This window comes from Coregonus clupeaformis, chromosome 28 (genome assembly GCF_020615455.1).
Source record: "Coregonus clupeaformis isolate EN_2021a chromosome 28, ASM2061545v1, whole genome shotgun sequence".
NCBI classification, from domain to species: Eukaryota; Metazoa; Chordata; class Actinopteri; order Salmoniformes; family Salmonidae; genus Coregonus; species Coregonus clupeaformis.
Genome location: NC_059219.1, coordinates 924057 through 1049979, shown reverse-complemented (window position 1 = coordinate 1049979; position 125923 = coordinate 924057). Strand labels below are relative to the sequence as shown.

The following is a 125923-nucleotide window of genomic DNA, read 5'->3' as shown; positions in this document are numbered from 1 at the left end:
TGAGGACATCCAAGACAAGGTCAAATGTATATTGTGTGAACATTAATGGAATATTATGTTAAACCTAAGATAAATATGCTATGAACGTCATACAAACTGATTTATTTCACTCTTACAACATTAAGGGAATGTATTGTGCAACCTAATTAAAAGATTGTATGAATGTCATGTTTTGGGAACCTATCTCTTGTAATGTACCCACACTGTTCCCACAACCTAGTTACATGTTCTGGGTACCTTTAAAGAACTCAGAAAGGCTGTTTTGTCAACATTCTTGCAACATCAAAGGAATGTTTTGTGCACCCTGATACAAACATTATGTGACAGTTTTTGCGTTTTGGGAGCATATCTTTTGTGATGTCCCCACAATGTTCTCACCAGACTGTTTCCACAACCTAATGAAACATTCTGGGAACCTTTTAAAGAACAGATTAAATGTGTTCTGGGAACATCCTTGTAACATCAGGTGAGTGTTTTTTGCACCGTAAAATAAACATTGTAGGATCGTCCGCACAACTGGACAGTTTTTGTATTTTGGGAACATATCTTTTGTGATGACCCACAATGTTCCCACCAGACTGTTCCCACAACCTAATGAAACATTCTGGGAACCATTAAAGAACAGACGAAATGTGTTCTGAGAACATTCTTGTAAGTGTTTTATACAAACATACAAACTTTTGGGGAATGTTCTGTGGTGGTTGTTACAGATGTTTTGCACAACATTTTAGTGAATGTTAGGAGAACATTCCAAAGATATTTAATCAACAACAACAACAAAAAGATAAATAAATAGATAAATAAATGTATCAAAAACATTCTCTGAACATTTTTGGGATGTTATCATCCTAATGTTAGATAAAACCCTAACTAGAACTTCATGGGAATATTAGCTAATGTTCTGGGAATGTTCCCGGTTTGCTGCGGTAAGTGTACAGAACAGCTCTCTTGGGTCTCCACACTTAGTGGCTAGAGTATATGGAGTACGTTTCCCATCCCCTATAAAAGTCTTGGAACGCCATCTCCTGTGTGGTATTATCCAGAATGTTCCAGTGTGTGTACGTACATGCATGAAAATGCGTATGCGTGTGCGTGCGTGTGCATGTGTGTACTGTGAGGAGACAGAACAGCTGTACGTGTGTGTTTGGACTTCCAGAAGTAATTCCAGAGGTAATTTCTGTGTTTTTCACAGTGTGCTGCAAGGACATTCCCAATTGGGTGAGCAGCTGTTCAAAGGCTCACAGACAGCATTTCGGTCATTGTGGGATTTTATTTGTTTTATGTGGGTCTCTCTTTCTGTGTCTTTCTCTTTCTGTCTGTGTGTGTGAGAGAGGGAGAGACGGAGAGAGACAGAGAGAGACAGAGCGAGCGAGAGAGTTTGTGTGATACGATCTCGTGGGGCAGAAGCTTGAGATAGCTATGAGGAAATTGAAACCGCCAGGGTGATTAGAGCAAACACACACACACACACACACTCACACTCACATACACACACACACACTCACACTCACACAGCGGCGAAAGGATTACCAGAGAGAAAGATAACCTTCTGAGAAACAGCAGTGAGTTTGAGGAATCGACGTGATCAGGGCTTGAACCACCAACCCCTCACACAGATCAACCTATGCTACAGCTACAAGTATGCCAAAGCTACTGTATATCAAATCAAATCAAATCAAATTTTATTGGTCACATGCGCCGAATACAACAGGTGCAGACATTACAGTGAAATGCTTACTTACAGCCCTTAACCAACAGTGCATTTATTTTTAACAAAAAAAGTAAAAATAAAACAACAACAAAAAAAGTGTTGAGAAAAAAAAGAGCAGAAGTAAAATAAAATAACAGTAGGGAGGCTATATATACAGGGGGGTACCGTTGCAGTGTCTAGAAGGCCGGTGCACACACACACATACGTTCTTCCAGAAGGGGACATCCATCACACAGCAGCAGTACAGGAAGGCTTGTCAGTGTTTCATTGTCTCCAGGGAGACCAGAGAGGGTCAAATAAGTGCCTGGTATACAGAGAGAGAGAGAGGGAGAGAGAGAGAGAGAGAGAGAGAGATTTGGACTGGGTTCATATCTCTCCTATATTGTATCTTTATATTTATGGGCAGTAGAAAGTCCCTGGGGATGTGATGGGATGTTTCAGGACGTCCTGATACAGACAGTTACATCACACACTGTGAAGGTGTGGCCTTCACTAAAGACATTCATTTTTTTATGTATTTATTCAAAGTATTTATAGAGCAAGTTGTGTTTGTGTATGTGCTTAGTTCATTCAGTCATTTGCCAAACATTCCAGTTTCTAGATCTGTCCCATAATTTTCAACCAATTGCAGTCAGGTGTTCATTGTTAAGTGGTTCTTGTTTTCTATTTGTCCAGCTAATTAAAGTGATGATCCAAAGGTTTTGTATAATTTCAGCCAGTAGTTTAGAAAGTACAGATGTAGGATCTTATTTTGATCAGTCTTATGTTGATGAGAATTTACCTGCACGAGAGGAAATGCAAACTGTAGTGTATTCAACGTTTTAAAAGGCTTTTAAAGTTTGTAATTTCCACTTTCAACTTTCAACTTTCAGACTTGATTTGCCCTAATGTAAAATGTATAAACTCATACCAAAGAATTTGAATTAATTATAAACCACATAATAATTCACATTTCCTGTCGCTACATGATTATTTTCCTGCGGTAGCAAACTGGCTCAAACTAAGATCCTACATCTGTAGTGCTCACGAGTGTCACGACTTCCTCCGAAGCTGCCTCCTCTCCTTGTTCGGGCAGGCTTCGGCGTTCGTCGTCACCGGCCTTCTAGACACTGCCACTCCTCATCTCATCATTCCATTTGTTTTGTCTTGTTTATTACACACACCTGGTTCATATCCCCTCATTAGTACCTGTAGAAGTATTCCCTCTGCCCCCCTGTTTTTGTGTGTGATTGTTTATTGTGGAGGTTACTATAGCTCGGTGGAGCTATATTGTATTTTGTATCGCCGGGATATTCACCCGTGTGCCTTGTTTTCTCCAGTGTTTTACGCATTGCTGCGTACTGCTGTGTTCCTGAATAAACCATATATTCTGTGATTTAACCTCCTGCACCTGACTCTGTACAAAATCACCCGCTACAACGAGCCAAAACGGGTCCCTGAAAATTGTGTACAATTGTGTTTTACATCATCCATTTCGTAAGATATGTTACGAACTCTATTTCGTACAATATGTTACGAATTTATAAGCGCTTAAGATCCCGGACTACATTTCTAAGTGGTTAGTTGACACAGGTCTTTAAGCCATGTTAAAATGGATGTGCCAGAATGTTTGTAGGGTTGAATGTCTTTTAACTATGATGAGCCACATCCGTCTTAGCTGACAGTTTTGTATGGTTTTAACTTGCTCTGCTACTGCAGTTTTAAATAAATAAAGAACTTTTGAACCGTTTTTATTCTCAGTCTTTTTTAAGCCTTTTACTTGTTAGAGTAAGGGCCAGCTCTCTCACATACACACACACACACATACACACATACATACACACACACACACACACACACACACACACACACACCGACATATACATATGGCAAAGCAGAGATATGTCACCGTTTTCAGCACTCATCTGGCAGCCAGCGCCAAAGTGTAGGACTGCAGAAATTAGGCAATTATCTTAGTGTTAAGTGGCTTTCTCTCTTCTTATTTCCTGTTCTTCATCTGAAAACACTGTGATACTGTGCAGATGTCTACTGAGACCACTGACAGGTCAGAGCAGATGAAGGAGAGGAGACAGTAGAGGACTGTAGATTATTGAGATGCACTGCCTTTACATAGCTGTGGCATGCAAGCAAAGAAGTCGCCATTTCAGCACTACTCTCCTGGACAGCCAGTTCTATTACGCTCAGGTGTGCGTGTGTCTGTGTGTGTCTGTGTGTGTCTGTGTGTGTGTGTGTGTGTGTGTGTGTGTGTGTGTGTGTGCGTGCGTGCGTGCGTGCGTCACTGTTCCATTTCAGCACCAGTTCCGTAGACAGCGCCAGTGCTTAGGCTACATGGGTTATAGCGCCGGGCTATAGCTTACTGCAGCCATTCTCGGAAACACTCTGACAACACCCAGGCCCTCATTACTGAATACTGATTGGTAGACATATTTATCACTGAAACGTGCCCTATATGTGGAAACGTTGCCATCGCTGTCATTAGTTGTCCCATTTCTTCGTGCATCGAGTTTGCGCAATGGTCATGGATCCTAAAACACAATGGTCATGGATCCTAAAACTGACACAAGTTGACTACCAATGTTTAACTAGTAGCCTATCAGCTCTGTGAAGAGAGCCATTTGGGTCTTTATTGACTTGGCGCTTTTAATTTGATGGTTGCTATGAAATGATGAAGGAGGGAAAGGAGAAGGAAAGAGGGAGGGGGAGAGAAAGTTCCTGGAAGACAACACTCGCCGGTTCAGCGTCCCCCAACAGAGATGAGTGTGCCACACATACACATATCTGACTGATTATCAGACACAACAGAACCGCTCTTCGCTGTAGTGCTGCGCTGATTACGCAGACGGACTCTCTCTCCTACTCGACCCCCCTACCCCCTCACAGTGTGCCGAGGAAAGAGAGAGAGTGAAAAGTCGCCGCTTCATCTCTGATTATTCAGACTGAACGGAGGCACGAGCGATACCCCCTCTCTTTCTCTGCGCGGGAACCCGGGTGACTGGAGCGCGCGTGTCACAGTGACAGCTCCACCAACGAAAGACACGAGCCAGATCATCCGGAGAACAGAGTCTGTAGCTCTGTTGAACACTAGGTGCTGCAACAGCAAACACCAAAAACTCACGCGCTCTTTTTTCAGAGAACGGACACAGCTTCTGCTGTGCCTGTGTCTGTCTGTGTCTGCATGCACTAGAGAGAACTATCAACTAGGTGACTGGATTTACAGTTATACATCTACGAACTAAACCGTCTGGAATCTATCAATCTATCAGGAAAATAACGCCTTTTCTCTTCCTAGAGAGACTCCAGGGGCGCAAAGCTCCTGTCAACTGCATCTAACTCTGCTTGATACATCTGCTCGAGCCGTTCTCACTGCCATCAGATACCGCCACACTATACACCCTCGCCTCTCCCCGGGAACTGAAAGGAGAGAGGAAGGAGAGGGGGATAGTCGACAGAGGGGAAAGGGAAGAAGGAACGAGAGGAGACGAAATATTATCCTCTATCAGGATTGAGAAAGAGAGAATAACTATTCTGTACCAGGAGCTAGATTTCTCCTTTCACTAGAACGTTGGCATGGCAAACACAGGCATCAACAGGCTGACTATTTAACGGACCCTCAGTGCATTACTCATGCTTCTTTCTGTAAGCAGCCTGAAGGAATAATTTAATAATAAAGAATAAACACTTGTTATTGAAGTTCCATTTTACTGGAGGAATATCTGAATATCCTCGCCTCCCCTTCCCTAGGTCGGACTCGGACTGAGAGGAGGGATACTTGACTCTCTGCTTCACCTGGTGAAGAGTCCAGTAAACCGAACCAACCGACGTCCGCACACACGCAAGACCCCTGCGCATTGGGAAGCGCTGGGCCGGATGTCGTGCAGCACGTGCTACTACCTGGTCATCAGCTCCACACACCTGAGCAACGGCCACTTCCGGCGTGTGAAGGGAGTCTTCAGGGGACCGCTCTGTCCCACTGCCTCCAGCCAATCACCGGTAATATACCTATGTGTGTGTGTGTGTGTGTTGTCGTGGAAATTCTAATCAATAATGAGGAGAGACAAGGTCAATCACCAATCAGGATATTACTTTATTCAAAACGTATTAATAAGGTAGTAAGTGAGGCTGTTCGACCCAACACTATTGAGTGTTGGGCCGAGAGCTCTCACATACAGACAATACAAATATATTTTATAGCAAAGATACCAGTCTACATGACAAACAGCAGATTTGTGGAATGGGTCAAAAGGTTAGGATTTGTATGAAATAAATGAATAATTCACAGCAGACAGTATCTGCGGTGAAGACTGTTCTCATTGTATGGAAACCATGGTTTGGCTCCCAAGACAAGGTTCTTATCAACTATTCATAACAGATCTTGTCCCTGGTAACTTACACACCCAGACACCAATTCAGTCTATGAAAAAGCAGGCTCAGTCAGACCAGAGACATCTCCACTAATCATAGAATGGAATGTGACTGTTGGTTTTATCACCTAGCCATCCATAAATCAATTGTCCAATACCCCTATCTCGAGGAAAACCCATGTCCTTGACCACACGCCTAGACTAGCTGCAGGGAGCTGGAGTAGAAACCATCCCTTTACAAAAACACAGCATTAGTAGAACAGTATATAATTGTTAACTATTAATATTAAACAAAGCAGGTAAACATGTTACATGTACATTTTTATCTCACAGTGTGTGTGTGTATTTGTTTATGTGTAAAATGCCAAGCCTGCTAAGAGACTTTGGTGCTCAGGTGGAACCGTATTTCTCTACAGATGGTTGTGCTGACAGAGTATCCTTCTTAGGGACCGGTCAAAATTTAATTGTTACCTGGAGGAAAATGGGGGAGGGTCATGCTTTTTCAATTTTAGTCAGGTGGAAGGTTTAGTATTTATTTATTTTTTATCCAGGGGAGGGTCATGTAATTTGTAATTGATTAAATGTCAGCATTTGTCAGCATTTTGGAATTTACGTATTGAATTCGACTATGTGTAACTTTGGTGTACAACCCTGCTCTCTCTCTCTCTCATTGTCCTCGCTGAGCCCGCCTGTGTTGGCATTTAGCATTTGCCTTTCCATAGGTTGTGTTTTTGGCGTATCCAGAACGTGGGCGTGTAGAATATCTGGCTAATAAAATAGCATGTGTAGTGACGTCATAGGGAGCTAGCGCGCAACAGAAATGCTGTGTTCAAAACAACTGGGAAATCTGAAATCTCCGACTTCCGACTTCAGTGCACTCTCTTCCGACTTCAGACTAAGTACGGTCATCCAACTCTGAATTCAAAGTCGGAAACTATGGCATCATTCTAAAGCTCAGACTTTCCAACCTGAAGATCACTGACATCATGATTTGACCTAATTTTTTTTTCATACTTCCCAGTTGTTTTCAATACACCAAAAAACTCTGTGGTCTATCACAACAACAAGCATGGCATCACAAAATTAAGCAAGGAACACAGATCTTGAAAAATTATCTCCACAATAATATATGGGTTTCTTGCAGTCTCTCTCCGTGGAAGAGAGTCTAGAAAAGTTCACTGGAATTTTGGAGTTGATAGGAGATGGTTCCTCAATGTGGAAAAAAAGTAAATGGATTAAATCTGGTGTTGGAGGAGTTTCTACTGAATGGAGAGGACAATAGTCCATGTGGATGGCTGGACTCTCTGTATGCTTACGAGCTATATGTTTATCCTCGGCTGCCTGTCATTTCATCGAAATCTGATTAGTAAAAAAATATTTCACTGTGTAAATTCCTTGGGTAAGCCTATAGGCTAGGCCTATTCACTGCAGTATTATTCCTAATAATTCCTCTTTAGCTCTTGGAGTCCCAGGAAAAGCAAAACTAAGCCTACAATAGCTTGTTGTACATTTGTTTGAAGCATTTTATTTACTACTACAGCTTGCTCTTGCTTACTGAATGTAAAATACAGAAACCAAAAGAACTGGGGCGTATTCATTACGCCGATTCTGTTGCAAAATATTTCTTAAACAGAAGCAAATGGAACGAAACGGGGAGGGACCTACCTGAATTTGTCCAATAGAAACTCTAGTTTTGCTCTGTTTGCTTCTGTTTGATTATAAACGGCAAACGGTTCCCGTAATAAATACACCCCTGGCTGGGGAGAGAGAGAGAGTGCGTGCGATGTTGTGATCAAAATACACCATATGAGTAATCTGCTAATGTACCTTTCTGGACCTTGTACTCTGTCGAGAATAGACCCATAACTGATCCAAATGGTTGGATAATCAGGCCTAGGCTGTATGGTACTCCCTATAAATAGCTCCATTCTTGTGTATTTTATTTTATTCCGCTTGTGTTACTATTTTATTTGTATTATTATTTTTTAACTGCATCGTTGGGAATGGCTCGTAAGCAAGCATTTCATGGTAAAGTCTACACCAGTTGTATTCTGCGCATGTGACAAATAAAAATTGATTTGATTTTATGCAGTTATTTCAGCAAGCAGCATTCAAAACAGGAAGTTTAAGCGGTTATTGTGTTGTGCTTCACTGTAATCAGAGAGCTAAAATCAATACTATGCATGCCAGTCTCTCTTGGCTAAAAGTAAAGGAGAGACTGACTGCATCACTTTTTGTTTTAATATAAGAACCATTAATGTGTTAAATTCCATTTTTTTTGCATAGTCAACTTACACACACCACTGACACACACACTTACCACACCAGCTTAATGTTCTGTATTATGTCATGTTTCATGTTTTGTGTGGACCCCAGGAAGAGTAGCTGCTGCAATCGCCACAGCTAATGGGCATCCTAATAAAAAATAGAAAATAAAATGTTTTTGCCTATATCACTTCATGTATTAAATGGTTGCACAGGACAGACAGTGATGAGCACAGTGAAAGTGAATATCCAAACAAATTGACATCCATTTGAAAAATTGAAATCACTTGCAAACCACTTGAGCAACGAGGCAAGCAATGACATGATGCAAAAGATGCGCAGGTTAAACAACGTTTGTGGTTGAATATCTACATTTAATTTAAAAGGGTGTTTCTATATTATATTTTTTATTAGGCTACATGTAGCCTACATTGAAGTATTATTAGCAGTTGTCACTATGACAGTGAACACACCCTGAAGCACTGAATGGTCTGTGTTACCACCTTAATAATAGGCCTATACAGTGTGTAGTAGCATGCTTTGATCAGTCGATTGACAGGTGTAGGCCACTGTAGAACGATAAACTTTCCTCTAGTGTGGATGCTTGCCAACGTTTTATAGTTATGTATAATTTATCATTATAGTTATTGTCCTTGGTGTGGACCGTTCTTATTATAGCTCAGTGTTGTGAACGGCCCTTAACGCTTAAATTGGTAAATGCCGCCCTCTAGCAGATAACATGAATATGGTATGAATACAGCAGTGGTTCTCAACCACGGATTGATTTGATAGAAATCACGACTGCAACATTGATAGCCTACTAAAAAGGGATTTAATATTCCCTGCTACAGTGAGAGAAAAAGTATTTGATCCCCTGCTGATTTTGTACGTTTGCCCACTGACAAAGAAATGATCAGTCTATAATTTTAATGGTAGGTTTATTTGAACAGTGAGAGACAGAATAACAACAAAAAAATCCAGAAAAACGCATGTCAAAAATGTTATAAATTGATTGCATTTTAATGAGGGAAATAAGTATTTGACCCCCTCTCAATCAGAAAGATTTCTGGCTCCCAGGTGTCTTTTATACAAGTAATGAGCTGAGATTAGGAGCACACTCTTAAAGGGAGTGCTCCTAATCTCAGCTTGTTACCTGTATTAAAGACACCTGTCCACAGAAGCAATCAATCAATCAGATTCCAAACTCTCCAACATGGCCAAGACCAAAGAGCTCTCCAAGGATGTCAGGGACAAGATTGTAGACCTACACAAGGCTGGAATGGGCTACAAGACCATCGCCAAGCAGCTTGGTGAGAAGGTGACAACAGTTGGTGCGATTATTCGCAAATGGAAGAAACACAAAATAACTGTCAATCGCCCTCGGCCTGGGGCTCCATGCAAGATCTCACCTTGTGGAGTTGCAATGATCATGAGAACGGTGAGGAATCAGCCCAGAACTACATGGGAGGATCTTGTCAATGATCTCAAGGCAGCTGGGACCATAGTCACCAAGAAAACAATTGGTAACACACTACGCTGTGAAGGACTGAAATCCTGCAGTGCCTGCAAGGTCCCCCTGCTCAAGAAAGCACATATACAGGGCCGTCTGAAGTTTGCCAATGAACATCTGAATGATTCAGAGGTGAACTGGGTGAAAGTGTTGTGGTCAGATGAGACCAAAATCGAGCTCTTTGGCATCAACTCAACTCGCCGTGTTTGGAGGAGGAGGAATACTGCCTATGAACCAAAGAACACCATCCCCACCGTCAAACATGGAGGTGGAAACATTATGCTTTGGGGGTGTTTTTTTGCTAAGGGAACAGGACAACTTCACCGCATCAAAGGGTCGATGGACGGGGCCATGTACCGTCAAATCTTGGGTGAGAACCTCCTTCCCTCAGCCAGGGCATTGAAAATGGGTCGTGGATGGGTATTCTAGCATGACAATGACCCAAAACACACGGCCAAGGCAACAAAGGAGTGGCTCAAGAAGAAGCACATTAAGGTCCTGGAATGGCCTAGCCAGTCTCCAGACCTTAATCCCATAGAAAATCTGTGGAGGGAGCTGAAGGTTCGAGTTGCCAAACGTCAGCCTCGAAACCTTAATGACTTGGAGAAGATCTGCAAAGAGGAGTGGGACAAAATCCCTCCTGACATGTGTGCAAACCTGGTGGCCAACTACAAGAAACGTCAACATGGGTTTTGCCACCAAGTAGTAAGCCATGTTTTGCAGAGGGGTCAAATACTTATTTCCCTCATTAAAATGCAAATCAATTTATAACATTGCGTTTTTCTGGATTTTTTTTTTGTTATTCTGTCTCTCACTGTTCAAATAAACCTACCATTAAAATTATAGACTGATCATGTCTTTGTCAGTGGGCAAACGTACAAAATCAGCAGGGGATCAAATACTTTTTTCCCTCACTGTATGTGGTTTTAATTATCATTTTGGAGGGGAGGTTTTTTTTCAAACGTTCGGGGAGGGCCAGGTAAAAATATATTTTCCTCAGGGGGAGGGCCATCCATTTTACCTCCAGGTATCCCTCGTATAACGTTCACTCCCTAACCTTTCAGAGTATCCTCCTAACCTTGCAGAGTATCCTCCTAACCTTTCAGAGTATCCTCCCTAACCTTTCAGAGTATCCTCCTAACCTTTCAGAGTATCCTCCCTAACCTTTCAGAGTATCCTCCTAACCTTTCCTTAGTGCTGATGTAGCCTGGGTCTCTGGATTAGACTGGCCTTTAGTCTGAGTCTACCTCTTAGTGCCCTGACTCTATCACCTTCTCTCCATCTCTCTCTGTGTGTGTGTGTGTGTGTGTAAGTGTGTGAAAGTGTGATATATGGGCATGCTCCAAGGGTCTCCAGTAATTCACACATTATTTCTGAGTTCTTAATGTGAGATGAGATGAACTGGCAGAGCTGACGGAGGAGAGGAGCAGCTGCTGTGTGAGTGTGTGTTTACTGTTCCTATTACCAGGCTGTCATGTTCGGTCTGATAAGACGGTGTCATGAGAGAACAGAACCCCTTTCTTCTACAGCAGGGTTTCCCAAACTCGGTCCTGCATGTTTTGGGTTCTGCCCTAGCACTAAACAGCTGATTAAAATAATTGAAGCTTGATGATGAGTTGGTTATTTGAATTATTTGAGTGATTTTAATCATGTGTGTGTGTGTTTGTGTGCGTTTGTGTGTGTGTGTGTGTGTGAGGTGAAGTTTAGTGAACTAACTATGCAGTGCGTGGAGTCTTGTCGTTCTTGAACAAGTCTTTAACAAAGTCTTTAACAGTTGAACCAACTTGTGAAGTGGAGTCCTGAGGCCGTATCTAAATTGTCTTTCCATATGTACATTATTATCATCATTAGTACAGAGCTCCTGTAGCATCATCACTGGGGAGTCATTGTTACAAACTTCATTACCACTACAAAGCTTACTTTCCTATAGTCATCTGAGGTCTGAGGGTCTAAGAGCAGTGGGGAAAGAGGGGGAGTGAGGAGAAAGGAAGTAAAGAGAGTAGGTGAAAGAATTAGAGAGAGAGAGAGACAGAGAGAGAGAGAGTAATTCTCCATACCCCTCAAGGCAAGGGACTCCTTACCCCTGCAGCTCTTTTTCTGCTCTCTCTCTCTCTCTCTCTCTCTCTCTCTCTCTCTCTCTCTCTCTCTCTCTCTCTCTCTCTCTCTCTCTCTCTCTCTCTCTCTCTCTCTCTCTCTCTCTCTCTCTCTCTCTCTCTCTCTCTCTCTCTCTCTCTCTCTCTCTCGCTGTTTGGAGAGGTTTGTCAGCACAACATAGTACCCATTTTGTTAATTGCCTTAAAGTGGCCTGATGGGGTTATTTCGACTGCATTTCAGCATTTAGACTGTTTATTTTACCCTTATTTTACCAGGTAAGTTGACTGAGAACGCATTCTCATTTCCATCAACAACCTGGGGAATAGTTACAGGGGAGAGGAGGGGGGATGAATGAGCCAATTGGAACCGGTGCACTATTGGATTACTATAGCAGCACACCACAATATCGGCTGCCGTCACTTATATGGCAAGGGTTCCGATATTGACTTGCCTATAGCCAGTTAGCCACCAGTGGTCCGAAAAGTGCTGTAGGAGGGCATTAGTGGTGATCAGTAGAACACTTTGTGGGGGTCAGCACGACACCATTCTAACACTGTTGTGGTGGAGCAGGATCACACAAACACACACAGAAATGCACGCACGCACACACACACACACCATCAGGCCCAACCGAAAGCGTTTCAGACTGGCACCTCTTGGCACGTATTGTGCTGAATACCAAACTGCCCCTGCTAAACTTTCAGACATAAACAGTCACTGTTCTGCTGTTTCAGCCTATTGCTGGTGTGCACAAAATGTGTGTGTCTGTGTGTGCTATACTGTGCTATATCGTTACTGGTGTTTCATCTGATGTCTACAGTAGCAGTGAAATATACCTGTACATCAAAGCAGACTAGTGGAATAGATACTGTAACTATGCATCACACACACAAACACACAGACAAGAGTGCTCAATTACACACCCCTCTGATCCAAGTGTGGGGAGTAACAAAACACCGAGTAACAAAACACAGAGTAACAAAACACTTCCCTCTTCAGCTGTCAATCACACTACTGCAGATATAGAGAGAAAGGGGTAGTGGCAGAAAAAGAGATTGATGTCTGTGTGTGTGTGTGTGTGTGTGTGTGTGTGTGTGTTTGAGAAAGAGGTATGAATGTGTGATTCTCTGACTCATTACAGATAATTACATTTTACAGAGATTGATGTTCAGTTCAGTCATTATTAATATTTGATTTGCTTAGACTAATTAATTCATTACGGTTTTAATTGCATCGCCTTCAGTTGATCCATGCAAATCTAATATCAACACTGTGCCCCTGCAACAGGACCACACAGGCAAGCAGGCACACACGCACACACGCACACACACATACACACAGGGAGTAAAAGACAGTCTGGGCACTGAAAGCTAAACTCAGCCTAAAGGACAGTCTGATCCAGACACACATTCAGGCTACTCTGGTGATTGAGTGCCTATATGGAGTTGTAGTAATGAAGTCCTGAACACACACACACACACACTAACTCTCTCTCAGGTTGCCCACCTCTCCCCCTGCGGATTAGAGGCAGCTGTTTGCCTTTATGGTCATTACTGATCTGCTCGGTCTATAATTATTAACACACACACCCAAGTGATTGGAGAATTTGATAATTACTATCCATCTGGAGCACCATTCTAGCTAATCACCTAGAAAGAGAGAGAGAGAGAGATGTGTAGAGGGAGGGAGAGATCTTAAAGGGTAATGTCACCTCTGGACAGTTTTTCCAGTCTCCCTACATAATTATGAGTGATGAGAGGGTGTTTCAGACATAATTATGCACTATAGCTGTATTTTTGGATTTTCTCACCGGGAGAGTTAAACCAATGACGTCATTGGTTGATTGAGCCTGCTGTCTGATCTAAAAATGAATGGAGTCATGTTTTGTAGCAATTTTTGTGGACTTTGTGTTTCGCCGATTGCACGATCATGCTAGCAGCGAGTAGATATGGTTGTGCTTGTTCAATAGAGCCATTGGACTTGTCTCAACAATGTTCTTACCTTGCAAGGACATTGCTGAATATCTAGGTTGACTCATTTTCCCTGGCTTTTTAAAGATTACAACCAACGGGAGCCCTACTTCCTTGTTCCCACCCTCAATGGCTTTTCAAAACAGGGGCGGTACTAGTTTACAGGTTCACGGGAGGTATGTTACCGTGCACTGTCTATCCAAGATTGCTAATTAATTAGCTACAATGGCTGCTTCTGATGAAGAAGAGCTGAATTACGATTTGATTCTGTTATTTTCCATAGGAACATACAGCCCTATTTATTTGAGCCAGAATACACTGAAGAGGAGTTGACAGCAGGAAAAATAATTGCGAAACCAGCAAGTAGTGGCGGCAGCCTACACCAGCTGGACCAGGACTCGGGAGGGCAAATGACAAACAAGTAAGTTGTTTTGCTGTCGGTAGCTAGCTACTGTAACAATATTAGCTCTCTTTTTACGTGAGGCGGTGTTGTTCAGCACAGTACAATTTGGTGATCGATTCGGCCATAACAGGGCATGCTAGTACCACTACAAGCCAAGCTAGCCAAATTTAGCTAGCTTGCTATCTATGTTTGCTATACCTAAAATGTACTGTAATCTAGCATTATAGCTAGCTAGCTCAGTGCCTCTCATTAGGAAAAAAAATTGAGAAATGTTTTGATGATGATGGCGGAGAGTAAAGGAATGACTTTGGCTTCATGACTCATATTAGTCTTGGAGTAACAATACCTGTGTGTTGTAGCTAGCTGACGTGTGTCTGTGAGATGTCTGGTATTCTACACCATGCTACTAGGAATACAGACAGTACACAACGATTTCCCATGCTTGTCTAATAGCATTTTTGTCTTCCTCTCACAGACAATACCGCTTGGATACAAAAAAGTTGATGACTCTCAAGAGGAGATGTGAAAGGTCCCATAACAACAATCTCCCCTTGTATCAAAGTGACTCAGAACACCTCACTGCACCACCCAAACACACCATATGCAAGTATTCCCTTGCATATGGTGTAGCATTTATTATAAGCTTTAGTAGTATATTTTTCTTCTACTGTGTATATGTCATAAATTGCCATAACTGTTCCTGCATACTGCTGTGTAAACTTACCTCAAGAATAATAAACGCTGTTTTGAAAACAAGCCATGTCTACTTATTTGCTGTATTGACAGATGTGGTGTTGAACAACGATGCTGCGATGATGTGTTGATAAGAAATCCGCTGACACTGTACTTGATTATAAAGGTTTATTATATCAAAGATTTCAGCATCAATTTACAGACTCTGCAGAATCTGGAGAGCAACGAAACCAATCCCAAATATGATTACTCTCCCTGTCCTTTTGTTAAAACATGATATACACTGCTCAAAAAAATAAAGGGAACACTTAAACAACACAATGTAACTCCAAGTCAATCACACTTCTGTGAAATCAAACTGTCCACTTAGGAAGCAACACTGATTGACAATAAATTTCACATGCTGTTGTGCAAATGGAATAGACAACAGGTGGAAATTAGAGGCAATTAGCAAGACACCCCCAATAAAGGACTGGTTTTGCAGGTGGTGACCACAGACCACTTCTCAGTTCCTATGCTTCCTGGCTGATGTTTTGGTCACTTTTGAATGCTGGCGGTGCTTTCACTCTAGTGGTAGCATGAGACGGAGTCTACAACCCACACAAGTGGCTCAGGTAGTGCAGCTCATCCAGGATGGCACATCAATGCGAGCTGTGGCAAGAAGGTTTGTCAGCGTAGTGTCCAGAGCATGGAGGCGCTACCAGGAGACAGGCCAGTACATCAGGAGACGTGGAGGAGGCCGTAGGAGGGCAACAACCCAGCAGCAGGACTGCTACCTCCGCCTTTGTGCAAGGAGGAGCAGGAGGAGCACTGCCAGAGCCCTGCAAAATGACCTCCAGTAGGCCACAAATGTGCATGTGTCTGCTCAGAAACAGACTCCATGAGGGTGGTATGAGGGCCCGACGTCCACAGGTGGGGGTTGTGCTTACAGCCCAACACCGTGCAGGACGTTCGGCATTTGCCAGAGAACACCAAGATTGGCAAATTCGCCATTGGCGCCCTGTGCTCTTCACAGATGAAAGCAGGTTCACCCTGAGCACATGTGACTGACGTGACAGAGTCTGGAGACGCCGTGGAGAACGTTCTGCTGCCTGCAACATCCTCCAGCATGACCGGTTTGGCGGTGGGTCAGTCATGGTGTGGGGTGGCATTTATTTGGGGGGCTGCACAGCCCTCCATGTGCTCGCCAGAGGTAGCCTGACTGCCATTAGGTACCGAGATGAGATCCTCAGACCCCTTGTGAGACCATATGCTGGTGCAGTTGGCCCTGGGTTCCTCCTAATGCAAGACAATGCTAGACCTCATGTGGCTGGAGTGTGTCAGCAGTTCCTGCAAGAGGAAGGCATTGATGCTATGGACTGGCCCGCCCATTCCCCAGACCTGAATCCAACTGAGCACATCTGGGACATGTCTCGCTCCATCCACCAACGCCACGTTGCACCACAGACTGTCCAGGAGTTGGCAGATGCTTTAGTCCAGGTCTGGGAGGAGATCCCTCAGGAGACCATCCGCCACCTCATCAGGAGCATGCCCAGGCGTTGTAGGGTGGTCATACAGGCACGTGGAGGCCACACACACTACTGAGCCTAATTTTGACTTGTTTTACATCAAAGTTGGATCAGCCTGTAGTGTGGTTTTCCACTTTAATTTTGAGGGTGACTCCAAATCCAGACCTCCATGGGTTGATAAATTTGATTTCCATTGATAATTTTTGTTGTCAGCACATTCAACTATGTAAAGAAAAAAGTATTTAATAAGATTATTTCATTCATTTAGATCTAGGATGTGTTATTTTAGTGTTCCCTTTATTTTTTTGAGCAGTGTATATATCCTATGCTTCATGTAACATAAGATGGCGTGATTTGAATAGACCAATCCCTGGCCTCCACATAGCCGAATCTCCTCTGTTTTAGGGGGCCCCTATAGTAACACTTTCCAGATGTTTCAACCAACAATATGAAAACCTCAGATACTACATATTTCCCCCCTTCGAGACTAATTAAGTCTCGAAAACAAAAAGAATAGGATTATGACAAATAACAATTTTTATTACATCAGGCTTCTTGTGTAACTTTAGCAATAAAACCAAGTTTATGGAGTGTGAACACATTTTTATGGAGTGTAAGAGCGAAAAACCTGTCTGGCAGCTTTCTTTCCAAATATCCATCTATCAATCAAGACAGGAAAATTCTCTCACGGCCCCTCTGCCCCAGGCGACCACCTAAGTACTCCAGATCATTTTATAAATCTTTATCAATACATTTTAAGCTATGGTGCAATCGAATACACGTGAAAGCCTCAGAAAACAAAATAAAATCAAAAAATTTCCATATTCAGGCTGGTCGACCCATCGGACCCTCCCGTGGATTCTCTCTGTCCCTGCCTAGACCCAATATCCCTAAGCGTCAAAGAAAAACGAAAAACATCTGAGGTCCCCACATGTACCCAACAACAGAAAACATAATTCTTCAAAAAATGTATACAGAAAGAATATGACACAAATTATGTATTACACATGCAAATATGTATATATTTCAGTGCAGACACTGGAATGTAGTCCACTACACTGCAGCTCCTCAGCAGTGTCGACTTTCAATGCAACGTCGATGATAGAATCTGAACATTTCCACACCGTCCTTGTTCAGCTTCCTCCAGCTTCCTCCAGTTTGAGTATTTGAATCCCACTCTACACATTCCCCATATGCTTCTGGAAGAAAAGAAAACACCAACCAGTATCTTTTGCAAAGCAACACATGACAATTAAAACATCAATATCAAAAATAATATATACAAATGATATATAAGAATGATATATAAAAATGAATCACATTCCATTTCCCCCCCTTTGATTCATAACAAAACACTAAATATCACAACAATATGCAAAGAAATTTGAAAATTATCGCACAATCAGAAACATATGTGGATAACCTTTTATGAAAATTGGCCATATATGTAACATACGCTCTCATTTCATCTTCCAAAAGAGCCAAACTTGGACCCTTTCCGCTTGTTCGCAAACAAGGCGTAGGCATCCTTCTTCCTGTGACCAGTTCATGGGGTGTCATACGTAGATCACGCAACTCACTTGAGCGACACACCATTAATGCTAAAGGGAGCGCCGCTATCCAGTTGAGACCCGTATGCTGGAAAATCTTGACAATGCGATTTTTCAAAACCATTAATTTTTCACAAATCCCTTGACTTTGTGGGTGATAAACTGCTCCTAGACGTTGCTTAATTCCCAATTTTTGCAAAATCAATTTCACTGATTTATCAACAAATTCTTTCCCATTATCTGAGTATATTCGATCGGGAAGTCTCCACCTGCTTATGACTTCTTTACACAAGAACTTGGCAACCGACTGACTGTCTTTTCGCTTGGTTGGACAGGCCTCCGGCCATCGTGAAAATCTATCCACAACCACCAGCATGTATCTTTTCCCTTCAACTGGTTTTATCATATCAACAAAGTCGATAACCAACTCACGCATAGGACCTCTCGGTGTTGGAATGTGACCAGGAAGAACAGTCACACCCCTGCGAACATAATTTTTCAGACAGATTGTGCACCTGCCTATGACATAGTCAACCTGTTCAAGCAAATATGGTGCCCAAAAACCATACTCCTTTGTGATATTTCTCCTAACCTCCCCCCTTCCAACATGAAGTGTGCTTCCTGATTCATCAGACCTAATAGGTCTAGAGGCGCTACTATCAACCTCTCATGGTTTCTCCAAAGACCCGTAGCATCTTTGACGGTACATTGGTCTAGCCATAACTGTTTGTCAATCGTAGACGCAGCTTCCTGCATCAAAATCACATCCTTAAGCGTACTTTTGTCTTCCAAGTCCACTCATGGAGTGACCAGAAAAACCTTGCCCAATTTGTCCACTCCTGTGACGGCTTTTGCAGCTTCATCAGCAGCTTTGTTCCCTTGTGTGACTTTGACACATCTGTTTTATGAGCTGCACACTTAGCTATCGCTATCTCTTTAGGCTTCATCATAGCATGGAACAGTTTCATTATTTGCGCATGATGTTGTATCGGAGAACCATCTGTTTTCTTAAACCCTCGACCTTTCCACACTGCTCCAAACAAATGACATACATTATGTGCATATGCAGAATCAGTATATATCGTCACTCGCTTTCCTTCTGCTAACAAACACGCTTCTGTTAGCTCCACAAGTTCAGCAAGTTGTGCGGACGCAGGCTGTGGTATTACTTCAGCCTTTTCAACAACAAATCCAGTTCCTTGGGCTTTAACTACTGCATAGCCAGCACACAATTTATCTCCCACACGATAACAAGACCCATCAGTCCAATACTCCAGGTCTGCCTCACGTAATGGAAGGGCTTGCAAATCTGATCTAAGCCTCGAGTATTTCTCTACTTCTTGAACACAATCATGTGGCTCACCATCCTCTGAAGTTGGCAAATTCTCGTCTGGATTCACCGTATCACACCTTACTAGGGTGACATCTTCCTGCTCTAAGAGCCTATGATAGTCTCTGAGCCTAGGCATAGTCAATGTATATTTTCCATAGTTCAGAAGATTTCTGAGACTATGATGGGTAAGAATTGTTACTGGGTAACCCATCGTAACAGATGATGCTTTGTCATACATTAAATATACTCCCACCATTGCTCTGTAGCACAGTGGTAGCCCTAGTTCTACTTCTGAATAGGCAGTAGAGTAGTAGGAAATAGGTTGAGGATTCGTCCCTGTACCTGTCGGCTGACAAAGAACTGCACATGCATATTTACCTCCAGTGAAGTAGACACATATAGCAAGAAATTCTTAGAGTAGTCTGGTAGTGTGAGTGCTGGTGCCTCTTATAACCTCTGTTTGATCGTTTCAAATGCTACAAGGCCTTCCTGTGTCCAGGAAAGATTGCTATGGAGTTGACCATTCCCAGTATCTTTAACCATAGCTCTCAAAGGTCCCGTCAAACTAGCATAGCCCTCAACCCAGGCTGAAGAATAACCAGCAATACCAAGAAATGTCATCATCTCTCTGATAGTTCTAGGCTTCGGAGCCTTACGAATAGCTTCCAATTGACTGTCAGAAATGCTTCTGTGTCCATGCGTTCTTTTCTGACCCAAATAAACAACCTTCTCCTGGCAATATTGCAACTTTTTCTGTGAAACCTTATGCCCCTTTTCTACCAATACCTGTAGCAATTTAATTGAGTCTTTATGACATGTTTCCTCATTCTGTGAACAGATAATTATATAATCCACGTACTGAATGACAGTGCTTTGCAATATCTGATCTATCCCTACCAAATCGTCCTTCAGTTTGTGGTTCGATCCCTTGGATTGCTTAATCTTTCAATGGATACTGATTCTTCCAAGGAGGTCTGGCTCCTCTTCAACTTTCACTAGTTGGGCTGATTTCACAAGTCCAATATCAGTACTGTGTTGAGACCACAAACATTCTGGAACTTGTTGCAACATCTCCTCTTTCATAGGGTTTGAATCCATCTTCGCACTGCAAATAGATTCATGTGTCATCCGTACAGCTTGTGGCTGTCCTTGTCCTTGAGCCGAAATCATGATTTTGAGAAATCGCTGATCTTCACTCCTCCAAATCGCCAAATTCTCTTTCATCGGTACAAAAACAGCTTTCTCTGCTTCTGTAATCATTTCTCCTACATGCTTCTGCTCATAGTTTTCAGAAACCAACAAGGTCACATGTGGCACACTCTTCTCAATCTCAAATTCTTTATCCAGATAATCGTCTGTGTTTATCATCATAGCTGCTCCTTGTGGTCCTAAAATTATGCAGCCCCATCTGCAGTTTAGCTCGCAAAATTGACTGCTCTATTTGACTCACATCTGGATCATTTCCGGTAATATTTCTCCACACTTGATGAGCTCTTGACACATAGGCTCTCTGATTTTCTTGTTGTCCTAGTGGGTCAATCAGAATGTTGTCAGGATGCACATTTGTTGGAAACGTATCTTTCAGTGCTCTCCACAGCCAATTTCTACTTGCAGCTAACAACTCAGGATCATTCACCGCAGTCTCCACATATCGATTAAGTCCAGCTCTCTGAAAAATTTCTTCCATACCTGAAATCCCAAGGAGATTAGCCAAAAGTCTCTTAATGTCTCCTATGGCAGACTGTGTTCCCACCGTAATTTCTTCCAACTTTGAAATCCAAGGATGTGCTCCATCTTGAAGAGTAGGCAGCTTCTCAAGTATATCTGACATATCGGTATTCTGCAAAGGCTTATACTCCAGGTTCTGTCCTCTGATTATCACTGGCATCATCTTCTTACTTGTGCTCCCTTTTTTTGGCCGCAATGTATACTTCCCCTCCAATTTTTGGGATCCTTTTTTCAGCAGTTTTTCCTTCTGTATCTTCAGCTTCTTGAGTTGTTCTTCCAATTCTCTTACTTCTTCTAAATTATTCGACTTATTCAAGCATGATATGCATCGATCCATATCTCTTTCTATTTCTTCTGTGCTAGTCATTGCAGGATAAAATCCTCTTGAACATGAAGCACCTTTAATCTCCAAATCTTCATCGCTGTCTCCATCTTCACTTTCATCAGAGATCAGATCTCTTGTATCCTTCTTCTTCCAACTTCCATCACCCCTTCTTTCCGCTCTGGCCAACCTCCGTCTGATCACAGGGTCATATCCACCCATGATCTCTTCTGAATCACTCTGATCATCATCATCATCTTCAAATTCCATCCTCCTGAACCTCACTCTACCCTTAGTTTCTAGATGTGTCATTTTCTTCTTACTTTTGGAGTTTGGATTCATCTTTATGATCGTTTCTGCTTGTCCTCTCTCTATTATTCGTTCATCTTCATCTCTGATGCAATAATCACCCTCCTGAATGATCACTGGAAGCTGAGGATAGACGTCCTTAAACTCTACTTCTTCCTCGTAAGGTGGGGGTCTTTTTGCTGAATCCGTATGTGAGAAAGGTGTATTGACTTACCTTCGCCTCTTTTGCCATTTTCTCTATACCTCTGCCTCTTTTATCTTTTGTATCTTTTATCAGTTTTTGTCCCTCAATTTCAAACAACTTAAGAACACCCAGCTCTCTTTGTCTATTTTCTTTACGGTGTTCCCCTTTTTTCCACTTCTTTTGATCTGCCTTATACGTGGACACAAGCACTTGCATTATTTTAATTACATCTGGGTTAAGAGTCCCTTCCACTGGCCATGGTTGTTCAATGTCAGGCCAACGTTTATGCCATTTTCCAGATAACCTTGCAATACCATTAACTAGAGGGTTACTCTTTTGTACTACATCAACAGGAGTAATTACTTTCATAGTTTTGATGTCCTTTTTCCGCATTGTAACAACTATTTTATATTCCTTTATTGTGAATTATTTTATTATTATTATTATTATTATTTTAAACTAATTAATTTGTAAACCCAAAAATACTTTAAGCTATGTAGCTTATCTTTCCCTCCTATTTTTATTTATTTTATTTTATTTTATTCTACCAAATTATTGATTAGTGGCTATCTTACCACATCCGATAAAGAAAAGTAAAGGAAACTAGTCAACTTCAGAGCAATCAAAAAAGAAAGACTATGTAATCCAGCAACACTACAGCACCCACAGACCAATTGCTTAATAAGCACCCAATCACCTTAATTTTACAGAATAATCTCAGTGCTGGATTTCCAACACAACTCTAATCAAAACAACCCATGCACAAAAAAAATTAAAAATAAAATCCAATGTGTAATTCTCAATTACATCAATTGATCAGTCTGTTGCCAAGTCCCCTGCCAAATGGTCACAACATGAAATATTTTAGGCATACACAAACAGATAAATGCCCTTTATCGAGAAATGTGTCTCTAATATCCTGTAAGGGAAAGTTAGTTTGTGGATAGAACAGTACTGGCCTTAATTGGACTGGATCCGGGACAGCACACGCTGTCGCGTGACGCACTGGTCAGCACCTCCTCTCTCTCTGTCTCCTCCTTCTCGTCTCTCACACCACAGGAGAACAAAAGAAACAGACAACAATTTAGTATTTTATGTACTCACTGGGTTATTTCAACCATACAATACAGATATTAAACTATTGGAGTAATCATCATATATGTTTTCTTAGTCAAGCAACAGCCGCTTAACAAACAGAATACTTTATTTGTGTGTATTCAAATCTCCCCCTCCTTCTCTTCGCAGCTATAAATCTGCGTGTCACAACAGCTCAGTGCAGGCAGGGGAGTGGCATATTCGTTCTGTGTAACGGTAAACTCCTAGAACTCAAACAGCAGACAGACCAGCTGTCTCTCCGTTCTTTCCAACAAACCACATTTACCACACAGACAACAGTAACACTGAACAAAACGCACAAACCAACACAAAACATAGAACACAAATCCTACTTCGAAGTTACTTAACTTAACTTTAGTCTATTTTCTCTCTCCTCTTTCTTCACCCATTCTACTCCAATCTGCAGATTTATACTTATTTTCTTATCCATTACAAATCCTCTATATACAATCATAACGTCCTCCCGGGGGCTCATAGATTTTAACAAATTTGAAAACGTTCTCTCAAATGGAGACTCATAAGGTTTTAACCGTAATTACAGTGGGGGAAAAAAGTATTTAGTCAGCCACCAATTGTGCAAGTTCTCCCACTTAAAAAGATGAGAGAGGCCTGTAATTTTCATCATAGGTACACGTCAACTATGACAGACAAATTGAGAAAAGAAAATCCAGAAAATCACATTGTAGGATTTTTTATGAATTTATTTGCAAATTATGGTGGAAAATAAGTATTTGGTCACCTACAAACAAGCAAGATTTCTGGCTCTCACAGACCTGTAACTTCTTCTTTAAGAGGCTCCTCTGTCCTCCACTCGTTACCTGTATTAATGGCACCTGTTTGAACTTGTTATCAGTATAAAAGACACCTGTCCACAACCTCAAACAGTCACACTCCAAACTCCACTATGGCCAAGACCAAAGAGCTGTCAAAGGACACCAGAAACAAAATTGTAGACCTGCACCAGGCTGGGAAGACTGAATCTGCAATAGGTAAGCAGCTTGGTTTGAAGAAATCAACTGTGGGAGCAATTATTAGGAAATGGAAGACATACAAGACCACTGATAATCTCCCTCGATCTGGGGCTCCACGCAAGATCTCACCCTGTGGGGTCAAAATGATCACAAGAACGGTGAGCAAAAATCCCAGAACCACACGGGGGGACCTAGTGAATGACCTGCAGAGAGCTGGGACCAAAGTAACAAAGCCTACCATCAGTAACACACTACGCCGCCAGGGACTCAAATCCTGCAGTGCGAGACGTGTCCCCCTGCTTAAGCCAGTACATGCCTAGGCCCGTCTGAAGTTTGCTAGAGTGCATTTGGATGATCCAGAAGAGGATTGGGAGAATGTCATATGGTCAGATGAAACCAAAATAGAACTTTTTGGTAAAAACTCAACTCGTCGTGTTTGGAGGACAAAGAATGCTGAGTTGCATCCAAAGAACACCATACCTACTGTGAAGCATGGGGGTGGAAACATCATGCTTTGGGGCTGTTTTTCTGCAAAGGGACCAGGACGACTGATCCGTGTAAAGGAAAGAATGAATGGGGCCATGTATCGTGAGATTTTGAGTGAAAACCTCCTTCCATCAGCAAGGGCATTGAAGATGAAACGTGGCTGGGTCTTTCAGCATGACAATGATCCCAAACACACCGCCCGGGCAACGAAGGAGTGGCTTCGTAAGAAGCATTTCAAGGTCCTGGAGTGGCCTAGCCAGTCTCCAGATCTCAACCCCATAGAAAATCTTTGGAGGGAGTTGAAAGTCCGTGTTGCCCAGCGACAGCCCCAAAACATCACTGCTCTAGAGGAGATCTGCATGGAGGAATGGGCCAAAATACCAGCAACAGTGTGTGAAAACCTTGGAAGAATTACAGAAAACGTTTGACCTGTGTCATTGCCAACAAAGGGTATATAACAAAGTATTGAGAAACTTTTGTTATTGACCAAATACTTATTTTCCACCATAATTTGCAAATAAATTCATTAAAAATCCTACAATGTGATTTTCTGGAAAATAAATTCTCATTTTGTCTGTCATAGTTGATGTGTACCTATGATGAAAATTACAGGCCTCGCTCATCTTTTTAAGTGGGAGAACTTGCACAATTGGTGGCTGACTAAATACTTTTTTTCCCCACTGTAACAGATTTCCTTACAAAAAACTAAAACCCCTGTTCTCAACCAAAACATATATATGTATATATATCTAACATAAAATCTTATCATAGCATGAGTCGAGCATATAACTCTCTGCACAATCCACACAGCTGAAACAGAGCAGAGACATCTTTCTTTGCGCACACACACACTCTCTTTCTCTCACACACACATGAAAACTTTCCTAAAGCATGCTTCCGCCGCTCCTTTTCCTTTATTTTCCTTCCTAAAATTGTGCTGCCTTGAGTTGCAGATATTCAATGAGTGGCTACTTCGGACATATAGCTCGTCAACTATATAACGAAAGGTAACATACAATTGAATTTGTATTCTACAATCTCCCAGTTCCTTGGAACTGACCCGAAAATTCACCTAGTGACTTTCCAGGATTTGCGGCCCATCTAATGATCGCCTCATTTGAGGGCTTCCGTAGATCAGCGGCGTCCTAAACGTTATACCTTTTTCCTTAGTTCCTTGTCCCTTATTTTATTCCTCTATTTTATTCATTTTTCCCTTTAATTTTATTCAAGCCAAATTTCCCTGGGCCCAGTGTTATCAATTCCTTTTTTCCTTAGATCTTGTATTATATTCACACTCCCCCCTGTTTGCGTTGTTTCCAACGCAAACAACATTTAGGAAATTTAGAACGGAATCTCATCACACAGCAATCACAGCATGGCACACACAGGTTCTTCATGGTGCATCCCCTCAACGCACACACAGCCACACGAACTGACCAGTGCCCAAAATTGTGAGAAAGCTCACCTTATTAGCCGGCCTCTGGAGCGGGAGTCAGCTCGGAGCCCATGATGGAACGTTGAAACAGACGCAACACGTCCCAAAATCCTCGTTGCCAATTTCTGTGGTGTTGAACAACAATGCTGCGATGATGTGTTGATAAGAAATCCGCTGACACTGTACTTGATTATAAAGGTTTATTATATCAAAGATTTCAGCATCAATTTACAGACTCTGCAGAATCTGGAGAGCAACGAAACCAATCCCAAATATGATTACTCTCCCTGTCCTTTTGTTAAAACATGGTATATATATCCTATGCTTTATGTAACATAAGGTGGCGTGATTTGAATAGACCAATCCCTGGCCTCCACATAGCCGAATCTCCTCTGTTTTAGGGGGCCCCTATAGTAACACTTTCCAGATGTTTCAGCAAAGTAGAGTAAAGTTCATCTAACCCACAATATGCAAACCTCAGATACTACACAGACTAATCTACTGTTTTATTGAAGCATGTTTACTTGCCAACAAATTAAGGTTTAAATGATACACCAACTCCCTGCATCATTTGTTTTAGCAGTAAGCTTGAAGCTAGTTTATCCAAATACATTTCAAGAATATCACAATGAATTGATCCAGAAGTTGTAGTCAACACTTTATTGGTTTCTGATGCAGCTGTAATAATTTAGTCACTTCAGTACACTTGTAGAACACCATTATATACAGTGCATTCGGAAAGTATTCAGACCCCTTGACTTTTCCCACATTTTGTTACGTTACAGCCTTATTCTGAAATTGATTAATTTATTTTCTTTCAAAAACATGTTTTTAGACATTTTTGCAAATTTATAAACAATAAAGAACTGACATATCAGATTTACATATGTATTCAGACCCTTTACTCTGTACTTTGTTGAAGTACCTTAGGCAGCGTTTATAGCCTTGAGTCTTCTTGGGTATAACGCTACAAGCTTGGCACACCTGTATTTGGGGAGTTTCTCCCATTCTTCTCTGCAGAGCCTCTCAAGCTCTGTCAGGTTGGATGGGGAGCATCGCTGCACAGCTATTTTCAGGTCTCACCAGAGATGTTAGATCGGGTTCAAGTCCGGGCTCTGGCTGGGCCACTCAAGGACATTCAGAGACTTGACCCGAAGTTGACCTGTGTTGTCTTGGCTGTGTGCTTAGGGTCGTTGTCCTGTTGGATGGTGAACCTTCGCCCCAGACTGAGGTCCTGAGCGCTCTGGAGCAGGTTTTCATCAAGGATCTCTCTGTACTTTGCTCCGTTCATCTTTCCCTCAATCCTGACTAGTCTCCCAGTTCCTGCTGTTGAAAAGCATCCCCACAGCATGATGCTGCCACCACCATGCTTCACCGTAGGGGTGGTGCCAGGTTCCCTCCAGACGTGACGCTTGGCATTCAGGCCAAATAGTAAAATCTTGGTTTCATCAGACCAGAGAATCTTGTTTGTCATGGTCTGAGAGTCTTTAGGTGCCTTTTGGCAAACTCCAAGCGGGCTGTCATGTGCCTCAAGCTCAGCAGCAGCAGGATTAGTCTGTAGGATACACAGTAGTCAGTGATTAGCCAACATTTTACTACTTTGTTCCTATCCATACACACTCAAACAAGGTATTATATCCACCCACCCCCTTAATTTCAATAGATCATGCATACTAACCTTCACACAATCCCCACTCCCAACAGACACAAGTCAGTCACCCACACCATCTCCTCCTTACTAATGCCTATTTTTCTCCAATTTAGACTTCAAGCCTTGCATGAACAATCAACCATAATACAGAAAAAATACAGTAGAAGTTGTAGCCTACTTGTAAACACACCAACTATGACAACAAGACACAGACCATGTTTATGCCTAGCTCCAGTTTATTTATTTGCTTATCATGGAGTCATGGAAAGATTGAGTAGATTTTGGTAAGATTTTAGAAGGTTCCTGGTGCTGAGCTTGATGTTGATGGGATCGGACTCTAAATAGAACACATAGCCATGTTAGCCTCTGCAGTAGTTAGTTAGCTAGCTAACGGTTAGCTAACATAATCTAACGAAGCTAACGTTAGCTTGCAAAGTTACAAATCACATCGCCAGATGGCAGCTGGCTAATTACATTGATATGCTTTGAAATGTCTTGCCAGCCTATTATGAAAGCTAGCTAGCTAGCTAGATTTTGGTTTGGATAAACAAATGTAGTTCACTAGCTATCTAGCTAGTTAGCTAGGTAAAGTTAGCTACGTTACCTCAGCTTGACTTATTTTCTGCTGCGTTGATGTTGGCTGATCGGATGCCTTCCTCTTTGAAGTAAATTGGAAAATTGACGCTCAACGACATGGCAACCCCATCAGTTGAGTCTTCAGCTCCGTTTCAAAATCCTCTGGCTGAATGTGCTGGCTACAAACACAGACATTTTGATATTTCTCACATCAACTGGATACACCTCCAAATCGCTATGAATTCTGGACATTGTGGTTTGCTTACAACCAGGAAATGTAGCTGGCAGAAACAATCGTATTTGTGTGTAATGAAGAAATTCAAAATTTTTACTACACACATGATATGTTAATAACATGGACATCTATAGAGAAATAGAGCAGCAGTGAAATGTCCCTTTAAGAAAATGCACTCACAGCCACAAATACATTATTCAAGGTTTCTCTCATATTGGAGCTTTTCCCTGGTTCATCTCTGAAAACATGTTTTGTGTTGCTACTAACTTCGCTATCAGAAAACATGAAATTCTGTCCTTTTCTCGCAGTTTAGTGTTTTTTGTCATGAATCTTGTTCTGGAGGCAGCTCTGCACAGTAGTCACTAGCTGGCACAGCCACAAAGTCATAAAATCTGATTTTAAACCTAACCCTAGCCTTAACCACACTGCTAACCCTAATGCTTAACCCTAACCTTAAATGAAGACCTAAAAGCTAATTCTTGTTTTCATGGATTTTTTCAACATAGCCAATTTTGACTTTGCAGCTGGCATATCCAGGACCAGACTCATGACAATAAATGTCAACCTGCCCTTTTCTCCAAGAAGAAAATACCTTTCAGCTTCACACACCACATTCCTCTTTCTGTTTTTACCTCTCTTTGTTTCCTTCGTACTTTGCCCTTTGCCATCCTTTTCCCTCTCGCCTCACCTCAACTTTTTATTTTCCCAACATGTCTTTCTTTCTCTGCCCACTACCTCTTCTCTCATCTATCACTCCATATTGCGTTTCTCCTTTCATCGCTCTGCCCCATACATTTTTTAGCAGGTCAACTGATCAGTGGTTGGACCATCCTCTGTGCTTTAGTTGTGTGTGTGTGTATTTGTGTGTACGTGTGTGTGTGTGTGTGCGTGCGTGCATGCAAGGGCATGTGTGTATGTGTGTAGTTTATATTAAATCAAAGTGTTTTGATTTGATTACCGTGTGTATATTTCCATGTTTAGTATAAAAGCAGGTGAGAGATAACCCTGAAAGAGCACCGTGCGTCAATACCAACAACGACATAAAGATATACTGAACAAAAATATAAACGCAACATGCAACAATTTCAGCGATTTTACTGAGTTACAGCTCATATAAGGAAATCAGTCAATTGAAATAAAGAAATTAGGCCCTAATCTATGGATTTCACATGACTGGGCAGGGGCGCAGCCATGGGTGGGCCTGGGAGGGCATAGGCCCACCCACTTGGGAGCAAGGCACACCCACTGGGGAGCCAGGCCCAGCCAATTAGAATTTGTTTTTCCCCACAAAAGGGCTTTATTACAGACATACATACTCCTCAGTTTTATCAGCTGTCCGGGTGGCTGGTCTCAGACGATCCCGCAGGTGAAGAAGCCGGATGTGGAGGTCCTGGGCTGGCCTGGTTACACCTGGTCTGCGGTTGTGAGGCCAGTTGGACGGACTGCCAAATTCTCTAAAACGACGTTGGAGGCGGCTTATGGTAGAGAAATGAACATGAAATTCTCTGGCAACAGCTCTGTTGGACATTCCTATAGTCAGCATGCCAATTGCACGCTACCTCTCTATTACACATAGAGATATACAGTAGAGAGACAGTAGAAAGACAGTAGAGATGGACAGTAGAGAAGGACAGTAGAGAAGGACAGTAGAGATGGATGAAGGACAGTAGAGATGGACAGTAGAGATGGACAGTAGAGATGGACAGTAGAGAGACAGTAAAGAAGGACAGTAGAGATGGACAGTAGAGATGGACAGTAGAGAGACAGTAGAGAAGGACAGTAGAGATGGACAGTAGAGAAGGACAGTAGAGAAGGACAGTAGAGATGGACAGTAGAGAAGGACAGTAGAGAAGGACAGTAGAGATGGACAGTAGAGATGGACAGTAAAGAAGGACAGTAGAGATGGACAGTAGAGAAGGACAGTAGAGAAGGACAGTAGAGATGGACAGTAGAGAGACAGTAGACAGAAGTAAAAGCAGAGATAGACAATAGAGATAAGCAGACAATATAGGGCACTTTAACAATGAAGAGAGAGTTTGGACACAGCTCTGTATTTCCCACACCACTGCAAAGAGCCTATGGGTTGTTGTTTTGTTGTTTTGTATGTAGGCCCATTGCCCATGTTTCAGGCCCATTGCCCACGTGTATGTGTGTGTGTGTATGTGTGTCTTCTCTGGCTGTGAGGTATATCCCGTTCCTGCGGTGTTGGTTCACTCAGAACATTAAATAGAGAAGAACGGAGGGAGGAGAGGAAAGGAAAGGAAACCCTCCAAAGATAAAAAAGTATGTAGGCGGTGTGTGTGTGTGTGTGCGTATTTTGAGTATTTATACATTTCACATCTGACTCTTGGGAAGTAGATAAAGGGCCTCATTGCCAACATCCCGAAGTATCCCTTTAAACATTTCACAGTCTTCCATTGTCTCCAAGCCCAGAGGCCAGGAGCAAGTAGCATCAACATACTTCTACTTTCCTATTTATCCTTTCTATGTGTCTGACTCACTATTTCTCTCTCTGTCTATGTCTCTGCTTTGTAACACCTAGATTTACTAGTAAGTCCATGGCGTACTAAATCTGTGCTGTATTAGAAGTTTACTGGGAAGAGAACGCTGTCAAATAGTTTAGGAAAATCCAGTGCAGTATGTGTAGCTGTCCAGTACAACAGGTAATCAATGTGGCTTAATGCTTTTACAGGATCAAGTAACGTCCGTCTGCAACATGCAGGGATCTCTCACTCTCTCACTCACACACAAACAAACACACGCACGCACACACGCACACACACACACACACACACACACACACACACACACACACACACACACACACACACACACACACAGACACACACAGACACACACACAGTATGCATGTTTTAAGTTCACTTCAGTTTAGCAGCTCAAGTTAACTTACTTCTCAGGTAACGGAGAATGTGTGTGTGTGTGTGTGTGTGTAACAAAAGCGTGTGATTTATGTAGATGAGTCTCGTCGTCCGTAGAGGAAGAGAATTCCCAGGCCTGACTAGTGGCTGAATGATTCATCAGTCTGGCTGCGGCAGGCATCAATAATGGATGGCATAGCAGGTCATGCAGGATTCCGCGCCCTGTGATTAAAAGTGCCCCACTTCAGAGCTAAACGCCTCACTTCCTCTCTTCTCCTCTTCCTGCAGGGACACCTCTACACACACACACAAACACACACACACACACACTCACCGCTTAACTTCCCCTTCACAGCTAATCCATCTCTACTCTTTTCATCTTAACGTCATCTCACCGTAGACACACACACAAGCTTACTGTTGCCTCATCACTACCTTTCACTTTGAAATCTGTTTCTTTACAGTGAGCTAATCACAGAGAGAACGAGGGAGTAGGAGAAGATAGGGAGTCGAGGGGGAGAGGGAGAAGAGAGGGAGAAGAGATGGAGAGGGAGAAGAGAGGGAGAAGAGATGGAGAGGGAGAAGAGAGGGAGAAGAGATGGAGAGGGAGAAGAGAGGGAGAAGAGATGGAGAGGGAGAGAGAGAAGAGATGGAGAGGGAGAAGAGAGGGAGAACTGCTGGACCTTTCCTTCCTGAGACTGTGTGCGTGCATTGAAATATGTTCCACATAATCGTGTTACTTTCCTGTAAAATGAGGATGTTTGATGGCGGAGATGGCATTTAGGCATAAAGTGGAGAGACGTAATGAACAAGAAAGACAGAGAGAGAGAGATAGAGAGGATGAAGGGATAAAGGTATTAAGGTGTTAGTGTGAGCCAGCCTGTGGAGAAGTGTAGGGGATAGAGTGTATGAGGGGATGTGTGTAGAGAGAGGGTCAGAAGGAGACCAGTCAGTTTGAGAAGCAGTATGATATTATTGTACAGAGAGATGTGCTGAAATACTGGATGGTGAAAGAGTGGGAAAGAGTGAAATAAGATAAAATGAGGGGGGAGAGCAGGAGAAAAGGGGTGAGGATGGAAGCGGAGGGGGGAGAGAGAGGGGGATAAAAAGGGAAAGTGGCTGTGGCTACCCTTGGGGGACACAGTCTGTGTGGGAGTTTAAAGAAGTGGATTCACGAACATCTCCCTTTCTCTCTCTCTTTAATTGGTTTGTGATGTTTTCTTAAAGCAGAGATAGAGAAAATCTCAAAGTTCAGAGCATTAGTTGCAGCTGCAGAAGTACCTTCCCCCGAACACACACATCATGCAAAGCCCTAAAAAGCACAGAAAGAGCAGAGCAGCTGGATCAAAACAGTACATTATTAGTCACAGGAGAGAACACAGCTGTTTAAATGGTAGTGAGTGTTCTCTGTGCGTGTTTGTGTGTGTGTCTGTGTGTGTGTGATGGTCTTCTAGGAGCTTCGGTCCTGCTCTTTGTGTGGTCTTTCATATGAGATAAAAAGCATACAAAGAGAGGGAAAGAGAAAGGAGAGAGAAAGGGGTAAGATACATGATCAAATAGAAAAATAGAAGACATGTCCCATGGACTTGCTGTGTGTCGCTTCAGCGAGAGAGAGAGCGAGAGACTGCTGTTCAGGTATTCATGTGCGTAATCATGCAACTGTAGAAAGTCCCTCAAACAGGCACTTGTTTATTCATCAGTTCCTCCCGTCATCTACTCATCCACTCCCTCCATCTCTCTTTGGGATCTGACTGTAGCAGTTGTACTGTTCTTCATCTGTCTGGAACTGTCCTTTATGTCCTCTCTGTGTAGTTGCTGTATGCTGTGACTCTGTTCAACTAGAAAGTCTTTATGTAAGACGCTATAGTTCACTCAGTACAAGAATGCTATAGATCAGGGCTCTCTAACCCTGTTTCTGGAGAGCTCCCGTCTTGTAGGTTTTCACGCCAACCGTAATCCAGCGCACCTGATTCCAATAATTAGCTGGTTGATGAGCTGAATCAGGTCAGTTACAACTGCGGTTAGAGCGAAAACCTACAGGAGGGTAGATCTCCAGGAACAGGGACAGAGAGCCATGCTATAGATGGAGGGAAAGAGGAGACAGAAATGATGAACAATGATAAAATACAGAAGAACAGAACAGAGAGGCAGATGGGGGAGAGAGAGAGAGAGAGAGAGAGAGAGAGAGAGAGAGAGAGAGAGAGAGAGAGAGAGGGGATGAAGGTACAGTTGAAGTCGGAAGTTTACATACACCTTAGCCATGCACATTTACACTCCGTTTTTCACAATTCCTGACATTTAATCCTAGTAAAAATTCCCTGTCTTAGGTCAGTTAGGATCACCACTTTATTTTAAGAATGTGAAATGTCAGAATAATAGTAGAGAGAATGAATTATTTCATCTTTTTTTCTTTCATCACATTCCCAGTGGGTCAGAAGTTTACATACACTCAATTAGTATTTGGTAGCATAGCCTTTAAATTGTTTAACTTGGTTCAAACGTTTCGGGTAGCCTTCTACAAGCTTCCCACAATAAGTTGGGTGAATTTTGGCCCATTCCTCCTGACAGAGCTGGTGTAACTGAGTCAGGTTTGTAGGCCTCCTTGCTCGCACACGCTTTTACAGTTCTGCCCACACATTTTCTATAGGATTAAGGTCAGGGCTTTGTGATGGCCACTCCAATACCTTGACTTTGTTGTCCTTAAGCCATTTTGCCACAACTTTGGAAGTATGCTTGGGGTCATTGTACATTTGGAAGACCCGTTTGCGACCAAGCTTTAACTTCCTGACTGATGTCTTGAGATGTTGCTTCAATATATCCACCTAATTTTCCTTCCTCATGATGCCATCTATTTTGTGAAGTGCACCAGTCCCTCCTGCAGCAAAGCACCCCCACAGCATGATGCTGCCACCCCCGTGCTTCACGGTTGGGATGGTGTTCTTCAGCTTGCAAGTCCCCCCTTTTTCCTCCAAACATAACGATGGTCATTATGGCCAAACAGTTATATTTTTGCTTAAATCAGACCAGTGGGCATTTCTCCAAAAAGTACAATCTTTGTCCCCATGTGCAGTTGCAAACCGTAGTCTGGCTTTTTTATGGCGGTTTTGGAGCAGTGGCTTCTTCCTTGCTGAGCGGCCTTTCAGGTTATGTCGATATAGGACTCGTTTTAGTGTGGATATAGATACTTTTGTACCGGTTTCCTCCAGCATCTTCACAAGGTCCTTTGCTGTTGTTCTGGGATTGATTTGCACTTTTCGCACCAAAGTACGTTCATCTCCAGGAGACAGAACGCATCTCCTTCCTGAGCAGTATGACAGCTGCGTGGTCCCATGGTGTTTATACTTGCGTACTATTGTTTGTACAGATGAACGTGGTACCTTCAGGTGTTTGGAAATTGCTCCCAAGGATGAACCAGACTTGTGGAGGTTTACCATTTTCTTTCTGAGGTCTTGACTGATTTCATTTGATTTTCCCATGATGTCAAGCAAATAGGCACTGAGTTTGAAGGTAGGCCTTGAAATACATCCACAGGTACACCTCCAATTGACTCAAATTATGTCAATTAGCCTATCAGAAGCTTTCAAAGCCATGACATCATTTTCTGGAATTTTCCAAGCTGTTTAAAGGCACAGTCAACTTAGTGTATGTAAACTTCTGACCCACTGGAATTGTGATACAGTGAATTATAAGTGAAACAATCTGTCTGTAAACAATTGTTGGAAAAATGACTTGTGCACAAAGTAGATGTCCTAACTGACTTGCCAAAACTATAGTTTGTTAACAAGAAATTTATGGAGTGGTTGAAAAACAAGTATTAATGACTCCAACCTAAGTGTATGTAAACTTCCGACTTCAACTGTATAAAGGTGTTAGTGTGAGCCAGCCTGTGGAGAAGTGTAGGGGATAGAGTGTATGAGGGGATGTGTGTAGAGAGACGGTCAGAAGGAGACCAGTCAAACCAAGCAGAGAGCTACAGTATGATATTATTGTACAGAGGGATGAAAGAGAGGGAAAGAGTGAAATAAGAAAAAATGAGGGGAGAGAGCAGGAGAAAGGATAGAAGGGAAAGAGAGAGAAGGGGGATAAAAAGGGAAAGTGGCTGTGGCTACCCTTGGGGGACAGTCTGTGTAGGAGTTTAAAGAAGTGGATTCACTAACATCTTTCTCTCTCTCTCTCTAATTAGTTTGGGATGTTTTCTTAAAGCAGAGAGAGGGAAACATCTCTAAATTCAGAGCATTAGTTGCAGCTGCAGAAGTATCCTCCCCCCAACACACAGATCATGCAAAGCCCTAAAAAGCACAGAAAGAGCAGCTCGATCAAAACAGTACATATGAGTCACAGGACAGAACACGCAGCTGTTTAAATCAAAATCAAATCAAATCAAATTGTATTTGTCACATGCTTCGTAAACAACAGGTGTAAACAGGTGTAGACTAACAGTGAAATGCCTACTTATGGGCCCTTACCAATAATGCAGAGAGAAAAATGGAAAAATAATAGAAAAAATACACAATTAGTAACGATAACTTGGCTATATACACGGGGTACCAGTACCGAGTCAATGTGCAGGGCTACAAGGTAATTGAGGTAGATTTGTACATATACTGTAGGTAGGGGTAAAGTGACTGGGCAACAAGATAGACAATAAACAGTAGCAGCAGCGTATGTGATGAGTCAAAAGGGTCAGTGCAGACAGTCCTCCCGTTATCTACCCATCCACTCCCTCCATCTCTCTTTGGGATCTGACTGTAGCAGTTGTACTGTTCTTCATCTGTCTGGAACTGTCCTTTATGTCCTCTCTGTGTAGTTGCTGTATGCTGTGACTCTGTTCAACTAGAAAGTCTTTATGTAAGACGCTGTAGTTCACTCAGTACTAGAATCCTATTGATGGAGGGAAAGAGGAGACAGAAAGAATGTTTGATGAACAATGATAAAATACAGAAGAATGGAACGGAGAGGCAGATAGAGGGAGAGAGAGGGGAATATGTTGACTGACTCTCTGGCCAGGGTATAAATGACTGAGCTGGGTGATGGACAGGTAATTAATTATTGGTCCAATTGATTATTGGTTAATTGATTATTTGATTGGACTGATCATTGATTTATGACTCTTAGATGAGAGGAACATGTTTTGTTCCTGCCCCTGCTGTGTGTGTGTGTGTGTGTTCCACATCTCCTTTTCATTCCCATCCAATCTGGATGTGATAGGTCACACTGCATCGGATGCATCGCTCTCTCCAACTCTCTCTCTCTCTCTATGCAACACCATCAACGTTGTCACAGCAGGTAAACTGGCGTGTCAAATAGACTCCATTATCTATTCTCTGACACATGCTGATCAGTCACAATGACGGCGTCACACACAGCAGCTACACATTGTCTGATTCTACCAGTGACATCTACAGCAGGTTGGTTAGGGACCGGGTCATTCTCAAACACACAGTCCAGGGTCCAGAGCTACTGGGTCCAGTACACCACAACTACACAGTTGTTCCATCTGGAAAGGCTCCAGCATCCAATAATCTTTTCACAGAGCTATGTTCGTTGCCAGGGCTGCAGTATTCTCAGATCTGTACATTCAGCCTTTACTATGATGGCAAAACATTGGTATCTAGTTTTAACAGATCTGTGTTTTTGGCCAGAGCTACAGTATCTAGTTCTAAAACATTTTGGCTGTTGGTGTTATGGCAGGTACATTTCCATCCTGCATCGTTTATATCTGTGTGTTTGGCTAGTATTTTAACAGTATCTAGTTTTCAGACATCTGTGTTTCTGGCTATTTCTATCTATCTAGTCCTTTCACATCTGTTGCTTTTGATTCTGCACATGAGGTTGTTTTGGCCATTGCTGTAATTGTGTGTAACAGATGGGGATAGGCACACATAGGCACACACACACACACAATAGGAGTGTTTTAGTGAGACCTCAGCAGCAGTAAATGCGTGTCCCTTAGATACCATGTAATCTGTCTGTGAGACACAACAGGTCTGTACCCATCCATTACGCACTGTTAGACTGTGATGATGATAAAGCCGCTGGTGTGTGTGTGTGTGTGTGTGTGTGTGTGTGTGTGTGTGTGTGTGTGTGCAGTTGTGGAAAAAGTACCCAATTGTCATACTTGAGTAAAAGTAAAGATATCGTAAAGGGTACCTAAAGGGTAATCATTTCCAGCACCACCCCAACGTCAACACAAAGATAGAGGAAGATAAATGTTTCCAATGACATCATCAGTGTGCATCATGTGATTTTAACCAATTATGCATTGAATAGGCATTGTCTACTAATTGCCTACTAATTGGTTGACGATGCCATTGGAAACACTTATCTTCCTCTATCATTTTAACTACAAAACATAGAAACACGCTATTTTCACATATGTTGATGTTTGGGTGGTGCTGGAGATGATGAATATGAAGTAAAAAATTGAAATGACCCTTTAATAGTAAAATGCTACTTGTGTAAAAGTCTAAAAGTATTCCGTTTTAAATATACTTAAGTATCAAAAGTAAATGTAATTGCTAAAATATACTTAAGTATCAAAAGTAAAAGTATAAATCATTTCAAATTCCTTATATTAAGCAATCCAGACGGAACCATTTTTGTCTGTTTTAATGGATAGCCAGGGGCCATCTCCAACACACATAATTTACAGACAAACCAAGTGTGTTTAATGAGTCAGATCAGAGGCAGTAGGGATGACCAGGGATGTTCTCTTGATAAGTGCGTGAGTTGGACCATTTTCCTGTCCTGCTAAGCAATCAAAATGTAATGAGTACTTTTGGGTGTCAGAGAAAATATATGTAGTAAAAGGTACAATGTTTTTTATTTAGGAAGTAGAAGTAAAAGTTGTCAAAAAAATTAATGGTAAAGTACAGATACTTATAACAATAATAATAATAATAATAATAATAATAATAATAATAATAATAATATGCCATTTAGCAGACACTTTTATCCCAAGCTACTTACAGTCATGTGTGCATATATTTTTACGTATGGGTGGTCCCGGGGATCGAACCCACTACCCTGGCATTACAAGCGCCATGCTCTACCAATTGAGCTACAGAGGACCACTTTTAGTATTTTTACTTAAGTACTTTACACCACTGTGTGTGTGTGTGTGTGTGTGTGTGTGTGTATGATAGGCCCTCTGATTAGCTGTATCAGTGATGGAAGTATTGATATAAGAGTTGATCAACAAAATGATGAATACATCCTTCACACAGATGCAATTAAGAGTCTCTGAATATATTAGCCTCCCCTACCTACTGTAGCAGTAGTACAGATGTCTGTCTGTGAGCCTCCTTCACTAAAGCCTTGTTCACATTGGCAGTTTGAAGTGACTCGAATAACAAAACAATTACAGATTCCAATCTGTTCTTTTTCCTGCAGTCTGAACAGCCAAAAAGCACATGAAATCAGATATTTCAAGCCAAATACAAATCTGATTCCTGGCCGAACGGTCAAATCGTATTTATTTGCCATGAAGTCATTTTTAGACTGTTATTTGCCATATCTTGTTGACTGCTAGCTACTCTGTTGACAGTTTGACAAGAACATGTGGTAGCTGACTAGCTTGTTATTGTTTACAAACTAATTAGTGAATGTGCTAGAAAGCTAAACAGCTACCTAGCTAGCTAGTTGACTGCAATGGATAGCCAAAACGGACTCGTTTTGAAAGTTGGATCATACGATAAACTCTGTGTGACCAGGGACAATGAAAGGAGAGAAGAGGAGAGGAGGAGAGAAGAGAGGATGAGAAAGAAGAGGTGAGAAGAGGAGATGATAGGAGATGAGAGAAGAGGAGAGGAAAGGAGGGGAGAGGAGAGGTGAGAACAGCTGAAGAGTGGAAAATTAAGCTGTCACCTCACCGTCTATAGCACAGACATAATCACACACAACATGCATGTAAACCGCTCAAAGCGTGACCAACATGTCTAAAATAAATGACAGGCGTGAACACAGATGTGTCTGTGTTATAATTGTGACCCAAACCTTGCTCAGATAATCCCTACCATTGTGTTGTCTTAGTGCTGCTGTAAATGTACAGTGCATTCGGAAAGTATTCAGACCCCTTTACTTTTTCCCCATTTTGTTACGTTGCAGCCTTTTCTGAAATTGATTAAATTGTTTTTTTCCCCTCATCAATCTACACACAATAACCCATAATAACAAAGCAAAAACAGGTTTGTAGACAACTGAAGTATCACATTTACATAAATATTCAGACCATTTACTCAGTACTTTGTTGAAACACCTTTGGCAGCGATTACAGCCTTGAATCTTCTTCGGTATGACGCTATAAGTTTGGCACACCTGTATTTGGGGAGTTTCTCCCATTCTTCTCTGCAGATCCTCTCAAGCTCTGTCAGGTTGGATGGGGAGCGTCGCTGCACAGCTATTGTCAGGTCTCTCCAGAGATGTTCGATGGGGTTCAAGTCCGGGCTCTGGCTGGGCCACTCAAGGACATTCAGAGACTTGTCCCGAAGCCACTCCTGCGTTGTCTTGGCTGTGTGCTTAGGGTCATTAGGATCTCTCTGTACTTTTCTCCGTTCATCTTTCCCTCGATCCTGACTAGTCTCCCAGTCCCTGCCGCTCAAAAACATCCCCACAGCATGATGCTGCCACCACCATGCTTCACCGTAGGGATGGTGCCAGGTTTCCTCCAGACATGACGCTTGGCATTCAGGCCAAAGAGTTCAATCTTGGTTTCATCAGACCAGAGAATCTTGTTTCTCATGGTCTGAGAGTCTTTAGGTGCCTTTTGGCAAACTCCAAGCGGGCTGTCATGTGCCTTTTACTGAGGAGTGGCTTCTGTCTGGCCACTCTACCATAAAGGCCTGATTGGTGGAGTGCTGCAGAGATGGTTGTTCTTCTGGAAGGTTCTTTCATCTCCACAGAGGAACTCTGGAGCGCTGTCAGAGTGACCATCGGGTTCTTGGTCTCCCCCCTGACCAAGGCCCTTCTCCCCGGATTTCTCAGTTTGGCCGGGCGGCCAGCTCTAGGAAGAATCTTGGTGGTTCCAAACTTATTCCATTTAAGAATGATGGAGGCCACTGTGTTATTGGGAACCTTCAATGCTGCAGAAATGTTTTGGTACCCTTCACCAGATCTGTGCCTTGACACAATCCTGTCTCGGAGCTCTACAGAGAATTCCTTGGACCTCATGGCTTGGTTTTTGCTCCGACATGCACTGTCAACTGTGGGACCTTATATAGACAGGTGTGTGCCTTTCCAAATCATGTCCAATCAATTGAATTTACCAAAGGTGGACTCCAATCAAGTTGTTGAAACATCTCAAGGATGATCAATGGAAACAGGATGTACCTGCACTCAATTTCGAGTCTCATAGCAAAGGATCTGAATACTTATGTAAATAAGGTATTTCTGCTTTTTATTTTTTAAACTTGTTTTTGCATTGTCATTGTTGGATATTGTGTGTCGATAGATGAGGGAAATGTTTTATTTAATCCAGTTTAGAATAAAGCTGTAACGTCACAAAATGTGGAAAAAGTTAAGGGGTCTGAATACTTTTCGAATGCACTGTACATTGTCCCAGGGGCGTTGGCAGTCATAATGTAAGTAACCTAATTTATGTCCCTCTAACTCCCCTGAATGCCTCTGACAATCCTACAGCTATTTTATGCAGGAATCATGTGCCTATGAACCTGAGTTATACTGTTGGAACTGAGGCAGTTTGCTCTAGTAGGAAGTCCACTGTAGTTCACCCTGCACTATCAGCTCAAACATAATTATCATGTCTACCTCTGATAAGCCTCCCAGTAAAGCAATAAAAACAATCAAGAATCTCAGAAAAGTGCAAAAACTAGCCCATATTAACATATGCCTAAGAAGCAAGGTTCATGAAATCGATAACTTGCAAGTAACAGATATACTGACTATCTCTGAAACTCACTTAGATAATACCTTTGATGATACAGTGATAGCAATACATGGTTTCAACATCTTCAGAAGAGACAGGAACGCCAATGGTGGAAGTGTTGCTGTGTATGTTCAGAGCCCTTTTCCTTTAAAGCTTAGAGAGGATCTCATGTCAAATGCTGTTGAAGTAATATGGCTACAGGTTCACCTGCCTCACCTAAAGCCCATTCTTGTGGGAAGCCGCTATAGACCACCAAGCGCTAACAGTCAGTATCTGGATAATATGTGTGAAATGCTTGATAATGTATGTGATATTAACAGAGTTATATTTTCTGGATGACTTAAATATTGACTGGTTTTCATGAAGCTGCCCACGCAAGAAAAAGCTTCAAACTCTAACCAGTGCCTGCAACCTGGTTCAGGTTATCAGTCAACCTACAAGGGTATTTACAAACAGCACAGGAATGAAATCATCAACATGTATTGATCACATCTTTACTAATGCTGCAGAAATCTTCTCTAAAGCAGTATCCAAATCCAACGGATGTAGTGGTCATAATATAGCAGCCATATCTAGGAAAACCAAAGTTCCAAAGGAAGGCCGAATGAATCAAATCAAATCAAATTTTATTGGTCACATGTGCCGAATACAACAGGTGCAGACATTACAGTGAAATGCTTACTTACAGCCCTTAACCAACAGTGCATTTATTTTAAACAAAAAAAGTAAAAATAAAACAACAACAAAAAAAAAGTGTTGAGAAAAAAAAGAGCAGAAGTCAAATAAAGTGACAGTAGGGAGGCTATATATACAGGGGGGTACCGTTGCAGAGTCAATGTGCGGGGGGCACCGACTAGTTGAGGTAGTTGAGGTAATATGTACATGTGGGTAGAGTTAAAGTGACTATGCATAAATACTTAACAGAGTAGCAGCAGCGTAAAAGGGTGGGGTGGGGGGGCAGTGCAAATAGTCCGGGTAGCCATGATTAGCTGTTCAGGAGTCTTATGGCTTGGGGGTAGAAGCTGTTGAGAAGTCTTTTGGACCTAGACTTGGCACTCCGGTACCGCTTGCCGTGCGGTAGCAGAGAGAACAGTCTATGACTAGGGTGGCTGGAGTCTTTGACAATTTTGAGGGCCTTCCTCTGACACCGCCTGGTATAGAGGTCCTGGATGGCAGGAAGCTTTGCCCCAGTGATGTACTGGGCCGTACGCACTACCCTCTGTAGTGCCTTGCGGTCGGAGGCCAAGCAGTTGCCATACCAGGCGGTGATGCAACCAGTCAGGATGCTCTCGATGGTGCAGCTGTAGAATTTTTTGAGGATCTGAGGACCCATGCCAAATCTTTTTAGTCTCCTGAGGGGGAATAGGCTTTGTCGTGCCCTCTTCACGACTGTCTTGGTGTGTTTGGACCATGATAGTTCGTTGGTGATGTGGACACCAAGGAACTTGAAGCTCTCAACCTGTTCCACTACAGCCCCGTCGATGAGAATGGGGGCGTGCTCAGTCCTCTTTTTTTTCCTGTAGTCCACAATCATCTCCTTTGTCTTGGTCACGTTGAGGGAGAGGTTGTTGTCCTGGCACCACACGGCCAGATCTCTGACCTCCTCCCTATAGGCTGTCTCATCGTTGTCGGTGATCAGGCCTACCACTGTTGTGTCGTCGGCAAACTTAATGATGGTGTTGGAGTCGTGCCTGGCCATGCAGTCATGGGTGAACAGAGAGTACAGGAGGGGACTGAGCATGCACCCCTGAGGGGCCCCCGTGTTGAGGATCAGTGTGGCAGATGTGTTGTTACCTACCCTTACCACCTGGGGGCGGCCCGTCAGGAAGTCCAGGATCCAGTTGCAGAGGGAGGTGTTTAGTCCCAGGATCCTTAGCTTAGTGATGAGCTTAGAGGGCACTATGGTGTTGAATGCTGAGCTGTAGTCAATGAATAGCATTCTCACGTAGGTGTTCCTCTTGTCCAGGTGGGAAAGGGCAGTGTGGAGTGCAATAGAGATTGCATCATCTGTGGATCTGTTGGGGCGGTATGCAAATTGGAGTGGGTCTAGGGTTTCTGGGATAATGCTGTTGGTGCTCGGAGTACACATCCTGGTAATCCGTCTGGCCCTGCGGCCTTGTGAATGTTGACCTGCTTAAAAGTCTTACTCACATCGGCTACGGAGAGCGTGATCACATAGTCATCCGGAACAGCTGGTGCTTTCATGCATGCTTCAGTGTTGCTTGCCTCGAAGTGACCATAGAAGTGGTTTAGCTCGTCTGGTAGGCTTGTGTCACTGGGCAGCTCGCGGCTGTGCTTCCCTTTGTAGTCTGTAATAGTTTTCAAGCCCTGCCACATCCGACGAGCGTCAGAGCCAGTGTAGTACGATTCAATCTTAGACCTGTATTGACTCTTTGCCTGTTTGATGGTTCGTCGGAGGTCATAGCGGGATTTCTTATAAGCGTCCGGGTTAGAGTCCCGTTCCTTGAAAGCGGCAGCTCTACCCTTTAGCTCAGTGCGGATGTTTCCTGTAATCCATGGCTTCTGGTTGGGGTATGTACGTACGGTCACTGTGGGGGACGACATCATCGATGCACTTATTGATGAAGCCAATGACTGATGTGGTGTACTCCTCAATGCTGTCTGAAGAATCCCGGAACATGTTCCAGTCTGTGCTAGCAAAACAGTCCTGTAGCTTAGCATCTGCGTCATCTGACCACTTTTTTATTAACCGAGTTACTGGTGCTTCCTGCTTTAGTTTTTGCTTATAAGCAGGAATCAGGAGGATAGAGTTATGGTCAGATTTGCCAAATGGAGGGCGAGGGAGAGCTTTGTATGCGTCTCTGTGTGTGGAGTAAAGGTGGTCTAGAGTTTTTTTCCCTCTGGTTGCACATTTAACATGCTGGTAGAAATTAGGTAGAACGGATTTAAGTTTCCCTGCATTAAAGTCCCCGGCCACTAGGAGCGCTGCATCTGGATGAGCGTTTTCCTGTTGATTAATGGCCTTGTACAACTCATTCAGTGCAATCTTAATGCCAGCATTGATTTGTGGTGGTAAATAGACAGCTATGAAAAATATAGATGAAAACTCTCTTGGTAAATAGTGTGGTCTACAGCTTATCATAAGATACTCTACCTCAGGCGAGCAAAACCTCGAGACTTCCTTAGTATTTGATTTTGTGCACCAGCTGTTGTTTACAAATATACACAGACCGCCACCCCTTGTCTTACCGGAGTCAGCCGTTCTGTCCTGCCGATGTAGCGTATAGCCTGCTAGCTGAATGTTATCATTGTCGTCGTTCAGCCACGACTCGGTGAAACATAAGATATTACAGTTTTTAATGTCCCGTTGGTAGGATAACCGTAATCTTAAGTCGTCCACTTTATTTTCAAAAGATTGAACGTTGGCTAATAGGATTGATGGAAGAGGCAGTTTACTCGCTCGCCGTCGGATCCTTACAAGGCACCCCGATCTCCGTCCACGATATCTCTGTCTCTTCCTCACGCGAATGACAGGGATTTGGGCCTTGTCGGGTGTCTGTATGATATCCTTCGCGGCCACCTCGTTGAAGAAAAAATCTTCGTCCAATACGAGGTGAGTAATCGCTGTCCTGATATCCAGAAGCTCTTTTTGGTTATAAGAGACGATGGCAGAAACATTATGTACAAAATAAATTACAAATAACGCGGAAAAACACACATAATAGTACAATTGGTTAGAGGGCTGTAAAACGGCAGCCATCTTCTCCGGCGCTGTTTGAGTAATAGTGTAATAGTGTATAAGAGGTCAAACAATACGTTTTGTAGTGATTCCTATGATAAAGATGTAAAGAATATTTGCTGGTCTTAGGTGTGTAATGAGGGGCAACCAGATGCTTCACTTGACACATTTATGAAATTGCATATTCCAGTTACTAATGAGCATGCACCCATTAAGAAAATGACTGTCAAAACTGCTTAGTCCCTGTGGATTGATGAGGAATTGAAAAATGGTATGGTTGAGAGAGGGATGAGGAAAAAGGAATGGCAAATAAGTGGCTGCACCACCGATTGGCAAACATACTGTAAATTGAGAAATCATGTGACTAAACTGAATGAAAAGAAGAAGAAAAAATTAACTTGTTTCAAAAAATTATACAAAATAAATAACGGAAAAGTGGTGAGTGCATATGTATTCACCCCCTTTGCTATAAAGCCTCTAAATAAGATCTGGTGCAACCAATTACCTTCAGAAGTCACATAATTAGTTAAATAAAGTCCACGTGTGTGCAATCTAAGTGTCACATAATCTGTCACATGATCTCAGTATATATACACCTGTTCTGAAAGGCCCCAGACTGCAACACCACTTAGCAAGGGGCACCACCAAGCATGCGGCACCATGAAGACCAAGGAGCTCTCCAAACAGGTCAGGGACAACGTTGTGGAGAAGTACAGATCGGGGTTGGGTTATAAAACAATATCAGAAACTTTGAACATCCCATGGAGCACCATTAAATCCATTATTAAAAAATGGAAAGAATATGGCACCACAACAAACCTGCCAAGAGAGCGCCGACCACCAAAACTCACGGACCAGGCAAGGAGGGCATTAATCAGAGAGGCAACAAAGAGACCAAAGATAACCCTGAAGGAGCTGCAAAGCTCCACAGCGGAGATTGGAGTATCTGTCCATAGGACCATTTTAAGCCGTACACTCCACAGAGCTTTACAGAAGAGTGGCCAGAAAAAAGCCATTGCTTAAAGAAAAAAATAAGCAAACACGTTTGGTGTTTCGCCAAAAGGCATGTGGGAGACTCCTCAAACATATGGAAGAAGGTACTCTGGTCAGATGAGACTAAAATTTAGCTTTTTGGCCATCAAGGAAAACACTTTGTCTGGCGCAAACCCAACACCTCTCATCACCCCGAGAACACCATCCCCACAGTGAAGCATGGTGGTGGCAGCATCATGCTGTGGGGATGTTTTTCATCGGCAGGGACTGGTAAACTGGTCAGAATTGAAGGAATGATGGATGGCGCTAAATACAGGGAAATTATTGAGGGAAATCTGTTTCATTCTTCCAGAGATTTGAGACCGGGACGGAGGTTCTCCTTCCAGCAGGACAATGACACTAAGCATACTGCTAAAGCAACACTCGAGCGGTTTAAGGGGAATCATTTAAATTATTTGGAATAGCCTAGTCAAAGCCCAGACCTCAATCAAATTGAGAATCTGTGGTATGACTTACAGATTGCTGTACACCAGTGGAACCCATCCAACTTGAAGGAGCTGGAGCAGTTTTGCCTTGAAGAATGGGCAAAAATCCCAGTGGCTAGATGTGCCAAGCTTATAGAGACATACGCCAAGAGACTTGCAGCAGTAATTTCTTCAAAAGGTAGCTCTACAAAGTATTGACTTTGGGGGGGTGAATAGTTATGCACGCTCAAGTTTTCCGTTTTTTTGTCTTATTTCTTGCTTGTCTCACAAGAAAAAATATTTTGCATCTTCAAAGTGGTAGGCATGTTGTGTAAATCAAATGATACAAACCCCTCCAAAAAAATCAATTTTAATTCCAGGTTGTAAGGCAACAAAATAGGAAAAATGCCAAGTAAAGTAGTGGCCTGAGGGCACACACTTAAAATTTTTTATAACTGTCTTAATTTTGCTGGACCCCAGGAAGAGTAGGGGATCCATAATAAATACCCCCAAAAATGCAATACAAACTTCTGAAATTATTATTTTTTTAATTTAGCTCGACATTAAATTACTTCACCAATCAGTGCGGATAGAGCAGGGCAATCTTTGGTTGTTTACATGCGCGATGGACAGACAGGTGTAGGGCGCAAGATGCAACTGAAATTTGCAGGTGGGGAGAGAGCGAGAGAGGGTGTAGGACCCGAGGAGGAGGTTTGGCTTGAAGCGCTGGCCATTTTGTTATGTCATGCATTATCTGAATTAGGCCCGTAGAATTATACCTACGGAGGAGTGGCTTCTATGGAGGAACTTTGAATGTCTTTGAACTTCCGAGAATTGGCTTAACGTTGGACCAGAGCTAGCCAGGTGGCTAACAAAATTGTGTGTGCAGAGGGGCACCAGAATAAATAAAGAAAAACTTTTGGTAGTTAATAAATCCAATGTGGAACGTGATAACTTTAGTATCCTTAACTAGCATTGAAAAAGTTAATCCATTCTTCTGTAATTAAAAATCTCTCCCTAATTTCATGTGGTCCTCTGTTGCTCAATTGGTAGAGCATGGCGCTTGTAACGCCAGGGTAGTGGGTTCAATCCCCGGGACCACCCATACGTAAAAATGTATGCGCACATGACTGTAAGTCGGTTTGGATAAAAGCGTCTGCTAAATGGCATATTATTTTTTTTTTTTTAAATCTGAATCACACTTGTAACGTCAGTAGGCTACAGTAGCCTATGCTTCAGAGGGGGAGGGGCAGGTAGCCTACACACACACACACACACTGGTAAATATTTTCAGTGGTGTAGTGGTCCCTGGAGAAGTGGGTATACTCTCAGTATTCACCTTTTTTTTTTTTAAGTAGTCCAGAAAAAAGCCCTGTTTTAGAAACAGTGACATGTAAGACTATGATTTAGTTTACCCAAAAATATGTAATTTCTACTTGCACACTATTATAAAATGATCATGACTTGATTAGGAGCAGTTTGTAGTTACTACTGGTCACAAGAGCAGCCTGGATGAATGTAAAATGTATTTATCATGAGGCAAACAGGAAATGGTGTTTCGATTATTTTTTGCACATTTATTTAAATAAAATACTTCAAATCTGAAGGTGACAATGCATCCTTGTTCATATTGCTATATGCTTTGTTTTGAACATGTTCATTTACCGGTAAATCATTCAACAAAATATGTTACAACAATATTTAGTTAACAATTAACAAAAATATATGCATTAACAACACATCAACAGTGATATACTCTCTCAACCCAGCACTGGGTTTCTGACCTTTGCTCATACTACAGTATATTCCAGACAAATTTGCTTTCTGCAGGAGCTTTCACACTGCACTGTCTAGAACGCACCGAAGAGGCAGCACGATGGCTCTTCAACCAGGTCCTTGTATATTTTCTAGGATCAAACTTGGAAGTTGGTGGGCCGTTGATATTAATCATCATCAAGTTTGATATGTTTGAGATCAGAAGGACAGCCCTCTTGTCTGAGCTTATATTGTTCATAAGGCTAAAATTCCTCTCACACTCTGCTGTACCGACAGGGAATGTTTTCATACAGTTCATAAGTGGTTTTAGGTCCTTGGGCTCACTACTGGGCTCTTCCAGTAGGTCCCGCATCCCATTCAGTGCTTGGTCTGTGCACAAGTTAAATCGCTTGCACAGTCGCTTAACTTGTTCTTCACCATGGCGGATGCTGGGCTTTGATGGCCACTTACTCTGATCAAGGATGCTGAGGTCCATGATGGTCTCATCTTCAAAAGACAAGCGTTTCTCCAGATTGTTCACAAGGCTTTGTAAGAACTGGCCTGGATTGATAGACTTCAGCTTTGCATTTGTTTTCAGGGCTATAGACCGATACTCCCCAGTCTGTTTTGCTTCTAAAGCCTCACTATATTTCTCACCTGGACTCTCTTTGAATGACTGGATCACTCTGATTGAGCGTTTCAGCAGATGCTCTGCTCTGAGGAGCGTTATAGAACGAGACTGAAGCTCCTGTGACAGGAGACTTAGTTCATGGAGAGTGTCGTACATGAGGCCAAGGTCACAAATGAATTCTGGACTTTGAACACGGTCTAACAAACCTCTGTACATCTGCCTCTCTTTGGTGGACCTCATCTCATCACTGCAAGCATTTTTAAAGTGCTGCACAAGAGCTCCCAGGGATGTCCAAACAGCACGAACAGTCCGAAAGCTACTGGCCACCCAGCGTACATCCAAGATTCTGCCAATGCGAAGAAGTTGTGAGCCTACTTCAGCTGCTGCATTAACAAGTTCACGTTCATTTTTGTTTGACACACTATACAGAGAGTATAGCTTCTGGATAAAAGTTTTAAAGTGATTGACAGAGTTTACCTCATCAACTGCATCTGACACAGCAAGTTCAAGTCTATGGTTCATGCAGTGCCATACAAAAAGCTTTGGGAATCTCAAAGTCAGTCTGGTTGCTACTCCTGACTTCTTTCCTAGCATGACACTGGCTCCATCAGATACAAATGTTACCCAGTTTTCATGAAGCCACTCTTCTGTAAAGCCAGCATTAGTTAAACAGGTGAGTAACGCCTGTAATATGCCATCTGCTCTCTGATTTTCCAGTTCAACAAGTTCCAGGAATATGAACTCAGGGCTTTCTTCTTGAATTGATGCTTTAATAGAAACTGTCATGACAGCTTTGTGACTTAAAGAAGATGCCTCGTCAATTAGGACAGCTAACTTACTGGATGATGCTATAATGCTACTGATGATTTTGCTCTGCATCTCACTAGCAACATGTTGTATTATTTGTGTTGCACTGTAACGTGAATGAAGTATTGAGCCCATTTTTACACCATTCAGTTCCTGCAGCTCAATGAGGCTCTCATGGTCAGAAAAGGGTCGGTTCTTTTTGGCCAGATGGTAGGCTGTTCGAAACACAGCTTCAGTTTCCTTCATGTAGGACTCAGTCATAGTCTCCACTGCATTCTCAATGGCAGCTTCTTTCTGTTGCTCTGCCACCTTCACAGCCTGAGTGTGGGCCTTGGACAACGCATGTTTCCTCACCTTATTTCTCAAGATTGACAAACTTGTTGTTCTACTTCCCTGGCCAGACACTTGAATTTCAAAGTTCATCCATTCTCTTGAGAGCGATACACCTTGTCCTTGCTCCTTGTCGATCCCAATGGAGTTCACACTGCTACAGACCAGACATCCTGCGAAGCATAAACAAACAATGTAACTACTCCTGTATCCACAGCTGTACGTGTGCATGGTCCTTTACACACACACACACACACACACACACACACAAAGTTATCTGTGCCCACTGTTTCAGAAGTTACCCAAACTAGCAATCTACCTAAACTTACCCATTTTTTTGTTTTTGGATCCCAACCAGGGGTTCTTGGATTTGAAGTCTTCTGTTTGTTTAGCACTCCACAGGTCTGGCCAGTCATTATTGATGTCTACAGACAACAACAAAACTAATTATGCATCTCCCTGTCTCTCTCTCTCTCACACACTTACACACACACACACACACACACACACACACTACTGTGATCACAATAGTCATCAGCAAGACATGGGTCCCCCCTCTTTACATTAACAATCTGCATAACCAAGTGGAAATATTTTCAGCAAGTGAAGCTGAAGCATACAGGAGATTAGTGAGTGAAATACTTGGGAGAGTTTATTTAACAAAAAAACAACAAATTTAACACAAAATGTTATATAACAGTAGCATTGTAAAAACAAACATGGATACAGACAAAATAAATAGAAGGGCAATAAAATAAATAACATCACACAGAAATTCAAAATGAGGCTTAATCTGTCAAAATCACCTTTTGTTACAGTGTGAGGCTTCACTTTTCAATAAACTGGAGATGCAATTTACTGCCTGTGTGTTCTGACCTGGTGGTGGTAGACTGGATCCTTCTCTATGCTCACACTGACTTGCCTGGCTAGCTCCCGGTTGAGAGCTGCCAGGGCTGCTGGTTTTAGGGGTGGGGTCTGCCTGGGCCTGATCTGGGCCTGATTTGTGCCTCTTTACAAAAAAGTCTGCAATATCTCCCTTCCTTTTCATGGTTACCTGTCCCTATACAAAATAAGACAGCCTGATTAGACCTCAATATTGTTTTAGGCTGAATCTTAAACTATTTGTCCCCATTCTTGTGTTTTAACTTACTTAAAAATCAACTACCAGCTTAGCTACTATGCAATTAAACTAGATCATATAGGTTAGTTAGGGCTAAGTAACTTGGCTAATGTTATAATTTAGGGCTTAGTAACTTGGCTAACGTTATAATTTAGACCTTTACAATAATAAACAAGCTTCATAAACATTGAGATAATCAGTTTCATCAGTCTGGTATGAAATTCTTATGAACTGGGTTGATTAAACACTTACTGAAAACCAACAATGCCCCGGTTTCCCCACATTATCCCAATCTACGTAGCTAGCTTCATAACGTTAGCCGACTCGCACTAACTATTGGCGGCAACATCTCTTCTCCTCTAAATGTGCAGTCACTGGCAATTTGCCAGTAGTTTAAAATAATGATTCATTTGGAAACCACCTTAAAACTTACCTCAGAATGATGTCTTCCATCAACTGGGGTGGCACACCGCCGCTTGTGTCCTTTCTTCATCCGTTGTTTGGTCTGCTGCCGTTATCGTAGTCAAGTGGCACCGGCACCTGAGTTTTTTTTTTTTTTTCACTGGCACCTGAGGTATTAGCGATATTTTCCTCGGCATGACCCGCCCTACTCTGCCTCTGATTGGCTCATCAGTCCTCATGCCTAAAGTTAACCAATCTAATCAGTGAAAGCAGCGAGTACCAGCCAATTAGAGGCAGAGGAGGGTGGGTCATGGCTTCACTATCCCCGAGGAAGAAAATAGGCAATCTGACTCACAGATATTACTGAATGATGCGCATCAGGGGGGATTTAGAAGTGGGTATACGCAATGCTGACTGAAAAATAAGTAGGTATACGCCGTATACCAGCGTATACCCTGGACTACACCTCTGAATATTTTCAGCTGGCAGGCAGACACTGGAATACGTTTCTGAGTGACAGAGTGAGGGCCTTGCATTGGCACTTGGTTGCGTTTTTTGTGGGGACTGAAAAAAAATGTATAATTTATAAACAAGTTTACGCTGCAGCAGCAAATTGCGGTCTGGATTAATTTAGTGACGAGACGTCAACTTGTCAGAGTGTGTGTGTCTGGGGATGGCTACTGGCAGGGAGCAGAGGCTGCACCTGCGATAACATCAGCAAATCTGTGTCCGCGATCCTTGTCCTTTTATTTGGATTTGATTTTGAACAAACGACACACACGCACGCACGTACACACACACACACACACACACACACACACACACATCCCTGGTTCAGCATAATTGCTCAGACAGACAAGAGGTGTGAGGAGGTGCTTAGGAGACAGACACAAACACAAACAAACAAACAAACAAACAAACAAGCACGCACATTGTTTGGAGAGTTGGCAGTAGGAGATAAGCCTCCTGCTTGTTAGACTGATTAGTTTACTCATTAGTTAAAGGAGAATTTACCCCCAAAACTGTGTTGTTTGATGTTTCCACTTACAGTGTACCTGAACTGTTGCCAAGCAACCAATGTAGGTATTTTCAGCAGCCCCTCATTAGCTTAGCATACTAACTTGAGTGTCCAAAGAAATCCATAGAGCAGATGTTAAAGCCCCAAACCACCTTGCAGTTATTTCTATCCAAGTTCTATCGCCATATTATTATGTGGCCAGATTTGCTCAATCACTTCAATGGACCCATTTCTGCTGATGTTCCACTTGGGAGAGATGCCTAGCTCAGAGGAAGAGGGTGAAATGTCAAAACAGCCATGAAAGAGGTGATTTGACTTTACCGAGCGTGGCCATATGCTAAGTGATTACCTTCTAAAACCCAGACTCATAAAAATATCATAATAATTTCTCTCTTCTGAGGGCTTTCACACTCACACACACACACACACACACACAAATGTATATGCACACACTCACTCACACACACACAAACATGCAAGTGCACAAAAATATACACACACCTTTTTATAACTCTGCATGTTCCAGCCTCTAAAGCTTATTGTCACTTTGACATTTTCACTGCTCTAATATTACCTGAACACAAACACCCCCCCTCTCTACTACTCCCTCCCTCTGTGTTTTCTCCTCCATCACCACCCCTCCTCCCCTCCTTTCTCTTCTCCTTGGCTCAAGCATATTACTGAGGAAATTGGGGCCGATGGAGTCTGTCACTGTGTGACCTAGAGCTAACAGAAGACAATGAGAGAGAATAAGAAAGAGGGGGAAGAGGGGAGGGAAACAGAGACGGTGTGGAAGTGTAGAGGAAACAGGCAGAGGTAATGGGAAGAGGGGAGGGAAACAGAGGGACATAATGGGAAGAAACAGAGAAAGGGACACAGAGAGAGGGAAGGCAAGAGAGAGGGAGAGAGAGAGAGACTCAAATTAAATTCCCATCATGTCAGGGTAGAGCAGGATTCAGTAGTGTTTATTGGCAGCTCCTAGCCTCAGGGAAATTACATTCTGCTGCAGAGCGTGAACACACTGACACACACACACACACACACACACACACAGATAGACAGCTGTTTGTGTCCTAAGGGGTGGCTGCTGAGGAAACCCACTCACGTCAAGTCACTCTAGACTGGGTGTGTGTGCGTGTGTGTGTGGGGGGGGATGAGAATGTTTGGATTGTATCCTCGGCTGGCCCATGTCTCCTCTCTTAAATCAAGATTAACCACTCCAACACAAGTCTGTTTATTTTTTTGTATTTTACCCCCCTTTTTTCTCCCCAATTTTGATCTTGTCTCATCGCTGCAACTCCCCAACGGGCTCGGGAGATGCGAAGGTGGAGTCATGCATCCTCCAAAACATGATCCGCCTAACCACGCTCCTTAACACCCGCCAGCTTAACCCGGAAGCCAGCCGCACCAATGTGTAGGAGGAAACACCATTCAACTGGCGACTGGGGTCAGCCTGCAAGCACCCGGCCTGCCACAAGGAGTCACTAGGGCACGATGAGCAAAGTACATTCCCCCCGGCCAAACCCTCCCCTAACCCGGACGATGCTGGGCCAATTGTGCACCGTTCTATGGGACTCCCGGCCACGGCCGGTTGAGGCACAGCCCAGGAATGAACCCGGGTCTGTAGTAACGCCTCTTAGACCGCTGCGCCACTTGGGAGGCCAACACAAGTCTGTTTTAACGTAGTGACATGAAGATCTAACGTAGCGTTATGAAGGTTTGACGTAGTGTTATGAAGGATGAACTTGTCCCACTCCACCCTGCTGCTTTCCATAAACACCACTCAGGGCAGAACATCTGGAGTTGACATCTGTGACAACATAACTAACATTTCTCTCTCTCCTTCCCTCTTTCTACCCTTTCTCTCTCTATCTCTCTCTCCTTCTCTCTCTATCTCTCTCTCCTTCTCTCTCTATCTCTCTCTCCTTCTCTCTCTATCTCTCTCTCCTTCTCTCTCTCCTTCTCTCTCCTTCTCTCTCTCCTTCTCTCTCTCCTTCTCTCTCTCCTTCTCTCTCTCCTTCTCTCTCTCCTTCTCTCTCTCCTTCTCTCTCTCTCTCTCTCCTTCTCTCTCTATCTCTCTCTCCTTCTCTCTCTATCTCTCCACTAATTCTCTCTCTCTCTATCTCTCCACTAATTCTCTCTCTCTCTATCTCTCCACTAATTCTCTCTCTCTCTCTCTCTCTCTCTCTCTCTCTCTCTCTCTCTCTCTCTCTCTCTCTCTCTCTCTCTCTCTCTCTCTCTCTCTCTCTCTCTCTCTCTCTCTCTCTCTCTCTCTCTCTCTCTCTCTCTCTCTCTCTCTCTCTCTCTCTCTCTCTCTCTCTCTCTCTCTCTCTCTCTCTCTCTCTCTCCCTTCTCTCTCTCTCTCTCTCTCTCTCTCTCTCTCTCTCTCTCTCTCTCTCTCTCTCTCTCTCTCACTATCTCTCTCTCTCTCTCTCTCTCTCTCTCTCTCTCTCTCTCTCTCTCTCTCTCTCTCTCTCTCTCTCTCTCTCTCTCTCTCTCTCTCTCTCTCTCTCTCTCTCTCTCTCTCTCTCTCTCTCTCTCTCTCTCTCTCTCTCTCTCTCTCTCTCTCTCTCTCTCTCTCTCCCCCTCTCTCTCTCTCTCTCTCTCTCTCTCTAGGATCATGGTGAGAGTGCAGCAGGTACAGTGGAGGATGATGGGAAGTCAAGTTTCTTCTGTCAGCTGTGTGAGAAACAGTACCTGAGACACCAGGAGTATGACAACCACATCAACTCCTACGACCACGCACACAGACAGGTAATAAACACACACAAAAACAAAAGCACAAACCTCCCCTCACACACACGCAGACCAAGTCTTCCAGTCTCATCCCACACAGAGAAACATAAAATAAACATAAAGCTGTTGCTTAGTTGTCATTGTTCTGAACATGAATTACAGCAGCCCAGAGTTAAGGCTTTGTTGTTGCCAGCGGCAAAGACATGAAACAAGCTATAGGAGCGGCAGAGAGACTATAGCTATGGGCATTGTACCCACACACACACACACACACAGATGCACGCACACACACATACACACACACACACACACCAGATGAACGTCCAGCAGAAGAGAGATTCCGAGCTGTAATGTAGAGACTAGTGAATGTAGCCTATCTGTGCTGGCTGTTCTGTTTGTGATTCAGAGGCCGCAGCTATAAAGACACGTCTGTTCTTCCTGTCAGGGGTAGTTGTCACGGTTTTGGCCGAGGCTGCCTCTCTTCCTTGCTCGGGCAGGCTTCGGCGTTCGTCGTCTCCGGAATACTAGCTGCCACCGTTGCATGTTTCTATGTTCGTTTGCTTTTGTCTGATTGTTGTTACACCTGTTATCGTTTAGTGTCATTAGTGTCCTATAAGTTCTCGTTGTGTTTGTCAAGTGTTGTGTGTGATTGTTTTACTGTCGTGCGGTTGGCTAGTAATTCTACTGTTTGCTCGGTTGAGCTATTCTCCATAGTGTTTGGAGTGTTTTGTCGCACCTGTTAGTGCGCCCGTTTGTTTTCGCCTACGTGCGGAGTTCTCGCCTCAGGGCATTTTTTCGTGCTTGTGTTTTGTGCATCTACTAAAGTCTTTTGGACTAACGTTCTGCATCCTGCGCCTGATTCCACCACCACACCCACCTACAGCTACACTGACAGAATCACACACCTTTCGAATGGAATCAGCAGGAGCCGCAGCCGCACAGGAGACGTTGGAGGACAGAGTCCGGGAGCAGAATGACCAGATCCTGCGGATGGGGTCCGCCCTGCAGGAGTTGATCACCACCCTCCAACGCTGGGAGACCCGAGGGACACCCCCAACGCCATCTTCCCTGCCCTCACCATCGGCGAGTCAGCCCCTTCCCGCTCCGGAACCCAGAGGAGTTCGACTCTCGCTCCCGAGGGCCTACGATGGGACCGCTGCCGGGTGTCAGGGCTTCCTTCTCCAGGTGGAGCTTTACCTGGCCACCGTGCACCCGGCGCCCTCGGGACACGAGAGCGTGTCCGCCCTGATCTCCTGCCTTTCCGGCAAAGCGTTAGAGTGGGCCAACGCTGAGTGGAGGAGAATAGACGCTACTACCATCACGTACGCCGAGTTCTCCCGCCGCTTCAGGGCGGTGTTTGACCATCCCCCGGAGGGGAAAGCGGCGGGGGAGCGTCTGTTCTGCCTCCGGCAGGGGAGGAGGAGTGCCCAGGAGTTCGCGTTGGAATTCCGGACTCTAGCGGCGGATGCAGGGTGGAATGAGCGGGCCCTCATTGATCACTACCGCTGTAGTCTACGTGAGGACGTCCGTAGGGAGCTGGCCTGTCGGGACACCAGCCTCTCGTTCGACCAGTTAGTCGACATGTCCATCAGGCTGGATACCCTGCTAGCTACCCGCGGACGTCCCGAGGGGGGTCCGTCCATTTCACCCTCCAGCGCCTCCGAGCCGTGCCCCATGGAGCTCGGGGGCGCTGGCGCTAGAGAGAGGAGGGGTCGGAGTACGAGGGGGTCCATCTCCTGCACCAACTGTGGTCGGGAGGACACACCGCGGCTAGGTGCTGGGGATGGCCTCCTCGGGGAGAAGACGACAGGCCCCGCACTGGGGAGCCCTTCCAGGTGAGTAGGCGCCCCACTCACCCAGAGCTCTCTGTTGCACACTTCTGTATACCTGTGTGTTTTCCACAGGTCGCACCTCATTCCCAGCATAAGGCGCTGGTAGATTCAGGCGCGGCTGGGAATTTTGTTGATAAGAGATTTTGTTTAGCCTTAGGGATTCCCCTTCTCCCTGTTGACGTCCACTTCCCCGTTCATGCCCTAGATAGCCGTCCATTGGGTGCGGGCTTGATCAGGGAGGTCACGGCGCTACTTAGGATGTGTACACAGGGGGGTCATCAGGAGATGATCCAGCTATTTCTGATCGACTCGCCTGCGTATCCGGTGGTGCTGGGCATGCCCTGGTTGAGTACCCATAACCCGTCTATTTCGTGGCAGGAGAGGGCTCTGATGGAGTGGTCTGCCCAGTGTGTGGGTCGATGTTTAGGCGTTTCCGTAGGGGCTACCTCGGTGGAGAGTCCAAACCAGGTGCCCGCATTGCACGTTCCCCCTGAGTATGGGGATTTGGCTATTGTGTTCAGTAAGTCGAGGGCGATGCAGTTGCCTCCCCATAGGCAGGGAGATTGTGCGATAGACCTCCAGGCAGGAGCTGCGCTCCCACGGAGCCATGTGTATCCTCTGTCTCAGGAGGAGAAGAGAGCTATGGAGACTTACATAGACGAATCTCTGAGACAAGGATACATACGGCCCTCCACTTCCCCTGCGTCCTCGAGTTTCTTTTTTGTGAAGAAAAAGGATGGTGGGTTACGCCCGTGCATTGATTACCGTGGTCTCAATCAGATCACGGTGAAGTACAGTTATCCACTCCCGCTGATTGCGACCATGACGGAGTCATTGCACGGGCGCATTTCTTCACTAAATTAGATCTCAGGAGCGCGTACAACTTGGTGCGCATTAGGGGGGCGATGAATGGAAGACAGCCTTTAGTACCACCTCGGGCCATTCACGAGTATCTTGTCATGCCATACGGGTTGATGAACGCTCCTTCAGTTTTCCAATCATTCGTGGATGAGATCTTCAGGGACATGCAGGGGCAGGGGGTGGTCGTGTACATAGATGACATTCTCGTGTACTCGCCTACCCGAGTCGAGCATGTGGCCCTGGTGTGCCGAGTGTTGCGGAGGCTGTTGGAGCACGACCTGTATGTCAAGGCAGAGAAGTGTCTGTTTTTCCAGGAGTCGGTCTCCTTTTTGGGTTATCAGTTGTCTGCGTCAGGGGTGAAGATGGAGGTAGACCGGGTGTCAGCCGTGCGTAATTGGCAAACACCAACCACTGTGAAGGAGGTGCAGCAGTTTTTGGGGTTTGCGAATTACTACCGGAGGTTTATCCGGGGGTTTTGGACAGGTGGCAGCTCCCATAACGTCTCTTTTGAAGGGGGGTCCGGTGTGTCTGCAGTGGTCAGCCGAGGCGGACAGGGCGTTTGGGAGGCTGAAGGACCTGTTTACCTCGGCCCCGGTGCTGGCGCATCCGGATCCCTCTTTACCATTTCAGGTAGAGGTGGACGCGTCAGAGGCCGGTATAGGAGCCGTGCTTTCGCAACGGTCCGGCGCGCCACCTAAACTCCGCCCCTGTGCTTTTTATTCCAAGAAGCTCAGTCCGGCGGAGCGAAACTATGACGTAGGGGACAGGGAGCTGTTAGCCGTGGTACAGGCCCTAAAGGTGTGGAGGCACTGGCTTGAGGGGGCTCTTTCCTCATTTTGACGGACCACCGTAACCTGGAGTACATCCGGGCAGCGAGGAGACTGAACCCTCGCCAGGCGAGGTGGAATATGTTTTTGACCCGGTTCACATTTAAGATCACGTACATCCCTGGGTCACAGAACGGTAAGGCAGACGCACTGTCTCGGCGGTATGACACGGAGGAGAGGTCCGTGGAGCCCACTCCCATACTGCCGGAGTCTTGTCTGGTGGCACCGGTAGTGTGGGAGGTCGATGCTGAACTCGAGCGGGCGTTACGCACCGACCCTAGTCCACCACAGTGCCCGGAGGGTCGGAAGTACGTTCCGCTCGAGGTTCGGGATCGATTGATCTATTGGGCTCACACGTCACCCTCCTCTGGACACCCTGGTATCGGCCGGACAGTGCACTGTCTTAGTACCAAGTACTGGTGGCCCACGTTGGCGAGGGATGTGAGGGTTTATGTTTCCTCCTGCTCGGTGTGCGCCCAGTGTAAGGCACCTAGACATCTGCCTAGGGGTAAGTTACTACCCCTGCCCGTTCCACAACGACCATGGTCTCACCTCTCGGTGGATTTCCTCACTGACCTTCCTCCTTCACAGGGGAATACCACTATACTGGTCGTTGTGGACCGGTTTTCTAAGGCCTGTCGTTTGCTCCCTATGCCGGGCCTTCCTACTGCCCTGCAAACCGCCGAAGCACTATTCACCCATGTGTTCCGGCACTACGGGGTACCCGAGGATATTGTGTCTGATCGAGGTCCCCAATTTACCTCCAGAGTCTGGAGAGCTTTTATGGAGCGGTTGGGGGTCTCGGTGAGCCTCACCTCGGGTTACCACCCGGAGAGTAATGGGCAGGTGGAACGTGTGAACCAGGATGTGGGTAGGTTTCTTAGAACATACTGCCAGGACCGGCCGGAGGAGTGGGCAAGGTGCGTTCCCTGGGCCGAAATGGCCCAGAATTCCCTACGCCATTCCTCCACTAACCTAACCCCTTTCCAATGTGTGTTAGGTTACCAGCCGGTTCTGGCACATTGGCAGCAGAGCCAGATCGAGGCTCCTGCGGTGGATGAGTGGGTGCGGCGCTCGGAGGAGACATGGAACGCTGCACACGTCCACCTGCAGCGGGCCCTCCGTCGTCAAAAGGCGAGCGCCGATCTCCACCGCAGTGAGGGACCGGTGTACGCACCTGGTGATCGAGTCTGGCTCTCTACCAGAAACCTGCCCCTCCGCCTGCCCTGTCGGAAACTGGGTCGGCGGTTTGTAGGGCCATTTAAAGTCCTGAGAAGATTGAACGAGGTGTGTTACAAATTACAACTACCTGTTGAGTATAAAAGTATTAACCCCTCGTTCCATGTGTCTCTTCTCAGGCCTGTGGTAGCTGGCCCACTCCAAGAAAGTGAGATCAGGGAGACTCCTCCGCCCCCATTGGACATCGAGGGGGCACCGGCGTACTCCGTGCGGTCCATCTTGGATTCGAGACGTCGGATGGGGGTCTCCAATATCTAGTGGAGTGGGAGGGGTACGGCCCGGAGGAACGGTGCTGGGTGCCGAGGAGAGACATTTTGGACCCGTCTCTCCTGACGGAATTCCATCGTGGGCACCCGACGCACCCTGCTCCGCGTCCTCCTGGTCGTCCCCGAGGCCGGAGTCGGCGCACGTCTGGAGCCGCGCGTCAAGGGGGGGGTACTGTCACGGTTTCGGCCGAGGCTGCCTCTCTTCCTTGCTCGGGCAGGCTTCGGCGTTCGTCATCTCCGGAATACTAGCTGCCACCGTTGCATGTTTCTATGTTCGTTTGCTTTTGTCTGATTGTTGTTACACCTGTTATCGTTTAGTGTCATTAGTGTCCTATAAGTTCTCGTTGTGTTTGTCAAGTGTTGTGTGTGATTGTTTTACTGTCGTGCGGTTGGCTAGTAATTCTACTGTTTGCTCGGTTGAGCTATTCTCCATAGTGTTTGGAGTGTTTTGTCGCACCTATTAGTGCGCCCGTTTGTTTTCGCCTACGTGTGGAGTTCTCGCCTCAGGGCATTTTTTCGTGCTTGTGTTTTGTGCATCTACTAAAGTCTTTTGGACTAACGTTCTGCGTCCTGCGCCTGATTCCACCACCACACCCACCTACAGCTACACTGACAGTAGTGAAATAAACATGTTGGGATTGTGTAACACTACAGAAACACATTACACACTGATTATGTACTGATTTTTTTGCACTGATCTTAACTTTTTTTGTACATAATGTTTCCGCCATCCTTTCCTTTGACCGAAAAGAGCTTCTGGACATCAGAACAGAGATCACTTACCTCGATTTGGATGAGGATTTCTACTTCAATGAGTCGGGTTGAGTGACATAGTGCTCATCCCGGACCAGGCCCAAATCCCAGACACTCGAAGATGGACGAGGCAGTGTTATAGAGGCCAGCGTGCTGGATACCTGACGAGACTACGTCGGCGAGTGGATAAACCGCCTCTTCCCTCAAACGTGCAATCACTGGAGAATAAACTGGACAAGCTCTGTTTAAGACTATCCTATTAACGTTCTGTAATATCCTATGTTTCTCTGAGTTGTGGCTGAACAAGGACATGGAAAATATAAATCTAGATGTTTTTTCTATACATCGGCAGGACAGAACAGCAGCGTGGGGTAAACTTTGGGGGGGTCTCTTTATTAACAAGAGCTGGTGCGCGAAGACAGGTTTTCAATTATAATTTTCATAGCCGTCTACTTACCACCACAAACCAATGCTGGCACTAAGACCACACTCAACGAGCTGTATAGGGCCATAAGCAAACAAGAAAATGCTCATCCAGAGGCAGCGCTCCTAGTGGCCGGTGATTTTAATGCAGGAAAAATGAAATCCGTCTTACCTTATTTCTACCAACATGTCACCTGTGCAACTAAAGGCGGAAAAACTCTAGATCATCTTTACTGCGCACACAGAGACACATACAAAGCTCTCCCACTCCCTCACCATCCATTTGGCAAATCTGACCATAACTATATCCTCCTGATTCCTGCTTACAAGCAAAGACTCAAACAGGAAGTACCAGCTCAATACGGAAGTGGTCCGATGAAGCGGATGCTAAGCTACAGGACTGTTTCGCTAGCACAGACTGGAATATGTTCCGGGATTCATCCGATAGCATTAAGTAGATTACCACAGCCATCACCGGCTTCATTAATAAGTGCATCAACGACGTCGCCCCACAGTGACTGTACGTACATATCCCAACCAGAATCCATGGATTACTGTTAACATCCGCACTGAGCTAAAGGCTAGAGCTGCCGCTTTCAAGGAGCGGGACACTAACCTGGACGCATATAAGAAATACTGCTGCACCCTCCGACAAACCATCAAACAGGCAAAGTGTCAATTCAGGACTAAGATCGAATCCTACTACACCAGCTCTGACGCTCGTTGGATGTGGCAGGGCTTGCATACTATCATGGATTACAAAGGCAAACCCAGCCGTGAGCAAGCGTACCAGACGAGCTAAGAATACGTGAGAATGCTGTTCATTGACTACAGTTCAGAGTTCAACACCATAGTGCCCTTCAAGCTCAACACTAAGCTAAGGACCCTGGGACTGAACACCTCCCTCTGCAACTGGATCCTGGACTTCCTGACGGGCCGCCCACAGGTGGTGAGGGTAGGCAACAACGGACCCCTCAGGGGTGCGTGCTTAGTCCCCTCCTGTACTACCTGTTCACCCACGACTGTGTGGCCGCGCACGACTCCAACACCGTAATTAAGATTGCTGACGACACGACGGTGGTAGGCCTGATCACCCACGACGATGAGACAGCCTATAGGGAGGAGGTCAGAGACCTGGCAGTATGGTGCTGGGACAACAACCTCTCCTTCAACGTCAGCAAGAGAAAGGAGCTGATCGTGGACTACAAGAAACGGAGGGCTGAGCACGCCCCCATTCACATCGACTGGGCTGTAGTGGAGCGGTCGAGAGCTTCAAGTTCCTCAGTGTCCACATCACTAAGGACCTATCATGGTCCATACACACCAACACAGTTGTGAAGAGGGCACAACAACACCTCTTCCCCCTCAGGAGGCTGAAAAAATTGGGCATGGGTCCTCAGATCCTCAAAAAATGATACAGCTGCACCATTGAGAGCGTCTTGACTGGCTGCATCCGACCGTAAGGCGCAACAAAGGATAATGCGTACAACCCAGTACATTACTGGGGCCGAGCTTCCTGCCATCCAGGGTCTCTATACCAGGCAGTGTCAGAGGAAGGCCATACAAATTGTCAAAGACTCCAGCCACCTCATGCCACATACACACACACTCACACAGACACACTTTCACACTCTTCACATACGCTGCTGCTACTCTGTTTATTATCTATCCTGATTGCCTAGTCACTTTTACCTCTACCTACAGTGCCTTCAGAAAGTATTCATACACCTTGACTTATTCCACATTTTGTTGTGTTACAGCCTGAATTCAAAATTGATTAAATATATTTTTTGTCTCACCCATCTACACACAATACCCCATAATGACAAAGTGAAAACATGTATTTAGAAGTGTTTGTAAATTTATTGAAAATGAAATATCTCATTTACATAGGTATTCACACCCTTGAGTCAATGCATGTTAGAATCACCTTTGGCAGCGATTACAGCTGTGAGTCTTTCTGAGTAAGTCTTTAAGAGCTTTGTACACCTGGATTGTACAATATTGCCCATTATTCTTTTCAAATTTTTTCAATCTCTTTCAAATTCATTTTCAAGCCTTTCTTTAGATTTTCAAGCAGATTTAAGTCAAAACTGTAACTCGGCCACTCAGGAACATTCACTGTGTAGATTTGGCCTTGTGTTTTATGATATTGTCCTGCTGAAAGGTGAATTAATCTCCAAGTGTCTTGTGGAAAGCAGACTGAACCAGGTTTTTCTCTAGGATTTTACCTGTCCTTAGCTCCATTCCATTTCTTTTTTATCCTAAAAAACTTCCCAGTCCTTAACGATTACAAGTATACTTATAACATGATGCAGCCACCACTATGCTTGAAAATATGGAAAGTAATGTGTTGGATTTGCCCCAAACATAACACTTTGTATTCAGGACATGAAGTTAATTTCTTTGCCAGATTTCTTGCAGTTTAGTACCTTATTGCAAACAGGATGCATGTTTTGGATTATCTTTATTCTGTACAGGTTTCCTTCTTTTCACTCTGTCATTTAGATTAGTATTGTGGAGTAACTACAGTGGCTTGCGAAAGTATTCACCCCCCTTGGCATTTTTCTTATTTTGTTGCCTTACAACCTGGAATTAAAATCGATTTTTTGGGGGGTTTGTATCATTTGAATTACACAACATGCCTACCACTTTGAAGATGCAAAATATTTTCTTTTGTGAAACAAACACGTGAGAGTGCATAACTATTCATCCCCCCAAAGTCAATACTTTGTAGAGCCACCTTTTGCAACAATTACAGCTGCAAGTCTCTTGGGGTATGTCTCTGTAAGCTTGGTACATCTAGCCACTGGGATTTTTGCCCATTCTTCAAGGCAAAACTGCTCCAGCTCCTTCAAGTTGGATGGGTTCCACTGGTGTACAGCAATCTTTAAGTCATACCACAGATTCTCAATTGGATTGAGGTCTCTGCCATTCCAAGACATTTAAATGTTTCCCCTTAAACCACTTGAGTGTTGCTTTAGCAGTATGCTTAGGGTCATTGTCCTGCTGGAAGGTGAACCTCCGTCCCAGTCTCAAATCTCTGGAAGACTGAAACAGGTTTCCCTCAAGAATTTCCCTGTATTTAGCGCCATCCATCATTCCTTCGATTCTGGCCAGTTTCCCAGTCCCTGCCGATGAAAAACATCCCCACAGCATGATGCTGCCACCACCATGCTTCACTGTGGGGATGGTGTTCTCGGGGTGATGAGAGGTGTTGGGTTTGCGCCAGACATAGCGTTTTCCTTGATGGACAAAAAGCTCAATTTTAGTCTCATCTGACCAGAGTACCTTCTTCCATATGTTTGGGGAGTCTCCCACATGCCTTTTGGCGAACACCAAACGTGTTTGCTTATTTTCTTCTTTAAGCAATGGCTTTTTTTCTGGCCACTCTTCCATAAAGCCCAGCTCTGTGGAGTGTACGGCTTAAAGTGGTCCTATGGACAGATACCCCAAATCTCCGCTGTGGAGCTTTGCAGCTCCTTCAGGGTTATCTTTGGTCTCTTTGTTGCCTCTCTGATTAATGCCCGCCTTGCCTGGTCCATGAGTTTTGGTGGGCGGCCCTCTCTTGGCAGGTTTGTTGCGGTGCCATATTCTTTCCATTTTTTAATAATGGATTTAAAGGTGCTCCGTGGGATGTTCAAAGTTTCTGATATTTTTTTACAACCCAACCCTGATCTGTACTTCTCCACAACTTTGTCTCTGACCTGTTTGGAGAGCTCCTCGGTCTTCATTGTGCCACTTGCTTGGTGGTGCCCCTTGCTTAGTGGTGTTGCAGACTCTGGGGCCTTTCAGAACAGGTGTATATATACTGAGATCATGTGACAGATCATGTGACACTTAGATTGCACACAGATGGACTTTATTTAACTAATTATGTGACTTCTGAAGGTAATTGGTTGCACAGGATCTTATCTAGTGGCTTCATAGCAAAGGGGGTGAATACATATGCACACACCACTTTTCCATTATTAATATTTTTGAATTTTCTGAAACAAGTTATTTTCTTCATTTCACTCCACCAATTTGGACTATTTTGTGTATGTCCATTAAATCTAAATAAAAATCCATTTAAATTACAGGTTGTAATAAAACAAAATAGGAAAAACACCTAGGGGGATGAATACTTTTGCAAGGCACTGTACAATGTTGTTGATCCATCCTCAGTTTTCTCCTATCACAGCCATTAAACTCTAAGTGTTTTAAAGTCACGATTGGCCTCATGGTGAAATCCCTGAGCGGTTTACTTCCTCTCCAGCAACTGAGTTAAGAAGGACACCTGTATCTTTGTAGTGACTGGGTGTATTGAATTTATAACTTCAACATGCTCAAAGGGATATTCAATGTCAGATCTACCAATAGATGCCCTTCTTTGCGAGGCATTGGAAAACCTCCCTGGTCTTTGTGGTTGAATCTGTGTTTGAAATTCTCGGCTGAGGGACCTTACATATAATTGTATGTGTGGGTTACAGAGATGAGGTAGTCATTCAAAAATCATGTTAAACAATATTATTGCACACAGAGTGAGTCCCTGCAACTTATTTTGTGACTTGTTAAGCACATTTTTTCTCCTGAATTTATTTAGGCTTGCCATAATAAAGGAGTTGAATACTCATTAACTCAAGACATTTTGGATTTTCATTTGAAATTAATTTCATATTTTGCAATTATTTGCAATTTCTTCTTACTTTTTAACTATGCATTGTTGGGAAAGGGCTCATAAGCATTTCACGGTAAGGTCTACACCTGTTGTATTCGACGCATGTGACAAATAAAAATGTTTCTTCTATTCCACTTCTTCACTCCTCTACTCTCAGGTGGTCCAGTCACTGACAGATCCGCTCTTTCTATGATATACATAAGTCCTGTCACACACACACACACATTCTTGTACAGCTAACCTTGTACAGTCCCATTCAAAATCCTATTTTCCCTTATCCTAACCCTAACCTTAACCCCAAAACCTAACCTTAACTCTAACCCTAACTTCTAACCCTAACTTTAAACCTAATTCTAACACTAATTCTAACCTTAACCCTAAACCGCCTAGAAATAGCATTTGACGCAGTTGGTCAAATTTAGTTTGTTTACTATTCTTGTGGGGACTTCTGGTCCCAACAAGTATAGTTAAACACGTCCACACACACACACACACACACACACACACACACACACACACAGCTGGATAGAGAGTTAGTTATGTATTATGTATGCATCTGAGTAGGAACATGATTAATATTTCCCACAGACCAGCATTTGGCATCAAAGACTCAAAGCTCCTTACTGTATGCTACCTACACACACACGTACGTGTCACAAGCCGTGCTAGAACTCCGGTCTCAGATGTGGAGAGCTGGGGGTAATACCCCTTAGCCACAGAGGAGGTGTAGTAGGACCCAAATGAAACACCCAAGGCAATACTCCAGGCCAGTAGATTTAATGTAAAAACAAAGGTTCTTCGCCATTCACAAATAGTCCAACAAAAGTTCTTCTCAGAAAGAGGTATGTTAACAAAACAGGAGGCAAAACAAAATAACTCCACGAGGGGAGAAAAACAAACTAAAGATAACTTAGAAAACCTTACTTGGAAAGACACGGTGGAACAAAGCAGGAGACACATAGCCAGGACTCAATAACCAAGTGAGAAACAAGGGGAAAACACACAGCTAAAATACACAAGGGGAAACAAGGCACAGGTGACCTGGATCAAGCTAATTAGGACACACGAGGAAGAACTAAGGCAGAGGGGAACACAGATGACCTCTAGAGGCCCGGAGACAAACAGGAGGCAGGAAGCTGACAGGACCCCCTCCTCTAGGAACGACTCCTGACGTTCCTTCCAGAACACCCCGGCCCCAGGGTGCGAAAATCTCGGATCAAACCTGGGTCCAGGATGTCCCTGGCTGGAACCCAGGAGCGCTCCTCTGGCCCGTAGCCCTCCCAGTCCACCAGATACTGCAGAGAGTTCTGGACCCTCCGGGAGTCCAGTATCCGGCGGACTGTGTAGGCTGGCTGGCCGTCAATGATCCTGGGAGGTGGCGGGGGTCTGCGTGGGGGGGCAAAAGGAGAAGACAAGACAGGTTTAAGGAGTGAAACATGGAAAGTGGGGTTAACTCTAAGGGAGCGAGGCAGAACCAAACGATACGAAACAGGGTTAACCTTTCTAGCAATGCGGAAAGGGCCGATGTATCTCTGGGAAAGCTTCTTGGATTCGACCCGGAGGGGCAGGTTCTTAGTGGCCAACCAAACTCTCTGACCAGCTCGGAAACTAGGGAGCCGTCCGGCGGTGTCGATTAGCCTGACTTTGGTATCTCTGGGAGGTCCGAAGGAGGATACACCTGGCCTTCTTCCAGGTCCGCCTACAGCGTTGGACAAAGCGCTGGGCCGAGGGAACACCAACTTGCGCCTCTTCCTCTGGAAATAATGGAGGGTTGTAACCGAACTGGCATTCGAAGGGGGACAATCCGGTGGCTGAAGACTGGAGGGTGTTGTGGGCATATTCAGCCCAAATGATATAGGTGGCCCAAGACGTGGGATTACTGGCCGCCATACACCGCAGGGTGGTCTCCAGATCCTGATTAATCCGTTCCGTTTGGCCATTAGACTCTGGATGGAACCCTGACGATAGGCTGGCTGTGGCCCCAATAAGCCTGCAGAAGGCCCCCAAAACCGGGACGAGAATGGGGACCTCGGTCAGAGACCACGTCCAGGGGAATGCCAAATATCCGGAAGACATGGTTCATGAGGAGCTCAGCAGTCTCCTTGGCCGAGGGCAGCTTGGGCAGGGGAATAAACCGGGCAGCCTTAGAGAACCGGTCAACGATCACTAGGATGACGGTGTTGCCCTGGGATGGAGGAAGTCCCGTAACAAAGTCCAGAGAAAGGTGTGACCATGGCCTTCGAGGAATAGGTAAGGGATGGAGCAGTCCCTGGGGTCGCTGGCGCGTCGACTTTCCCTGGTTGCACACCGGGCAGGCCTCAACATAGACCTGCACGTCCTTCTTGATGGACGGCCACCAAAACCACCGTCGGAGGAATTCCAGTGTGCGAGCACTGCCTGGATGGCATGTCAAGGGCGACTCATGACCCCACTGCAAGACGCGGGCCCGAACAGAGAGAGGAACGTACAGGCGACCGGCAGGACCACCGCCTGGATCGGGCTCATGGACAAGGGCTTCTCGTACCCCTCTTTCTAGTTCCCACTGAAGAGGTGCGACGATCCTAGACCTCGGAATAATCGATGCCAAGGACTTCTCTTGTACCTCGGGAGAATAGGCTCGAGACAGGGCATCCGGCTTGACGTTCTTGGTGCCAGGTCGGTAAGACAGGAGGAACTGGAATCGATTAAAGAAAAGGGACCATCGTGCTTGCCGAGGGTTCATCCGCTTAGCCTGTTGGAGATATTCCAGGTTCTTGTGGTCTGTGAGAACCTGGAACGGGTGCTGAGCCCCCTCAAGCCAATGGCGCCACTCTTCCAAGGCCAGTTTTACTGCAAGCAACTCCTAGATCCCCCACGTGGTAGTTGCGCTCGGCCTCAGACAGGCGGCGAGACATGAAGGCACAAGGGTGTAATCTCCCATCCTCACCCCTCTGTGACAGGACGGCTCCCACCCCCCACCTCTGAGGCGTCCACCTCCACCACGAAAGGTCTTTCTGGGTCAGGAGTCACCAGAATCGGAGCAGACGTGAAGCGGCGCTTGAGATCCTCGAAGGCCCCTGCTGCTTCCGGACCCCAGTGAACCTTGGTCCCTCCTCCCTTGGTAAGCGTCGTCAAGGGGGCTACCACTGAGCTGAAATTCTTGATGAACTTCCGATAGAAGTTAGAAAAGCCAATGAACCGTTGAACCTCCTTGACCGTGGCAGGTGTGGGCCAGCTGCGGACCGCTTCGACCTTCTTGGGATCCATCTCTAGGTGCCCGGGAGTGACAATAAACCCGAGAAACTGAGTCTGAGAAACATGAAATTCACACTTCTCAGGTTTAACATAGAGGTGATTGTCAAGGAGCCTCTGGAGAACCCGGCTAACATGCCCCTCATGCTCCTTCAGTGACCTCGAGAAGATGAGGATATCGTCCAGGTACACGAAGACGAACAGATTAAGCATATCCCGGAGAACATCATTAATCAGGGCTTGGAATACTGCGGGGGGCATTGGTGAGCCCGAACGGCATCACCCGATATTCATAGTGCCCCGTGGGCGTGTTGAACGCCGTCTTCCATTCGTCACCTTACCGGATCCGCACGAGATGGTAAGCATTGCGGAGATCCAGTTTAGAAAAATGGAAGCCCCTTGAAGCAGCTCAAAAGCAGTGGCCATGAGAGGAAGAGGATATCGATTCCGAACCGTGATCTTGTTGAGTCCCCGGTAATCAATACAAGGCCTAAGACCCCCGTCCTTCTTTTCAACAAAAGAAGCCCGCCCCAGCCGGGGAAGTAGAGGCATGGATGAGGCCGGCTGCCAAGGACTCCTTAATGTAGGTGTCCATAGCTGCGTGCTCGGGGAGGACAAGGAAAAGATCCGACCTCTAGGAGGGCAGCACCCAGGGAGTAGATCAATGGCACAGTCATACGTGCGATGAGGCGGTAAGGAAGTAGCCCGGGCCTTGCTGAACACAGCCTTGAACCGATGGTAAACACTGGGGACTAGGGAGACGTCAACAGACTCTTGAAACTGGGTACTAGGGGCTGAGGGACTCTGAAGCATGCAGGTGAGTTGGCAAGTGGGACCCCAGCTTAGAATGGTGCCAGTAGGCCAGTCGATCTGGGGATTATGTCTGCATAGCCAAGGGTGACCCAGGATAATAGGATACTCGGGAGAGTCAATGAGATAGAAGGTTTCCTCCTGCTGGTGTTGAGAGATGGTAAGTCGCAGGGACTGAGTCGCCTCTGTAACCTTTCCTGGTTCCAGAGGTCTGCCATCTAAGGCTGTAACTGCCTGGGGATGAGGAAGTAGTTGGGTAGGGATCTTAAGTTCCTTAGCCAAGGTTACATCCAGGAAATCACCTGCGGCACCGGAATCGATCATAGCCTGGACCCGATGCTGGTGGCCCTCCCAGGACAGAGTGGCTGGAATAGCCAGGACAGCGTTAGTAGGAGGAGCTCTAATTCTCCCCATCACAGCCCTCCTGTAGCTGGGCGGGGACTGGCGTTTCCAGCTCGGGGCAAGTGGATCGGAAGTGGCCGGCAACCCCGCAGTAGAGGCACCGACGCTCCCTCATGCGACGTTCCCTTTCATTGGGAGAAAGCCTGGAACGGCCTAACTGCATGCTCTCCGGGGAATCCTGGAGCAGTTCAGGAGCCGGGAAGCTCTGAATGACGGAGTCCAAACAGGAGAAACAGAGCTGCTCCGAGGAACTTGGGACTGAGACACCTGGCGGCGAGCCGTTCTCCGCTCTCTTAGACGATTGTCCAGGCGGATGGCCAAGGCTATGAGGACTCGAGATCTCCAGCTGGTTCTCGGGTGGCTAACTCATCTTGAAGGGGGCTCAGATAACCCTCCCTGAAAGCAGACCCTCAGCGCTTCATCATTCCATCCGCTCCTTGCTGCTATGGTCCGAAAATCAATGGCGAAATCTGCCGTGCTTCGGGAGCCCTGACGGAGAGACAGTAGGCGCTTGGAAGCCTCCCGCCCACTGACAGGATGATCGAACACCCGCTTGAACTCTTCTACAAATGCAGCGTGGGAATCACAACAGGCCTCCTGGGACTGCCACACCGCAGAGGCCCAGGCGAGCGCCTTGTCTGAAAGAAGGGTAATGATGTAGGCAATCTTGGAACGGTCTGTGGGAAAACTTGAGGATTGGAGCTCGAAGGTGAGGGAGCATTGGGTGAGGAAGCCCTGGCAAGAGCTTGGATCCCCAGAAAAGGGCTTGGGAGGTGGTAGTCGGGGCTCCGCCAACCGAGAAGGCCTGTCGTCACTGGGAGGTGACCTGGGGGAAGGGAGAGGACCAAGGAGGCGTTCAAAGAGCTGGTGAAGGGAACTCATCATTTCGGCCAGGAGTTGAGAATGTCTAGCCATCAGCTCCTCTTGTCGGCTGAGAACGGCTTCATGGCGCTGGAAAGAAGCCTCATGTCGAGTGATCACCGCCAACAGGTCCTGGGAACTGAGTGTTTCTGGGTCCATGATTGACTTGGTTATTCTGTCACAAGCCGTGCTAGAACTCCGGTCTCAGATGTGGAGAGCTGGGGGTAATACCCCTTAGCCACAGAGGAGGTGTAGTAGGACCCAAATGAAACACCCAAGGCAATACTCCAGGCCAGTAGATTTAATGTAAAAACAAAGGTTCTTCGCCATTCACAAATAGTCCAACAAAAGTTCTTCTCAGAAAGAGGTATGTTAACAAAACAGGAGGCAAAACAAAATAACTCCACGAGGGGAGAAAAACAAACTAAAGATAACTTAGAAAACCTTACTTGGAAAGACACGGTGGAACAAAGCAGGAGACACATAGCCAGGACTCAATAACCAAGTGAGAAACAAGGGGAAAACACACAGCTAAAATACACAAGGGGAAACAAGGCACAGGTGACCTGGATCAAGCTAATTAGGACACACGAGGAAGAACTAAGGCAGAGGGGAACACAGATGACCTCTAGAGGCCCGGAGACAAACAGGAGGCAGGAAGCTGACAGTACGGAGGCACGCACACATGAATACACCAGTGTAGACATGCACGCATGCACTCAAACACACAGCAGCAGTAGAACACATCAAAGCCGTCTATAGTGAGCTGACAGTGGGATGTTAAGCAGTGAGTGATAACACACAGAGACACTCATTTGTGTTCTGCTCACTACAGATTAACCTGAAAACTGTCAACGTGTGGGTGTGTTCCTGGATTAGCAGGATTAATTTATCTGACATTGATTAGCAGCCACGGGAGGTGTGATGGTGAGAGTGTGCATGAATAAATGCGTGCTCATTTGAGTGTGCCTTTAGGGTTTACTGTATGTGTGTGATTTTGTGAGAGCAAGGGAGAGAGTGAGAGAGGAGGGGTAGAAGGAGTAAGGAGGGATGAGAGAGAGAGAGAGAGAGAGAGAGAGAGAGAGAGAGACTGAAGAGAGGAGGGAAGGTTTGACTGAACGACATGTCAGGCAGAGTTGCAGAAAATAATCAGCTGTTGGGATAGATAGTTAGTGGCTAGATAAAATGATAGATCTGTTGTTAGATCAAATGGAGACTACTAGATAGTAAGTTAGTTGTAAATATGATCAACTAATGAGAGAGAGAGAGAGAGAGAGAGAGAGAGAGAGAGAGAGAGAGAGGGAAAGAGGGAAAGAGGGAAAGGAGACAGGAGAGGAGAGAGGCTGATAGAATAGAGGAGAGTGAAGCAGCTATTGTCAGACACCTTACATCCCTCTACAGCCTGATGACAGACAGACACACACACACACACACCTGCCAAGCGCAGATAAAGGCAGGATGAAAAAGTATTAAAAAAGGAAGGCAGAGAAAGAGAGAAAGAGACATGAATCACTATTTCCCTGAAAGAGCTGGCACACCTGAAGGAGCAGACCGATGGAGAGTAGACACATACACACACATACACAGTGCAGTGATCTGTTTCTCGGTGCTGATGATACAGAGACGGTGCATGCTGTGATTTTTGGAGTTCCAGGTTCAGTTCTAGAGGGTTCTACGGAGTTAGATAGGAGTTCCATGGCAGTTCTAGAGGGTTCTATGGAGTTAGAGGGGAGTTCCAGGTTCAGTTCTAGAGGGTTCTAGGGAGTTCGATAGGAGTTCCAGGGCAGTTCTAGATGATTCTAAGGAGTTAGAGGGATTTTAGGGTCTTCCAATGCAGTTCCTGTAGTGCTGTCTATGCTTTATTTATCCTATCAGTGGTCTGTAGTTTCAGTAACAACAGCATCTCCCTGCCATACTTCAGTCAATGTCTTCAATGTTAGATTTCAATAAGCAGGATTATCACTGAGATTTGCGTAATGAAGTAAGTTTCCTAAATTATCCTCTTATGATGAAGTCCATATTAATGTGACAGATGGTTGCTGGCATTTAGGCTGATGATTGAAGGGTTGATACATGGCAACCTGCTGAGAGATGACAACCTGACAGACTGCAACACTCATCATCATTAGACTTATAACACTGTCAGTACTCAATCACCACCATTCTCCCTGTCATACAGTTTCTATGACAGATGATGTAGAAACAACATGTTTCTCTCCATCAGAGTCTGTAGACACACACTTTTGATTGATACAATTCACACTCAGAGATAGTTCTTCCCACAGACAGAGGGAGCTGAAACAGAGTTTCCACACGACATAGACACACACACACGCACACACACATTGACCCTTTCCTCTCCTCCCTGTAGAGACTGAAGGAGTTGAAGCAGAGGGAGTTTGCTCGGAACGTTGCGTCTAAGTCGTGGAAGGACGACCGCAAGCAGGAGAGAGCTCTGAGACGCCTGCACCAACTAGCACTGCTACGACAACAGACACACAGGTACGTCTGTGTGTGTGTGTGTGTGTGTGTGTGTGGTTGTGTGTGTGGGTGGGAAATCTCTATGATACACACATACTGTACACATACGCTCACGTGCACACACTCTCTGGTCCTCAGAGTGACGGATGTAAGAGCTGGCCTAGATACTGTAGGCACGAGCTGAGTTAATATAACATGAACACACACAGTAATCTGCATAATATGGACAGTGTTTGGCATTTTCACTCATTTTATATTTATTCTGTTCTCTGCTCTGCTATCCTCTCGTCTCCACCTCTCCTCACCTCTGCACCAGGGTACCAGGCCAGGTTGTTAGGTTCCGAGGGACAGTGAAAGCTGAGATCCAGCATTCAGAGAGACACTGTGGAGAGAAAGACTACAGACCAGGGGACCACCATGTCCCCTTGACCCAAACAGGGTTAATCCATACCACAGGGAACTCCCAGCGACCCGCTTTTACCCTACCTCTAACTAAGCCCCAGACCATCCCTCTCAGCCTCCAGGGAGAGGACTCCCCCCATCTCCAGACCAAGCCTCTCTCCCCTTCCCAGCCCCAGCAGCCAGAAGATCCTACCCACATACCCATTTTCCCTGGAGGGCACTTCCCACCCTCCCCACCCCCAGCCTTGCATTCCAGATGTGGACCTTCTCTGGAGGATCCCCAGCCTCGCCTGAACAGCTCCCTCCAAGACCCTGCCTTTCCGTGGGGCAGAGACACGGGAAGGGTGGGGGTCTCTTTCTGTTTCTCCAGGAGGGGCCCGAGGCTAGAGCCATCTGCCTCTGTCTTCTCAGACCAGCAAGATGAGGAGGGGAGAGGAGGAGGAGGGCAGATGAAGGAGAAGAGAAGGGGAGGAGATGAGTTACGGCTGCATCACCCAGACAACCTGTTAATAGGGCAACCAACCAACAGCCTTCACCCCGGAAACAAGACAGACCCTTCAGGCGGGGAAGAGGGGGAGGAGAGAAGAGAGAAGAGAGGAGGGGAGGAGAGAGACAGGTCCTCTGCTAGCCATGACCCAGGCTGTCCTTCCTGCAACGCCAGACTGAGAGAAACAGACCAGAGCCCTGAACACGGTACAGCAGATGAGAGGGAAGAGAGGGAGGAGGGGGAAAAGAGGGAGGAGAGGAACGGGGGTACAGAGCACAGACAACAGGGCCATGAGGTGAATCAGACTCCTATGTCTTCTTATCTCCATGTGGTTGCCAGAGATGGATCCACACGTCTGAGATGGCCAGTAGAATTGCTGCAGTTTACCACAGCCAAACCCCACCTCTCCTACAGCTGCAAGCCCACACACTGGCAACCCCACACCAACCCACTACACTGTAACCCTGAACACAACCACAACCACTGTCAAACCAAGTTACACTGTAACCACTCAGCAAGCCAGCAGGAGACAGAGAAACACACAGAGGAGTCTGACTCCCTCATGTTCTCTAGCTCCCAGCCTCCTCCTCAGGACACAAAAAATGTAGAATACAATACAGATCTATATACAGAGACAGGCGGGACAGATGAGGGAGTCACACACTCATCATCCTGTCACGTTGTAGAGAAGACAGAAGCACATGGAGTGACAGCAGCCTTCCAGGCAGAAGCAACAGTGCCAGAGAGTGGAGGTGAATCTGGGTTCACTCCGCCTGTAGGAGAGGCGTGGCACCACCCCCTCTTCGGGAACGGTGACCCCCTTTGCGGTGACAACACTCACACAAACCCCCACAATCCCCAGGGGGGCAGATTAGGAGGACATGTGAGACAGGAGAGAGAACGAGCCGTCAGAACCCCCAGGCCTAAATTAGAGGCTGTCATCCAGCCCTGCGCCGCCGAGTGTGAGTGTGCAAGCGAGGTGAGGTGTGTATGTACGCACGCTGCCAGCTCGTGCATACACTCCGTGGGCGGTTCAGTAAGCACTCCGACAGATGTGTCATGCCGAAATGTAAACGACAGCACAAAGAAGAAGAGGAGAAACGACAGCACAAAGAAGAAATTGAGAGGAGAGAGGTATAATGGGACTTCAAACGAGTGCAAGGGAGATCGGCAGCGTCTTAGGAGTGTCATAACCTCTGTTTCCACCTGGTGGGGCGGAAAGAGGAGATGTGACGGAGACAGAGAGGGAGAAGGAGACAGGGAAATAGAGTGGGAGGGAGAGACAGGCGAAAAGCGGAGATGTGACGGAGAAGGAGACAAGGAAATAGAGTGGGAGGGAGAGACAGGCGGAAAGAGGGGAAGAAAGGCAGGGGGGAAGAGGGGGAAGAGGAGGAGGGGTGGGACTCTGTGCCTGGTGGGAGAGTGGGACTCTGAGTCTGTACCCTGCTCTGACAGACAGAGGCCTCACAGGAGTCACAGTAGAGACCAACATCACTATCACTATAACTCTGCCTCCCAGTTCAACACAGCACAGAGAGTCACAGAGAGGACAGAGTACTACAGCACAGAGTCTCAGCTGTATAGAGAGGGAGAGGGGGAGAGAGAGAGATTTGGAGAGGTAGAGAGAGGAGAAAGGGAGGATTGGCCTTTCTACTGGAGTTCAGACTCCTCTCTGTGTTCTACATCCGGGTCGCCCTGGGAAAAGGCTCACAACCTCCCAGTGGCATATGGTGGTCTCCACGATTACAGCAGGGGCTACCCCGTCTACAGTCGCCATGACAACATCCCTGGTAGCAACATTACCTGCAGCCCAGTGAGGAAGAGTAAACACATCCAAAGAAACAGGAAATACATTAATAGGAAGAGGAAGTGGTCAGAGAGTGAGGAGTGGGAGAGAACAGAGAGAGGGAGGAGGGAGAGCTGGGATGGAGGGAGTAGAGGCTGTTGGGAGAGAGGGAGCAGGGAGAGGGGTGGTAGGGAGAGAGGGAGCAGGGAGAGGGGTGGTAGGGAGAGATGGAGCAGGGAGAGGGGTGGTAGGGAGAGAGGGAGCAGGGATAGGGGGAGTAGGAGGCAGGGTTGGGTAAGCAGGGAATCCAGCCCTGGAGGAGTCAGTGGAGGGGGCTGGCGGAGGTATCTCTCGACCCCCAGTCACAGGACTCTGGAGAGGGACAGGAGATGGAGGTCTAGTCCTGGGGAGGGAGAGAGAGAGGTCTGTGACAGGGGACCAGGGGACTCAAGCCCAGACAGATGTACCTGGGGCAGCAGTGACAGTATGGAGGACAGGGGGACATACTGCTGGGAGGACAGATATAGCTGGGAGGACTACTGGGAGAGACAGAGGTCCACTGAAGGTAGAGAGAGCTGGAGCAGCTGGGAGAAGGGATTCAGACCTAGCCCCAGCCCCAGACCTGAGTGTTTTAGCTGGGACTGGGTTACCAGATGCCCTGACCATAGACACAGCCCCAGCCCTGGCTCCCAGTCTGTCCCCAGTGTGCAAGTTACCAGATGCCCCATCTCCAGCCCCAGTCCCTGGCCTAATTCTAGCCCTGACTGGCTGCCCCGACGGCCCAGCCCTGGCTCCTGTAGCAGCAGCACCAGTGTGTCAGACCTAAGTGGGGGGTGGAGTAGCGTTAGTACCCGCTCAAGACTAACCCTGACTGGGAGAAAAACAACAGGGGTGCCCAGGCGAGCACCATCTCCCTCACCCACCAAGGAGAAACACCAAGCCCCCAGCCTCAAACCTACTCCTCCTAGACCTCTGCCCAGCACTGATACCACCCATCCACAGGACAGGAGCCCCAACCCCACAGCACAGCCTACATGTCTCTCAGACAGAGAGTCCAAAGCCTCCCCACAGCCCAGAGAGGGGAACCCCAGGAGAACTCTGCTACTGCCACTTATAGGGAAACTACCAGCGATCAGGAGAGGAACTAAGAGACGATGGGCAGAAAGAGAGAGGGAGGGCCCTGACCAAACAGAGAAACAGGACCACAATCAAGACCAGGTCCAGGACCAGGACCACAACCAAGGGAAGGGGAGTATGAAGAATGGAGCAGTCCCAAGTGGTCGACCGTGCCCTCAACCCCTCTCGTCTCAGAGCCCTGAGAAAACTGGAGAGGACACGTCCTGTCCTTCCCTGACATCACATCCTGCTGTGACCTCATATCCTGTCCTAACTTTATCTCACAGGGGTCAGTGGTCACAAGGCCCCTCCCCTCCTCTGTCTCAACAGCTAATCAGCTTCAGCGCTGAGGAGATGGACAAGTATCGCTGTCTGCAGGAGCAAGCACGAGAGCACATGCAGAGACTACTACTGGGGACAGAGACACACACACCGGCACACACACCACCTACCCCCTCCCCAGAGCCATACACACACCCCACACACACTCATGTAGCACACACTCAAGAGCAAAACACACACTCTACTTCCCTAAATACCTCTCTAGAGCTAGACACACACCAGGTACAAACACAGCTCTTACAGACACACCCTACCCCCAGCCTCCCCCCTCCTCATCCCCCTGTCCCCGTACCGCAGCCTCTAATGACCCACCCTCCTCCACCCACCCTTCATCATTTCATTCTACAACACACAGCTTTCAGTATGGCACTCTCATCACCCTCCTCTACCTCTTCTTCTCTCGCCCACCACACCTCACTCCCTCATCACCTGCCCCTCCTACACTCCCCTCTCCCCCATCCCCACCTCCCTCCATTCTCCATCTCCTCTATCTTTCCCTCCATCCTACTCTCCCATCCTCCTCTACATCTCCTCCCTCCCTCCCCTGCCTTCCACCCCTCCCCCCTCACACTGCCCCCACCGAGACCACCGTATCCAGAAAGAATTTGGTCATTGAGTTTTCAACAAAAATAATGATGATGCTCTCTGATGACATCACATAGTAATACAATGCCATGTTAGCAACCCCTGGACAATAATGTCCCATACAGTATAACAATCCACTGAATTTTCAGAATTTGTGTGTGTGTGTGTGTATGTTTTTGTATGAGTGCATGCGTGTGTGTACATGTTGTCGCTGTCGGATGAAAACCTTTTAACTCAATTTTTGCCAATTTTCATGTTTTTACATGTATTGGAAGCATTAACTCCCCTCAATGTTCTCTGAACATTTCATGACTCTAGGACTAAGAAAATGTATTCAAAATAGCTTCTGAAGTTTCATAATTGTATGTTTGTTAATAAATAAATAAAATCAATTTCCTGAAAAGTTTCTGTTTTGGAGAGGAGGTTTTCCTTCGACAGCGACTGTGTGAGCGCAAGAGAGAAGCTCCTTTTGATCCTCATGTTTCCATCCCTCCCCATTCAAGTATGAATCAAGGGAAACCGTTCACCTGCTAAAACTAACTGTCTTTCTCTCATCTCTTTCTTCCGCTCTGAACGTCAGACATACTGGCTGTCTTTTGATGTACCGTCATACTGGCTGTCTTTTGAAGTACCGTAACACCTGAGAGAGAGAGAGAGAGAGAGAGAGAGAGAGAGAGAGAGAGAGAGAGAGAGCGACAGACAGACAGACGCCCAGGCCGTGAGCAGAGCAAAGGGCCAACCCCCACTCCTACACCCGCCCAAGCCCCATTCAGCGACCTAAGAGGCATGTATCAGATGCCCAGCATGCTCTGCTCACACCTATTAGTCTGAGGCATAACCACACAAAGCACAACACTGAACACTATGGAACACAAAGCTTTTACTATAACATGCTGGAATATCCAAGGTCTGAGGTCATCTACCTTTGGCCTAAAGAGCAGGAACCCAGACTTCACCAAAGACATCAGAAATACAGACATTGTCATCCTACAAGAAACATGGTATAGAGGAGACAGACCCACTGGTTGCCCTCTATGTTACAGAGACCTGGTAGTCCCATCCACCAAACTACCAGGAGTGAAAAAGGGAAGAGACTCAGTGGGTATGCTAATTTGGTGTAGATCAGACCTAGCCCACTCTACTGAATTGATCAAAACAGGAGCATTTTACATTTGGTTAGAAATAACAGAGAAAAATATCCTCCTGTGTGCCACCTGTATCCCCCCACTAGAATCCCCATACTTTAATGACAACAGCTTCTCCATCCTAGAGGGGGAGATCAACCATTTCCATGTTCTAGTCTGTGGTGACCTAAACAGCAGAACCAGTCAAGGACCTGACCCTCTCAGCACACAGGGGGACAAACACCTACCTGGAGGTGACAACATTCCCTCCCCAATATGCCCCCCTAAACACAACTACGACAACCAACAAAAACGGGTCATAAATCCTGCAGCTCTATCACACGCTTGGTCTGTACATAGTCAATGGTAGGTTTTGAGAGGACTCCTACGGTAGGTACACTTACAGCTCATCCCTTGGCAGTAATCCCTCTTAGACAACTTTCTGGACAAAACATTTCACTGCAATAGTGAAGGTGTAAATCTGCAGTAGAAAGCCTAAACTGTATATTTGACCTTTCAGCTTCCCTATCAAATAAAACAATTCAAAGCAGACAACCTAAGAAAATTAACAACAATGACAAATGGTTTGATGAAGAACGCAAAAACCTAAGAAAGACATTTAGAAACCTATCCAATCAAAAACATAGAGACCCCAAAAATCTGAGCCTACGTCTTCACTATGGTGAAACATTAAAACACTACAGAAATACACTAAGGCAAAAGAAGGGACAGCACGTCAGAAATCAGCTCAATGTAATTGAAGAATACATAGAATCCAACCACATCTGGGAACAACACAAAGAGCTATCTATCCAAAATGGAGATGTATGGATAAACCACTTCTCCAATCTTTTTGGTTATACACTCTTAGAAAAAATTGTTCCAAAAGGGGTTCTTCAGCTGTCCCCATAGGAGAACCCTTTTTGGTTCCAGGTAAAATCTTTTTGGGTTTCATGTAGAACTCTCTGTCGAAAGGGTTCTACATGGAATTGAAAAGGGTTCTACTTGGAACCAAAAATAGTTATTCAAAGGGTTCTCCTATGGGGGCAGCTGAAGAACCCTTTTAGGTTCTAGATATACACGCTTAGAAAAAAAGGTGCTAACAAAGAACAAAGAGCAAAAACACATGCATGATAAATTACAAATCTTGAATAAACTATTAAAGACTACCAGAACCCACTGGATTCTCCAATTACATTGAATGAACTACAGGACAAAATACAACCCTCCAACCCCAAAAGGCCTGTGGTGTTGACAATATCCTTAACAAAATAATAAAATATACAGACCACAAATTCAAATTAGCTATTCTTAAACTATTTAACATTATCCTCAGCTCTGGCACCTTCTCCAATATTTGGAACCAAGGCCTGATCACCCCAATCCACAAAATTGGAGACAAATCCAACCCCAAAAACTACCATGGGATATGCGTCAATAGCAACCTCTGTAAAATCCTCTGCAGCATCATCAACAGCAGACTCCTACATTTACTTAGTGAAAACAATGTCCTGAGCAAATGTCAAATTGGGTTTTTACAAAATTACCGTACGACAGACCCCTGCACACCCATTATTGACAAACAAACAGAACAAAAGCAGTCTTCTCATGCTTTGTTGATTTTTAAAAAAGCTTTTGACTCAATTTGGCACGAGGGTCTGCTATAGAAATTGATGAAAGGCGGTGTTGGGGGAAAAACATACAACATTATAAAATGAATGTACACAAACAACAAGTGTGCAGTTAAAATTGGCAAAAAACACAGACTTCTTTCCTCAGGGCTGTGGGGTGAGACAGAGATGCAGCTTGAGCCCCACCCTCTTCAACATACCGTGCCTTGCAAAAGTATTCATCCCCCTTGGCGTTTTTCCTATTTTGTTGCATTACAACCTGTAAATTTAAATTGATTTTATTTGGATTTTATGTAACGGACATACACAAAATAGTCCAAATTGGTGAACTGAAATTTAAAAAATAACGTGTTAAAAACAAATCCCCCCAAAAAATTGCGGAAAAGTGTTGGGTGCATATGTATTCACCCACTTTGCTATGAAGCCCCTAAATAAGATCTGGTGCAACCAATTACCTTCAGAAGTCACATAATTAGTTAAATAAAGTCCACCTGTGTGCAATCTAAGTGTCACATGATCTGTCACATGATCTCAGTATATTTACACCTGTTCTGAAAGGCCCCAGAGTCTGCCACACCACTAAGCAAGGGGCACCACCAAGCAAGCGGCACCATGAAGACCAAGGAGCTCTCCAAACAGATCAGGGACAAAGCTGTGGAGAAGTACAGATCAGGGTTGGGTTGTAAAAAAATATCAGAAACTTTGAACATCCCATGGAGCACCATTAAATCCATTGTTAAAAAATTGAAAGAATATGGCCCACAACAAACCTGCCAAGAGAGGGCCGCCCACCAAAACTCACGGACCAGGCAAGGCGGGCATTAATCAGAGGCAACAAAGAGACCAAAGATAACCCTGAAGGAACTGCAAAGCTCCACCGTGGAGATTGGAGTATCTGTCCACAGGACCACTTTAAGCCGTACACTCCACAGAGCTGGGCTTTACGGAAGAAAAAAAGCCATTGCTTAAAGAAAAAAATAAGCAAACACGTTTGGTGTTCGCCAAAAGCCATGTGGGAGACTCCCCAAACACATGGAAGAAGGTACTCTGGTCAGATGAGACTAAAATTGAGCTTTTTGGCCATCAAGGAAAACGCTATGTCTGGCGCAAACCCAACACCTCTCATCACCCCGAGAACACCTTCCCACAGTGAAGCATGGTGGTGGCAGCATCATGCTGTGGGGATATTTTTCATCGGCAGGGACTGGGAAGGATGGATGGCGCTAAATACAGAGATAATTCTTGAGCGAAACCTGTTTCAGTCTTCCAGAGATTTGAGACTGGGACGGAGGTTCACCTTCCAGCAGGACAATGACCCTAAGCATACTGCTAAAGCAACACTCAAGTGGTTCAAGGGGAAACATTTAAATGTATTGGAATGGCCTAGTCAAAGCCCAGATCACAATCCAATTGATAATCTGTGGTATGACTTAAAGATTGTTGTACACCAGCGGAACCCATCCAACTTGAAGGAGTTGGAGCAGTTTTGCCTTGAAGAATGGGAAAAATCCCAGTGGCTAGATGTGCCAAGCTTATAGAGACATACCCCAAGAGACTTGCAGCAGTAATTTCTTCAAAAGGGAGCTCTACAAAGTATTGACTTTGGGGGGGTGAATAGTTATGCACGCTCAAGTTCTGTTTTTTTGTCTTATTTCTTGTTTGTTTCACAATAAAAAATATTTTGCATCTTCAAATTGGTAGGCATGTTGTGTAAATCAAATTATACAAACCCCCCAAAAATCTATTTAAATTCCAGGTTGTAAGGCAACAAAATAGAAAAAATGCCAAGGGGGGTAAATACTTTCGCAAGCCACTGTATATATCAATGAATTGGCGAGGGCACTAGATCAGTCTGTAGCAACCGGCCTTACCCTACTATTCTCTGAAGTCAAATGTCTACTGTTTGCAGATGATCTGGTGCTTCTGTCCCCAACCGCAGTACCTAGATCTTCTGCACAGATTCTGTCAGACCTGGGCCTTGACAGTGAATCTCGGTAAGACAAAATTAATGGTGTCCAAAAAAGGTCCAGTTCCCTGGACCACAAATACAAATTCTATCTAGACACCATTTCCCTCGAGCACACAAAGAACTATACCTACCTCAGCCTAAACATCAGCACCACAGGTACCTTCCACAAAGCTGTGAACGCTCTGAGAGACAAGGAAAGAAGGGCCTTCTAGGCCATTTAAAGGAACATAAAATACGACTGCCCAATTAGGATCTGGCTAAAAACACTGGAAGCAGTTATAGAACCCATTGCCTCTATGGTTGTGAGGTCTGGGGTCCACTCACCAACCAAAAAAAGTCACAAAATGGGACACACACTAAATTGAAACTGCTTGCAGAATTCTGCAAAAACATTCTCTGTGTACAACGTAAAACCCAAAATACTGCATGCAGAGCAGAATTAGGACGATACCCGCTAAAAGAGACGTTAAGTTGTACAACCACCTAAAAGGAAGCAACACCCAAACCTTCCATAACAAAGCCATCACCTACAGAGAGAATAACCTAGAGAAGAGTCCCCTCAGCCAGCTTGTCCTGGGGCTCTGTTCACAAACAAAAATACACCCCACAGAGCCCCAGGACAGCAACACAACCAAATCGTGAGAAAACTAAAAGATAATTATTTGACACATTGGAAGGAATTAACCAAAAAACAGCAAACTGGAACGCTACCTTGCCCTAAAAAGAGAATATACAGTGGCAGAATACCTGATGACTGTGCACTGGTGTAATGCAGTTTTTCTAGACCCCCCAAAGGTCAGAGTTCGCAACTGTCCTGTATAGCCTACCTGAACCTGCATGACATGAGCCATTCCTCGCGCTCTCTCCCAGCTTGGATAGAAAGTTGTTCTGCGAAAAACCAGTCTATTAATGCCAATCTCTCTTTTTTCCTATGTAGAGGCCTATGGTAGCTACAGTATGCTACTGCGTCACCTTGCATTTTTGTGTGCCAATGTTTTCACCACGGCCTGTAGGTCCAGGTTGCAGGCCCGACTGTTTTCTATACTGAGTATTGACAACCCAGACAGTCTTTCCTGAAACATTGTGCATTATATGTCCATGGCGCTGCACACAATTTAAACTTAGTCTTGAATGATGCATAGCAAGATATACCAGAGATAAGGGACTGTTAATATTGCAACCACAAAACTGAAATGCCGGTTCACCAGTATGAACAAAATCAAGAACTGTTGTCCGCTAAAGATATCTGTTTGCATCTGCCAATTTACTGGCTGTCCAGTATCCAGACGACGTGTCCAAGAGCTTCCTATACAGTTAATCTCTTTCCGTAACGTGTTGAGGCCGGCAATTAAGGAGAATGCGAGAGGCTCAATTAAAGATGTTGCAGAAGTGCTATATTTGAAGCACCCACTCCCTTCTGCCCAGTTTCCCTGATGTTGCTACTGCAATCAAGCTGTTTATAACCATCCCTGTAACTGTCACTTCTGTGAAGAGAAACTAAAACTCATAAAGAACTAAGAAGAGTTAGGCTCTCAGTCTGACATGCACTTTTGAACACCTAAGTAAGGTCCACTCATGGCACTGGCGCCATTGTAGTTTTGACCAGGCATTTGCTCACCAATATCCCCTTAATTTCAATCAGTTTAATTATTTATTTTTCAAGGCCTGAGGCACTTTGATCAGTCACATTATTGAAGCCCAATAAACAAATACTTAGTTTCCTTGTACATATGGAAATTAAAAAGGTTTATGAATGACTTTTTGGAGGGTTACTGTAAAAATGATTTATTAAATAAAATAAAAATAGACCGATGTCAGACAGGCGCATGGGCCCCCATGGGGATGTGGGGGTGTCCAGTATGCCAGTGCCACGGTGACTGACCCAACTTAAGAAAAGCTTTGCCTATTTACAGACTGTGAGCATAGCCTTGCTATTGAGAGAGGCCGCCATAGGCAGACCTGGCTCTCGAGAGAAGAAAGGCTATGTGCCCACTGTCCACAAAACAAGGTGGAAACTGAGCTGCACTTCCTAACATCCTGCCAAGTATGACCATATTAGAGTCACATATTTCCCTCAGATCACACAGACCAAGAAATAATTTGAAAACAAATCAAATATTGACAAACTCCCTTATATGTCAAAATACTGCAGTGTGCAATCACAGCAGCCACATTTGTGACCTATTGCCAAGAAAAGGGCAACCAGTGTAGCACCAACACCTTTGTAAATACAATCAATCTGTTTATTTTCCCCTTGCCAGACATACTACAACTATTTGCACACTATACCTAGCTAATAATATAACATTTGAGATGTCTTTATCCTTTTGAAACTTCTGTGTTTGTAATGTTTACTGTTCATTTCTGATTGCTTTTTTCACTTTTGTTTGCTTTGCCAATGTAAACATGTGTTTCCCATGCCCATAAGGTCCCTTTAAATTGAATTGATTTGAGAGAGAGAGAGAGAGAGCGAGAGCAAGAGAGAAAGTAGAGAAATAGCGAGGGAGAGAGAGAGATATAGTGAGAGAAAGGGAGGTGAGAAATAGAGGGAGAGAAAAAGAGAGAGTAGAGATCAAGAAAAAGTAAAGGCCATCATCTCCGTTTCATACAGTTTAGTTAAGCATTTGTACAAAAAGGCATCAATCACATTAAAAGCTGGAAATACTGTAACATAAAACACAAAGACTGTATCATCCCTGGGACAACACACAAACACCCACACGTAAAAGGGAATGCTGGAAAATGCAATAACATGTTTCCATATATCTGATGTACAATGTAATGTAAACATATCTGCCCTGCTGAGGGGTAGAGAGAATGAGACTGACTGCATTATACAACCAGGGACAATAAATGGACATTAAAGAAACACAATTTCTCTGTCTGCTTATTTCACATGCTATGCTCTTAGTTTGTTTGGCTCAATGTCTGCTCTCACACACAACCATACACACATGCACACACACAAACATGCATGCACACACACACACACACACACACACACACACACACTATCTCAGTTCAGTTCCAGATGGCGTATATTGAGTAGACTACCCAGAGTGCTTTGAGAGATTTGATTGATTTGGCTTCTGTGACATTATAGACCTCTAGGGGAGGAGTCAGGATACTCCTGCTAGTGGTGATACACACACCTATACACACACACATCCCTGTGGTGTAAGGATGGGGAACCAAGCAGACTACTAGTCTCAGTAATTGGAGCTCAAGCCTCCTCTCTCCTACCTATGACCTCTAATTGTGTGTGTGTGTGCCAGCGCACGCACGCTCTCAATCCATCTCATCAGGACAGCAGATCAAACAGACTTAGTGAAATCCAGAGCAGCAATAATTAGCAGCCGTTACAGCATCAAACCTCTCATCTTAAAACACACACACTCAAATTTAAGGCACTGATAATTAGTGGATGTTTCAAAATCAAGCTACACCAGTCAGCCCTCAATCCTCCCCTATGATCTCTCAGACACACACATATTCTGACTGAACCACCATACAAACACACACACAGCTTGAACCACCCCAAACACACACACACCACACAAAAACACACAATGGTTATTATTGAAGTGAAGCAGCGATGCTGAACCCAAAGCTCAATGGAGTTAACTTTCAGTCGGACTTCTCTGAGGGTGACCTATAGCATGTGATGGAGTGATGTAGGAGGTGTACTGCTGAGAGAGAAAGAACTTCACCAGCATGACACTCTGTAACAACAAAAACACACACACACACAAACCACACACACACCCCAGGATGAGGGGAAAAGGGCCATTATTAATCATTATGACACAGCATTTGTTGTCTGTCAGTGACTGATTAAATAATTATCACTAAAATCAAAACCTGTGTGTGTGTGTGTGTGTGTGTGTGTGTGTGTGTGTGTGTGTGTGTGTGATTTATGACCAGGAATAGGCTGTTTCTGTGTCTTAATGATGTATGAAAACAGGGGAGGTGACACAGTCTCACCCACCACTGTCTGTAACTACAGTGTATAGCAGTCAGATGTGAGGTGTAGCTGTAAGACGGCATGGCTAAATTGGCTGCATGGCTAACAGCTGTATCTACTAAAGATTACAGTGCTCATGTACACACAGACAAACACTATGTTCACAATGCTCTCTCTCACACACACCACACAGAAAGAGAGAGAGCGATAGGAGAGAGAGAGAGAGAGAACAGAGCAGGCGGTGTTAGAAGTAGAGTTATTGACAGAATAGTGAGATCATTAATGAATGGCGTTCCATTTTGTGAGAGTTAATTATGAGAGTTGCTAAATAGAGACTGAGTTTGTCTTCTTTCTACTGACTCTGTTGTACTGTTGAGAATAGAGGGAAAACAGAATACTTGTTTTTAATTAAAAACTTTTCACTGATGTTTTGACAGATGGAGGCTTCAGACCCTTTCAGGACACCCCCCACCCCCCCCACCCCACCCCACCCCCCCCCCCACCCCCCACCCCACACACACACCCCTCTACAGCGATCCTATAAAAAAGGGCCAGTATATTAGAATGTTTCTTTATGACCACTTTAAATCCATACTCTCAACTGTAACACAGTGTGTGTGTAAGGCTGCGTTTACAGGCAGCCCAATTCTAATATTTTTTCACTAATTGGTCATTTGACCAATCGGATCAGCTCTGAAAAAGATTGGATGTGATTGGTCAAAAGACCAATTAGTGGGAAGAATATCAGAATTGGGCTGCCTGTGTAAACGCAGCCTTTCACACACACACACGTCCCTTGTGCTGACCGACTGTGACCACACATTGAAATCTCAGCTTTTCAGAAAACCATCAGTGTACAATACGTGATAACTCAGGATGTGTGTGTATCCATTCATCTGTAATCTGTCTCTAATCACACCACTTATAGAGGATATATCACTCTAAACACCAGGATGTTATGGTCTTTAGGAATTATTATCCCTTTGGGGGCGTTATGTAGCATACTCATCAAGAAGGATATTAGCTTAGATACACAAGTATCTCTCTCTCTCTCCGTCTCTCTCTCACACAAACACAGAAAGAGAGAAAGAAAGAGAGAAAGAGAGGGAGAGTGTGTGGGAGAGGGAGGTTATACACACCCACACAGGTCTGATGTGTGCATTTAGTAGGATTCTGTTTTAATTCTGAGATTTTGATGATTTCTTCATTAATCCCCTGCAAGACGGCCTGATTAACTCACTAATTAACTACACACACACACACACACACACAATGAGCAATGTTCAGTCCCAATCAATGTGTTGTTATGACAACGCAAGTGTTCTAATCTGTTAATCCAGGATTAGTCTCTCTCACACAAGCCTGATTAATAAAACACACTCAAAACTGCACCACACACATATACACTAAGTGTACAAAACTGACTGACCAGGAGAATCCAGGTGAAAGCTATGATCCCTTATTGATGTCACCTGTTAAATCCACTTCAATCAGTGTAGATGAAGGGGAGGAGACAGGTTAAAGAAGGATGTTTAAGCCTTGAGACAACTGGATTGTGTATGTCTGCCATTCAAAGGGTGAATGGGCAACAAAATATTTAAGCGCCTTTGAATGGGGTATGGTAGTAGGTGCCAGGCGCACAGGTTTGAGTGTGTCAAGAACTGCAACGCTGCTGTGTTTTTCACCCTCAACAGTTTCCTGTGTGTATCAAGAATGGTCCACCACCCAAAGGACATCCATTCAATTTAACACAACTGTGGGAAGCATTGGAGGCAACATGGGCCAGCATCCCTGTAGAAAGCTTTCGACACCTTGTAGAATCCATGCCCCGACGAATTGAGGTTGTTCTGAGGGCAAAAGGGCTGCAACTCAATATTAGGAAGGTGTTTTTAATGTTTTGTACACTCAGTGTATACCTGCACTCTGCAGACACCCATGCAGATGCACACACACCCCCTGTGCACCCCCCGTGCACACACACGTACCCCCCCGCAAAATTAACTCTCCTTATCTAAACCCCAGCGTTCCCAAAGCAGCTCTCTCTCCCACCGGCCTGATGATAATCAGTCCCGGAATCTCAGATAACATTCCTGTTTAGTGGTGTGGGAATTCTTCAAAGAGATGAGGTGCTGTGCTGTGTTGGGTTAGCTAACAGGCGTGGAGAGGCACCTAGGTCGGTGTGTGTGTTTGATTTAACATGGTGTGTTTTTCTGTCTCAGATCCAGGAGGTGTTTCATAGTGTGTGAAGCGTAAAGTAGGTTAGAGTGGTGTGAATGGACTAGAATAAGCAGATGATTCAACAGCCTAGATACTGTATCTCCTCTTTCTGCTTTCTACGTGTCGCTTTACCGTTCGTGTTCAGTATATACAGTGCATTCGGAAAGTATTCAGACTTTTTCCACATTTTGTTACGTTACAGCATTATTCTAAAATGGATTAAATTGTTATTTTTTCTCATCAATCTACACACAATACCCCATAATGACCAAGCAAAAACAGGTTTTTAGAAATGTTAGCAAAGTTATTAAAAATATGGAAATGTTATATTTCAGCTTTATACAGTGAGGGAAAAAAGTTTTTGATCCCCTGCTGATTTTGTACGTTTGCCCACTGACAAAGAAATTATCAGTCTATAATTTTAATGGCAGGTTTATTTGAACAGTGAGAGACAGAATAACAACAAAAAAATCCAGAAAAACGCATGTCAAAAATGTTATAAATTGATTTGCATTATAATGAGGGAAATAAGTATTTGACCCCCTCTCAATCAGAAAGATTTCTGGCTCCCATGTGTCTTTTATACAGGTAACGAGCTGAGATTAGGAGCACGCTCTTAAAGGGAGTGCTCCTAATCTCAGTTTGTTACCTGTATAAAAGACACCTGTCCACAGAAGCAATCAATCAATCAGATTCCAAACTCTCCACCATGGCCAAGACCAAAGAGCTCTCCAAAGATGTCAGGGACAAGATTGTAGACCTACACAAGGCTGGAATGGGCTACAAGACCATCGCCAAGCAGCTTGGTGAGAAGGTGACAACAGTTGGTGCGATTATTCGCAAATGGAAGAAACACTCGGCCTGGGGCTCCATGCAAGATCTCACCTCGTGGAGTTGCAATGATGATGAGACCGGTGAGGAATCAGCCCAGAACTACACGGGAGGATCTTGTCAATGATCTCAAGGCAGCTGGGACCATAGTCACCAAGAAAACAATTAGTAACACACTACGCCGTGAAGGACTGAAATCCTGCAGCACCCGCAAGGTCCCCCTGCTCAAGAAAGCACATTTACAGGGCCGTCTGAAGTTTGCCAATGAACATCTGAATGATTCAGAGGAGAACTGGGTGAAAGTGTGGTGGTCAGATGAGACCAAAATGGAGCTCTTTGGCATCGAACCAGGATCTCTAGTGGCACAGCTAGCACTGCGATGCAGTGCCTTAGACCACTGCGCCACTCGGGAGCGATTACAGCCTCGAGTCTTCTTGGGTATGACGCTACAAGCTTGGCACACCTGTATTTGGGGAGTTTCTCCCATTCTCCTCTGGAGATCCTCTCAAGCTCTGTCAGGTTGGATGGGGAGCGTCGCTGCGCAGCTATTCTCAGGTCTCTCCAGAGATGTTAGATCGGGTTCAAGTCTGGGCTCTGGCTGAGCCACTCAAGGACATTCAGAGACTTGTCCCGAAGCCACTCCTGCGTTGTCTTGGCTGTGTGCTTAGTGTCATTGTCCTGTTGGAAGGTGAACCTTCGCCCCAGTCTGAGGTCCTGAGCGCTCTGGAGCAGCTTTTCTTCAAGGATCTCTGTACTCATTTCATCTTTCCCTCGATCCTGACTAGTCTACCAGTCCCTGCCGCTGAAAAACATCCCCACAGCATGATGCTGCCACCACCATGCTTCACCGTAGGGATGGTGCCAGGTTTCCTCCAGACGTGACACTTGGTTTCATCAGACCAGAGAATCTTTAGGTGACTTTTGGCAAACTCCAAGCGGGCTGTCATGTGCCTTTTACTGAGGAGTGGCTTCCGTCTGGCCACTCTACCATAAAGGCCTGATTGGTGGAGTGCTGCAGAGATGGTTGTCCTTTTGGAAGATTTTCCATACTCCACAGAGGAACTCTGGAGGTCCTTCAGAGTGACCATTATGTTCTTGGTCACCTCCCTGACCAAGGCCCTTCTCCCCCGATTGCTCAGTTTGGCTGGGCGGCCAGCTCTAGGAAGAGTCTTGGTGGTTCCAAACTTCTTCCATTTAAGAATGATGGAGGCCACTGTGTTCTTGGGGACCTTCAATGCTGCAGACATTTTTTGGTGTCCTTCCCCAGATCTGTGCCTCGACACAATCCTGTCTCGGAGCTCTACAGACAATTCCTTCCACCTCATGGCTTGGTTTTTGCTCTGACATTCACTGTCAACCGTGGGACCTTATATAGACAGGTGTGTGCCTTACCACAGGTGGACTCCAATCAAGTTGTAGAAACATCTCAAGGATGATCAATGGACACAGGATGTACCTGAGCTCAATTTTGAGTCTCATAGCAAAGGGTCTGAATACTTATGTAAATAAGATATTTCTGTTTTTTATTTCTAATAAATTCACACATTTCTAAAAACCTATTTTCGCTTTGTCATTATGGGGTATTGTGTGTAGATTGAGGATTTTTTTAAATGTAATCCATTATAGAATAAGGCTGTAACGTAACAAAATGTGGAAAAAGTAAAGGGGTCTGAATACTTTCCGAATGCACTGTATGGCCGTTTTTCTCCCCAATTTCGTGGTATCCAATTGGTAGTTACAGTCTTGTCCCATCGCTGCAACTCCCGTATGGACACGGGAGAGGCGAAGGTCGAGAGTCGTGCGTCCTCTGAAACACAGCCCAACCGCACTGCTTCTTGACACAGTGCCCGCTTAACCCGGAAGCCAGCCGCACCAATGTGTCAGAGGAAACACCGTACACCTGGCGACCGAGTCAGCGTGCACTGCGCCCGGCCCGCCACAGGAGTCGCTAGTGCGCGATGGGACAAGAACATCCCTGCCGGCCAAACCCTCCCCTACCCTGGACGACGCTGGGCCAATAGTGAGCCGCCCCATAGGTCTCCCGGTCGCGGCCGGCTGCGACAGAGCCTGGACTCGAACCAGGATCTCTAGTGGCACAGCTATCACTGCGATGCAGTGCCTTAGACCACTGCACCACTCGGGAGGCCAAGATACTGTTTGAAGAGGTAAGGTTTCAGATGTTTTCGGATGATGGGCAGGGACTCTGCTGTCCTAGCTTCAGGGGGAAGAGCCAGGGCTGAGTGGGAGCGGGGTGACATGAGAGAACTTTGGAAGGTTGAAAACTAGGCGGGCTGCAGCGTTCTGGATAAGTTGCAGGGGTTTTAGGGCACAAGCAGGGAGCCCAGCCAACAGCAAGTTGCAGTAGTCCAGACGGGAGAGGACAAGTGCCTGGATTAGGACCTGCGCCTCTTCCTATGTGAGGTAGGGTCGTACTCTACGGATGTTGTAGAGCATGAAACTGCAGGAGCGGGTCACTGCTTTGATGTTTGCAGAGAACGACAGGGTGTTGTCCAGGGTCACACCAAGGTTATTTGCACTGGGAGGGCAACACTGTAGAGTTGTCAACTGTGATGGAGAGGTCTTTGAGCGGGCAGGGCTACCCCGGGAGGAAGAGCAGTTCCGTCTTGCCGCGGTTAAGCTTGAGGTGGTGGGCTGACATCCAAGTTGAGATATCTGCCAGGCACGCAGAGATGCGTGTCGCCACCTGGGTGTCAGAAGGGGAGAAGGAGAAAAGTAGTTGAGTGTTGTCCGCATAGCAATGATAGGAGAGACCATTTGAGGATATGACGGAGCCGAGTGACTTGGTGTATAGAGAGAAGAGGGCCTAGAACTGAGCCCTGGGGGACACCAGTAGTGAGAGTACGTGTTGTAGACACAGATTGTCTCCACATCACCTGGTAGGAGCGGCCTGCCAGGTAGGATGCAATTCAAGAGTGTGCAGCGCCTGAGATGCCCAGCCCTGAGAGGGTGGAGAGGAGGATCTGATGGTTCACAGTGTCGAAGGCAGCGGATAGATCAAGGAGGATGAGAACAGAGGAGAGAGAGTCAGCTTTGTCAGTGCGGAGAGCCTCCGTGACAGAGAAGAGCAGTCTCGGTTGAGTGACCTGTCTTGAAGCCTGACTGGTTAGGGTCAAGGATGAGGGAAGTGAGGAATGGGAGAAGGTCTCCAGAGATGGTCTGGAGAAGGGAGGAGGGGATGGGGTTAAGCGGGCAGGTGGTCAGGCGGTCAGACCTCACTAGTCGAAGGATGTCATCTGGAGAGAGAGGGGAGAAAGTGGTCAAGGCATAGGTTAGTTCTGTGTGAGTGAGACCAGTGGACTCAATAGGTGGAGTGAATGAGTAGCGGATGTCATCAACCTTTTGTTCAGTGGTTGACAAAGTTGTCCGCAGGGAGGGGGAGGGGGTGGAGGATTAAGGAGGTAGGAGATGGTGGAAAATAGTTTCCTAGGGTGAAATTTAGAGTGGTAGAATTTGGCTTTAGCAGCGGATACAGAGGAAGAGAAGGTAGAGAGGAGGGAGTGAAAGGATGATAGGTCCCCCAGAAGTTTAGTTTTCCTCTATTTTTGCTCAGCTGCCTGCAGCCCTGTTCTGTAAACTCACAATGAGTCACTCAACCACGGAGCAGGAGGAGAGGGCCGACCCGGCCTGGAGGAAAGGGGACAGTGCGAGTCATAGGATGCGGAAAGGGAGGAGAGTAGGGTCGAAGAGGCAGAATCAGGAGACAGGAGGGAGAAAGATTTAGCAGAAGGGAGAGATGATAGGATAGAAGACAGAGTAGTGGGAGTGGGAGAGAACGTGGAGATTGCGACGGCGCATGACCATTCGGGGATTGGCTCAGTGGTTGGGTTGGAGGAGAGGGTGTCTCCCTCTCGTCCAACCCAAAAGGAAACAACGTAGTGATCAGAGACCTGGAGGGGGGTTACAGTGAGACTAGTAGGCGAGCAGCCTCTAGTAAAGATGATGTCAAGCGTATTGCCTGCCTTGTGAGTTGGAGTGGATTGGGAAAGGGTGAGGTCAAAAGAGGCAAGGAGGGGAAAGAGAGAGTTAGAAAGAAATGAATTAATCGAAGGCAGACGTCGGGAGGTTGAAGTCGCCAAGTACGAAGAGCGGTGAGACATATTCAGGAAATGACCTTATCAAGGTGTCAAACTCATTGAGGAACTCTCCAAGGGCACCTGGTGGGCGATAGATGACAATAATGTTAAGCTTGAGTGGACAAGTGACAGTGACAGCATGGAATTCAAATGAGATGGACAGGTGAGCGAGGGAGAAAAGAGAAAATCTCCACTTGGTAGAAATGAGTAGACCTGTGCCACCACAGGTTTACTCTACACCACAGGTCGACCAGATGCTCTCGGACTATGAGAGAAAACATAGTCAGATGAAGAAAGAGCAGCTGGAATAGCAGTGATCCATGTCTCCGTCAGGGCCAAAAAGCCAAGGGAATGAAGGGCAGCATAGGCTGAGATTAACTCGGCGTTCTTGACCGCAGATTAGCAGTTCCAAACGCTGCCAGAGACCCGGAATTCCACATGGGTTGTGCGTGCAGTGTACACTAAATTAGAAGGGTTGCAGTCAAGGGGTGGGGAGCGTCTGTAAAGCCTACAGGGAGAGGTGCGAACGGGTATAGAAAACACACACATAGTTGACAAAGCTAAAAAAGAGCAAAATTAGATAATCTGTAAATAACTAGGTAAGATACTCAAGTGAGAGAGTGGTGTGGAGCCTTCCTCTCTTTCCTTCCTCGAACAACACCCCAGAACAACTCGGCAGAACAGTCTTAGTTTCGTCGACATTCTTAGTTTAAGTCAAAACTGACACGACCGCCGCTTACAGCTGCCGCTGACAAACCAGGGGAGACTGAAGAACTAACACTAATTTCTAATTGCCTAGCAGAGGTGGAGAGCACACCTCCCTGTACTAATTGTTGATTGCCTAGTAGAGGTGAAACCACTCCCCCTCCAATAAAGCCACTGATTACCAAGACAAGTCACAAATTGCTCTGCCCCTTGATCCTGGTTGATGTGTCAACAACTATCTGCAAATTATGAGCAGTCAGCAGTTCACACACCAAGTAGGCCACTGGGAAGACAGGCAGCACTTAAAGTAGATGGTCCTTGCTAGCAAAAATACAGTACTAGACCACAACAGATAAAGACAAAACAATTATATTTATAGTTAGTGACCATGCCTGTGTGTCTACAACACTCTCCTCTCAACCTGCACTCTCCTCTCTCCCATCATCCGTCACTCCTCTCCTCTCATCCATCTCTACCCCCTCTATCTCTCAATGCTCACATGAACTCTACAACACTCCAGTATCTGTTCTGCATTAGTTCTTTATTTTAGCAGGTCACTTTCAGATTGGAATCTCTTTCTAAAGTGAGCCTGGGTCATGAAGGGAAGCACACATTCACCTTATAATTAGAACATAATCAGATTAACAGGAGATAAATACAAAAAACAAACAGCATTCAAGTTGTTTTTTATCTGGTTCATTCCAGGACAATGGAAACAAAGCTTGAGTCGACATGTCAATCACTCCTTTCTAATACAGAAAACAATTCAGCACTAATATGACAGAGAGAGAGGTCATATGATTCTGGGAAACTCAGGGTTGAACAGAATAAAGGCACTTCTGAGAACACGATACAGACAATATCTAGCGAGAGAGACATTCAGAGAAAACTCAAGGGCCCATTCATCCTCTCTCAAGGGCCCATCGACTGACGCACTCGCAACTCTGCTGCTTTCCAACAAAGAATCCAATTGAGAATCTGTGGTATGACTTAAAGATTGCTGTACACCAGCGGAACCCATCCAACTTGAAGGAGCTGGAGCAGTTTTGCCTTGAAGAATGGGAAAAAAATCCCAGTGGCTAGATGTGCCAAGCTTATAGAGAGATACCCCAAGAGACTTGAAGCTGTAATTGCTGCAAAAGGTGGCTCTACAAAGTATTGACTTTGGGGGGTGAATAGTTATGCACGCTCAAGTTTTCTGTTTTTTTGTCTTATTTCTTGTTTGTTTCACAAAAAAAATTATTTAGCATCTTCAAAGTGGTAGGCATGTTGTGTAAATCAAATGATACAAATCCCCCAAAAATCCATTTTAATTCCAGGTTGTAAGGCAACAAAATAGGGAAAATGCCAAGTGAATACTTTCGCAAGCCACTGTCGGTAAGAGGTCTTTATAAACTATATCTTTATAAACTTTACCTTTATTTAATGTCCGAGTTAATAGTGCACTATAAAAGTAGAGAAAGGTATGCAGTCTAAACGCCATTTACACACTTTTTTATTTTGCCTGAGCGTTTCCCCACCTATCGCAGAAAAATGAATTGGAAATATAGGGAGCGTTACTTTATTCACCGCGAACGTCTCTCAGCGTTTACCAACCTACTGTTTTACCACTATATCACTGGTAGAGCGAGAGGGGTGTGGTCAATGTTCCATGGCGTCCTCTTCCTCATCCTCATGCTGGGCTCAAAGCCTTCGTCGAGGGCAGGGTCTGTCTCCCCCTCCTCCCCCTCCGTCTCCCCCCCAGTTCCCCCAGGAGCTGCTCCATGTGCTCCAGTATGGGGCCGTCATTACAGCACAACTTAATGTAGGCCTACAGCTGGAGAGAGACACACACACAGAAAAAAACATGTATTACATACATACACGTTTCCACTAGGACTTCATGTGAAAACTGCTACCAAATGCCACTTTCCTGGTGTATTGGGCTCAGTGAAATATGCTGTGAAGCGGGACCATTATAAAAGCCTATTGTAGAGGGGACCAGTAGATTTCCCGGCGTATAATATTCTCTCTGCCTGAGTGGAAGCACTGGACTGATAACAGAACAACCCACTATCACACACACACTACAGCAATCACAACACAGAAACACACACACACACACACTGATGCAATCACAACACAAAAAACGGATTAATTACTTTCGCTCCAAAATGAAACTTCTCCTCTAGTCCGCAGTGATGGAGATAAACAGGTCTGGGAATCTTGGCTGAACTACATTAGTCTGCTTCATCCATGCACACACGTGCAAGCACACACACACACACACCAGGGTTTCTGTTATCCATAACTGCCGGCTTTTGGACGATAAAAAAAATGAAAAGCCCATAAATTACGGACTCTGACATTGCTCATTCTGATATTTCCAGCCAGGTCAGCTTTCTTAATTTTTTGTTTCTTCTTTCTTCTTTCTTGTTTGTGTTTTAGTATTGTACTGTTAGACTCTTACTGCATTTATGGAGCTAGAAACATAAGAATTTCACTCCACCTGCTTTAACATCTGCTAATCTGTTTAGGCGACAAATAAACTTTAATTTGATATGGAACCACATGCATCATTTGCACTGTTTAGAATGGTGTATTCCCACAAATTGCATTTTGGCAAATGTTTGAAAAGGACGTTTTATCGGCTGCTTTACAGGAGTTGCATGTTCTGTTAAGATGAATTATCATAATCAAAATGTGATTTATGTCATTCTGTGCACGGTGGGTTGATGCCCTAATGGGTTACGCACCAAATGCATGAGTTGCATGTTCTGTTAAGATGAATTACCTGGAACCCAAAAGTGTTCTACCTGGAACCAAAAAGGGTTCTCCTATAAGGACAACCCTTTTTTCTAAGCGTGTACTCTTTAACACTCACCTGTCTCAACCCTCTCTTCCTACATCCTGCTTCTATAAAACCTTATAAAGTCATTGGGCGAGAAACATTGTGTTTGAGAGGTGTGTGTAAACACTCACTTTATTTACATAACGTATTCAGACCATTTGCTATGAGACTCGAAATTGAGCTCAGGTGCATCCGGTTTCCATTGATCATCCTTGAGATGTTTCTACAACTTGATTGGAGTCCACCTGTGGTAAATTCAATTGATTGTACATGATTTGGAAAGGCACACACCTGTCTATATAAGGTCACACATTTGACAGTGCATGTCAGAGCAAAAAACAACTCATGAGGTCAAAGGAATTGTCCGTAGAGCGCCGAGACAGAATTGTGTCGAGGCACAGATCTGGTGAAGGGCAGCAAAAAAATTCAAGAACACAGTGGCCTCCATCATTCTTAAATGGAAGATGTTTGGAACCACCAAGACTCTTCCTAGAGCTGGCCGCCCGGCCAAACTGAGCAATCGGGGAGAAGGGCCTTGGTCAGGGAGGTGACTTAATACTTATTTACCTCATTAAAATGCAAATCAATTTATAACATTTATGACATGCGTTTTTCTGGATTTTTTTGTTGTTATTCTGTCTCTCACTGTTCAAATATACCTACCATTAAAATCATAGACTGATCATTTCTTTGTCAGTGGGCAAACATACAAAATCAGCAGGGGATCAAATACTTTTTCCCCCTCACTGCATCTACCTCTATCGATCCAGTATCCCTGCACATTGTAAATATGGTACTGGAACTGTCCCTGTATATAGTATGTTTACTTTATCATGTTCTTTATTTCTTATTATATATGGTGTGTTGTTCTAAATTTTTATTGATTACTGCATTGTTGGGGTTAGAGCTTGCAAGAAAGGCATTTCACCCTGCATGTGACATTAAAACTTAACTTCATCCATCTCCTTTCATGCAAATTATGAGCAGTCAGCAGTTCACACACCAAGTAGGCCACTGGGAAGACAGGCAGCACTTAAAGTAGATGGCCCTTGCTAGTAAAAAGACAGTACTAGACCACAACAGATAAAGACAAAACAATTATATTTATAGTTAGTGACCATGCCTGTGTGTCTACGACACTCTCCTCTCAACCTGCACTCTCCTCTCTCCCATCATCCATCACTCCTCTCATCCATCTCTACCCCCTCTATCTCTCAATGCTCACTCCTCACATGAACTCTACAACACTACAGTATCTGTTCTGTATTAGTTCTTTATTTTAGCAGGTCACATTCAGATTGGAATCTCTTTCTAAAGTGAGCCTGGGTCATGAAGGGAAGCACACGTTCACCTCCTTATTACAACATGAATAAAAAAAATTAGCAGATTGAGAGAAAAATACAAAAAACAAACAGCATTCAAGTTGAGTTGAGTTTTTTTATCTGGTTCATTCCAGGACAATAGAAACAAAGCTTGAGTCGACATGTCAATCACTCCTTTCTAATACAGAAAACAATTCAGCACTAATATGAGAGAGAGGCCATATGATTCTGAGAAACTCAGGGTTGAACAGAAGGCACTTCTGAGAACACGATTCAGACAATATCTAGAGAGATTCAGAGAACTCAAGGGCCCATTCATCCTCTCTCAAGGGCCCATTGACTGACACACTCGCAACTATGCTGCTTTCCAACAAAGTGTTGCATCTGGTCTAGTTTGTGAGGTGTACAGAGATATGTAAGAGGTCTTTATAAACTCCATCTTTATAAACTTTATTTCATGTCTGAGTTAATAGTGCACTACAAAAGTAGAGAGGGGTATGCAGTCTAAACGCCGTTGACGCACCTTTTTTATTTACGCACCGATCGCAGAAGAATGCATTGGAAACATAGGGAGCGTTACTTTATTCACCGCAAACGTCTCTCAGCGTTTACCAACCTACTGTTTTACCACTAGATCACTGGTAGAGCGAGAGGGGTGTGGTCAATGTTCCATGGCGTCCTCTTCCTCATCGTCACTGTTGGGCTCAAAGTCTTCGTCCAGGGCAGGGTCTGTCTCCCCCTCCTCCCCCTCCGTCTCCCCCCCCAGTTCCCCCAGGAGCTGCTCCATGTGCTCCAGTATGGGCCCGTCGTCACAGCGCAACTTCACGTACAGCTGGAGAGAGAGACACACAGTTTGTTACATACATGCACGTTTCCACCAGGACTTAATGTGAAAACTGCTACCAAATGCCTCTTTCCTGATGTATTGGGCTCAGCTGAACAAGGATAGGATTTTTCTCTGCTCTCTCTCACATACACAGTATTGCTGTTGTTATCTCAGTGAAATATGCTGTGAAGCGGGACCATTATAAAAGCCTATTGTAGAGGGGACCAGTAGATTTCCCGCCGTATAATACTCTCTCTGCCTGAGTGGAAGCACTGGACTGATAACAGAACGGAACCCACCATCACACACACTACAGCAATCACAACACACACAGATTCATTCCTTTTGCTCCAAACAACTTCTCCTCTAGTGAGGGAGATAAGCAGGTCTGGGAATCTGGGCTGAACTGCATTATTCTGTATCATCCATGCATGCGCACACACACACACAAAGTACAAACAGCATCAGAAACAGATCACCTTCACACTGACAGTGTAACCCGGCCAAAATAGTTTGTGTGTGTGCGTACGTGCACGCGTTGGTGTCGCCTCAGGAACAGTCACCAGGCAGTAGACCATGACTGAGGACGCTTGGCCCCCTAGGAGCTCATTTGGAGACAGTGGATGTTCTTCATTTTCGAGCTGATCACTTGAGTAGCATGATATATCGATAAAATGTACTTATTCAACATAAGCTGTGATGTTTATGGAATGCTCATTTAGAAAAAGGAACGCATCTGCCAGGAGAGCATCATTTTTCATTGTGATAGCCGTTAGTTAAATAAACAGTGGTATACATTATAGAGAAGAGTGCTGAGCTCAGCAAAGCCACACAATCAATTAAACACATTTCTCATTTAGAGTGCTGCAAGTTTTCCTCCCTTCTTTCACAGGTTGGCTGCTCTGTGTGGTGTGTGAGAGTGTGTTTGTGTCTTTCTCTTTCACAGGTTGGCTGGTCTGTGTGTGTGTGTGTGTGTGTGTGTGTGTATCACGGGTCAGCAGATTCTCTGGTCTAATCCAAGAAGCTTTCCCTCAAAGCCTGGAGTCTCTGAGGCACATCTGGCCACTGCCACACACACAAAAAATGGGCACACACGTGTACACACACACATTCACTCCCAATGACGCGTCTTTCCTAAGCCATTGTGACAGGGGGTGAGGATTTTGACCTGTGAAGAGAGGAGGGAAATTATCCCTTAAATTATCTCATCCTCTCTCCCCTCCTTCCTCTTTCTCTCCCCTCCCCTCACTATCCAGATCCCTACCTCTTTCCTTGAGGTTCCAGTTGACCAAGTGTATTTGTACATACAATAAATGGCACATATCTCATTAAAAAATCACAGCAGAAATTGTGAAAGCAAGAGTCGATGTGCCCTTGATGCAAAATGAATGATAGAAAGAAACAGACTTACTTTCTTTCCTTCTTTGGGTGAATCTAATAGAGATCAAGGACTTTCTCCTCACCTCCCTCTAAATCACAATCCCCCTCTCAAACTTCCCATGACTCTCTCCTGCTGTGTCTCCACTCCCTCCATCCTTCACCCTCTCTCTTTTCCTCCTGACCCACACTTTCTTTATCCGTCTTTCTTCACCTTCACCATCCCCCCCCGCCCCGCCTTCTCTCTCTGCTCCACAAGTGACCTTCCTGTCTGTGTGACAGATCACTGCTCAAACTCCAACCTAGAACACACACACTCTCTCAGGAGAGGAGGAGAGCAGGGTAGGGAATGATGTAAGAGGTAAAGTGTAGGGGAGTAGAGGGCTGAGGGATGGTGGGGTATGGTTAACAGCAGAGGAGGTCAAATCAATCGTAACAACATCACAGAGAGAGGCAGCATTATGTGTGTGGAGTAAAAGAGTGTGTGTGTGTGTGTGTGTGTGTGTGTGTGTGAATGAGTATGTGGGAAGGAGCAACAGGAGGTCAAGCGTTTTACTCTTTGATGAGCTAGAGGAGATCCCTTAGGGTATGGATGGGTTGGAGGGTATGTGTGTGATGTAATGTTAATGCTGTGGCTGAAAAGCGTGAGTGAATTCCAGGAGTGGTGAAGTGTTAATAGTGTGTGTCAGGGTTTCCATTAGGAAAATGTGGCACTGGACATTTGACCGGCAGCATTTTAATTTAACGGACATTTGAGAAATTTACCAGACCTATACGCATTGGGTGCGTAACCTGATTAGGGCTTCCACCCACGGTGCTCAAAATTACAGAACTCACATTTAGATTATGGTTATTCAGAACATGCAAGTCAAGGATGCAACAGTGTGCGTCCTTCTTACCGAATTCCGATGCGCAATTTGAAGATGTTAGAATAACTGCCACATTAATTTTTCCTCAGCAAACAAGACGAGTAAAGAACAGCAAAATCACTCGCCTAGTAGAAAAGTTTACCTATTCTATTGGTCAGCTTGTTGAGAAAGAAATAGCCTATTCCAAACAGACTCTAGGACAGTTGTGGGACAATATATCCCAAATTCATACAACCAGTAGGCCTAGGCTACATAAAAAAATGTATAAGCAATGAGGCTGATGCAACAGATCAGAACGTTGATAAACTATTAATTCTTCACATTATAAGCGAAGCAATGCGCACAAGGCTACGCGCGAATGTTCGTTCCATAATTCAATTAGCGGTAAGACACTGTTGTCAAAAGCACATGCGAGTGGTTTCATGTGACAGAGATGAAAAATATATATTAGAAATGTAGAAAGAGGGGAGATCTAAAGATGCAACAACTACCATGGGTTGCTAATATTACTATGATTGTGCCTTTGGCTACTGGACAATGAAAGAAAGTTAATTTGAAAACCAATAGAACATGAGAGAAATAGGCTACTGGCTTCAATTGCATATAGAAGTCTAGAATAATTGCCTCCATGTTTCTACAGTCAGATTTTACTTTGAAGCAAGGGAAGACGTGCCTCATCATATGAAGTAAACTGTTCAGGTTTCAAACAATTAAATATGTTTTCAAAATGCATACTGCTTCCAGGTCATTGCAAAGTGATGTGTGATGCGCTGAAGCCTGCCTAACGTTGCCTACATGCACTTGAATGGCGAATGGGAAGCGCGCTTCAATTAGGCCTACCAGTTGAGAAATAAAAATAGTAGGCCTAGCTCTTTTTAAATCGTGATTTAGAATTGTTACACACTGATTGGTCTTATAAAATCACGTTTCAATCCAGCAGCAGCTAATGAGCTGTTTGAGAAGCTGTAGCAGTAGCTCTCACGCTGTCTGACAGATTTTCCTCTCATAGGTTCTGTATCTGTATGCTGTGAGCATGTGATAAACATAACGACTAACAAAAGTACACACGCGGCAATTTAATTCCACTAAATTATGCAAATGAACCTATAGACCGATAAGCATTAGCAGTCAAATTGACTGGTTTTCCAAAAAGCAATATTTTGCCAAGGATGTTTTATTTAAAATATATATATTTTACGCCAAGAGCCGGCTACCACTACCTGTGTGTGTGTCAATCATGCCTGTGTCCTGTGACAAACATTAAAACTGCATACAGCTATTTATGGCTTTAAGGGGCTATGAGTTTACAGCTCCTCTTCTCTCCTCTCAGGGTGGTTGATGTATGGTTGAGGGAAGGGTGAAGAAAGGTTAAGGTTAATGATGGAGGAGAATTGGAGAGTTGAGAGATGGTTGGAGGGATGTCAAGGTCAACCATCATCCAACCATCCTTCAACCATCATCCAACCCCCCCTGTAACCTTCCATGAGAGGGAGCAGAAGAGAAACAGGGTCTGTCTCTATAGAAGTAATGTGGCGAAGCACATTCATCAGAGCGGAAATGAATAATGGAGATATTTCTAACGAACATAATAAAATGTGCACAGACACATACACAGGCACACGCATGCACAAATGTAATTAAATATGCACACTCACACAAACAGTGCTAACATAATTAGTGAGGGAAAAAAGTATTTGATCCCCTGCTGATTTTGTACGTTTGCCCACTGACAAAGACATGATCAGTCTATAATTTTTTAATGGTAGGTTTATTTGAACAGTGAGAGACAGAATAACAACAACAAAAATCCAGAAAAACGCATGTCAAAAATGTTATAAATTGATTTGCATTTTAATGAGGGAAATAAGTATTTGACCCCCTCTCAATCAGAAAGATTTCTGGCTCCCAGGTGTCTTTTATACAGGTAACAAGCTGAGATTAGGAGCACTCCCTTTAAGAGTGTGCTCCTAATCTCAGCTCGTTACCTGTATAAAAGACACCTGTCCACAGAAGCAATCAATCAATCAGATTCCAAACTCTCCACCATGGCCAAGACCAAAGAGCTCTCCAAGGATGTCAGGGACAAGATTGTAGACCTACACAAGGCTGGAATGGGCTACAAGACCATCGCCAAGCAGCTTGGTGAGAAGGTGACAACAGTTGGTGCGATTATTCGCAAATGGAAGAAACACAAAATAACTGTCAATCTCCCTCGGCCTGGGGCTCCATGCAAGATCTCACCTCGTGGAGTTGCAATGATCATGAGAACGGTGAGGAATCAGCCCAGAACTACACGGGAGGATCTTGTCAATGATCTCAAGGCAGCTGGGACCATAGTCACCAAGAAAACAATTGGTAACACACTACGCCGTGAAGGACTGAAATCCTGCAGCACCCGCAAGGTCCCCCTGCTCAAGAAAGCACATATACAGGCCCGTCTGAAGTTTGCCAATGAACATCTGAATGGTTCAGAGGAGAACTGGGTGAAAGTGTTGTGGTCAGATGAGACCAAAATCGAGTTCTTTGGCATCAACTCAACTCGCCGTGTTTGGAGGAGGAGGAATGCTACCTATGTCCCCAAGAACACCATCCCCACCGTCAAACATGGAGGTGGAAACATTATGCTTTGGGGGTGTTTTTCTGCTAAGGGGACAGGACATCTTCACCGCATCAAAGGGACGATGGACGGGGCCATGTACCGTCAAATCTTGGTTGAGAACCTCCTTCCCTCAGCCAGGGCATTGAAAATGGGTCGTGGATGGGTATTCCAGCATGACAATGACCCAAAACAAAGGAGTGGCTCAAGAAAAAGCCCATTAAGGTCCTGGAGTGGCCTAGCCAGTCTCCAGACCTTAATCCCATAGAAAATCTGTGGAGGGAGCTGAAGGTTCGAGTTGCCAAACGTCAGGCTCGAAATCTTAATGACTTGGAGAAGATCTGCAAAGAGGAGTGGAACAAAATCGCTCCTGAGATGTGTGCAAACCTGGTGGCCAACTACAAGAAACGTCTGACCTCTGTGATTGCCAACAAGGGTTTTGCCACCATGTACTAAGTCAAGTTTTGCAGAGCGGTCAAATACTTATTTCCCTAATTAAAATGCAAATCAATTTATAACATTTTTGACATGCATTTTTCTAGATTTTTGTTGTTGTTATTCTGTCTCTCACTGTTCAAATAAACCTACCATTAAAATTATAGACTGATCATGTCTTTGTCAGTGGGCAAACGTACAAAATCAGCAGGGGATCAAATACTTTTTTCCCTCACTGTAAGTCTGCTAGAAGTCGACTTGTGTCTAAACAAGCCAGTGGGTTCTAGGCCTCATTAACATGTTCAGGGTTTCTGACTAACTCTGAGACTGAACACTTTAATAATTTACACCACGCTCACAAACACTGGTCTGTTACGAGGGAAGACTCACACACACACACACACACACACACACACACACACACACACACTAGTTATGTGTGGGTTGATACAAACCCGCAGTCCCCGTGGTTATATCCACAGGGTGGGCGGGTTTATGGTCATTAAATATTGTGTGTATTAAGGGTGGGTGGGTGGCGGGATTTATAAATGTATAAATCTTGTGCAATTCATAGCTATAGGTTATATTGGGGTTATTCTTCCATTATTTGTATCTGACATCAGTGAATAAGCCTAAGCTTCAGGGCCTAACTGTGCAGGCGCCAAATACACGGCAATTGCCAAATGCTTTTGGGAAAATTGGCAGAAAAAGTTAACGTCAGTCCGCTGAGGCAAAAAGGACACTGTCGGAGTATAATTCAATAAGAGAAAAGCTGCGAAATGGAGAGTTTAAAATAAAGAGAAGGGAGGACCAGAAAAGTAATGTATGGGAACTGTACTGTTCAGATGGGTTAAATGGAATAGTAACTGAAATCTGGACACTAACTGTGGGTCTATAACCTCTCACATAGTCTTAATATTAACTCCTGCAGAATTAAGCAGTTCTTGCAGTAAAATTATACACCAAATGTACATTTTGACTCGGAAAGAGCAGTGGAGAAATACGATTTATTTATTTCAGCATCTTGTGAGAATGAATGCGCGGTTAGGGACCGTCTGTAAAGGTGCTATCTTTATCAGCATCGAAAAAGCTGATAGTATTTCAAACACATAAAACATGCATCCAAGCCTAACTGAAATCTTAACAGAAACATGTTGGGTCGTTTTCACAGCTTTTAACTCCCTTAAAACGGGTCAAATTGATTTAATTTGTAAATTTTGCATGGAAAATCGTTCTCGTTTTTTTTGTTATTGCTGCGCGAGAGAAGTAGAGATGAAATAGAAAACTTTATCGATGTCAACTGGATTGAAGCATTCATTCTATTGATGTATCCATCCATATTTTCCGTTGAGCAAGGGTTTATTTAGTCTTCTAGGACAACATATAATGACAGAAGAGAAGCTGCATGTATCTAATTATAGACAAGATGAGTAACAAATAGCCTAACAAAATGTCGGAAAGCAGAAACATAGGCCTATCTAAATTAGGCGTAAAAAAAAACGTTCCAGCATCTGACTGTACAGCGCATTTTCTATATTAGCGGGTTAGATTTTCACTTTATCACATAGTTGGGTGGTTACGGATGGGTTATTAGCAATTGTGGACAGTGAATAAACAGATGACCTGTGCATCACTAACACACATGCAGTCTTGTATAACTAACCTTCTGGGGACACACAATTCAGTCCATATCTAAATCCTATTTCCCTAACCCTAACCCCAAAACCTAACCTTAACCCTAACCCTAAAACTAACCCTAGCTTCTAACCCTAAAACTAATTCTAACCTTAACCCTAAACCCTTTTTGATTGTTTACTATTCTTGTGGGGACTTCTGGTCCCCACAAGTATAGTTAAACACGTCCACACCCACACACACAAAAACACTCCATGAATCGTATACTTCACAGGGCTCTCCGTATAGCTTGTAACACAATTCTAAGACAGACACATAGCTCCTCTTGAGGTAAGAAAACAATTAAGATAGGGTTAACATTTCAGAATCACTGCCAGCAGTGAAGCTCTGTATCATACGTGTGTATTGCTGACTGTACAAGCTGACAGTACAATATCGACCAGACAGACTGACATCAATACAAGTCAGTGTGTTTGTGTGTGTACCTTCTTGGCTTTGGTCAGGTAAGATCTGGCTGCCTCCTTCAACGCTTCACACTCCTCATCACTCTCTTCTCTCTCCTCCCTTGTTCTCTCCTCCTTCGCTCTCTCCATCTGCAGGTAACACACCCAGCCTGAGAGATACCACACCTGTGAGAGAGAGAGAAGAGAGAAAGAAATGTGTTTTATTAAGTGAGCTCAGCTTTGACAGGGGAAACACATTTAACTGTCTGATGTCTAGTCCGCGTGAAATCTGTACCTGGAACTGTGACAAACAGGCTTAACACAGACACACACGCACGCGCACCGGAGGCACTGATTGAAATGCACACGGCATCTTCATGAGCTGCCACTATGGTAACGAGCTGGGCCTGTGCTCCTGCAGTTTGTCTTCCCAAACATTCGTCTCCACGCGTCAATCTGACAGCGCTGTCACACACACACACACACACACCACTTACAGACTAAAGGACAAAACCTACACACATTCCATCTCTCCTCTCAGCTACCTGTTGTATTCTCTCTCCCTCATACCAATACTGTACACACCCACATTAAATACACCCTACACAGTTTACCCCCATCCCTCCACCTACAACACACAGCACACTTGTACTTCAGAAACGTGTGGGTGGGTGTGTGAGGGTGTGTGTCTCATCTGAAGACAAGGATCAGCCACCCACACTTCTTGCAGAAGCAGGACATTAACATTCCCCTCATTTATTATTCATTTTACAGCAGAAAACAACAGAGACCTCCACCTCTATCAGTAGACCCATTACATGCATGCACGCACACACTCATTGCAGACAAGAGGCTTGAAGGCTAAACATAACTTTATGCCTTTTGAATGATTATACAATTATAAGAAGCATCCTTCTCATGACCTGATCTACAACTCTGTAACTTAAGTTGAGCATTGCGGTTTCCGAACTTTTGAATACAGGCACTGACCTGTGTGTCACTTCAATTAGAACGTCTTTGCTTCCTCAAAGAACCTTCATTAGAATAAGTCTCTTTGAAAGTGTTTATGAAATATGGTCTGTTTTGCTAGTATTTATGGAGGTATTAAACTATGGATGTATTAAACTAAGCACACACACAGACACACACACACACACACACTCTTCACGAGCACACACGCCACTCGTCTCAGCAAATTAACAAGCCAGCAAATTAAAAACTTCTCAGAATTCACAACACCCACTCTCTTAACGATAAGCCTACAGTACAGTAGGTAGGTGTCAATCAGTCCTCTTGGATGAGGCAACAGTCACAGATACCATCTGGTTCTAGAGAGCTTTAATCGTTTTTAACAAGGTCTATATAAAGACTTAGAGTCAGAATTCTAAGTTTGCCAAAAATGTTGTACAGGGAGTTAGGTACCACCACCTTGACTACTGGCAGCTGTTTGGGTCCATTAACAATGCATGAGTTACCGAGTTGGGTGACATCAAAAAGAATGGTTAGCACAAATACAGTTTGAGCTGTGGATAGAGGGTTTAGACTAGGAGTCATCGTCATCTCCAGTTGTGTTATACAGGTTATTCTGATGGTGCTCGAGAACACTGCTGACAAAACAAAAACTCTACTGTATATTCATAGAGTTCAAACTGTGTGTGTGTTTGTGACTGCTTAGAACAGGTGTCTCCTGAATGAGTTTAAAGGTTCAGAACCCAAGTGAATGCTCTCAATCTGTCAGCTGAGGTGTGTAGGAGGGAGGGTGTGAAAGAATGAGCACACTGCAGTTAGATCGTCACACACACACACACACACACACACACACCTCTTGCAAAGAATACTAATATGGCTCTGAAGCAGAGAGAAGTGAACGGAGGCTGCAGGTGTGTGTCCTTCTCGCTTCACCAACAGAAAACTGTGCCAGAATATTTTCATGTGTCTATTTTCAAAGGATAAAGCTAAAAACATGAACAACTTCATAGTTAAGAACACTATAACAATATGGAACAAAATGAAACCTATTCTACAAGAACCGTATCACTCCCTAAAAACACAACCCTATGGAACAATCCTTGGATAGCTTTTCAGAATTCACCGATAAATTGGTCCACATGGAAAACTAAAGGCAAAGAAACCATGATAGAATTAAAAAGGAATTTTGGACTGACCAATGTAGATATTTTCAAATACATGCAAATTAAAAGTTTCATATCAACACATTTTTATTCAAAATCTTTTGGACATCAGAGCAATCTTAAGGGAATCCTATTTGAGTCAGAAAATGATATTCATATGATAGATAAGATATGCAAAACCTTACAGAGAGTATATCCAACTGACAATCTCTTAGAAAAAAAATACTGGAACCAAGACTTAAAAATAACTGATATTGACACAAGATGGAGGGAATGTTGGAACATAACTAACAAATTGACAGTTAACGAAAATGTACGCTTAATCCAGTATAAACTAATGTATAGAATTTATTACACAAGAGACAAAATCCACAAATTCTACTTCACAACGGCAGAGTCATGTCTTAAGTGTAAAACTAACAATGACTCAATAATCCATGCCTTCTGGGAATGGTAAAGTCCAAATGTTATGGGCAGAGTTAGAAAGTTGTCTGTCAGAAGTATTACAATGTAAATGTATTTTAATCCGTCTGTCTGTATATTTCAAGACATGGCATATGAGGGTGCAGTGAGATACCTGATGGGTTGGACGATACTTTTCTCGTCAATCATCTTGAAAAAACGATACTTAAAACTGGAAATCAACCAATCCTTCATCGTTAACACAATGGAAAGGTCAAATGCTTTATTATCTAAATGTTGAAAGTGCTTGGGCGACAGAGAGAAACTAAATGGTGCAGTCTGAGGTCATGTGGCAGAGAGTGATGCGGGTGCTGGAGATGGGGGTGTGAGCAGGTGGATCTGGGCAGGGGTGATGTTGATGATTGTGTGCATCTGTATGTTATCGTTTGTATGTCGATGTTTCAACAACAAAAAATATTTTTTAACTGCCATCATCATCATCATCATCATGACTCACCTGCACCACCTCGTCATCCTCCTCTAGTAGACCCTCCAACACATCTACTGCTGTCTGAGGGAGAGAGAGAGAAATCATAAAAAACTCACACAAACCATAATTGCCGTTGTTCATTATACATTAAGCACATCCTGCTCCTAGCCTGAGTCGCTCGCTATGTGTGTGGAGGCAGAGAGAGCGAGGTGTTTCCTGTCACACATATACACCTCGCTCTCTCTGCCTCCTTAATCAATGGATGTGATCAGTGAGTCTGATTAGTCTCAGAACCAAGTGTTCTGTAGACACGGTCGTAAATAGCAACAAGACAGCTTACACAGTCATCAATACACAATGAAGCTAATCTGATGATTACTATCAATAATCAGTCAATATCCCTCCTTTCCAATACTCCTTGACTTCAACAACCAATACAGAACTGGTCATGGTCAATAGATAATTTATGAGTTAGAATGGTGTTGTTTAGAGTTGAAAGCTGCGATGTTAATGACTTGCCTCTGGGTTTACCACTGCTGTGTGGAAACTGAAGACAGAATTATTTAAAAAAATTAACAATAGAAGACTAAAATAGTCTCAGATATTCTAGCTCTGAGTTATCTTGTCCTGCATCTCCTGTTCTCCAGTTATCTGCTGCTTCCATCTTGTTGTTATCGGTGGTGAATGTTTCCAGGCTCACAGCAATCATCATCCTCATCTCCTCCTCCTACTCAATTGTGTCTGATTCCTCAATAGATGCACTGAGTCTGTAGTGTGTGTGTGTGGCTTGCTGACACATGCAGGAGGATGAAGACAAACAATGTGTCAGACACACACACACCTTTCTACCCCTCTCCCTCCCTCAACCCTCCAGATCTTTTCTAAAGCCCTCCATCCTCTCATCGCCGTTCCTCCCTCCATCTACCTCTCTCTCTGGGTAAAGAATACAGAGCACTGGCCTTTTCACAGAGAAAACTCATCCTACACACACATACTCCTACCTCGTACTCTTCTGCCTCTACGAGGAGTTTGGCCGTGGTGATGCGTGATTCATACGGTGGGATGTCACTCTGGAAAGGGAACAACACCAGTTAGACACACATGCACTCACTGAGTCTCTCTCACACAGACACACACAAAGTCACACACGCACACACAGAATGATAAGTTGGCCCTCTGACTTTTATTCTCTGGGTTGTCTGACTCACCTGTGTGTGTGTGGGGGGTTAGTCTCTCACCTGTGTATGTTCCTCCTCTATGTCCTCTCTGCTGGGTGGAGCTTCACTCTGTTTCAGGGCAGGTAGCCACACATCCACACTCCTCATCAGGTACTCTCTCCCCTCCTACACACACAAAATCAGACATCTGCTCCACTGAACTGTCAAATCAACACCATTTGGTTAGAGCCACAGTGCCATCTGCTGGCTGGAGGAGATATTTACAAAAGTAACCTTGAGAAGAGCTGCAGTATTCCAAAACTCGTCCCTTCTTTGAAATGAGGAGTAAATCCCTAGCTAGCTGTTATTGTTGCTCCCTAAAGATTAAGGCTTTCTGAAGAATTGGAGGCCTGTCTCATTGCAGTGCTAGGACTAGCAGATTATGGTACAATTGTATGGAAATGGAAAAGGCTCTGATTGTTCAGTTATAGACCATTTCTCTCTCTCCCCTTATCTCTTTCTTTTGCTCCCTCTCCCCATCTTTCCTCCTTCTCTCTTTGTCAAATGTGATCCCTGTGCCCAAATGTATCCGCTTCATAACTAATTCTGCATTAATATCTGTCATAAGCTGATTAACGTGTGTGTGTGTGTGCCTAGCTCAGCAGATTAATAGCATATGATTCCATTTTCTCACATTAATTAACTCTGATCGATGCTTTAACAAGGTGGTAACTTAGCAGGAGACGTACACTGCCTCTGATTTATAGTCATACCGTGTGTGTACTGACCTGGTTCTTCTCTGTACTGAACAGGTAGCTGGCCATCAGCTGTAGAGCCTCTGGGTTGTCAGGGTGATAGGTCAGCGCTCTCTCTATGGCCTGTCGACACTGATCTCCTGCACTCTCCTCCATACTACACACACACAAATCTGTGAATTCAATACACAACAGGCCTTTCAGGAAACAAAAATGTATATATAATTGATTTGATTTGTGTGTTACCAGAGGTCAGTGAAGTAGATCTCTGCCACAGAACAGTAGGCCACACACACATCTCTGGCTGTCGGGATCTCTGACCCCGAGTCGTGGAGCGGGGAGGCTGCTGCCTCTGCTCCTGCGCCTGCCTGGGGTGACAGGGGGATGGTTGAGGTAGAAGAATTCAGCATCTCTGGCTGCCAGTTTATGACAGTCAGTTTGTGACACAGTCAGTTTGTGATACAGTCAGTAGATGTGTGTGTTCAGACTGAAGCAACAGCTCCTCCTAGTGTTCTGTGTTAGACATGCATTCAACAAAATCCATAATTAGTGTGTGTGTGTGTACTCACTGTCGCTTGTGCGTGTTTCTCCAGCATACACAGTAGTATCTGTATTCCTTTGGTGTAGTATTGCACAGCCTCCTGGCCTGTGTGTATCTGCCCTAGAGACATGTATTTACTATGACCCTCATCAGGACTCAACTGCACCGCACGCAGAAACACTTAGAGCTGGGGCTAAGGAACACACACATGCACACAGAGATGCATGCAAACACCATACACACAGACACTGAAGGATATTTCCTTGGCCCTCTGTGTGTCTCCCAGTTCAGAGTGGATGTGTCCTAGCAGGTCCAAGGTAAGGAGGTTGTCAGGCTCCACCTCTAGTGCTCGCTGACAGAACCTCCCCGCCATCTCAAACTCCAAACTGTCCATACACTCCTCCGTCTGAAACACAACACAGATGTTAGTGTACAGCGTGTGGCAAACTCCAAACTGTCCACACACTCCTGACTCCATCTGAAACAGGAGAAAGAGAGAGTATGTCTGGTGTGTGTTTGTGTGTGACCTACCTTCTCCAGTAGTTGTTCTACAGTATATTTCTCAGCGGTTTTCTTCTTGGCTTTCTCCTGCATCTTCAGCTTCATTCTATCTTGAGGTGACAGACCTGCCACTCCAGAGCCTGTTGAAACACAGTCCCTATTGTCAACAATAGCCTATATAAGTCTGGTTACTGTTACTGTAGCTAGCTAGCTAGCTAGCTAGCTAGCAAGCAAGCAAGTTAGCTCGCTAGCTTGTTCTTTCCAAAGCAGACTAGCGAGGCACAGTGCCTTCAGAAAGTATTCACACCCCTTGACTTTTTCCACATTTTGTTGTGTTACAGCCTGAATAGAAAATTGATTAAATTGAGTTTTTTTTTTGTCAAAGTGGAATTATGTTTTAAATTTTTTTTTATGAAAAGCTGAAAAGTCTTGAGTCAATAAGTTTTCAACCCCTTTGTTATGACGAGCCTAAAGTTCAGGAGTAAAAATGTCCTTAACAAGTCACATTATAAGTTGCATGGACTCACTCTGTGTGCAATAATAATGTTTAACATGATTTTTGAATGACTACCTCATCTCTGTGCCCCACACATACAATTATCTGTAAGGTAATTTAGTCGAGCAGTGAATATAAAACACAGATTCAACCACAAAGAAGGGCACCTATTGGTAGAAGGTTAAAAAAAAAAAAGCAGACATTGAATATCCCTTTAAGCATTGTGAAGTTATTCATTACACTTTGGATGGTGTATCAATACACCCAGTCACTACACATATACAGGTGTCCTTCCTAACTCAGTTGCTGTAGAGGAAGGAAACCGCTCAGCGATTTCACATTGAGGCCAATGGTGGCTTTAAAACGGTTTTACTGAGATGAATGGCTGTGATAGGAGAAAACTGAGGATGGATCAACAACATTGTAGTTACTCCACAATACTATAGAGGCGAAAGAAACGCACACCTATTTAGGCGAGGTGCTGGCTAACGGAGTAAAACACTTGAAAAAGAAAAGGAACGCCGCACACTCTAGGAGCTCAGATGCAATAATTTAATATCCTAATAACCAACGTTTCGACAGACAAGCTGTCTTCATCAGGGTATAATGACAAACACTGCGGGTCACTAGTTTATATAGTGTCAAAGGACACACGCAGGTGTCTGTAATCATGGCCGGGTGTGGCCTAATAGCATTGGTTAATTCACAGATAAACAGAACATACAAAAAACATGGATAGCATTCGATCATAGATAAAACTTGGCTACATAGGCCCACAAACACTCCACAATACTAACCTAATTGACAGAGTGAAAAGAAGAAAGCCTGTACAGAATACAAATATTCCAAAACATGCATTCTGTTTGCAACAAGGCACTAAAGTAATACTGCAAAAAATGTGGCAAAGAAAGTGTTATGTTTGGGGCAAATCCAATAAAACACATTACTGAGTACCACTCTTCATATTTTCAAGCATAGTGGTGGCTGCATCATGTTATGGGTATGCTTGTAATCGTTAAGGACTGGGGAGAATAAAAAAATAAACCAAATGGAGCAAAGCACAGGCAAAGTCCTAGAGAAAAACCTGCTTCAGACTGCTTTCCACCAGACACTGGGTGATGAAATCACCATTCAGCAGGATAACCACAAAACACAAGGCCAAATCTACACTGGGGTTGCTTACCAAGAAGACAGTGAATGTTCCTAAGTGGCCGAGTTACAGTTTTGACTTAAATCTATGGCAAGACCTGCAAATGGTTGTCTAGCAAAGATCAATAACCAATTTGACAGAACTTGAATATTTTTTTCAAGAATAATGGGCAAATGTTGCACAATCCAGGTGTGGAAAGCGCTTTGAGACTTACCCAGAAAGACTCACAGCTGTAATCGATACCAAAGGTGACTCAGGTGTGTGAATACTTATGTAAATTATATATATCTGTATTTCATTATTTTATTTTTCTTCTAAAAACATGTTTTCACTTTGTCATTATGGGGTATCTCTGGGTAGTAAGTTGGTGGTCTGTTGATGATCTCTCTAGTGGTTTGGGGGCTGTGCTTTGGCAAAGTGGGTGGGGTTATATCCTGCCTGGTTGGCCCTGTCCGGGGGTATCGTCTGAAGGGGCCAGTGTCCCCCGACCCCCCCGTCTCAGCCTCCAGTATCTATGCTGCAATAGTCTATGGGCCGGGGGCTAGGGTCAGTCTGTTATATCTGATGTAATTCTCCTGTCTTATCTGGTGTCCTGTGTGGATTAAAGTATGCTCCCTCTAATTATCTCTCTCTTCCTCCCCTCCCGGAAGACCTGAGCCCTAGGACCATGCCTCAGGACTACCTGGCCTGATGACTCCTGGTTGTCCCCAGTCCACCAGGTCGTGCTGCTGCTCCAGTTTCAACTGTTCTGCCTTTGGCTATGGAACCCTGACCTGTTCACCGGACATGGTACTGTACCTTGTCCCAGACCTGCTGTCTCGACCTCTGAATGCTCGGCTATGAAAAGCCAACTGACATTTATTCCTGAGGTACTGACCTGTTGCACCCTCTACAACCACTGTGATTATTATTTGACCCTGCTGGTCATCTATGAACATTTGAACATCTTGAAGAACAATCTGGCCTTACTGGCTATGTACTCTTATAATCTCCACCCTGCACCACCAGAAAAGGACAGGCCACCCCTCAGAGCCTGGTTCCTCTATAGGTTTCTTCCTAGGTTCCTGCCTTTCTAGGGAGTTTTTCCTAGCCACCGTTCTTCTACATCTGCATTGTTTGCTGTTTGGGGTTTTAGGCTGGGTTTCTGTATAAGCACTGCTGATATAAAAAGGGCTTTATAAATACATTTGATTTGGTATTGTGTGTAGATGGGAGAGGAAAAAAATATTTAATCAATTTTGAATTCCGGCTGTAAGACAACAAAATATGGAATAAGTCAAGCGGTATGAATACTTTCTGAAGGCACTGTAGTTATCACACATGATTTTACAGATATCACACATAGACAACAACACTAGTTGTCCTTTATAGCGATCTAGCTAACGCGTTAGATACGTCACATACCTCCGTTAGAGCGCGGATCTTTCCTCTTGGCTTTGTTCTTCTTTTTGCCCTTGGTTTGGCCTCCCATTACAAGAAGAACGATTTGCAATCAAGTTTTATAATCTATGTTAGAATCACTGTAAAAATATGGGGACAAATTAGTCCACGCGTAGGGTGTGAGTGCACATGCCCAGTACTGCTAACCTGGCAGCTACGGAGAATGATAGTGGACAAACAGTTCCAGTCCCAATGAATGACAGTAAGAACAGTCTCTGTTTGAGAATGCAAAAGTCCATCGATTTGATATTGCGTTTTCTTGTGTCTCATTTATTATATACAACCTTAATTAGTTGAGTATTTGATCAATTTCCATTTATACAGTGGTGAACCAAACGTCACTGAAGTAATGTAGACGGGAAAATAGGCGGGAAAGAAATGACGTGGGTAATTGACATTCTGAACTCACCAATGGGCTGCCAAGATGGAGCCTGTGCCTCAAGAACATTCTGGATTTGGCCCAATCCACAGCTACGAGCGTTTACGTCACTCAATACACATTTCCAAACAGCTGTTGTAAATAGAATGACAGACGGCTAGCTAGTCTTTGATACCGACAATAAGCATATATTTTTACTACTTCGGATGTCCATTACAGGCTTTTGCCTCCTAAAAATGGACTAAACGAAAGTTAGACCTGAATTTAAACTGCCACCGCCTCAGCGCTCTTTGGAACATCAAAACGTGATGCATTTAGCTAGCTAACGTTGCAAACTTGTACTAACGAGTTAACGTTAGCAGGCTAGCAAGGACGGTACTACTTGGACCAAGGGGAATTGAGCAGTTCGCTAACAGTCTGGCTCGCTAATTTATTGTTATCAATCTGGACAGCTGACCAATTAGCTAGGCAGCTAACGTTAGGTAGCTAGTTTACGCACGCTGCTTTGCTGGAGAAGTGGGCCCACGCTAAGATAGCCGGTCAGACGCGCCCACCTAACATTAGCTAGGTTAACTAATTAACTAACGTTGATGCTCATATCTCCCGCCTGTCCGCTGGTCAGACCGGGGAGACTGCCCTGTCACGGAGCTTCGTTGTGGCCGATGCCACCGGCCCCGTCTGCGGAGGGAAGCGAAGCACCAGTTCCTGGAAAATCCGAACGGGACTGTGGCTGTGTGCGCAGTGACAGCTCTGTATTTGATTGTAGTTAGTTAGCCAGCTAACCGTTAGCCAGTGCTGTAGAACCAGTGTAAGGTGAGGAGCGATGGGGGAGTTAAATAAAGAGGTTGTGGATATAGTTTGGGAAAGACCAGGCAGCAACGGGATGTCCGCTTCAATCTTTCGGAGATGGACCCAAGGTAAGCGGCCTCACCTCTGCTTCGCTCCATTCTGGTGCACCCCCCTGTAACCCCCTCTAACCTGAACACAATCCAGACATTGTCAGTGTTGAACCAGGTAGTGGTGGGGCAAAAGAAGTGACTGATGTGATTCCTATGTTACAGGGTTGGTCTTCAGTGAGACAGAACACACAGCACTGGAGCAGTTTGAAGGAGGACCCTGCGCTGTCATTGCTCCTGTACAGGTATGGACCAGTCACCAGACCAGACAGTGCATAACCTTACACAAAAACATGAGTTAGGTGGCCCAGCCTATGAGCAGGTAGAGGGTGTTGGTGTCTGTTACCAGGGTGATGATATCACGACAGGCACACATCTTCTTAGATAGCACTTTCTGGAAGTCAGCTGACAGGCACTCAGCTGAGAAGCCTTCTCTACTACTGTTTATTATACTGTTTATATTTATTATTGCTTTTTTGATCCTACTGGTGTAGAGATGCTTGTAGAATATTTCCTTATTGTGTGTTTCCTGCAGGCCTTCCTTCTGAAGAACATCTTGTTTAACAGAGAGAGTTCTAACTGGAGACACATCACAGGTAACCCTGACCTCTAACCCTAACCCAGCATTTCCCAAACTCAGTCCTCGGGACCCCAAAGGAAGCACGTTTTGTTTTTTGCCCTTACACTTGTCGTGGCAAAATTACAAACTGTTATTTTCATGCGCTGTATAAGCCTTAAACCTGTACATTTCCAACTGTCTGTTTGAAGGTCTTGTAAGAAGAAGCTGGTGTTTTTCCACTCTGCTTCTGTTCAACTTGGTCACACGGCATCAGAAAAAAAGCCTCAGTATTCTTCTCATATCTGTTCAAGGGCACAGCTGTGTGGAGATATGAGGAGAACAGAGGCTGGCTTGAACAGAAAGGAGTAACGTTATCACTTGTTTGTATGAACACAAGGTAGCTTATGATGCCCTGATCTGCCGGGGAGGGGTGGAACCAGCCATGATTAAGCATTTTTAGGTCCACTATATAAGACGTCAGCATTTCCTGTTGGGCTCTCAACTAATCACCTACGGGTGGTCGTTGACCAGCTCCATTATTGCAAGAATGAATCTATAACAAATAAAGATGATTGTTTGAAGAAATGACAGTCTGTCTCACTTGATTAGAATTTCCACGACAATACTACACTGCTGATACAAATGATTAAAGCTTGTTGATTAGTTAAATATTTGAATCGGCTGTGTAGTGCAAGGGAAAAAAACAAAACGTGCACCCCTTTGGGTCCCGAGGACCGAGTTTGGGAAACCCTGCCCTGACCCTGTTTAACAGAGAAAGTTGGAACTGGAGACGCATCACCTTGGCAATTAATGAATCTGATTCTCATTGTATGTGTTCCTTGTAGAGGAGGAGCAGAAAGCGGCCCTGTGTTCTACTCTGGCTGAGATCCTGGAACAGGCCTGCTCTACCTCCTCCACTACCTCCTACTGCCTAGTGACCTGGGCCAAGGGACAGAGCCCCCACACTACCACTCACACACCCCTCACAGGGGGTCCAGAGACCAGCCAGACCCTGCAAGACCAGCAACCTAGTGAGTCCCACTACTCATCAATCCACTAATACCCATCTAATATGAATAACTGCATTGCTGTAGTGAGATGGTATTAATCATTGCATATGATAGTGGGTAGACTAGATAGTGAGTAGTATTGCAGTCACTGTTAATCTAGAATAATGACATTGTGTTCTGTCTGCGTTACCTAAGTTGTTTCACTTAACTGCTCGGAGTGTGACGCTAAAACGTGTGTGTGTGTTTGCATCTCTGTGTGTGTGTGTCTCCTGTGTGTAGCTGCTTTGGCTGCTGAGGATCTTGGCTTTGAGCGGTTTCACAGCATCCTCCAGTAAGTAACTCTACTGACTGTGGCTCGTCTCTCTATTGGCCGTGACTTCCATGGAGATGAAAGGAGCACTGCATTGCAGGAAAATCAGGAACACTAGTGTGTGTGTGTCTCCATCTGTCTGGGATTGGCTAAGCCTGTGTGTGTGACTGGAGTTTCTCGATAATGATTTACAACCTGCTGACTCGGCACACACACTCCTCACTGATTCCTTAATGAGACACACACACAGTCTTTGATTCTCTGCCAGAGGAGCATTAGATTGCCATCTGGTACATTGCGTAATGACATCATACAACACTGTCAGCATTAACTACTGCACAGTCATAGCAGTGTGACTTTAAATGACTGCTATACAATAACGTTTTAGTAACTGTTCAGTAGTTGTATGATTATTATACCTACAGTAACCTGAACCCCCCTCCTGTCTCTGACTTCTAAATGAGTGTGATTTCATTAGAGGTGCTCTCGCTCACCTCTAGCCCCTGACCTTTGACCTCTAACCTCTACAGAAAGCGTATTGTGAAGTCATTATCAGAGCTTAGAGAGGAGGTTGTGTCTCTCTACGAAACCTGGAAAGGGCGCTGTGGAGTCCTGCTCTTCCTCTACTCTGTCATCCTCACCAAGGTAAGGCTCTGCGTGTGTTTGTGTGTGGGTGTGTATTACTCTGTGTGTGCATGTAACCACTTTCTCTTTGTGTCTACAGGGGATAGAGAACATCAGGAATGAGATTGAAGATACTACAGAGCCTCTCATAGATCCAGTCTATGGCCACGGCAGGTACGTCCCCTGATCCCTCACTTTATTTAATCTTTATCAGCTACATTTCTTTTGACAACTTGAGCTAAGGGATGTTCCAAAAAGGTTAAGCCACTACCTTTCTTTCTGCAGTCAGAGTCTGGTTAACCTGTTAGTGACGGGCCATGCTGTCTCTAATGTGTGGGACGGAGACAGGGAGTGCTCTGGCATGAGTAAGTACTCCACACACACTGACACAATTCTTTTGACATTGTAGTCATTTAGCAGATGCTCTTATCCAGAGCGACATAGTGTTAAGTGCATACTTTTTTCGTACTGGTCCCCCATGGGAATCGAACACACAGCAGATTACATTTTCTTAGTGCAAAGTGTTGTGCAATAAACCTCATTATCTGGCAGCGTAATTTAATTGGAAACTTTTCTTCAATGTGCATTATGAAGAGGCAACTATTTATTTCTCAGTTTACTAATGGTGTTACGGAGACATTGTCCAGTCTCCTGGTGACTGTCATCCCACAGCTGAACACTAGATGGCAGTGATCAGCCACACTTTCACTGGGGGAACATGCACACAGAGACTGTCCAAAGAAGTTGTTTCACTTAAAGTTTTTTTGGTCTAAGCTGGGCCTCTCTCTCTTTCCCTCAGAGCTCCATGGTATCCACAACCAGGCATCAGTGGGCTTCCTCACTCTCATGGAGTCACTACGCTACTGCAAGGTACGAACACACATACACACACAGACTGACATTCCTTCAGGTTTGTTATGTCCAAACCATGGTGGTGAGTTTGTTCTTGTTCACTAGTCTCGAATGATTGCGGCGAGAGATTCAAACATGCTGTGAGAGAATCAGCACCACAAATAATCACATTCTCATACACACTCCCTCTCTCACACATACTGACACTTCTTGTGTGTGACTGACTCTGTGTAGTAGGACATTTATGATCTGGATAGTGGTGGAAAACACAAATCACTCTGCAAGCTCCCATGTGAAAATGTGTTTGGAGGCAATAGTTCTAACCCCAACCCTACACACACCCCACACTCACACATACTGGGAGATTTGAGGGTGAGAAGAACATTTTACAGAAAATAAAAAAGACAGATTTTCACCCTTTGGAAACTAGGGGCTAGAGGAAATGTGTAAGGAGCCGGGACTACAGTAGAGTAGTAGAATAGCTGAGTTAGACCTGGGTACATTGGTATGTTCATGCTATAAACCTGCCCATTGAACAACCATTGTATTAGCAACAATATCACATAGCCTTCTCTTCTCTATTACTGTACATATTTTATTACGACATCAGATTATATTCCCTGATCATTCCTCCTGTCAGTTGAACTGGCATCAGAAAGACTTTAGAGTCTGTAAAACGAACCTGGTCTGGGTTCAGACAGTAAAGTCATTCTGGAGTCCGAATCAGAACTGCTTTGCTCCAGTTGTGGTTTGTATGTGTGTTTCAGGTGGGTGCGTTCCTGAAGTCTCCGAAGTTCCCTATATGGATCCTTGGCAGTGAGACTCATCTCTCAGTGTTCTTCGCCAAGGTAAGAATCCCACAAAAACACACACTCAACCTGGGCCCTGTGTGTAATATAAGCCAGTCTCTCTTCCAGCGGCAGGTCAGAAAAAGCCGTACCAGGAATGTGTGCTTTAACAGATTTAGTACTGCACAGTTCACATCAGAGAGAGAGAGACTGGGAGAGCGAGAGAAGGAGGTATTAGAAAAGATAGGACGGCAGTAGTATGGTCTTATATGGCTAGTTGCTGCTGTTTTTTGGCGTTGTCTTGAAGCCTTGCGGTCAGCTGCAACCGGGCCAACCAGCATGTAAAATATACACACACGTATATCTGACATGCCAAGCAGCACAAAACAACCACACACCCTTACATACACACACACACACCAGTGTTTTGGGCCAAGCAGTGTGCGTGTAACACAGCTGATGTGAGGGTTGAGAAATGACAGCATGTTCACAACGTTTATTAATTGTTACAAATTGACTCTTAAAGCTGGACTCCTTAATGGTGAAACTGCCCCGTCTGTTTGTGATATTACAACAACAAAGAAGTTACTGCAAACAACGAACACTGTTTTTTCCCCACAGGCATCAGTGCGCAATACTGCAAAAAAATTTGTATCATGCTGCACAGCAACAGAAACAATAGGTTGTTAAATAAAACGGCAATACGGTGCTGAGTGTTTGATTTGACTGCTGGGGGGCAAGGAGACCCCCAGCTCCGCTAAAACCATTGACAACTACTTTCCGTTTTCAAGGGATTGTTAAATAAATGTTGTATAGCTAACTATTTGGTTTTAGTATCACCTCTTGAAGAGCATAGTCAGAACTTCACATTTCCGATCATTCCACATTAGCTAGTTCTAGCATCAGAGTTATACAGCAAGTAACTGCATGCTTTTCATGATCAGTAAACATCAATTGAAAATGTAATTTCAGGTGCGTGAGGGTAGCCTATCTATTTGGCATGTAGCTAGCTAGCTAGATAAGCAAACAACGTGTCATTTAGCTTGCTTCATCAGAGAGTAGGCTTTTGGAAAGAGCTTGACATTGGCAAGTCCTTGTCCTGGTAAAGTAGTCATTCACACTACTGTCATCACCACTATAATAGATGGCAAGCAAATGAAACAATATTTGGATATAGCCATCTAGTTTATCCACTGAAAATTAGCTTCTTAACTAGCCATATACAGTGAGCTCCAAAAGTATTGGGACAGTGACACATTTGTTGTTGTTTTGGCTCTGTACTTCGGATTTGAAGTGATACCAAGACTGAGGTTAAAGTGCGGACTGTCTGCTTACGTTTGAGAGTATTTTAATCCATATTGGGTGAACCGTTTAGGGGATCAAAAGTATTGGGACAAATTCACTTATGTGTATTAAAGTAGTCAAAAGTATTTGGTCCCATATTCCTAGCACACAATGACTATATCAAGCTTGTCTCTTTACACACTTGTTGGACGCTTTTGCTGTTTGTTTTGGTTGTATTTCAGATAATTTTGTGCCCGATTAGACATGAATGGTAAATAATGTATTGTCATTTTCAAATCACTTTTATTGTAAATAAGATGCAGTATGTTTCTAAACACTTCTACATTAATGTGGATGCTACTATGATTGCAGATAGTCCTGAATGAATTGTGAATAATGATGAGTGAAAAAGTTAGACGCACAAATATCATACCCCCAAGACATCATATCATAACCATTACAATAACAGTGGAGGTTAGCATTTTTGGGCGGGTATGATATTTGTGCCTAACTTTCAGCAGCAATCGCAATTAAACACTTAAAAACTAAGTTGAAAAGGGAATGTTGGCTAACTTTGCTAGGTAGGCTTACATTGGTTGGAGGAAAAAAGTACATTAGGTCTACTTACCACTATATATTTAGCCAACTGTACGAAGTTTCTACTGGTAGCTTGCAAAGTAAACATTATCAGCTAACAGTACATCGGCAAATGCGCCCTTCTGCTGCTTGACAGGCAGAGACCACAAAGGATGGGGAAATTATATTAAACCACTCGTACTTGTCAGGTATCATTTTATTTTATCACTCAAATATCCAATTAATGGTGGCCAACATTGAGAGCTATCGAGGCTACCCTCATGTATTACATAATCCATTGATGTTTACTGATCATGAAAAGCATGCAGGTACTTGCTATATAAATCAACCTCGGTCTGGGGTTCCATCAAAGATCTCACCTGTTGGGGCATCAATGATCATGGGAAGGTGAGGGATCAGCCCAAACTCGGAGACCTGGTCAATACCTGAAGAGGCTGGGACCACAGTCTCAAAAACCCATTAGTAACACACTACGCAAGTCATGGATTAAAATCCTGCAGGCGCACGCAAGGTCCCCCCCTGTTAAAGCCAGCGCCCGTCTGAAGTTAGCCAATGACCATCTGGATGATCCAGAGGAGGAATGGGAGAAAGGTCATGTGGTCTGATTAGACAAAAATAAGCTTTTTGGTCTAAACTCCACTCGCCGTGTTTGGAGGAAGAAGAAGGATATACAACCCCACAACACCATCCCAGCACGTGAAGCATGGAGGTGGAAACATCATTCTTTGGGGATGCTTTTCTGCAAAGGGGACAGGACACTGCACCGTATTGAGGGGAAGATGGATGGGCCTTTCGCCCGCGATGTTGGCCCACAATCTCCTTCCCTCAATGAGCATTGAAGATGGAGTCGTGGCTGGGTGCAGCATGACAATGACCCCGAAACACACAGCCAGGGCAACTAAGGAGTGGCTCCGTACGAAACATCTCAAGGTCCTGGAGTGGCCTAGCCAGTCTCCAGACCTGAACCCAATAGAAAATCTTTGGAGAGGAGCTGAAGGATCTGCTTGTGCCCAGCGGCACAGCCCCAAACCTGAAGGATCTGGGAGATGGTCTGTATGGAGGAGTGGGCCAAAATCCCTGCTGCAGTGTATACCAAACCTGGTCAAGACCTACAGGGAACCATTATGATCGCTGTAATTGCAAACAAGGAGTTTCTGTACCAAATATTAAGTTCTGCTTTTCTGATGTATCAAATACTTATGTCATGCAATAAAACGCAAATGTAATTGTTAAATCATACAATGTGATTTTCTGATTTTGTTTTAGATTCCGTCTCTCTCACAGATTGAAGTTACCTATATAAAATATTACAACCTCTACATGCTTTGTAAATTAGGAAAACCTGCAAAATCGGCAGTGTATCAAATACTTGTTCTCCCCACTGTAACTCTGATAGAGCTGAGGCAAAGTGTGCTTAATTGTTTTGCATGCAAAATTCATGAAATGTGTAGTTCTGACTATGCTCTTCAATTATATTACAACCAAATAATTAACATTTATTTAACAATCCCTTGAAAATGGCATGCAGTTGTCAATGGTTTTAGCGGAGGCAGGGGTATTGTGGCGGCTTTATTGTGTAAGACATACAGTGGGGGAAAAAGTATTTAGTCACCACCAATTGTGCAAGTTCTCCCAGTTAAAAGGATTAGAGAGGCCTGTAATTTTCATCATAGGTACACGTCCAGCTACTGAGCAACAACAAAAAATCCAGAAATCACATTGTAGGATTTTTAATAATTTATTTGCAAATTATGGTGGAAAATAAGTATTTGGTCAATACAAGTTTTTCAATACTTTGTTATATACCCTTTGTTGGCAATACACAAGGTGTGATTTTCTGTAAGTCTTCACAAGGTTTTCACACACTGTTGCTGGTATTTTGGCCCATTCCTCCATGCAGATCTCCTCTAGAGCAGTGATGTTTTGGGGCTGTCTAGGCAACATGGACTTTCAACTCCCTCAAGTTTTCTATGGGGTTGAGATCTGAGACTGGCTAGGCCACTCCAGACCTTGAAATGCTTCATACGAAGCCACTCCATCGTTGCCAGGCGTTGTGTTTGGGATCATTGTCATGCTGAAAGACCCAGCCACGTTTCATCTTCAATGCCCTTGCTGATGGAAGGAGGTTTTCTCAAAATCTCACGATACATGGCCCCATTCATTTCTTTCCTTTACACGATCACTGCGTCCTGGTCCTTT

At 44.6% G+C, this 125923-nt stretch overlaps 3 protein-coding genes across 3 annotated transcripts in view; 2 read left to right on the top strand and 1 right to left on the bottom strand.

Annotated features, from left to right (window-relative positions):
- The first annotated feature begins 4768 nt into the window (after positions 1–4768).
- On the top strand, positions 4769–75126 carry LOC121570306 (zinc finger protein 804A-like). The gene is made up of 5 exons (XM_041881767.1): positions 4769–5701; positions 55010–55147; positions 73666–73796; positions 74092–74521; positions 75004–75126. The coding sequence occupies exons 1-5, from the start codon at positions 5579–5581 to the stop codon at positions 75124–75126; spliced, it is 945 nt and encodes a 314-aa protein (XP_041737701.1). The 5' UTR covers positions 4769–5578.
- Positions 75127–99281: 24155 nt separating this feature from the next.
- Positions 99282–116731, bottom strand: LOC121570079 (probable assembly chaperone of rpl4). The gene is made up of 11 exons (XM_041881554.2): positions 116390–116731; positions 113370–113479; positions 113098–113244; positions 112867–113019; positions 112544–112665; positions 112331–112454; positions 111624–111728; positions 111387–111455; positions 110413–110466; positions 107404–107547; positions 99282–100012 (listed from the first exon to the last, which is right to left on the bottom strand). The coding sequence occupies exons 1-11, from the start codon at positions 116454–116456 to the stop codon at positions 99842–99844; spliced, it is 1266 nt and encodes a 421-aa protein (XP_041737488.1). The 5' UTR covers positions 116457–116731; the 3' UTR covers positions 99282–99841.
- Positions 116732–116828: 97 nt separating this feature from the next.
- LOC121570078 (ubiquitin carboxyl-terminal hydrolase MINDY-3-like) overlaps positions 116829–125923 on the top strand; it is a 25910-nt gene continuing 16815 nt past the window's right edge. Inside the window, exons 1-10 of the mRNA XM_045208296.1 lie at positions 116829–117721; positions 117866–117945; positions 118236–118296; positions 119105–119290; positions 119549–119600; positions 120110–120224; positions 120304–120377; positions 120489–120568; positions 121003–121073; positions 121823–121903. Coding sequence (XP_045064231.1) covers positions 117628–117721; positions 117866–117945; positions 118236–118296; positions 119105–119290; positions 119549–119600; positions 120110–120224; positions 120304–120377; positions 120489–120568; positions 121003–121073; positions 121823–121903 — 894 coding nt within the window. The 5' untranslated portion in view covers positions 116829–117627. The remainder of the gene's footprint in view (positions 117722–117865; positions 117946–118235; positions 118297–119104; positions 119291–119548; positions 119601–120109; positions 120225–120303; positions 120378–120488; positions 120569–121002; positions 121074–121822; positions 121904–125923) is intronic.

Excerpts from the sequence above, each read along its gene's own strand:
- LOC121570306 (XM_041881767.1), top strand. The coding sequence starts at position 5,579 with ATGTCGTGCAGCACGTGCTACTACCTGGTCATCAGCTCCACACACCTG. Across the intron at positions 55,148-73,665 it reads ACGACCACGCACACAGACAG|AGACTGAAGGAGTTGAAGCA; the intron begins GTAATAAACACA and ends TCCTCCCTGTAG. Across the intron at positions 74,522-75,003 it reads GGGGCAGAGACACGGGAAGG|AGATGGATCCACACGTCTGA; the intron begins GTGGGGGTCTCT and ends TGTGGTTGCCAG.
- LOC121570079 (XM_041881554.2), bottom strand. The coding sequence starts at position 116,456 with ATGGGAGGCCAAACCAAGGGCAAAAAGAAGAACAAAGCCAAGAGGAAA. Across the intron at positions 113,480-116,389 it reads AGATCCGCGCTCTAACGGAG|GCTCTGGAGTGGCAGGTCTG; the intron begins GTATGTGACGTA and ends GTGTTTCAACAG. Across the intron at positions 111,456-111,623 it reads TAGAGGAGGAACATACACAG|AGTGACATCCCACCGTATGA; the intron begins GTGAGAGACTAA and ends TTCCCTTTCCAG.